This window comes from Lactuca saligna, chromosome 3 (assembly GCF_052625555.1).
Source record: "Lactuca saligna cultivar CGN05327 chromosome 3, ASM5262555v1, whole genome shotgun sequence".
Lineage (NCBI taxonomy): Eukaryota > Viridiplantae > Streptophyta > Magnoliopsida > Asterales > Asteraceae > Lactuca > Lactuca saligna.
The window spans coordinates 132,438,915-132,583,093 of record NC_136419.1 but is presented as its reverse complement, the minus strand read 5'-3'; the positions used below and the strand labels follow the sequence as shown (position 1 = coordinate 132,583,093).

General features: G+C 37.6%; 1 long non-coding RNA gene across 1 annotated transcript; it reads right to left on the bottom strand.

The window, feature by feature from the left end:
- Nucleotides 1-7,786: 7,786 nt before the first annotated feature.
- LOC145033949 (uncharacterized) lies at nt 7,787-9,374 on the bottom strand. Its single transcript, XR_013677795.1, has 3 exons — nt 9,343-9,374; nt 8,422-8,506; nt 7,787-7,816 (listed from the first exon to the last, which is right to left on the bottom strand). It is a non-coding gene; the product is annotated as an uncharacterized LOC145033949 (long non-coding RNA).
- Between the last annotated feature and the right edge of the window lie 134,805 nt (nt 9,375-144,179).

Here is a 144,179-nt window from a genome sequence, read left to right as displayed (position 1 = left end):
CTCGTTGTTTGGAGTATTGGGTAAGTTTTAGGTATGTTACGTACCACAGTCACTCCCAAGCACATGTTGGCCGTGTCTCGAATGAATATAGTTGGCCAGGCTATATTGATCCTAGACATGACTACATAACTACCCAGGTTTAACCGCAGCGTACAACACACATTTACTTATGTTTTGTTCTACTTGTAGTTATGGATCTCGACGGTTCGGTATACTTGTATACTTTTGAAAATACTTATAGTTTGAAGATACTTTTAGTTCAGAGTACTTAGGCCCTTTAATGTTTATAGTTTTATACCATGTAAGGTTTTTTGGTATACTCCGTTCACTATAAACATGGCTCTGATACCAATCTGTCACACCCCAAAAACCAAAGGCGGAAACATTTCCGGGGTTGACTCCACGTTGAGTATCAAATCCAATGTACATAGTAATCACAGTAAAGAACCATTACAATACATATATTTGAAAGTTTACATTTGTTTCAAAAGTAAATTATACAAGTGTTATACATATATCATATGAACAAAAGTTGAGACGAGTCTTCTGAGCACTCCGTCTTCACCAAAAGATATCATTGTGTACCTGTCTAATTTGGACCTGAGAATACAAGCGGTTTGAAAATCAGCATAAAGCTGGTGAGTTCATAAGATGTTTGTTTTCTGAAACTGTACCAGTTTCCTTTAGTTTTCCGAAAAGGTTTGTTGTCCAAGAAAATCCCATATTTTCTTATGTTAAACAGTTTAGTTATCCTTCATTACAGCTCAATTACGTGTTATATGTCAACCCCAGGAAAATCCCATATTTTCCTAAATGCAAGATTGATTGAATAACACAGAGTATAGTTTAATAATCAAACTATATATTGAGAATCATGGGCTTACTATCTCGAAATAGATATAAAATACTTTAATATACACGAACTGTAGATAGAAAGTAGTTTGAAAACCTTGGGACTAATATCCCGAACTAGATACAAGATAGTTTGATATACTTGAAAATATAGACTGAAAACCATGGGATTACTATCCCGGACTAGATACAAAATAGTTTTATAAAACCATGGGATTACTATCCCGAAATACATATAAGATAGTTTGATAAAATCATGGGATCACTATCCCGAACTAGATATAAGATTGTTTGATAAATTCATGGGATCACTATCCCGAACTAGATATAGATTCTAACCATAGGAATAACATCCTGAAATAGATATGAACCCTATAGACTAAAAACCATGGGACTACTATCCCGAACTACATATAAGATCTAAAGATAGAAGATTGATATAAAATCAAATCCAAAACGAAGTCGTGAATAAACTTATATTAATACGTGTTGTGAGTCGGGTAACCATGCTGATACGGCAACGAGACCTCCTTGACGCTTGTCAGATGTCGGACGGTGTCCAGAATTTGTCACCCCAGGCGTGCCCGCCTAACTGTAGCTAGCAGTTAAGGTGTGGGATTGTCAGTCCCGAATAGATCTATTCACAAGTTCCTCGCTCTCCTTCCAGGAGACTCTGGTTACACTTCCGGGGAGGATTTACTGATCATCCATAAAGGGTAGTGACTAACTCACAAACTAGTACTAAACTATTTACAGGGTTCGCATACGATATCAAACATACAAAAGATTATGAAACATAATACAGTGAATATAGATACATACAATGAAACTATCTGGCAATACATTCAAATGATACGGAGATAAACTAAATCAGACATAGTTTATCTAATAACTTTATATACATATTAGTACATGATAAAACAAACACGAAAGAACCCCAAATTATTCCCATCATAATTTTATTAGTTTGGTTATTTTCTTAACTAAAATCCATTTAGTTGTAGTTGATAAAGCATCCCTTATGCTCAACATAATACATAAGGGGCTAAAGGTATTTATAAATTTTCCAGATATTATTTGAAACACATCAATGTTATGTTTTGAAAACAGTTATATTTTGCTTGTATCCCCCCCCCCCCCCCCCCACCGAAAACATGGAAAAACACAAAAAAAGCGTAGGGGTATGAACTCACCGGACGAGAAATGTGACGATTTCGGATGCTAAACGTTGGTTCGGGGCTTGCAAACGCACGAGGTTCCTAGGTATAATGAAAAGATACATATTTGTATCTAATTAGGACTTAGTTTCCTTATTTATTAGGGACAAACACTTCTAGTTGCGGAAACACTCCATTACAAGTGTTTGGAAGGACCCGGGTGGCATTTAAGGACATGTGAAGCTTGGATATGGAGTTTACTCCCCAAGAGTAAGCTTACAAGAGGGTTTACGACCCTAATGACCATTCCCCATGAGTTTACAGCCGTAAACTCCTGGGTGGTAAGTTATTGGATGCCAAATAGTCAAACAATGCACACGGGAAGTTCTAGGGTCGATTCCATGGCTTAGGAAGTGATCGGGACTTGAAACGACCTTGGAAATGAGTTTAAGGTCTAAGGAGATGTTCTTGGGGAGTTTACTACCTTAAACTCATGAGTTTACAACCGTAAACTCATGTTTTTCCATGAATCAAGGGCTTTGGTGGTTGAAGGTTAATCACATGTGATTCTGTGTCCAAAACCAAGCTATTCAAGGGGTCAAAGGCACCTTAACACCCTTTGTTGGGTGTTTACAGTCTAAGGAAGTGGTTTTACGGTCCAAGAATGATCTTGGGCCGTAAATTCATGTTTATCCCGTTTGATGATGATTTGGTGCATCACATGAAGGTTTATGAGGTTCTACACTCCCATGGAAGCATTTTGGAGGTGTTTAAGGGCATTTTGACTCATTAACATGAGTTTATGGTCCATGAATGAGGTTTTACGGTCCAAGAACATGCTTGGGCCGTAAACTCATGTCCATACATCATAAGTCATGATTTTCGGGTCCTTAGTCCATGCATGCAAGTTTCTAAGTCGAATCTAAGCCCTAGAAGTGTTTTGGAGGGGTTTTAAGGCTTCAAAACCCTCATATGGGGTGTTCACGGCCTAAGGGGGTTCCTAGACCGTAAACACTTGTTTATGGTCTCATTCCTCATAAAAATTACGAATTTGAAGGTCTAAGATGCTAATTCATGAGTTAGGGAAGTTACCTTAGTGATTTGGAGCTTGTTTTGGATGATTTTGGCAAATTTTCGGATTTTAGAAAGAGAGTAGTCAGAGAAAGTATTTAGAGATAGAGTAAAAGCCTCAAAATGATGTCACTCAATCCCTTATATAGGGGTTGAGTTTGTGGCCCGGTGGAATTCTACCCGATACTGACGCTATACGATGTTTTTGGCCGCACCCGATAAAGTTGCCGTAATTATGATTTAGATGAAACTAAATATTTTCTAAATGAAAATAGAAAATATTTTAATGAATTAAAATATATCCCAAAACTTATGAGATTTAAATGGAAGTCGCAATTGATTAAATTAATCCAAAGTTAACGGAAAAATTTGGGACGACATGGTTTTACAAACGGAACCGGTTTAAAGCGACGAAATAAATTACGGGGTGTTACAGAATCAATTGGGCAGGAAATCAAGATGCTTTGATCCGATCGAGGAGCAGAGTACCTAAGTCTTGAATTCCACGACTATCTCAAGGAATGCAGAATAGTTTCGCAATTGACGCCACCTAAGACACCACAACTGAATGGTGTGGCAGAAAGGCATAATCAAACCTTGTTAGACATGGTCCGTTCTATGATGAGTCGTGCTTCACTTCCTATCTCATTCCCGGGTTATGCCTTAGAGAGTGCCGCCCATATCCTTAACTGCGTCCCTACAAAGAAGGTTGCGAAAACACCTCATGAGATGTGGACAGGGAAAGCTCCCTCGTTGGCACATATCAAGGTTTGGGGTTGTGAAGTTTTCATAAGACGAGATACTCACGACAAGCTCGAACCTCATTGTGAGCGTTGTATTTTCATCGGCTACCTGCAGAAATCCTTTGGATATCTCTTCTATAGACCGAATGACAATGTCGTCTTCGTTGCGAGGAGGGGGGTTTTTCGAGAGCGAGAACTCATAAGCGAAGGAGACAGTTGGAGGCAAATTGATCTTGATGAGATTCAAGAGTCGAGTGATGAAGGAACCTCAACCACTGGCGCTCAAGCTAAGGAGGAAACTCCCGTTGAACCGATTGACCAATCCTTACCTCTTAGATGTTCCGAAAGAGTTAGAGTTCAACCCTAGTTGTATGGTTTTCATATTACTACCAAAGGGGACATGTATATTAGTGACAGTACACTAGTAAATCTAGATGAACCTAACAACTATAAGGAAGCCATGGCAGGCCAGAGTCTGCTAAACGGAAAGAGGCGATGGATAGCGAGATTCAGTCCATGTGTGACAACCAAGTTTGGATTTTGGTTGACAATGTGCCCGGACGTAAGACGATTGGGTGCAAATGGATCTTCAACAAGAAGACCGATGTGGATGGGAATGTACACACGTATAAGGAACGACTAGTGGCGAAGGGATTTACTCAAACACCCGGAGTTGACTATCATGAGACCTTCTTACCAGTTGCCAAGATAAAATCTATTAGTGTGATGCTAGCCATTGTTGCATTTCGTGATTATAAGATATGGAAAATGGATGTCAAGACCGCTTTCCTCAATGGGAAGCTGGATGAGGATGTTTACATGGCTCAGCCAGAAGGTTTTGTCGATAAGAAGCATCCCAATAGAGTGTGCAAGCTTGAGAAGTCCATTTATGGACTTAAGAAAGCATCTCACAGATGGAATCTTTGCTTTGATGAGAAAGTCAAAGAGTTTGGATTTGTACGAAGCGAAGATGAATCCTGTGTATATGTCAAAGCCAGTGGGAGTATAGTTAGATTTCTCGTTTTTTATGTCGATGACATACTGCTCATGGGAAACAACATCCCGAATCTACAGGAGGTTAAGTCCTGGCTCAGGAAGTGTTTCGCTATGAAGGACCTCGGAGAGGCTTCCTATATTTTGGGAATAAGGATAGTGAGAGAACAAAGTAAGAGACTAATAGGACTTAGTTGAATACTTACTTATATAAAGTGCTAAAATGTTTTAGTATGGAAAACTCGAAGAAGGGAGAACTACCGATAGAAAGTAATGCCAAGTTGAGTAAGACTCAAAGTCCGAGTACTGAAGCCGAGATAGTCGAGATGAGCCGAGTACCTTACGCTTCCGCAGCTCGCTCAATCATGTACGCTATGACTAGTACTCGCCCTGATGTGGCCTTTGCTTTGAGCATGGTAAGTAGATATCAAGGGAACCCTAGCAGAGCTGATTGGATTGCGGTTAAGAATATCCTTAAGTACCTTCGAAGAACCAAGGAATGGTTTTTAGTACTCGGAGGGAGTGATGACTTAAAGGTGCGAGGGTATAGTGATGCCAGTTTCCAGATTGACAGGGATAACTACCGTTCGCAGTCGGGCTGGGTCTTCACCCTAAATGGGGGAGTGGTGACTTTGAAAAGTTCCAAGCAGGAAACTGTAGCTGATTCAACGTGCGAATCAGAGTATATTGTAGTGAGCGAAGCGTCAAAGGAGGCGATATGGTTGAAATACTTCATTGGTGACCTTGGAGTTGTGTCTGCCATAAAGGAGCCTATGGAAATTTTCTGTGAAAATGATGGAGTGGTTTCCTTGACCAAGGAACCAAGGGATCATGGTTGATCTCGGCATATCGACATAAAATATCACTTTATTAGACATCGAGTAGAAGAAGGACACCTCGTGGTTAAGAGGATATCATCAGAAGATAACCCAACAGGTCCGCTTATGAAGGGACTGAGTAGGGTTAAGCACTTGCAGCACGCTAGGAGCATTGGGCTAAAGGATGATATTAGTTTCGATTAGATAGTTTTGGAAACATATAATAGATGTATTTGACATTTGATGATTAAATAAAGAAGTATTATTTATAAGTAAAGTTATTGTCTTATGTTTATTGTTTAACTATTGTTTTAATTTACATGTATTGACTTCCAGAATAATTGAGTTTGTTAAGAATCATCCAATTATTCAAATAGTCCAGAATCGTTCATGTGTTGGAAGTAGACATGAATGAAAATTGTCATGAATTGGTGTGTAGATTGTCTAAATGGTATTAGACATAGCAAAGGGTTGCTACAACGTTCATGAGTGCTTGTGAACAAGTTTTGAGCATTGGAATAAACCCGTGCTTGCTGGAATCACTTTATGGAATGTGAAAAAAGTGATCGCAAGACGATAATATCATATGGTCTTAAAACCTAGATATATGGTTTATCATTTGCTAATTGGTTGTGCATTGATAATGCAAAACCACATCAGTAAATTGATGTTATAACACGCATTGTTGTGTATAAATGATTGGTGGATAAGTAAATGCATATAATTCGAAGTTTATCTGTTACTTTTATCCTAAGAGGGTAAAAGCGATATCACGGCCGCTCGATGATTTGATTTGACTTATGTGCCAGGCCTGGTCAGGACTGAATTGATGGGTTCAATTAAGTTCTATGTCAAATAAATCTGAGATCGAGAAATCAACTACATGACAATTAGTTCCATGAGATTGTCCGCACAATATCTAAACAGAGGACTGTACGATCCCTTATCTAAAGGATAGGTTACTAATCGGAGTTGACAGCGTCTTTGAGAGCTACGATTGCTAATCAGATTGTGTTTACATTTATAGTTAGTAGACTTATCCAAGTGTGAGACTGTTGAATTAGTGTCTAAGGCTGTAACTATATTTGGTAATTACTTGACCCGGTTTTGTATGGTCATTTTGGGTTGCCTTCACCATAGCAACATGACAAGGTGATTTATATAGAGAGAAGAAATATTATTACTAATATTTTATAAGAATAATATATTAAAGGAATAATAATATTGTTTGATTAATATAAGTCATAAATTAATTAGGAATTAATTTGTTGACTTAAAGAGATTAATTAAATAAAGGGGCATAAACTGTCAAATGTGTGATAGTTGTGTTTTAGGCTATGAATCCTTATGGATATGGGAAGGGACGATTTTAAGGATATGGATATCCTAGAAATCATCCAAGGCCCTATCTAGAAGGATATTTGGATTGCTTTGAGGCTAAGTTATCCAATTAGGGTTTAAGGTAAATCCCTACGAGCTCATAGTATAAATAGACCTTTAGCGAAGGAGAAATCGACCACTCTATGCTTTGAGGAAACCCTAGAGCCGATTTCATACCTCTCCTCTCTCTCATATCATCTTCTTGCTAGTAGGTGTTTGTAAGCCATTAGAGGAGTGACAATTGCGACTCTAAGCTCCAAGGAAAAGAAGTTTTCAAGCAAGTAACTGAAGGTATTATTCTAGATCTGATATGTTGTAAATTGTTTGTTTACACTAGATCTATGATTCAAAGTCTTGAACATGAAATTAGAGAAACCTAGATCCAAGCAATAGGTTTTGCATGTGCACATAGGAAAGTTCTTATGGCTTAAACCCATCAAACTCTGCCAGTGGGAGATATGTATCCCAACTTCCCCCGAAATCTTGCACGCATACATGCAGCATGTCTTCTAATGTCTGTATCGTTCTCTCACTCTAACCATCAGTTTGAGGTTGATATGTTGTACTGAAATGCAGTTGGGTACCCAGTTGAAACGACCCAAAAATCACGACCAAAAAAAAAAAATTTTTTAAAAGCATTACTAGAATCATAATTATAAAAACTGTATCATAAGTCATAACATAAATTCTCGAGTATTAATTCAAAACATAATATCATTATCAGAGTCAAACATTCCCAGGCTAACTGACTATGGTGTGTGCACTGCAATCTCCCCGAGCTCCTCTTTTGAAAACTGAGTACCTGAAACCAAAACTGAAAATCGTAAGCACGAAGCTTAGTGAGCTCCCCCCAACTACCACATACCATATAATAACATATAAACACATATTGGGCCTTGCCCACTGCATCGGGACGAAGCCCGGAAACTGCATCGGACCGGAGTCCGAAACTGACTGGGACCTTGTCCCCTGCATCGGACCAAAGTCCGGAACTAACTGCATCGGACCGAAGTCCGGAACTAACTGGGACCTTGTCCCCTGCATCGGACCAAAGTCCGGAACTAGCTGCATAGGACCGAAGTCCGGAACTGACTGGGACCTTGTCCCCTGCATCGGACCGAGGTCCGGACTAACTGGGGCCTTGCCCCCTGCATCGGACCGAAGTCCGGAAACTGAATGAACATAGCATAGCATAACATATCAACTAGCATGAACACATATACTGCATACTACATCGGGCCGTAGCCCGGAACACATAACACATAACACATAGCACATAAATCCTGTCTGAGCCACGAAGGCATCAAACATACTAACTACTGCATCGGACCGAAGTCCGGAAACTACTGCTAACTGAACGGGCCGACATTGTGGCCTTAGACCCATCCCTACTGGAAGGAAACTCACCTGATACTGCTGAACTGCTGCTGCTAATCCCTTTGACCGCTACCTGACCTCTGTCTTCGAACTGCTGCTCCACTAGCTCCTCGAGCTACCAATATCAATGTAACACTTAGTCTAACTGACCTCTAATGGTCAACTAAGTCAACTATTAACAATGCCAAAGTCCCGGCCACATTCAACCTTCCAGGCCATCCCTACTCGCCGAGTCACCAAACTGACTCGTCGAGTTCATATATTTAGAGTTATTCCTGTTCGCGACTCGACTCGCCGAGTCAGCCACTGACTCGCCGAGTCTACTGATTTCCGAGTCTTGTCCTGTCCAACTCACTGAGTCCTGGCTCGACTCGCTGACTCAAGTCTTAACTCGAAGGGTTTGGGACCACGCGACCTGACTCGTCGAGTCGAAGAACAGGCTCACCGAGCACACGGCAATCTCCAACCAACTCGCCGAGTTGTTCATCCAACTCGCCGAGTTCCTGCCTATCTTCATTTGACTCGTCGAGCTGTTCATCCCACTCGTCGAGTTCCTCCTTATCATCAAGCTACTTGCCGAGTCCACTCGAAGGACTCGCCGAGTCCATTCGGTTCTACATACATCCAGAGGACCTTTGAGTCATGCATGGACTCCAAACTGTAGATCCACTCTTCTAAGGTCTATTCCTTACGTAAAGTGGCAAACTTTACGTGTGGCTGAGGAGATCTAGGCTCAAAACACTATAAACTCAAGTTTAAGACAAAGGGGCTCAACAATCAACCCAATAACTGATGCTTTATGAGTCTCTAGGCCATGATACATTTAGATCTGAAGTAGCAACTTCAGATCTAAGCTTCCCACTCGAAATGGGTCTTAATCAACCATAAAACCCCCAAAGCTCATAACAAAATAGATCTAGATGCAAGGAAGGGAAAATGGCATCTTAATACCTCCAAGAAGAACACAAACTGAAGTAGATCTCGGATCTACACCTCTCTTTTGAAGCCACCTTCCTGATCTTCAAGTCCCTTCCAAGATTTCCTTCCCCCAAAGCTATTTCTCTCAAATGATGGAGGCTCCCACGAATCTAGGGTTTACAGTTTCTCTAGGATGATATGGAGGCTGAGGGAGGGGCATAACTCCCTTTTATATAGGATGCAACTCCCAGAATTAGGGTTTTCCTCGCACAGACCAGACTCGCCGAGTCTCCTTGGTCGACTCGCCGAGTCGGTCACTTACTCCCCGACCCGGATCCCGCTCGGACTCACCGAGTCCCTCCTTGGACTCGCCGAGTCGACCCCTAAACTTAGGGTTTTCTTTCCTTTCTTGGTCTTCGAAACTTTGGGTGTTACAACTCTCCCCCACTTAAACTAAACTTCGTCCTCGAAGTCTGCTATGGCCCACTGCCTGCGAGCTGCCTCTAAAACCCAATCAACTATTCTAACACCAGCTGCCTACCCTTGCTGGCTTTTGCTCGATCCTTCCGACTAACCTTAATCCCTGCAGATAACATCTCGGGTCAACCCTGACCCTGAACATCCTGGAGACCCAACTTACTCAACCGGCAATCCTTCTGGTACTCACCGAGTACTAAACTGAACCTATAGGGGTTCACCCCTTCCTGTCCTTGCGCAAATCCCTTGCCTTCCCAAGGCAAGGTTCTATAACCAACTATTTCTCTGTAACTGTGAAGGTCCTATACTTCACCAACTCCATCACCCCCGCCAAATTCCAGTACGGGTCAATACCGCCAACAACCATGAACGCCCCTATCTGACATAACTTGGAGCCGAGCACCCCCCCCCCCCCCCCCCCGATTTCGACTAACTGAAAACCACCATAGACTGTTTACCCGCACTACTACTGACTGAAAGTTTCTGTTGTTCCTCATCCGCCTTTCGGATGAATCGAGCCACCCCGGTCCCTACTGACGTCTCCATATTTGGGTTACCGAACCCTACCGGTTACTACACCCCCTCGCAATCTCCTAGTCGCTTCCAGCGACTCCTGAAAATACTTCGACTATCTATAGTTGTTCTATCCATTCTTCCGCTCATACTGAAACGATGTTGCTGGAAATAGCTTGCTTATATCCCATCTGATTACTCAACTCCTACTAACTCGAGCCTTCCATCCTGAAAGAAAAGCTACCTGCCTAGCTATCTTTACATATCACTATACTCGGCCGAAGGCTCAACTGATCCTACTGAGAGAGACTTGCCATTTCCAAATCAACCAACTATACCGTCAACACTTGCATTCCAACACAAATACAATACTGACCAAAAACTCTAAAACCTTCCAAACACTGAATTGTCTGCAATACTGAACCTGCCTGAAACACTAAACTGCCTGAAACGCTGATCTGGCTGAAACACTGAGCTGCCTGAAACACTGAACTGGCTGAAACACTGAGCTGCCTGAAACACTAAACTGGCTGAAACACTGAGCTGCCTGAAACACTAAACTGGCTGAAACACTGAGCTGCCTGAAACACTAAACTGGCTGAAACACTGAGCTGCCTGAAACACTAAACTCAAACCCAACTGTGGAGTCAAGGGACCCGCACTTAGTCGCTTCCACGACTTCTGAATGAAATATTCCTCTAGGACTAGTTTCCACTAGTTATCCTGTCACTGTGGCTCTAACAACCTTCCGATCCAACCGATCGGGTCCATACATCACATCCTGACATCATCCATTCCATGTCTATCAACATGATGGTTCCCAGACTGACGGTAGCCCTTAACATACCCGAACCCCAACGGTCCACTGCTACTCTGATCTCATAACTGATGTGACGATCTATAGCCCAAATTGCTGACTTAGCCATAACTTAACCATTTGGGAAATCCGAAATCTAACTCGTGGATTCCCATATTCCCACTGCTGCACCCGAACGGGTGGGAATTACTACGTTCCCGCGTTCAACAACAAGCTCATGCTGCTACCAATCTGATAAAAGGTTGCGACTACGCTCGCGGACTTACAACTCTCTAGTACTATCTGGCTACTAGTGAATGCTACGGGTACCCCCGCAGACTTACAACACTACTACTACTATCTGACTACTAGTGAATGCTACGGCTACCCCCGCAGACTTACAACACTCTACTACTATCTGACTACTAGTGAATGCTACGGCTACCCCCGCAGGCTTACAACACTCTACTACTATCTGACTACTAGTGACTGCTACGGCTACCCCGCAGACTTACAACACTCTACTACTATCTGACTACTAGTGAATGCTACGGCTACCCCCGCAGACTTACAACACTACTACTACTATCTATCCCGAGGACATCCTAACTATCCCTAGTCCCGCTTGTGATTCCTCATCCTGATTCCTCAAACCAGCCCTCAGTCTTTGAATTCTGCATCATCCCCGACATCTTATATCCTTGATATACTTAGCGCTTCGTCGAGGAATTCTGCGGCTTGGTTCCCAAACCAACCGTCTACTAATCCGGATACAAGAAGCTACTGTTGGGAAGTTTCCAACCTCCCAACTCCTAAATCCACATAATCCTGCATGCTGGCTCTGCCACTAGCTACTAATACGAAGACATCTCCTGTTAACCGTTTTCTCCGGATCCTCATTCCGACTCACTTCAGCCTTTTACAGGTGGTCCTCAAATCCTGGATTCCCAACCAGCTTCTAACCATCTCCATTACATGAACCCACTGCTGGGAAAAGTTCTCGAACTCTCAATTCTGATCTTCTCAATCCATCCATCACTGTGCTACTATCACTTCTTCTCAGAGGCCGCGCACTCATTCTGAGTGACTCTTATCCATCTATACCCGGAGGGTTCTCCCCCACTTCGATCCTGCTTACCCCTTGCTGCTTCACATTCAAAAGAGATCCCGACCTTTACTACCATTCCAAAACTTCTACTGGGGAACCCAAGCCCGCCAGGTAGGAATTTGACCATTCAATCCAAACCACTATCCACTCCGAACTAGCGAAACGAACCAGATCTCTCCCTACCATGCTACAGTTACTGCATCCCCCAAAACTTCTCCATATTAGCACATCCCCTAACTACCAACCAATTATCCGAGGTATGCAAATGGCATATGACATAATCACAAGCAACCCACTCCATAACACAACACTTATACCACAATTGATGCAGAAACCATAACAATATAATCATAACATAAGCTGACAAAAACAAAGTTACATACCTCCATTACTCAGTGCTACTCGAATCCCTGCTGAAATCTACCGGAGAAACTCGGTTCCGAGCCGTAGGCACCCTTGCCCGGCCTTGACAACCACTGACGGTACTTGAAGTTCCAAGGGCAGGAGCTGACGCCTGCCCTGCTGAATACAAACTCGGACAGTGGGCCTTCTTGTGGCCCCTCTGACTGCAATGGAAACACAACGGATCAAGTCCCTGGGCGATGGTAACAACACAGTCTCTGCTAAAATGACCAATCTGGCCGTACATGAAACACCCAGCATCGCCACCACTTCTACGCCTACTCACACCCATGTGCATCCTTCCGTACTTCCCGCATCGACTGCGGTTCTGATAGTTCCTCGTCCTCAAATCTGAACTCTTGGGCCTCTTACTCGAACCTGTGGCAACCTGAGTCTCGTCCATTTTCCTCTTCCCTTCCGACTCCCTGCCCGACTCTCGCTCCTGTGTTACCCCTACGGCAACGTCTGCTGACTGAACAACAGATGTCTGATCCTGAAGCCTCGCTATCAATCTATCAGTGATCCTCACGACCATGTCTGGCAGACCCTCGCGAATGGCTCACGAAACTTCCTCAACTATCCAATTATGTAATGGTTTCTCTTGGAGACAGAATGCCCCACACACCCCTGCCCCCTGATAGCAGAAACTAGAAATGGGATCTCCCTCCCTGATGGATCTCTGAACTCCATAAGATTCGGGACCTAGACGAGCCCCAATCTGTCCTGAAACTAACCCGGCCCTAAAGGCCTCAAGATGACTGTCCATGAGCTCCACAATAGCCTCTCTAACTGAACCGAAAATCACTGGAGTCTGATCGATGATGTTGCGCATAATCTCTGCGGAATTGAAATCCCTCATCTGATCATCAAGCTGCCCGGCTCTAAAGCCCGAGCCAGACCCCTCCCCTGCACCTGAACTGCCAACTGATATCTTGCGCAACGTTACCATGCTGAAAATATACAATCCCTGACCAATTACATACTACTGCTGAGGGATCTCTCACATACTCTACTAGTTCCTTGGTTTCGCCTCGGTCCCTCTTGAATCGAGTACGGATCCTCTGCTTTCAGTAGTATGGGCCCTTACTACCTTCCACATCTATCCGTACTTTCCTCAAGAGTTACCTCAACTCCACCAAGTCCCCTTTACTCTTCTACTGATCTCTGCTACACTCATCCTAGGCTTGCCCTAGGGAACCTCTAACTCTTCCCAAACAGTCCTCAGCTGCTGAAGGCCTCCTTGTAAAGCCAATTAGCCACCACCTGAATACCATCACATGTGATGAGGCTCGGATAATCCTTCGAGTAAAAGTCTCGTCCCTACAACGGTTGGACTCAGACGAGAGTTGTGCAGTAGGGCCAAATCTAGCACTCTTAGATTATCTAACCCTAATCACATGTGATGTGACGTATTCACCTAATGGCTAACTCCCATCACTCAGAGTCCCACAAAGCACAAAGCAAGCAGCATTCGGATAAAGGAAACATACTTAGGCAAAACAATTCTCATAACAAGAAACTGCACTAGCATACAATGCTAAGCTCATGCTATCAGGCATAACCAACACAGGCTATCCTACTACTGTCTACTCAATACTAGCATGCAATTCTTATCAGCCGAAACACAAAAAACAGGCACATAAGGCATCATCCTAGATCCTTAGTCTTATTCTAGCATGCTGTTCTACTGAAGCTGAAACTGAAACTGAAACTCATAATGATGATCATAACATAACTTGTATGGGTAAATTGGGAGTACTTACTTGAGCTCGGCTGATTGCATGCACCACACCCCTTTCTCGTTTTCAAAACTCTTTTCTTTCTAAGTTCTTTTTCCAAAACCCTTTTTCAAAAATGTTTTTCTTTTGAAAATCCTTTATCGTGTCCTTAGTATGAGTCCAAATACACTCGAATGCATATCTGAATCCCTCAAACCAAGGCTCTGATACCAACTTGAAACGACCCAAAAATCACGACCAAAAAAAAAAATTTTTTTTTTTTAAAAGCATTACTAGAATCATAATTATAAAAACTGTATCATAAGTCATAACATAAATTCTCGAGTATTAATTCAAAACATAATATCATTATCAGAGTCAAACATTCCTAGGCTAACTGACTATGGTGTGTGCACTGCAATCTCCCCGAGCTCCTCTTTTGAAAACTGAGTACCTGAAACAAAAACTGAAAACCGTAAGCATGAAGCTTAGTGAGCTCCCCCAAACTACCACATACCATAGAATAACATATAAACATATTAGGCCTTGCCCACTGCATCGGGACGAAGTCCAGAAACTGTATCGGACCGGAGTCCGGAACTAACTGGGACCTTGTCCCCTGCATCGGACCAAAGTCCGGAACAAACTGCATCGGACCGAAGTCCGGAACTGACTGGGACCTTGTCCCCTGCATCGGACAAAAGTCCGGAACTAGCTGCATCGGACCGAAGTCCGGAACTAACTGGGACCTTGTCCCATGCATCGGACCGAGGTCCGGACTAACTGGGGCCTTGCCCCCTGCATCGGACCGAAGTCTGGAAACTGACTGAACATAGCATAGCATAACATATCAACTAGCATGAACACATATACTGCATACTACATCATGCCGTAGCCCGGAACACATAACACATAACACATAGCACATAAATCCTGTCTGAGCCACGAAGGCATCAAACATACTAACTACTGCATCGGACCGAAGTCCGGAAACTACTGCTAACTGAACGGGCCGGCATTGTGGCCTTAGACCCGTCCCTACTGGAAGGAAACTCACCTGATACTGCTGAACTACTGCTGCTAATCCCTTTGACCGCTACCTGGCCTCTATCTTCGAACTGCTGCTCCACTAGCTCCTCGAGCTACCAATATCAATGTAACACTTAGTCTAACTGACCTCCAATGGTCAACTAAGTCAACTATTAACAATGCCAAAGTCCCGGCCACATTCAACCTTCCAGGCCATCCCTACTCGCCGAGTCACCAAACTGACTCACCGAGTTCATATATTTAGAGTTATTCCTGTTCGTGACTCGACTCGCCGAGTCAGCCACTGACTCGCCGAGTCTACTGATTTCCGAGTCTTGTCCTGTCCAACTCACTGAGTCGTGGCTCGACTCGCTGACTCAAGTCTTAACTCGAAGGGTTTGGGACCACGCGACCTGACTCGTCGAGTCCAAGAACAGGCTCGTCGAGCACACGACAATCTCCAACCAACTCGCCGAGTTGTTCATCCAACTCGCCGAGTTCCTGCCCATCTTCATTCGACTCGTCGAGCTGTTCATCCCACTCGTCGAGTTCCTCCTAATCTTCAAGTTACTCGCCGAGTCCACTTGAAGGACTCGTCGAGTCCATTCGGTTCTACATACATGCAGAGGACCTTTGAGTCATGCATGGACTCCAAACTGTAGATCCACTCTTCTAAGGTCTATTCCTTACGTAAAGTGGCAAACTTTATGTGTGGCTGAGGAGATCTAGGCTCAAAACACTATAAACTCTGGTTTAAGACAAAGGGGATCAACAATCAACCCAACAACTAATGCTTTATGTGTCTCTAGGCCATGATACATTTAGATCTGAAGTAGCAACTTCAGATTTGAGCTTCCCACTCGAAATGGGTCTTAATCAACCATAAAACCCCCAAAACTCATAACAAAATAGATCTAGATGCAAGGAAGGGAAAATGGCAGCTTAATACCTCCAAGAAGAACACAAACTGAAGTAGATCTTGGATCTACACCTCTCTTTTGAAGCCACCTTCCTGATCTTCAAGTCCCTTCCAAGATTTCCTTCCCCCAAAGCTATTTCTCTCAAATGATGGAGGCTCCCACGAATCTAGGGTTTACAGTTTCTCTAGGATGATATGGAGGCTGAGGGAGGGGCATAACTCCCTTTTATATAGGATACGACTCCCGAAATTAGGGTTTTCCTCGCACAGACCAGACTCGCCGAGTCTCCTTGGTCGACTCGCCGAGTCAGTCACTTACTCCCCGACCTGGATCCCGCTCGGACTCGCCGAGTCCCTCCTTGGACTCGCCGAGTCAACCCCTAAACTTAGGGTTTTCTTTCCTTTCTTGGTCTTTGAAACTTTGGGTGTTACACCAGTTCTTCGTGAAACTTTTTCCAGAATCTGGATGTAAACCGAACATCCCTATCAGAAACCACCGACACCGGCACCCCGTACCTGGCCACCACTTCTCGAACATAAATGTCTACTAACTTTTCTGCAGATATACTCTCAGTGATTGGAAGGAAATGGGAACTCTTCGACAGTCTGACAACAATGACCCATATGGCATCCACCCCCATCGCCGTCCTCGGTAGCTTCGTATTAAAGTCCATAGTAATCTTCTCCCACTTCCACATGGGTATGGGTAGCGGCTGAACCTTTTCATGAAGTCATTGGTGCTCGGACTTGACCTTCCTGTAGGTCAAGCATCGCTCCACGAACCCAACAATTTCTCGTTTCATGCAGGGCCACCAGTAACTAAGCCTCAAGTCTCTATACATCTTTGTTGCACCCGGGTGTATAGAGAACTTAGACTTATGAGCCTCCTCCAATAGCCTTTGCCTCACTCCCCCTGCCAAATGTGCCCACACTTGTCCGCATTGAGTCAAAAGGCCGCGGCTATCCTTAATGAACAATGGATGCTGACCCCGTATTTTCTCCGATTTCCAGTTTTCCTTCTTTGCCCCTTCAACCAGTGCCCCTCTGATCATTTCCAACAAGGGTGACACCACCGTCATCCTCATACAAATGTCCCTAATCGGGGACCATGTCGCCTTGCAACTCAAGGCATCAGCCACCACGTTGGCTTTCCCCGGGTGATACAGAATTTCGCAATCATAATCTTTAAGGACGTCCAACCATCTCCTCTGCCGCATATTAAGGTTCTGCCGATCCATCAGATACTTTAGACTCTTGTGATCGGTATAGATGGTAAACTGCACCCCATACAGATAGTGTCTCCAAATCTTGAGGGTGAACACCACCGCCCCCAGATCCAGGTCATGTGTGGGGTAATTTGCCTCGTGAGGCTTTAACTGCCTCGAGGCATAGGCAATCACATGCCCTCATTGCATCAACACTGCACCCAATCATGAAATCAATGTGTCACATTATATTATCATGTTATCCAATCCTTCAGGCAGTACGATGACTAGAGCCTTGCATAATCTCCACCTCAGAGTCTCAAATTCCTCCTGTTGATCCTCATCCCACCGAAAAGTCACATTCTTCTTGGTCAAATGCTTCAATGGCATAGAAATCTTGGAGAAATCCCAGATGAATCTCCGATAGTATTATGCTAAACCCAAAAAGCTATGGATTTCCATGGCGTTTCTCAGTACCCCCCATTGCATCACTTCCTCCACCTTTGCTAGATCAACCGAAATACCTTTTTTGATTGATGACATGCCCCAAAAACTGCACTTCCCGCAGCCAGAAGTCACATTCGGAGAACTTTTCATAGAGTTTCTCTGCCCACAAGGTCTCCAATACTTCCCTCAAATATTGTTCGTGCTGCTCCATGGTTTTGGAGTAAACCAGGATATCATCGATAAAAACAATCACAGACTGGTTCAACATCGGTCTGCATACCTTATTCGTGAGGTCCATGAATGATGTCGGAGCATTGGTGAGTCCAAATGGCATCACCACAAACTCTTAATGCCCATATCGAGTTTTGAAAGTTGTCTTCAGTATATCCTCTTCCCTAATCCTCATCTGATGATACCCGGACCTGAGATCAATCTTGGAGAACCAAGATGCACTTTGAAGCTGATCAAACAAATCATCGATCCTTGGCAAAGGATAGCGGTTCTTTACTGTCAGCTTGTTCAGCTCCCTATAATCAATGCACATTCGGTGCATCCCGTCTTTCTTTTTCACGAAAAGGATCGGTGCACCCCACGAAGAGCTACTTGGACAAATGAACCCACAGTCTAACAGTTCATGAAGCTGCGTAGATAACTGTTGCATCTCAGATGGTTCCAACCGATATGGCGCCTTTGCTATTGGGGCGGCACCCGATACTAAGTCAATACGAAACTCCACTTGTCTCTCCGAAGGCACCCCTGGCAATTCTTCGGGGAAAACATCCTGAAATTCCTGGACAACTGGCACAATGCCCACATCCATCGCGGCCCCTACCCTTGTATGTGCGACATAAGCCAGAAAGCCCTTGCAACCCCGCTGAAGAAACCTCCTTGCTCTCACAGCCGAACAGAGGGTCGGGGCTTGCAAGGTCCCCTCACCATGAATAACCAGCTCTCCCCTACTGGGAGTTCGAACCCGAACCAACTGTTGCTCGCAATTGATCATGGCCCCATTGACTCCCAGCCAATCTATCTCGACAATCACCTTCAGTTCCCGCAACGGTATCGGAACTAGGTCGACTCAAAATCTTTCCCCAAGTATATTCAGGACACAGTCCCGATACACCCTCGCTACACTAACAGTGCGATCTGCTGCAATCTCAACCTCGAGAGGGGAGTCCAAGGCCCCTGCCATGTCTCGGAATTTCTTGCTAAGTGCAAGAGACACAAATGATCGGGTAGCACCCGAATCGAACAACACATGAGCAGTCATACCATTGACTAAAAAGGTTCCTGAACAACCATGATGTAAACATAAGCCATACAATTACAATAAATAGTAAGGTATTAGATACATACCAGTCACGACATCTGGTGCAACCCGATCCTCCTCAGTAGTCAGCTAGAACGCACGACTCTTCACCGCCGGAATATCTGCCTTGCCAGGGTGGCCATCGGTGATCCTCAGGGTGGCGGGTGCGGGTGCCGCCACCGTCCCTCCTCCTCCCTGCAACCTAGGGCATTTGGCCTTTTTATGGCCTATTTGATTGCAGTGGAAACATATCAAGCTCTTCCTAGGGCAGTCTTTACTCATGTGGCCCTGCAGGCCACAAGAGTAACATCCCGTCGTCCCATTCACCCTACATCCCCTGTTATGGAATCTCCCACACTTGGCACACTGGCCCCGGCCTTGCTGGCCCTTACCCGAAGAATCAGATGTCTTAGGCTTCTTAGCCTGAGCCCCTGCCACTTGTGCCTTATCATTCTTCCGCTTTGTGCGGGTATCCAACTCTATTTCCCTTTCGCAGGCCTTCTCCACCATCTCGTTTAGGTCTTGCACCCCGTAAAACTCACAAACTCCCGGATAGCGTCCCTTAGCATGGAATGATATCGGGTCTACCTCATTTCCTCATCGGTAGCATACTGCGAAATCAATAAGGCTTGCTCTCGAAACTTGGCGGTGATTTCCGCCACAGTCTCGGTGGTCTGCTGCAAATCATGAAACTCCCTTACTAGCTGTTGTATCTCAATAGCCGGTGCAAACTCCGAATCAAACCGTCAAATGAACTCAGCCCATGACATCTCGGCCACTCCAGCTGGCCCCACCTGACTGGTAACGTCTCCCCACCAGTCGCGAGCCTTGTCTCTCAACATACACGAAGCAAACCCAACCTTTGCCACATTCGGGCAGGAGCTCGTGCGTTGGACATTCTCAATATCTCCTACCCAGCAATGGCTGACAATGGGGTCGCTGACCCCAAAGAATTCCAGCGCCCCGTACGCCTTGAACTCCCGGAAGGAGGGAGTTTGGGTCCCAATCTGTCCTGATGCCATCTCTGTCCTGAAAGATCTGAGTCTCTCCTCCATAATCTCCATAATACCCTCCTTGACCGTCCCAAAAATGAATGGGGTTGCGTCAACGATGCCCCTGGTAACCTCGGCTACATTGAGTTCTCGCAGCCTCTCATCAATGACATCGGTAGTGTCTCTCGATCCTGCCCCGGATCCCGATCCCGATCCTGACCCTCCAGCTCCAAATCGTGTCACCATCATGATAACTAAAATTCCATAAATAATAATGATTTGGGTTTTCATATAAGAGGCAATCCTACACCGGACCTCGTTAGGGTTGCCGGATCCATCAGTGTTGTAGGCACAACTCATGTGCTTCCAGTAGTACGGGCCCAATACTACCTTCCACACATACCTGCACCCATCGCCACTGCTCAATCTGAAACACCAAATTTTCCCAAGACTGAACCATACCCCACATTTACCACACAATAAAATTTCAGGTCAACCCAAAGGTTTATCTATTCCTAGCAATCACATCATCATAACTGGTTGCTCTTATGCATGCAAATTATACACAGATAATGGATCAAATAGACTTTCGAATAAACGATTATACCCTAAAGCCACTACCAAAAAAGGAACATGAAATTAGGCCAAACCAATGATTCTGAGGCTAAAAGCTCCTAACCGTATACAATTTTAAAAGCACACACATAGCAATTTCACATAAGCAACATGGTTCGACTTAGTATAAGATGGCAAACATATAGGGGAATCACCTACTTGGCTCAGCTGATTACACGCGTTGCACTCTCATCTTTTGTTTTTCTTGTTATTATTTTGAAAACATTTCTACCATTTCCTTAGTTTGAGTCCCGACACACTCGAGAGTGTGCCTGAATCTCTCAAACCAAGGCTCTGATACCAACTTGTAACAGCCCAATTTTACAATGATTTTTTTTTCATTTAATTTAGACATATATAACATCATGAAATCCATAAAACACATGTTTAGTTAAAACATCGTCTTTTACATTATATATAAAATATCAGAGTAGGCCCCCATCATATCAAGGAACAAAAATATAGATAGACAGAGTGCAAGCCGCAGCATCAAGCCTTGCCCTTGCCCTTTTGGCTCCGATGTACCTGAAACAAATCAACAACCTGTAAGCGAATACTTAGTGAGTTCCCCAGAGCATACCACACACATGTAGACACAAGTACAAGTCATATAAGCTATGTATACAAAGAATCAGCAAATGCCATGGGCTACGCCACATGGTCTTTATTTGGACTGCCATGGGCTACCCCACAGGGTCTTACACCCAAGGCCATGGGCTACCCCACATGGTCTATACTTGTACTGCCATGGGCTATCCCACATGGTCTTACACATAAGGCCATGGGCTACCCCACATGGTCTTTACTTGGACTACCATGGGCTACCCCACATGGTCTTACACCAAAAGCCACGGGCTCCCCCCGAGTTCTTCATGCAGTCATAAGATCATAATACATACGAAGACACAGAGTAATCCCATAAATCATAATCACATAATGGGCCGACCTTGGTGCCGTAGACCCATAGGTATGGTGAGAAGACTCACCTTTGCCCGAAGAATATGAGTAATGCACTCTCAAAGACCTGCAACCTCCCAACTGGATAATAACAATAACAATAATAATAATAGTAATAATAATAATAATAATAATAATAATAATAATAATAATAATAATAATAATAATAATAATAATAATAATAATAATAATAATAATAATAATGATAATATCAATGATTGGTCCAAAAATTATCCCAAGGGAAGGCCTAACCTTTAAATCCTAACCCCAAAGGCCCAAACACCCTTGCAATGAAAATGGGCCCAAAATCTATGTCTAAAGTCCTTAATAGACCTACTTAATATATCCATGATCCAATTGATAAAAGGCTTTATCCTAAGAATCAAAACAGGCCCAAAACCCATAAGATCCCAAAAGTTTGACAGCCCAAAATACGATTGACCCAAACTGTTCCGCGTACACCCAACGTACGCTCCAGGTACACGCAGCGTACCAGGTCTTTAGAGGTTACGCACAGTGTACCTGGAGTATGCCCGACGTAAGTCTCAGTTAAGTACTTTCTCCCTTAAGTGCTTATTACTCCATTCTTTTACAACCAAAATCTAGATCTGAGTCCTTTAATACCTCTTAGGGCATAAAGTTGCTAACTTTATGCCTTTTCATGTCCATTAAGCCCCCAAAGACATCATTAAGACCTTACCCAAGCCTCTCATTCTTTCATAACGTCATGACTTCCACCAAGATCCTATTTTTATACCCTCAACTTGTTTAAGGACCCCAAAACTGACCTTATATACGAATGGGGATGTTCTAGCCAACAAATGTGCCCCAAAATCCATCAAGAGAAGCAACTACAAAAACCCTAGCTAAAACTATAGAGACACAAGGAAAGGTGCAAGCTTTTTACCTCTAAAAGCTCCGCCCTCCTGTTCCAAGTATGCTAGACCAACCCTTCTCTTTGAAATGAACACTAGAGAGCAAAAATACACAACTTAAGAGCTCACAAAATGATTCCTCAAAACTCCTAGCAGTAGAATGACGTTTAAGGGTAGTGGAGGCTCTCCAGGGTTTATCCCCAAGAGCTTAAAGTCGTTTATATAGGCCTCAAGTCTATCATTAGGGTTTTCTGACCCCTGACGCATACGCCCTACATACACCCTGGTATGCCCAGCGTACCTCCCAACACCCGCGTCCATGAAAGGCCCTAGTACACTAAGCATATGCCTAGGTACGCCCAGCGTACTAAGGGACCAAAAATGCAACAATTTAAATTTTAATGGGGTTCATGACATACCTTTTTATTTTGGATGTTACATCTAACATCTGTAGTACTTCTGATCCTCAGTCTAAAAGACATGCCAAGGTCACTAAAATAGAAAAGGAAAATAGACCATGGTTAGCAGTGAAAAAGAAATTACGTTTGACGAGATAGACAAGGAAGGGATTTGGGATCCTTACCATGACGGACTCATGATAACACTATACATGGCCAACCACTTCGTGAGGAGGATCCTTGTTGACGGAGGATCCTCGGAGAACATTCTCCTCTTAAAAAGAATAAAAAGGATGAACATCCCAGAAGTAGAAATAATCAAGAGATCCTCAATAATCGTAGGATTTAACGAGAAAAAAAAACACACCATGGCGGAAATAAAGCTATCGATATACATAGAGGGGGTAATCTCAACACGAAATTTCTATGTTATTGACACCTTATCTTATAATGTGATACTAGGTAGACCGTGGGTCCACAAGATGAAACGGTCGAATCAACATATCATCAGTGTGTAAAATTCCCTACTCCATGGGGAATACTGAAGATCACGGGAGATAAACAAGAGTCGAAAGAATGATAAAAATCTCTATAAAATCTACAACTAAACCTCAGCAAGCATTACAATTAAGGTATGGGGCACAACACGTTCTAGAAACTAAGGAGAAAGATTTGAAGGAAGTGCCCCTGGGTATCGAGGATCCTGAAGCTAAAGTCTTCATTGGATACTCTATGCATGAACAAATTGATCAAGATCTGTTATACTTCTTAAGAAGAAGAAGCAAGACATTCGCATGGAAACACGAAGATATGACAGGTATAAACAAGAATATTGTCACTCACAAACTTAATGTTGATCCTTCTTTCAAACCAATACACCAAAAGACGATGAAATTTGCACCTAAAAGGAATCAAATCATCCAAGAAGAAGTAGAGAAGCTCCTAAAGATAGGAATGATCAAGGAAGTGAAATTCTCAAGATGGTTGGCTAACGTGGTTGTGGTACAAAAGAAAAATGGAAAATGGCGATTATGTGTAGACTACACCAATCTTAACAAGGATTTTACTAAGGATCCTTTTCCTTTAACGTATATTGAGTCTATGATAGATGTGACTGCTAGCCGTGAACTCTTAACCTTCATGGACGCTCCAGTAGGATTCCAAAAAATCCATATGGAACCAACAAGTATATATTGTTACACTGTAATGGCTTTTAGTCTTAAAAATGCAGGTGCAACATATCAAATATTGGTGAATTGGATGTTTTGAGACAAGTTGGGGGACACCATGGAAGTGTATATTAACAACATGGTGGTGAAGTCAATGAAAGTTGAAGACCATTTCAGGGATCTTAAAAAAGCATTTGACATCCTAGACAAATACAATATGAAGTTGAATCCTCTCAAATTCCACTTCAGGATGAAGCCGGGGAAGTTCCGTGGATAAATTGTAACCAAGAGAGGAATCAAAGCAAGCCCGAACCATATTAAAGCAATCGTCAAGCTGAAATATCCATCTTCAACAAAAGACATCCAAATTCTAACCAGAAGGGTAGCCGCACTCACCAGGTTAAATTTAAGATCCTCAGAAAGATGTAAACCCTTCTAAGACATCTTGAAGAAGAACAAGAGGTTTGAATGGACTAAAGATCATGAAATGGTTTTCAAGTACTCAAAAAATACTTGAGTTCTGAGCCACTACTGGTAAAGCCCTTAGACGGGGAACCACTCCTCCTCTAACTATCAGTATTCTCAAACGGAGTAAATACTGTCTTTGAGAACAAACTTAACGGACACCAACACCCTATCTACTATGTAAGTAAAAGTCTCTTGTACCCTCAAACCAGGTATTCTCACCATGAAAAAGTAATTCTTGCCTTAGTAACCGCCTCTACTATATTATGACATAATTTTGAAACACATACTATACATGAAAATACTGGTTATTATATTAATAACGTCATGAGAAAACAATAAATGACAGGAAGGATGGCAAAATGGTAAGTGAAGTTAAGCACGTTTGATATCAGATATGAAACGAGATCCAAGATTAAGTCACAAGCATTAGGGAAATTTGTGGTTCACTTTAGTGATAATCTACGACACGAAGTAGACATGGAAACTATTCATGGACAAAGCTTCAAATAAAAAAAGAATTGGGCTAGGGGTCATACTAAATTCACCACTCGGGGACATCCTATCCTAGGTAGTTAGTTGCAAATTCAATACTACCAATAACGAAGAAGTATACGAAGCACTCATGATGGCTCTACAATTGGGTAAGGATCTTCAAATCAGGGATCTCCAAGTATTTGTTGACTCTTTATTATTAACTAATCACTTCAATGGATCTTATGCAATAAATGGTGAAAGATTAGCACTATACCTAGAGAGCCTAAAAGAATTAGCTTCTTATTTCGAGAACATTCGCCTAAAGAAACTTCCCAGAGAAGAAAACACATAAGCAGACACATTATCGAACATAGGATCGTCCCTTACGATCCTACTAGAAACGAAGATTCCTATAACTGACATAATAACCCTAACCATAAAAACCCTCTCCAACAAATCTGGTGAACAACCAACAAACGTAGTAGCTATCGAAGATCTTGACCCTAAGATCCCCCTTAAAAGGGACCCCAACAAACAGGATCCTCAAAGGGGTACACGATCATGGACCCAACCCATTATGGAGTATTTCCAAAATGGCACGATCCCAACAAATGATAAAAGCGAAAGATCATTCAGAACAAGAGTCTCAAGATTTGTGATAATTCAAGGTAAACTCTATAAAAAGTCAATGAAAATTACCTTAGATGCTTGGAAGATCCTGAAGCTACAAAATCTTGAAGGACATACATGACGGAGACTGTGGCAATCACATCGAGGGCAGATCCTTATGCTCCAAAATACTAAGAACAGGATACTACTGACCAACCATGAAGAGAGATTTTTTTTTACATCATCAAAAGTGTGATGCTTGCCAGAGACATAGCAACATACTAGATCAACAGGCATAACCTCTACATCCTATTATCTCTCCATGGTCATTCATGAAATGGGGAATGTATCTAGTTGGAAAATTACCAATAGCCCCAGGAGGAATAGTCTTCATACTAACGATGAATAATTACTTCTCCAAGTGGATCGAAACTAAAGCCTTCATTCAGGTAAGAGACATAGAAGTAGTCTCATTTATGAAACGTAATATCTTGACCGGGTTCGGCATCCCAACTGAAATTTTATGCGACAATGGATCCCAATTCATAAGTAAGAGAAAAACAGACTTCTGCACAAGTTGGGGAATCAAAATGATAACTTCCACTCTTGTTCATCCCCATGCTAATGGTCAAGAAGGATCCAACAATAAAATCATAGTAAACAACTCAAAGAAAACATTGGAAGGGAAGATGGGCAGAAGAGCTTCCTTTCGTCTTATAGGTAGATAGGATTACTTCCAAAGTAGCCACATGTCAGAACCCTTACTCTTTGGTGTTTAGGACAAAAGTAGTGATCCCCACCGAGGTAATGATCCGGACAACAAGAAAATTATTTCAATATCAACAAAATAACAATAAGATCCTAACACACGATCTTGACACTTTTGACGAACTCAGAGATCTCGCCAAAATATGAATTACTTCTCATCAACAACGGATTGCCAAGGCTTAGAATAAGAATATGAAAATCAGAACGTTTCAAATAGGAGACATGGTATTAAGAAAAACATTCCAAAACACCAAGCATCCTAGTGCAGGAAAATTAGCTCCTAAATGGCAAAGACCATATCTCATACATGTTGAAGCAAGAAAAGGAGCATATTGGCTAGCAACACTCGAAGGAGATATTCTGCCAAGATCCTGGAACACTATATACCTCAATGCATACTACATGTAAGTAGCATCGAATGATCCACAACAAAATGAGGGTACACATATTCTTTACCTTAAAGTTTTCATAATTACTTATTTTCTCCTCGAATACGTTACTAACTTATGCGTCAGAGGGCTGTTAGCTTGTCACACCCCCAATCTGGAACAAAAAAAACGTTGGGTGGGGGGGGCCAAGAATTTCATGTACAGTATCACCACAATTAGATAACAATAATCAAAGTACAACAAGTATGTATTGATAAAGTATAAGTTTTTACATATGTGTTCATATCATTATATATTGACACCAAAATGTAACGAAAAATCAAAAGACATGAGTCTATGAAACTCCGTCTTCTCAAAATATGTAGATACTTGTTTACTGGTTTCTTGAGAATACAAATAGTTTTGAAAAGAGTGTCAACAATTAAGTTGGTGAGTTGTAAGTATATTTTTCCCAGAAAATCCTATATTTTCTGTTGTAGTATGTTGTAAGCAAAATCGTATGAATGTTATGGTACTCTAAAGTAGTAAAATGTAATTTAGTTCACTTAAAACCATGAAAAGTAAGTATTCTCTGTACTGAAGTAGTAATCTGTAATTGTACTTGTATGAAAACCATATGTTTGTAATTGTTTATTTGTTTACTTTTCATATATTAATCGTTTTGTTAAATATCAAATTGTGAGTTATTATAACTATGCTTGATGACCTAAGATGGCCTGAACACAACGTTCTTCAGCCATCACAATTGGTACGACATTTGTCACCTCAGGCCTGCTAGCCTAGCTCTTGCAAGCAGCTCATGTGCGGGATTGTCAGTCTTGTATAGATCTATACATAAGTGTCATTCTCTCCCTCCAGAAGACTGTGGTTATAATTTCATGACTTGGTTGGTACTTAGATAAGTACTTGAAGTATGTCTCATAAATGCTATGTTAATGATTACATGTAGAATGATGAAAAGTTACTTTGTAATGAATAAATTTTAAGTATATCTCATAAACTATATTTAATATAGTTTATATATTTGTTTTCCATAATGTATTGTGAATATGTAAAATAGTGCATATGATCTATAAAGTATACCTATTATAGTTATTATGGTTGTTAATCGTATTGTAATCTAAAATTTGAAAGCAATATGTTTGTGTTTTACGAAAATGAGAACCTTTGTCTAATCTATAAAATATGTATAATGGTTGCTCCTTGAAATTCAATATTTACGTCGAAATGGTACTAAAACAATTTGCAAAATTTATATTTTTGTTTAAAAAGTTTGAAATTTTATTCTACTTATGTAAATATAATATTTATATAGTTATTATTAAATACACAGTCGAATAATTAATTCTACCGCAAGCCCACAACCAAACAAGAAATAAGAAATGGAGCCATATTATCAATTCTAAGTCTATTAAACCATAATTATATATATATACATATATATATATATATATATATATATATATATATATATATATATATATATATATAAACAACGACAACAGTTAATAAAAAAATTAAAACATTTAGATATTAACACAAATTTTATTGTGTTACACTTGTATTCCTCCCCCCCCCCCTCCTAGACAATGAAAAATTATGAAAACGTAGGGGTATGAACTCACCTTATGTGAGTTTCTGAGTGAAGATAGGGTGTAGTTGTGTTAATTCCACAAGTTAGAACCCGTAACAAAACCGAATCCTAACAGCATTTCATGCAATATATATGTATATAATTAGTGAATACAGTGGTAAACATGTCATGGAATAGTTTATGATGTAAGAATCACTTACAAATAGGACTATTAGAAGTGAACCACAAGAGTGATAGGTGTTTTTGGCCACCTATGTGTTTTCGGTCATTTAATGATTCAAGTGGTTTTCTTGGTGTTCTTGGTGAAACCAAGGAGAAAGGGACATTTTTGGTTGAAGCTAAGGAGATTGGATGATGATTTCCAAAAAGTATGAGGAACATTGATGAATTTGGTATGATCCTATGAAGATTCAAATGGTTTTCACAAAATACTTGAGAGAAAAGTAAGGTTCTCGGCTGGTGTTCTTGAGAGAAAAACATATGTTTTCGGTTAGAATGTGTGATAATGAAGATGAATTCTCGGTTTTAGGTATTTATAGTAAGATTTATTGAAGTGATACACATATTGGAAGCTATGAAATCACATTGGAGTAGGTTCCAAAGGATAGAACTTGACCTGATTTCAATCAGGAACTCGCGTCGAGAAAAGGTATCTTCGGCTGAGAACGGATTACAGCCTCGCACGATTTCGGTCAGAAGGCAGTTTGCGATCCAAGGAGTTTATGGCCGAAAAGAGTTTTGTCTTGACCAAGTTCTCGTTTTCGGTCTAAGACTAGTGATTTGCGAGACTTCTCGGATTTCAAAGAAAAGGCATTTTTGATTTCTATATATTTTCAACACTTTTTAGTAAATGTTTTATTCATATCAAAATTATTAATTTAACTTTAATAAATTAACAAATCAATAAATTTGACATTTATTTGACATGTTTTGACTTTGATTGACTTTTATAGATCTGAAAATAACGGGTTCCTACAATATCCCCCCGTTAGAGGGAATTTCGTCCCGAAATTGTTTCTAAAGTGTTACTCATGAACTAAGGAAAATATGTGGGTACTTTTGTTTCATTTGATCTTCCTGTTCCCAAGTGAACTCAGGTCCCTACTTGGCATTCCAGTGAACCTTCACTATGGGTATACGGCTTTGTTTTGTTCTTTTGATTTCCTTATCCATGAATTCCACCGGTTCTTCCAAGAAGTGAAAACTCTAATTTAACTCGATTTCATCGAGTGGGATTACAAGAGTCCCGTTAGACAAACACTTCTTGAGATTAGATACACGAAAAGTGGGATGGATGTTACTGAGTTCATGTGGTAGATTGAGTTTATAAGCAACCCGACGAATTCTAGCAAGAATCTCGAATGGTCCGATGTACCTTGGATTTTGTTTTCCATGTTTGCCAAAATGTATCATTCCTTTCCAAGGTAAGACTTTTAACAAGACGTGATCACCAACATGGAATTCCAAGGGTTTTTGTCGTTTGTCCGCATAACTCTTCTACCTATCTCTGGATGCTTTCAATCGTTCCCGAATTTGGACAATCTTTTATGTGGTTTCTCGAATGATCTTGGGACTGACTAGAGTACTATCAGGTATTTGGTTCTTGGCTAGTTGCGTAGCACCCACTTCAGCCCAACACAAAGGAGATATGCACTTACGGCCATACAGAACTTCAAAGGGTGCAGCTTTGATGCTAGTGTGATAGTTATTGTTGTAGAAGAATTCAAATTGTGGTAAATGGGTATCCCAAGCTTTACCAAAATCTATCACACAAGACCTTAACATGTCTTTCAGCGTTTGTATTGTTCTCTCGTTGTGCCCATCTGTCTGAGGATGGTACATTGTACTCATGTTAAGATTGGTTCCCAAGTACCTTTGTAGTGATTGCAAAAACCACGAGGTAAATCAACTATCTCGGTTAGAGATAATAGATATTGTCACACCATCCAATCGTGCTAAATCTACGTCCTTGTTAACTTCTCCATTTTGTTAGTTTCTTTTATTGGCCGGAAGTGTGGGGATTTGGTTAATCTGTCGACAATAACCCAAATGGTGTCATGATCATCCGTTGTTGTGGGTAACTTGGTTATCAAATCCATTGTAATCCACTGCCACTTCCACTCAGGTATTTCTAGTTGTTGTAGTAAACCAGAGGGATTTTGATATTCTACTTTAACTTTGGTGCAAGTTAGAGACTTGGCCACATAAGTAGCAATTTTATCTTTCATGTTTAGCCACAAATAGAGTTTCTTACGGTCTAAATACATCTTTTCTGAACCTGGAGGAACGGAGTATCGAGTTTTATGGGCTTCGTTCATGACAAAAACTTTGTAACCACCAAACTTCGGTGTACACCAACCCTAAATCCTTTGGATATATGTTTTCTATAATTATACATGAATTTTCATTTTTCCAAAACACATATCCTAACTATCATACAAATTGTCAAAAGAACGATACAACTAGTGAGATAACTTACCTCTTAGAAGGACTTGTAGTTCTTGACCTTTGAAAGCTTGAGCACCCCAAGTGTGATGCCTCTAATGGTTCACAAACACCAAATGCAAGAGGTGGCTTGAGAGAATAATTTTCTTAGGACAAAATGAATTTCACTCTCTTAGAATGTAAGTGGCCACCGATTCTGGCTCTAGGGGATCCATTTTATAGAATAGCACATGCTAGGGTTACATCCATGAAAACCTTAATGCTCCATGACTTTTCACATTTTATGCTCCATGGGTTAAACCTCCATGGACTATCTCATTGGTTTAGCCAATCCTAAATAACCATGGATCATTGTCCCAGACTATAAGAATGATTGATTTACATAATCAATCCCCATATATTTAATTAGTCTCTTTTGATCATAAAATTAATTCCAAATTAATTATTGATCAACACTAATTAAATAATATGATTTCTCAATTAATATATTATACTTATAATATATTAATAAATCACAAATAACATTATTCTCAAAAGTCCATCCTATCAAATTGCACTAGTGAAGGCAAACCATAAGGACCATTTTACAATCGGGTCAAGTACATCCCAGTTATAGTTATGGGCTTAAACACCAAATCCAACAGTCTCTCACTTGGATAAGTCTAATAACTATAACTGCCAATGCAACTTTAAGATCCAATTAGCAATCGTATGCTTTCAAAAACCGATGTCGAACTTTAACCCAATATGTGACTCATCCTTTGGATAAGGGATTATATATACCTCTGTTCTCAAGATATCTATGCGGACAAATACATGGAAGATAGTCATACATATTGTCCTACAGTTTGTTTCATGATTTTCGATTCATCTGACATATAACAAAACTGAACAAATCAATCTAGTTCTGATCGGGCCCGATGTCACACCCCAAAACCAAGAACGGTGGAAACGTTCTGGGGCGGAGGACGTCATGTACATTATCACAACAATGAAAAGTAGTAAACAAGCAACAACATCATCCATTGCATTAATAATATACTTATTATACAAGTGTGTTCTATCAAATTTTGATAACCACTAAAACATAAATCAAAATGAAAGATGAGTCTTGAACGACCTCCATCTTCTCTAAACCTTGCATCGGTACCTGTCTATGTTTGACATGAGGATACAAGTTATTTTGAAAGAGAGTATCAACTTTAAAGTTGGTGAGATCATAAGTATTTTAGTGTCTTAATTTGTATGTAAGTATTTGTATCTATATGAACTGTAAGTATTGAAAATGTACATGAATTGTAAGTTTTGAAAATGTTTTGTAAAACAACTGCAAATGTTTGAGAAACTCTAGAAATCCCTATGATTCCTACTACTATATAAAGCTGTCTTGTACCAAGACTTAACTATTCTAAATGTTCGTTTCTTGTAAAAGTGTGTAATTTTCGCAAGTGTAACTATCATTAAAAAAATATAGTTTGTACATTTAATGTTTAAGTGAAAAGAATCACTAAACATATGTAAAAGGAAAATTAATGTAGTATTGTAATGTAGTGCTATAAGAACTATTTCCGTACTAACTAACTTAAACCGGATTTATATTAAGGTATCATGTGCTTAATTGTACCATACTATTGATTGGTTAACAATGACAAATGTAGGTCGTAAAAAGGTATGACGTTTGGCACCTGTAGACCTACAGGTCCAGCTGTAGCTAGCAGCAAGGTGTAGGATAGTCAATCCAGTATAGATCTATATGCAAACTCACACTCTCCCTCCAAGAGACTTTGGCTACAACTCGGTCCATGCCATTGAAGGCATGGTCCGATACAGTGGATCACAATTATGTCAAAGTATTCATGTATATGTAATGTACTGAAATGTTCTACGTTTGCTAGTTGTAATGTGTGTTCTCTCTCTCTATCTAGCAAGAATAGTAATGTACTGAAATGTTCTAGTTGTAATGTATGTTCTCTCTATGTAGCAAGTATTGACTCATGAATAAACTGACTCATTGAATGATATGGTGTTCTAGTAATAGTTCTAGTATCTTCCTAAACTACCCCTATGGTAGTTTACTAGTAATTTAATCGGTACGTATGGACATGGATGTATACCCTTGCTACCCAAGGGCATTGGATGAACTGGAAGGCCTTTATGACTATATATGTACATATGATATATAACTAATATTTAAACGACCTTCGGATGGATACCCGATATCCCACCAGACCACATCTCAAGCGCGAAAAGGAAATAGGGTGGATAGCCTTCCTAAGTCTTTTAAACATTTCTTATATAACTATACATATATAGCCATACAATTGATAATATAAAAGCCTAAAATAAATTTGGTAAAACCTTTGAACATAATTATTATCTAAGAAATGATCAACTTGATGTTAATCTACAAAATGGTTTGAAAGCGTGGGTTTGATAAAACATTTTAAGTATAAAAGAACATTTGTTTGAAACACAATTATAAATGAGTTTGAAATGAAGCTTACAGAGTAAAGTGTACAACTTAATAAGGAGTTTTAATCATATAAAATGTTTATGAAAATCATTTGAAGGAAACTGTTTGGTAAAATGGCTAATGAGTAGCCAATCATTTGAATTCTGCTTACTAATCACATGTGATTGATATAGTAACTAGGATAATTCTACTTGTATCCCCCCCCCCCAATAAAACATTTAAAAACCGTTAAAACATTGATTAAGGGGTATGAACTCACCTGTAGTAAGTGATTAGAATTGAACGGACTGTATCGTAAGGAAGGATTGGACAAGTGCGTGGTGCCAAGTAAAGACTTTAGACACACACAATGATCCTAATTACATATGAAGACATATGTATATAAACAATTAGTGATTAAAACACTAATTAAACATGTATAAACATTCTAATGTGAGGTAAACACTTTAGTCAAGTGCTAGGAGGCTAATGGGTTGCAACAAAGGAGTGCAAGACCTCTCATGGAAGTTTGTGGTCAAAAGACCATATATGTTGGAGTTTATGGCCCAGGGGAGTAAATTCCTGGCCATAAACTCTCAATAAGGTTCCTAAATGAAGGCTAACATTATTACAACTCAAGTGGTGAATTTCTTCATGGCTTAAACAAGTGTTTGGTTTTCCTTTTAACTCCTTTGAGGAGCTCACGGCCCTGGGACATATCCCTTGGAGATTACGGACGTAATCTCCCTTGGGAGGATGTTTATGGTGTTTTCAAGTTCCTAGCTCCTTGGTGATTTGTTCTATGATAAGTTCTAGCCATGTGGAAGCATTAGGGGCACAATATCACCCCTTTATAGAGTTTTCGGCCTAAGGACCAATCCTTATGAGCTTACGGCCATAAAATCTATGGGAACATGGTTTCTTGGTTGCTTTAGGTCCTTAACATTTTAAGGATATTATACAAGTTGAGTTCTAGGCATAAGGAAGGAGTTACGGTGTCATTTGCCCCATTTATAGGGGTTTACGGCCCAAGAACTTGTCTTGGCCGTAAACTCCTTTTTCCTTGTGTTTCCTTATGATTTCTAGGCTATAAACCCACTAGGGTACTTGTCCAAATTAGTCCCTTGGCTTAAGAAAGGCGTTTAGGGCATTTTGGCACAAAAACATGGAGTTCACGGCCCAAGAACTTCCTTGGCCGTAAACTCACTTCTAGCTTTGATTCTAAATTGTTTTGTGGTCTTAAACATGTAATGGTGGCTTCTAGTTTGTTTTCCAAGGCTTTGAGGGACATTGGGCACACTTTGGCCCTTAAAAAGGAGTTTATTCTCCAAGTGTTCTTGGGCGGTAAACTCCCGAATCTTGGGATTTTGATCCGATTTTGATGTTATAAACTACAATCTAAGCTATATAGTATAACTAGATAGAAGTACTCATGATTTGGGATAAAAAACCTGAAGATCCATGAGAGAGAATTCGGCTTTTCTATAGTTGGAAATGCAACTAATGAATGAATATGGTTCAGATTTCTATATATAGTCCTGAGATTTTTGGCAGAAAATATTTTATTCCCGAAATGAACTCTAATATCATAGAGTATTGGAATAACAGTGTTTCACAAAACCCGAGTTCATCCACTCTCCTGATATCTCCTTAGGTGCTAAACCTGAAATACACAAACTTATACCCAAAGTCTGGAATTTCACTGTAACTGTTCTAACTTCTATTGGCTTGATATGGTTTGTTAAGAATGGAAATTTCGGGTTGTCACACCCGACACATAATTCAAAGTAGAATCTTTGATGGACCCAAGATATCTCTTTTAATCCTCTTAGGATAAAAGGAATAGATAAACTTCAAAGATCCATGAGAGAGAATTCGACTTTTCTCTAGTTGGAATTGCAACTAATGAATTAATATGGTTCAGATTTCTATATATAGTCCTGAGATTTTTGGCACAAAATATTTTATTCCCGAAATGAACTCTAATATCATAGAGTATTGGAATAACAGTGTTTCACAAAACCTTAGTGCATCCACTCTCCTGATATCTCCTTAACTGCTAAACCTGAAATACTCAAACTTTTACCCGAAGTCTGGAATTTGACTGTAACTGTTCTAACTTCTATTGGTTTGATATGGTTTGTTCAGAATGGAAATTTCGGGTTGTCACACCCGACATATAAGTCAAAGTAGAATCTTTGATGGGCCCAAGATATCGCTTTTAATCCTCTTAGGATAAAAGGAATAAATAAACTTCGATATTATATGCCTGTACTAACTACTCATCAAATCATGCACAACGACACGTTTTATAACATCAAGTTACTGACATGTTTCCATGATATCAATGCACCACCAACTCGTAGTCAACAACTCATATATCTTGCTTTAAAGATTATATGATATTATCGTCTCACAATCACTCATGATAAATTCCATGAAGTAATTTGGTGAGCGCGGGTTAAATCCAATATTGAAACCTTATTTAAGGACCACTTATGAATGGTGTAACAAACTTTTGCTATGTCTAGCTCCTTCAACAATCTAGAAGCCAACTCATGGCAGTCTTCTTTCATACTTACTTCCAACGTATGATCGACTATGGATTGTTTGAATAATTCTTATTATTCTAGAAGTCAAAACATGCAAAGTGAAACAATAATAAATAATTAACACAAGACAGTAAATTTTCTTATAAATAAACCTCCTTTTATTTAATTATCAATGTCAATTACAAATTTTGATTTATCTAATTACTAAAAATAATATCGTTCGTTAGCCCAATGCCCCTCACATGCTACAAGTGCTTAACCCTAGTCAATCCCTTTGTAACGGGATCCGTTGGGTTGTCTTCTAACGATATCCTCTTCACCACGAGGTGTCCTTCTTTTACTTGATGTCTCATGAAGTGGTACTTTCTGTCGATTTTCTTGAATCTACCCTGATCTCTTGGTTCCTTGGTTAAGGCAACCGCCCCTTCATTGTGATCGAAAATCTCCATAGGCTCCTTTATGGATGGAATGACTCCAAGGTCTCCGATGAAGTTTTTCAACCATATCCCCTCCTTTTCCGCTTTTCTTGCTGCTATGTACTCTGATTCTCACATTGAATCAGCTATAGTCTCCTGCTTGGAACATTTCCATGTCACTACTCCTCCATTCAGGGTAAATATCCAGCCCGTCTGAGAGCAGAAATTATCTATGTTGGTTTGAAAGATGGCATCTCTATACCCTGTCACTCTCAAGTCATCACTCCCACCGAGGGTAAGGACCCAGTCCTTAATCCTCCTCAGGTAGTTAAGAATTTTTTTAACCACAGTCCAATGAGCTTTACCAAATTTCCATTGATATCTATTGACCATGCTTAAAGCAAGGGCCACATCAGGGCGAGTACAAGTGATAGCATACATGATCGACCCAAATGCGGAAACATATGGTATATGACTCATCTTTGCTATCTTATCCTCTATACTCGAACACTGAGTCTTACTCAGTTTGGTTTTGCTTTGGATAGGTAAGTCACCTTTCTTGGTGTGACAATCCGTAATTTCCTTCTTGTAAAAGTAAAACTTGGCCAACTAAATTCAAACATATCAAACAAAGGCCAATCTTAGTTCCATTATTATCTTAATATAGTTAGGGTAAATATTTTATAGATAAAAAAACCTAGTATCATGAAGTGTTATGTGTCTCGGAGGGAAAGCATTTCGGACCACAAACCCTTGCAGCCGCAAACGAGCCTTCGCGGCCGTGAACATCCCTCGAACCGCAAACTCTCCACGGCCATGAACCGACGTCGTGAACCCTTTGCAGTGTTCTCCACCCTATATATATTCGTGTTGACTGATTTTTGTCTCACTTCTTCACTTCTGATCATGAACTCAAGACTTTTTCTCTCAAGATCTTCAACTGTGAACACCTTTTCTCTCTCTCAAATATCATCTGATCTCTCTTGAATCTACTTAGAAACGGTTTAGATCTTTAAGTGTTCTCCATCTCTTCAAGATTCATCATTTGTCAAGAACACCAAGTCGTGAACTCAAGAACACGAAGTGTTTTTGGACCATGAACGCCAACTGGCTGTGAACCCCTTCCAGCGTCCTCTTTATGACCTTAACACCCTCTTTAGTAAGTTAAGCTTGCAACTCAATCCATTTCCTTGCTATATTTATGATTATGATCACTAAATGTAAGTACTCATGAGAGTTAGTTGCATTCTTTTTTTTATGTTCAATCACCATGGACAATCTACTAATACTCCATGACAATCTTAAACCATTACTTACTTCTAAGAGTATGGCCGATTGTGGAGGTTCGAGTAAATTAACACTCGCGAAGTGGGTTTCAAACATGCAAAATGAAACATAGTTAAAAATTAATGCAAATGGTAGCATTCCATCATATTATTAAGTATCCACAAAATAATCACCAAATCAGATAAATTTATGTTTATCTTACAAAACATCAAACTAACAACTAAAATATTTAAGTCAGGTCACTAGAAAATCTAATTCTTATGGACGTAGTATGATGTTGATGCTTGGTCTGTGTCAACTGATTCATGAAAGGATCAGTTGGATTCTCATCTAATGATACTCTACGTACTATCGTGTCTAACTCCTCAACTCACTTTAACATAGTGGTAATTCCTGAGTGTATTTCTCGACTTCCCATGATCCATTGGTTCTTTAGTCAAGGAGAATACACCCTTGTTGTCTCAAAATATATTAAGGGGCTCGTTGGTGCTAGGAACAACAACATGATCACCTATGAAATTGTTAAACCATGTAGCGTACTTTGCAACTTCATTATGATTCATATACTCGGACTCTCATGTGGAATATCCCACTATTTTTTGCTTTGAACATTTCCAAGTCCCTGACACTCCATTTATCAAGAACACCCATCCTGATAATAAGCAAGAGTCGTCCCTGTCCATTTGGAAACACATATCACTATAACATGTTCTTTTTAACTATTTTTTCCTCCATATCTTAAGAATATATCTCTTATTCTCCTTAGATACTTAATAATGTTCTTTATTATCATCTAATGACCTTCGCCAGGGTTGTCATTTTAGCGAGTCTCCATGCTCAATACATACAAGACATCAGGTCAAGTACATGTCATGGCATACATAATTGATCATATAGTAAAATCATACGAGACTCAACTCCATTTTTCCAGCTGTTGACTAATACTGGAACATTGATGTTTACTTAATTTTATACCATATTCTTGATGGGTTTTGAGCATAATAACATTCCTATGTGATCATGCAATCCTAACTGCTTTGGATCTAAGTTTTATCTAGTTATATATGGACATAGAAATTCCAAATCAACAGCCCTAATACTAGCGTAAAATTTTTTAGATCTATATGAAAACTAGGGTTAAAATGTTAACTTGCTTGCTATCTAGTAATAACAAGGGTTCCACAGATGATATTAACTCTTGAAAGCTCTAGTGTCTCAAGTGTTGCACCTCTAATGGAGATATAAACACCAACAGCAAAAGGATAAGTGAGAGAGAGGGTGGAACACTATAAATTTTTGCTAGGGTTTGTATTAGAATGCATTGAGCCACAAATCACATGCCAGGGGTCATTTATACAGTTGAGGTTGCTAGGGTTTTCAGGTGAAAACCCTAATTTGATTGCTTAGGCCTTAAGCAGTCCATCAACTTCCTTCCTAGAAGCCTTGGACAAAATTATATAGGGCCTCCTATAGATTTCGTCCACTGCCTTCCAAAGGAGTCCATCAACCTAACTCTTTAACTATCATTAATTTGCAATACCAATCCCTGTACTTCTAATCAGTTCCTTTAATCCCAAAGTTAATTCCAAATTAATTTTTGATTAAATATAATTAAGTAATATGATTTCTAATTAATATATTATTCTTATAATGTTAATAAATCATTTATTAACCTCTTTCCCCACAAGTTATATTGTCAGGTTGTTATGGTGAAGGAAATCGAAAAGGACCATGCTACTATCAAATCTAGTACATACCGATTATAGTTATGGGATTAGACACCTAATCCAACAATATCCCACTTGGATAAGTCTAATAACTATAATTGCAAGTATGACTTCATAATCAAATTAGCAATCCTAACTCTCAAAAGTCGTCGAACTCAGACCTAGTCAATGATGCATCCTTCAGATAAGGGATCATATAATTCTATGTTCTGCAAGATATCATGTGGACAAAGACATGGAACATAATCATTCTCAGTTTCAAATAGTTTGTTTCTCGATTTTAGATTTGTTTGACAAGGAACTTAATTAAACACATCAATTGAATCCTGACCGGGCACAACACATAAGTCAACACAAAATTATTGAGGGTCCCAAGATATCACTTTTACCCATTGGGATAAAAGGAAAAGATAATCTTTCACATATATACTTGTACTATTTACTCATCAAATAATACAAACCAATACGCTTTATAACATCAAGTTACTAATGCATTTACGGAATATGAATGCACAACCAACTCGTAAACAACAACTCATATATCCCGATTTAAAGATTATACGATATTATCATCTCACAATTACTCGTGATAAATTCCACGAAGTAGTTCAAATGAGTATGGGTTTAATCCAATACTCAAATCCCCATTTCAAGAGTACTCATGAACATTGCAGTTGTCACACCCCGAAAACCGAAGGCGGAAACATTTTCGGGGTTGACTCCACGTTGAGTATCAAATCCAATGCACATAGTAAGTAAAGTAAAACAACCATTTCATTACATAAGAAAAGTTTTACAGTTGTTTCAAAAGTAAAGTTTGTACAGTTATGATACATAGTATATATAAACAAAATGAAACGGGTCTTCATGTACTCCGTCTTCTGACCAAAAAGGGATCTTTGGGTACCTGTTCTAACGCTGACCTGAGAACACAAGCGGTTTAAAAATCAGCATAACGCTGGTGAGTTCATAAGCGGTTTTTGTTTGTGAAAATGTTCAAGTTTCCTTTCTGTTTCTGAAATGTTACGCATACCAAGAAAATCCCATATTTTCTTAATAGTTGGTTGTTGTTTCACACATGTAAAGTATAGTAAGTTTTTACATTGAAAACATGTGTACTCATGTAAAAATGTATAGTTTGGTTATCCGACTTGTTAAACTGTTCTATTTACCTATCATGTATTCCCAGGAAAGTCCCATACTTTCCTTATTGTATATTAACAAATGTAAAAGATGTAACGTTATCCAGTTTGTTACGCTTTTTAGTTATGTAGGAGTTACCCAGGAAAGCCCCATGCTTTCCTGCATGTTGGTTTCCAATGTGAACGATGTAAAATATGTAAACGTGGTTAGGTTCCATGTTTTTCCCCAGGAAAGTCCCATACTTTCCTGAATGTTGGTTACCGAATGTGAAAGACGTAAAAGATGTAAAAGATGTGAAAAGTTGTTCATTATTACTATAAGTAAATCTATGTTATCCTGATTGCGAGTTCCATAACCATACGATGGACTAAACCTGTGGCAATAAGTAGTCCACATGTGGCAATAAGTAGTCCACATACTTATGACTTTCGTCACCCTTGAACCATTTCGGTTCAGCTGTAGCTAGCAGCCAGGCGTGGGGTAGTCAGCCTCGTATAGATCTATACACTCAAGTCACGCTCTCTAAATACCAGAGATTCTGGTTACAGGTGTAGTCCTCCACTCGCGTATCTCTGTGGAGTGTTCGCCGAGGACGTGTCTCCAATCATACAGGATTAACAAATTTACCAGTAATAATATGATAGTCCTCCACTCGCGTATATATGTGGAGTGTTACCGAGGACAAAACAATGTACATGTATTATATTCAAATGTCTAATGTCATGCTTTTAACTGATAAAATATGGAAAGCCATTTGTGAAATATATGTAAAACATAACAGTTTAAAGACCCATTTCACAAATATATGTTACGTGATCTGCATGTTCAAATGATTATCAGTTGTAGTAATTAGGATTAAAAGCATATGGAATATGAAATACACATTTGAAAACAAGTTTTGAGTACAAGAATTCCCTTGTACTTTGCTTGTGTTCCCCCCTGAAAACAGTGAAAACAGTGAAAAAGGGTAGGGGTATGAACTCACCAGACTCGTAAATGCGTCGGCTTTGGATACTAGACATTGGTTCGGGGATTGTTTACTCGCGATGTCCCTATGTAAAAATAATGTCCATATATATTCAATTAGGGATACATTCACTAATTATATGGAACATTACACTCCAACGAGGTTAAACACCTCAAAATGAGCGTTTGGAGTGACCCGGGTGACATCTTCGGACGTGTAATGGCACTAGGGACTTAGGACTTGAGTTTACTCCCCAAGAGTAAACATTTTAGGGAGTTTACAGCCACATAACACACCCATACATGAGTTTACGGCCGTAAACTCATGTTCGTGTGTTTTTGAGTGTTTAATGGCTTGGTTGGACATGGGGATTGTTGGAATGGATTTCTAAAATGCCTTGGAATGGATTACATGTAATTATACCACTTAGAAGGGAGTTTACAGCCACAACCTTGGATTTTACGGCTGTAAACTCACCCATGGCCAAGAAAAATTGTTTTAAGCTACAAGGGACAATCACATGTGATTCTAACTAATTTTCTAAGGCTTGGTATCAACTTGTGGCTTCAATTAACACCTTTGTATGAGTTTACAACCCAGATACATACCCTCTGGCCATAAACTCTAATTTGATTAAGAAAATATTAGTTTTTGATGCTAAGAACAATCACATGTGATTCTAGGAATTTATCCAAGCCTTTGGGGTGGTTTAAGGCATCATTTAACAAAGTTTTACGAGTTTACGGCAAAGGGTATGCTCCTAGGCCGTAAACTCCTATATGTGGCATTTTTGATGTGTTACAAACCATTAAACTTTTTTTAGATGAATCTAGGATTTACCACAAGGCCATTGGTTGAGTTTCAAGGCATTTGGACAAGTTTAAAGGCACTAAACCCCCTTTTAGAGGAGTTTACGGCCCAAGAAGGAGCCTTGGCCGTAAACTCTCTTTTGTCCCATATAATTCATGTTTAATGTGTTTCAAGTCCCGATTAGTAAGCCTCAAGGTCATATCTAAGTCCCAACTATGATTTGGAAGGGTAAATTTGGCTCAAAAACCCCATTTTGAGGATTTTACGGCCCAAGCTTGATCCTTGGCCATAAACTCATGTTCTTGGTCCCAAAACTAAGTTTAAACATCATTTTGAAGGCTAAAGAGATTGGATAACAAGTTAGGGGTGTTACCTCTTTGATTGGAAGCCTTAAATCTTTGTTTTGGACCTTTGATTATGGATGAGGAGAGAGGTTGGGAGAGTTTTATGAGAAAATGGCCAAAGACTTCAAATTGAGTCTTAAAACACTTTATATAGTGTCTAAGTTTTGGATACGGTGGAATTCTACCCGATACCGGCGTTAGACGAGGCTTTTGGTCGTACCCGATTAGGTTGTAGTAACTCGATACGGAAATTTCTAGAAATATTTCGATCACTAAAGTTGGGTGTTAAAATGATTTCTAAATGTATTAAGACACCCATTAAGTCATTTTAAATACATACAAGTTAATGACTAAATTAAACAGAAGATCAGAAATCGAATTTGGAAATGACGATTGGTTGCTTGAATTGTACTACGAAAGAGTTACAAGAGTTGGTACGGAAATTTCGGGTTGTTACAGCAGTAAGCATTTTCTATATCTAAGCACTTAGACAATCTACAAGCCAATTCATGACAGTCTTCATTCATTACTCACTCCCAAAGTATGATCGACCGTGGATGTTTTGAATAATCAAATTATTCGGGAAGTAAAACATGCAAAGTGAAACACAAGATAAACAATTTACAAAAGATAGCAAACAATTAGTTATATATAAATCTTCATTACATAATCATCAATCTCAATTACGTTTATGTTGTTACAAGTTTCTAAATGTCTTTCTAATCACTAAAACTCATATTGTCTTTTGGGCCAATGCTCCTCGCATGCTAAACGTGATTAATCATACTCAAACCCTTTGTGAGGGGATCTGCAAGAGTCTCTTCTGATGATACCCTCTTGACCACAAGGAGTCCTTCCTCCACACGATTTTTGATGAAATAATATTTTGTGTCAATAGGTTTCGACCTTCCATGATCCCTTGGTTTCTTGGTTAAGGCAAAAGCTCATTTATTATGGAAAAAAGTTCTATAGGCTCCTTTATGGCCGATACAACTCCAAGGTCTCCAATGAGGTTCTTTAACCATATAGCCTCCTTTGACGCTTCGATCGCAACTATGTACTCTTATTGGCATGTTGAATCAGCCATGGTCTCTTGCTTGGAACTTTTCCAGGTCACAACTCCTCCATTCAGGGTAAACACCTAGCCCGACAGAGAGTGGAAGTCATCTCTATCAGTTTGAAAGATGGCATCACTATGCCATGTGATTCTCAAGTCATCACTGCCACCAAGCACGAGGACCCAGTTCTTAGTTCGTTGCAGATACTTAAAAATGGTCTTCACCGCTATCCAGTGAGCTCCACCCAGGTTCCCTTGATATTCACATACCATGCTCAATGCAAAAGCCGCATCAGGGCAGGTTCCCTTTCTTGAAATTTCCATGCTAAAGAATTTCATCACTTTATCTAAGTATGTACTTTGACTATGTCCAATTAGTCTTCTACTCCTATTTCTGAAAACCCTTATCCCCAGAATGTAAGCAGCTTCTCCTAAATCCTTCATAGCGAAACACTTTCAAAGAGAAGACTTAACTTCCTGCAAGGTTGGAACGTCGTTTCGTATGAGCATTATGTCATCGAAATATAAAAAAATAAAGCTATCTATACTCCCAATAGCTTTGACATATACACATGACTCATCCTCACTCCTAGTGCAACCAAACTCTTTGACTTTCTCATCAAAACAAATATTCCATCTCTGAGAAGCTTGCTTCAATCCATAAATGAATTTCTCAAGCTTGCATAGTATATTGGGGTATTTAGCATCCACAAAACCCTATGGATGACACATGTAAACATCTTCAGCCAACTTCCCACAAAGGAATGCAGTTTTGACATCCATCTGATAGATTTCATAATCATGAAACACAACGATGGCTAACATAACCCTAATAGAATTGATCTTCGCCAATGGTGATAAGTCTCGTCATAATCAATCCCCAAGGTTTGAGTAAAACCCTTTGCAACCAGACGTGCCTTAAACGTGTGCACCTTTCCATCCATATCGGTCTTCTTCTTGAAGATCCATTTGCACCCAACTGTCTTACGACTTGGTACATTGTCAACCATGTTACAAACATGATCGGCACACATAGACTGGATCTTTCTTTCCATTTCCTCTTTCCATTTGGCAGAATCAGGACCCACCATGGCTTCGTTGTAGCCAGAAGGCTCATCAAAATTTACCAATGTACCATCACTAATAAACGTATCACCATCCAAAATAATATGAAAACCAAAAAACTTGGGTGCCATTCTAACTCGAGTGGAACGTTGAAGAGGTAATGACTCGTCAATGGGTTAAACAAGAATCTCTTCCTCAGGTTAGGCGCTAGTGTTAGAGGTTTCTTCACCACTTGATTCTTGAATATCTTCAAGATCAATTGTCCTCCTACTTTCCTATTGGCATATGAGTTCCATCTCGTGGAAAACTCATATACTTGCTACGACGACCACATTATCACTAGATTTCTAGAAAAGATATCCAAAGGATTTATGTGGGAAGCTGATGAAAGTACGCTGCTCACTTAGAGGTTCAAGCTTGTCATGAGTCTCTCATCTTACAAAAGCTTCACAACCCCAAATCTTGATATGTACCGGTGAGGGAACCTTCCCTATCTACATCTCGTCAGGTGTTTTGGCAACCTTCTTAGTTGTGACTACATTAAGGATGTGGGCGACAATCTCTAAGGCGTATCCCTAGAATCAGATTGATAGCAAAGCTTGACTCATCATGGAACGAAGCATGTTCAATAAGGTTCCATTGCGCCTCTCAGCCACACCATTAAGCTATGATGTCCTAGGTGGCATTAGTTGTGAAACAATTCCACATTCCTTAAAATAGTCACGGAACACAATACTAAGATACCCACCACCCCTATCTGATTTAAGCATATTGATCTTCCTGCCTAATTGATTCTCTACTTCTTGATTAAACTCTTTGAACTTTTCAAAAGTTTATTACTTATGCTTGATTAAGTAGATATATCCATATCTGCTATAATAATATATAAAAGTCACATGGAGGCGATTAGCATCCCTTGTGGTGGATCTGAAGGGCCCACACACATACATGTGTATGATATCAAACACTCCCTCACTTCTTTCACAAGTACCAGTGAAAATTGATTTAATCATCTTTCCATGCGAACAAGATGTGCATGTGTCATCTCACCTAAGGTCAATTGACTCCAACAATCCATCCTTTTGGAGTTGGGCAAGGCCCTTCTTGTTGAGATGTCGAAGACGACAATGCCACAAGCATGCCTTGTTTAAACCATTAGACAAATCAATATGCAATACATTATTTCCTAAGTTATCTACCACCATCACGGGTTTCATATACACCGTTACAGGGAAATGCTTCAAAATAAAAGGTAGCATTATACTAAGCATTTATAGAACCATTTTAATTATTAAATGAATATCTAAATCCTTTTCTGTACAAACCTTCGAAAGAAATAATATTCCTCGCCATTTCTGACGAGTAGCAACAATCATTAAAATCTAAGCCTAACCCACTTCTATGCATCAAAGAGTAAACTCCAATCTTGGTAACAGGCGTCGATTTCCCATTTCCCATTATCAGGTTCATCTTACCATAATCGAAATCCCTACTTCTTCTTAGTCCTTACAAATCAGAACAAATGTGAAAATCACATCATTTATCAAGGACCCAAGAACTAGCATGCAATGAGTTTTTAGATAGAATAGTATAAATACCTGCGAAGGTAGGCTTTATCTTCCCATCCTTAATTCCATGTAAGTACTTTAGGCAACTTTGTTTCTATTACCCCTTATCATGGCAGTAGAAGCACCTTGCTTCTTTCAGATCGGAGGAGGGAGGGGCAGAATCGGTTTTACCTTTGGATCCACTAGTAGAAGATCCATCAAGAGACTTTCCCTTCCAGTTCTTTGAGGGTACTTTCAAAATTTCCCCTTTCCATGTCTAATAGTGTAACAACCCGTTATTTATAATCTTTGTAATAGTATAGATCAATTTGTAACTCTTTTTAAAATAATAAAGAGAAATTTTGGTATACTATGTGCATTTACATAATCGACTCTCAAAAATGAAATATTAAATAAACATTGTTTAACATAAAAAGTGAATTTTCAATGATATACTTTTTATTTTTAACTATCTTAATGACAGTTATAACATACGTTAAACAGAGAGTATCCATAAAAAGAACAGCTAAATCTGACTTCGTATGAAGAAGTTATGATTTTTCTAAGTTTCGACACAGTAGTACACAGCCCGAAACACGAAATTTAGTTTGAACAACAGGTGACCAAAACAACCTAAACAAGAATAGGAGATACTATCAAAGAAATCCAATGGTAAAAAGACACACAAATACGGATGTCAGATGAAGGCATTATGAATTTCTAACGGATTTTTCCTAACCCGCACTATTAAAAATATAACATAAAAATTAAGTCAAAATTACCAATATAGTCTAAACGAAAGTTGTAGAGAATAGTCTTACCTACATGTGGATATAAAGAATGTTAAAAACGGAGTTCATATGCAAAAGATATGAATTCTTGAAGTTTGAAAATGAGAAGTACACCGTGCGTACATAGAGTACGCCAAACGTACTAAAAACTAGGCCTCAGATTATCTAGGTCGCCTTATCCCTCACATGTGATACGTATCGGACATTTTTGAGACTTCGGATATGATCGAAGGGAGTATGCCCCACGTAAGAAGATGTATGTGCGACGTACTGCTATTCACACTAGAATGCCCACCGTACGAGAAGATTACGCCCAACGTAATGAGACTAGGCTTGAGGCGTGCCTCGCAGACTTGCCACCTCCGAAGTTCGGATAAGGATCCAACTAGTATGAGTCGTGTACACGAAGTATGCCCAACGAACTAATGATTTCACTAGTACTCCCCTCGTACGTGAATATTACGCCGAATGTACTAAGGCCAGAAGCCCTCCTATATATAGGATGTGAGACCTCCGAGTTTTGTTTACTTTTTTCAACCTCTCTCCTAGTTTCCTTCAGTTTTAAACCTCTCTAAACTACCCCGAAGCCCCAACGACACATCTAACATCCAAAGAAAGCCCTGAAGCCCCGAAATTCTCAATCTTGTAGCAGAAACTCTACCCGAGTAAAGTTGGTTTTTCATCAAAAACTCTCAGTTACATCATGAAAATTCAATCTAAGAGATGAAACGCTGCCCAAGTCATCACCTATCATGTGAGTTCATACCCTAGTATTTTCATGGTTTTTACTGTTTTAAGGGGGGAATACAAGTCTAACACAAGGATTTCTGTTACAATCAAATGGATTCAAAATATCTTACAAAATGAATTTTAATTATCTTCAAAACACATAACTTCAAGTTGTGATAAAATGACATCAATTCATCAAAAGTATTTTAATATGTTAAACTCTTTTATAAACTTATATTTGTCTCCAAAAATCATATATATATATATATATATATATATATATATATATGTATGTATATATATATATATGTATGTATATATATATATATATATATATATATATATATATATATATATATATATATATATATATATTATTTAAGAGAATTAGGGCTGATAACTCACTTTATTTCCTTTTCCTCGTTTGGATGTGCATTCCGGGTATCGGTTATTCGTCCGACTGTCGTTTCAATTTTAGTTATATATCTTTTAGGTGTGTGTGTGTGTGTGTGTGTCTATGTATATATATATATATATATATATATATATATATATATGTTATTTCATTTTTTCAAATACCGTTTGTAACATGTCGAGTAAGGGGTTCCATTCATGAACAATTGGTACCAATACAGAAAGTACATTTAAATTATAATAGGCATATTCATTTAAAAAACACAGTTAAAGTCCTGACATTATAACAAGTATGTATAGATCTATAATGGGAATTGACAACACCGCACTCAGGCTGCGAGCTATAGTTGGGCATACACGCCCACGAGTGACAATTGTTATCAACAGTTTAAACGCCTTCAAGGCGTTTGTTTCAGGCCATCTAGTGATAGTATGGTTATAATATCTCATTAAAAAATATTAACAATATGTTAGTGTATAATTAACTAAACATGAGTACATTTTCAAAGTATTAGTTTATAGAGATACAATTTACAATAACAGTTCGTGGATCCATGAACATTGATTTACCAGGTTTTAGAAAAGGATACAAACACATAACAATTGTTTACAAACATAATGATTGTATGAGATTAAAACTACTTTTCATACACAGTAGAAAATATAGGATTTTCTAGAACAACTTACATATTCAAGGAACAGAAAACATACATTTAAACATAAATACTTATGCAATCACTCAAATTTATATTGATACTCTCTTTCCAAATTACTCGTATTCTCAGGGAAACAATAAACAGGTACTCCCCAACATTTTGCGAAGATAGAGCCATTTTGAGTCATATCTTTTGTATTTTGCTGTAACTATTTTGGTGTAAATATACAGAGATTGAAAACATGTAACTACTTTTACTTTTTAAATACAATGGGTGTTTGTAATTTGATAGTATGATGCATGTGTTGTGATACTACAAATGAAGTCCTCCACCCCCGAACATTTTCGTTGTCTAGTTTGGGGGTGTGGCAGATTGGTATTAGAGCATTATTTATAGTGAACTTAGTATATATCAATCCATAAAAGGTATACAAACTATAAATACATTGGGGCTAAGAGCTCTGACTACAAGTATGCTTCTAAAAATTTAAATATTTTTACAAGAAGCATACTAACACTCATAAATATAAGAACAATATCATAGTCATAATAACTCAAAAGTATTTGGATGTTTGACATTACAGTCAAACATGGGGAGTTATGTAATCATATCTGGGATTAATAAAGCCTGATCAACTATATTGATTTGAGATACGACCAACATGTGTTTAGGAGTGAAGGTAATCTTGCAGCAAGTCTAAAACTTACCAACTATATATATATAGAAGAAACTCTAGAGCAGATCACAAATTTAAAATATTGTAGGAGTATTTTATAAAACTACATCTTTACTATGAATCTTATCTTTAATTCTTCGTTTGTCTGCTTATTGAAATGTTGTGATCTCAATCCCCAAGGCTGAGTACTAGTGCGCGTATGTTATTGTGATATCTACAAAAAAATTGTTTCCAGTAAATGTTTATAATGGTGTTAATTCCTCTATGTGAGCTATTATAACCATACTTGATGACGACAATTTCGCTCGTCATGACGTCTTTCAGACGCCGACTTGTTTAAGGTAAGGTTTGTTTCCTTAGACTGGCCTAGTCTAACTGTAGCAAACAACTCAGTTGTAAGGTCTCACCCCCATATAGATCTATACACAAACTATCACTCTCTCTCTCTCTCTCTCTATCTCTTTCTCTCTCTCTCTCTGTGAGACTCTGGTTACAACTACAGGCTATGTTTGTACACTCAATAGTGTTAGATTAGATGTCTTATCCATAACTACTATTGGTATATACTTGACCCGAGACTAGCATGGTCTATTTGGGTTGCATAACACTAGGAAAATTTGTTAGGATGGACTCTTGAGAGAATGGCTATATATGATTTATTGATATAGTATAAGTTCTAATATATTAATATGAAATCACATGTTTTAATTAGTATTGATCAAGAAATAATTTGGAATTAATTTATTGATCAAAAAGAAACTAATTAAATCTATAGGGACTAATTATGGTAATTAGTTATATTTATATGTATTGGGCTTATGATCCATGTTGGACCAAGTTTATGTATGGATACATAAAGAGTTGGGCTAGATGAACCATGGATCATAAAACCCATGGATATGGATTTGGGTTATACCCATGACCCTTGAAATCCCACATATAAATATGTAGCCCATTGCCTAAAAACGCCACTAGAAGTTCTTAGAGAAATATGATAATTTTTTTGGTGCATGGAGTTTCTCTCTCAAGAGTCACCTTTGTCCTAGGTGAGTTGTGATTCCATTTGAGATGCAAAACTTGCAGCACTAAGTTCTTAAAGGCCAAAGTGTGACAACCTAAAATTTATTCCGTCACTATAACCCGTTTCCGTTAATAAAACCCGTCTTTATCAAACTTTTCCGTTAGCATTTGGATTAGCTCATTTAAATTGAGAATTTTATTATGACTTCATGAGTGTCCAAACACATTAGACACACGTGAAAACACCCAAGATTTTCATTTGGAAAAATTTTAGTTTACGACTAAGTCGGGTTACGACAACTTAATCGGGTACGACCATAAACTCCGTTTAACGACGGTATCGGGTAGATTTCCTCCGGGCCACAAACTCAAGCCTTTTATAAAGGATGAGTAACCTTCACTTAAGCTTTTTCCCACCTCCTCATAACTTTCTCTCTCTACTTTCTCTCTCTAAAACTCGAGTTTTGATCCAAAAACGCCCCTTCAAGCTCAAAAATCGTAAGTGGTCTATCGTAGATTGTTGTTTAACTTGTTAAGCATGCAAATCCGTGTTTAAACCATCCAAAACTCTCAAAAACTTGTGTTTACGGTTGGGGAACATCTCCCAAAACTGTAAACTTCTTTAAAGGGGTTTTGAAGCCCCAAAACCCTTCCAAATCCGTTATAATGCATAGATATGACTTAAGGACTTGCATCTACAAGCCTAGGACACCAAAATCTTGTCTTTTGGGTAGTAAACATTAGTTTACGGCCCATGAACATTCTTGGACCGTAAACACTCCTTCATAGACCATAAACACCTTTTTAGGTGTTAAATTTCCCCTTAAACACCTCCAAAAGCTTGCATGAGTGCCTAGAACCTTGTATTCCTTCATATGATGCACCAAAGCATACACAAATGAGCCACCCATGAGTTTACGGTTTGGGAAGGTCTCCCAAAACCGTAAACACCTCCAAAGGGTGTTTAAGTACCCTTAACACCTTACATGGCTTACATTTAGGTCTAGAACACTGCATGCTTAACCTACAACCACCAAAACACATGAACAATGGACCAAGCATGAGTTCACAGCCGTAAACTCATGTGTTTATGGCAGTAAATTCCCCAAGTGTCCTTCAAGAATCGTAAACCCCTTTTCCAAGTTCATTTCATGTCCCGATCACTTCCTAAGCCATGGAATCAACCCTACAACCTTCCTTCGTGCATTGTAAGACCTTTAAACATCTAAGAACACACCACCCATCATTTTACGGCCGTAAACTCATGGGGATGTGGTCTATGGGCTGTAATCACCCTTAGGAGTTCACTCTTGATGATCAAAGTCCATATCTAGGCCTTACACCTCCTTAGATGAAACTCGGATCAATCCTAACACTTGAAATAAAGTGTTTCCACATCTCGGAGTGTATTATCTTAATTAATTAGTGGTTCAAAGACTAATTAGATACAATTATGTATCTCTTCATATTACATAGGAACCTTGCGTATGTTCAAGCCTCGAACTGACACTTAGCATCCTAACTGACACGTTTCTTGGCTGGTGAGTTCATACCCGTACACCTTTTTCCGTGTTTCTCAATGTTTTCAGGGGGGGGGGGGGAATACAAGAAAAAGTAGAAGGAAATGTTGTACTCAAATTTATTATTTCATTTGAAATGTTTCATATTCCGCATGCTTTTAACACTGGAAACCGTATTAACTAACCGTTTAACTTGCAGAGTTAATTTTCAAACTATTTGTGATACTTATTATAAAATGTTATATTTTATATTTCTTAATTGATTTCTCCACATTATTACTGTTAAAAGCATTAACCTTAGAAATTTTGATAGGTCCTTGGTAACACTCCCCTATATACGAGAGTGAAGGACTAATAAACAGGATTTTCTAACGTCCTTGGTAACACTCCCCTGGATACGAGAGTGAAGGACTAATTAACAAGATTTTCTAACGTCCTTGGTAAGACTCCCCTGGATATGAGAGTGAATGACTAATAAACAGAATTTTCTAACGCCCTTGGTAACACTCCCACAAGATACGAGAGTGAAAGACCAATTTCATTAATCTAAAGATTGGAGACACTCCTTGGTAACACTCCCATGGATACGAGAGTGTAGGACTACCCCCGTAACCAGAATCTCCTGGAAGGAGAACGTGACTTGAGTGTATAGATCTATACGGGATTGACTACCCCGCACCTGGCTGCTAGCTACAATCGTACCAACTGGTCCACAGGTGACAAAAGTCATAAAACGATATTGGCCCCGTTACGAGCCTTATCCAATTTATTGTATCGTTATGGAACTCACTACTTAGATTATGAAAACTTTTACTACCTACTTATTAGTTTTATATACGTGTTAAAACTAATATACTTTTCAAGGATAACCAGGCTTTCAGAATACTTCTCTTAACACTACAAGTATGGTAGATACTTGTACACTGCCTTCCGAATCGATAACCAATCACAAACTTTTAAGGAAAATAAGGGTTTTTCTTGGGATAACTTAATTGTTCTTAACCAGACTGTGTAACAAATGGATAACTAAACTTTCTTATAAGAAAATATGGGATTTTCTTGGATAACAACTTTTTCAGAAAACCAAAAGAAACTTGTTCTTTTACAGAAACAAACCGCTTATGAACTCACCAGCTTTATGCTGATATTTCTAAAACTGCTTGTATTCTCAGATCAACGTTAGATAGGTATCCCACAATCTTTTGGAGAAGACGGAGCATATTAGCAGTCTCGTCTTTACTTTTGTTATACTAATGTATAGATAAAACATGTATTACTTTGTTTTCAAACAAATGTAAATTTTCCTATGTAATGTAATGGTTGTGTTTACTATGCTTACTATGTACATTGGTTGTGATATGATACATGACGTCCTCCGCCCCGGAACATTTCCGCCATCGGTTTTGTGGTGTGACACAAAGTCTTTCAAGCAATACCAAATACATCAGGACTTCAAGCCACATAAAAGGTATGTTACTCTAACTGGTATCTTCTATTGTTTATGACAAATTGCATGCTATTAATATGTTTAATGCCCTGGAAACCATTTGCATGTATAATTAGTGAAAACATAGATCCAAGGTATTTAGGGTTGTATGTGCACCATAGGATGTTGTAGTGTACTAAAACCCATCAACTAGGTGCCAAACGAAGTGTCTCACAAGATCCTCAACTTAATTTACGCAAATATGGATTTGCAGAGTGTATATTGTTTCCGTGTATATATTTAGTTTTCCAAGTCCAACGAGTATGTATGTGAATGTGTGAAATCATCAAGCATGTAGATAGACCACGAAGGCCCAATAAACAGATAAGGTATATTCCAGGCCCAATAAACATGTAAGAGGACAACTAAGGCCCACTAAACATGTAGAACTAAGGCCCACTAAGAAGTGTAAATGAAATAATTGATATGTTTGTTGTTACGTTGGTTGTTAAGTTTATTTGTTTACCAAATTGACATAAAAGGCCCACTTTTTGTAAAAATACATTTTTGGTTCTAAAAACCTAAAATTTAGAATTATGGTACATTTTTAGTAAAAATGACACTTTAGGTCCTTGAAAAACCAAAAGTAAAAATGACACTCTTAGTAAAAATGACATTTTACTCCACTGTTGTTGCTACCCCAGTCCTTTCTATTAGACATGGAAAGGGGAATAAGAGGAAAGCTTCCTCAAAGATCTGGAAGGGAAAGTATCATGATGGATTTTCTACTAGTGGACCTAAAGATAAAACCGATTTTACCCCTTCCATCACACATCCGAAAGAAGCAACGTTCTTCTACCGCCATTATTAGGAGAATTGGAAACGAAGTTGCTCGAAGTACTTGTAGGACATCAAGGATGGGAAGATAAAGCCCACCTTCACAAGTATTTATACTACTCTACATAGAAACTCACCACATGCTAGTTCTTGGGTACTTGATACAGGATGTGCTTTCACATTTGTTCTGATTTGCAGGGACTAAGAAGAAGTAGTGATGTGGAGCATGGGAAGATGAACCTGATAATGGGAAGTAGGAAATCGTTGCCTGTGGGTTAGGTTTAGATTTGAATGATTGTTGTTAGTCATCAGAAATGACAAGGAATATTATTTCATTTCATGTTTTGTACGAACAAGGATTTTGATATATATTTAATAATGAAAGTGGTTCTATAAATGCTTATTATGATGCTACATTTTATTTTGATGCACATCCATGTAATGATGTATATGAAACTCTGATGGTTGTAGATAAGTTAGGAAATAATGTATTGCATATTGATTCGTCTAATGGTATAGACAAGGCAATGTTGTGGCATTATCATCTTCGACATGTCAACAACAAGCGCATTGCCCAAATCTAAATGGATGGAGTATTGGTTTCATTTGAACTTGGGTCAGATGACTCATGCGAGTCTTGTTTTCTTGAGAAGATAAATAAATCTCCTTTCACTGGTTTTTTGTGAAAGAGGTGAGGAATTCTTAGATCGCATACACACAGATGTGTGTGGGACCTTCAGATTCACCATAAGGGATACAAATTGCTTTTATGTGACTTCTACCAATGATTATAGTAGATATGGATATATATATATATATATATATATATATATATATATATATATATTTAATCAAGCATAAGTTAGAAACCTTTGAAAAGTTCAAAGGGTTTAAGAAAAAAGTAGAGAATCAATTCGGCAAGAAGATCAGGATGCTCAAATCTAATACGGGTGGTGCGTATCTTAGCATCGAGCACCACGACTATCTTGAGGAATGTCGAATTGTTTCAAAATGGACACCTCCTAGGACACCACAGATCAATGGTGTGGCTGACATGCATAATCGAACCCTGTTGGATATGGTTCATTCCATGATGAGTCAAGCTTCACTTTCAATATCTTTATGAGGGTATACCTTATAGATTGTAAATATCTTTCTAGTTTTGTATTTCGATGACATACTGCTCATAGGAAACGACGTTCCAACCTTGCAGAAAGTTATGTGTTGACTTGGAAAGTGTTTCGCTATAAAGGATCTAGGAGAAGCTGATTACATAATGGGGATAAGGATTTTAGGAAATGGGAGTAGCAGGCTAATTGGACTTAGTCAAAGTACTTGGATAAAGTGTTGTAATGTTTTAGCATGGAAATTCGAAGAAATAGGAGTTACTTGTCTAGAGTAATACCAAATTGATTAACACTTAGAATCCGAGTACCGATGTTGAGATAGCAGAAATGAGTCAAGTGCCATACGCTTCTACCATTGGCTCAATCATGTACGCCATGACATGCACTCGCCCTGATGTGGTTGTTTCTTTATGCATGAAAAATCGATATCAAGGGAATCCGAGTAGATCTTACAGTTGGATAAGGTGTCTAAGTCCATAACTTATTTGGTATATACTTGACCCGACCGGCATGGTCCATTTGGGTTGCCTCTCATCCAAACTATTATGGATAATTTTATGAGAGTTATACACATATGTTTATTAATATATTATGAGTTATAATATATTAATATGAAGTTACGTTATTTAATTAGTTTAAGTCTTAAATTACTTATGAATTAATTTAGAGATTAAAAGGAATAATAATTAAATTATGGGCTATTTGTTTTATATAGTGTGGGCTAATACTCATTTGTTAATGGGCTAGGCTTATGTGGAAGTCCATGGATGATCCATGGAGCTTTTAACCCATGGATCCTTGGAAAGGGAAAAGACATGGGTTATTAGGGTTTCACCCTAACCATGCATACTATATAAGCATGCTTATCGAGCATGAAATGAAGCCTAAGAGAAAACTAGTGAACTAGTGTGTGTGTGCATGTGTGTGGCCGATTTTATACAAGGTGTATACTCTCTCAAAGTTTTCCAAAAAGTTTGTGGTGTTTGTGATTCCATTTGAGGTATTCACACTATTGGTGCTTGGCCCTCAAACTCCTTAGAACCAAACTCACCAAAAGGTATGTAATCTCTTCTAACTCTTTTATGTTGAAATGTTCCCCATGCCATGTTAGATAGGTTATAAACCTTGGAAAATTATTATTTTGCATGTATTTAGACAAACATAGATCCAAGGTTTATTAGGGTTGCATGCACACTTAGGAAGTGTTAGATTGCTCAAAACCCAACAGTGGTATCAGAGCCTAGGCTTGCTTGTTTGATACTTGATGCAAAATAGTGAAAAAAGTCGAAATCGTTGCTGTCAGCATGGTGGACTCGCCGAGTCCATTGGGGGGACTCGACGAGTCCAAGGAAAAATTCAACCTACTCGACGAGTCAGTTCATGCACTCGACGAGTAGGATCGAAAGAATGCAGATCCTCGACTTTTGCTGCTGGAAATGGGCTAGAAACATTACCCTAAACTGTTTTGGTGTTATAAAACTTATTTTAGTTGGTGTAATGGTTGTTCTAATCCATTTACAATAGCATATATCAAAATTCCATGATTTTATGTGTTCATATAATTCTTGAATTTTGATGATCATGTTCATGTTTTTATGAATTTAGAAAATGATAGGAATTATTTGCTGAATTGTTTAGGATTAATTCTTTATCATTTATGTGTTTTAATGGAGTCCATAATTTTTCCTCAAGTTATGGATTACCAAAGGTCACTTTCATTTAACACACACTTAAAACACATAAGTTACATGAAAATGAAGAGTCTTCATTTTTATGAACCTTTAATTCATAAGTTATGAAATGAAGAGTTTTGCAAAGTTACAAAACTTGCCCTCAAGTTTTGGAATTTGTAAAGTTTCACACACTTTAATAAACTTTAATTCCAAACCTTAGAGTTTTAATAGTTAAAATTCAACCCTTATACTATTTATAACATTAATGGTTAATTATTATATATATGTATAAGAATAAGTCGTTTTACCGTTAGTAGGCCTCATTCACGAAGCCGGTCTATAAGGTGGGTATAAGGTTGTTGCCTATAAAATGGCGACTTAATGGGTGTATACTGTCACCCACCGCTTGCTTGATCGGTGGAGGGTCGTTAGACGAACGGGTAGAACAATGACTTTAAATCCTCATTAAAAGTATAATGAATATTATAAAGTAACTAAACTCTTTTAATTCCCAATCTTAGTTATTTTAGGAAAAATGTGAACATGGTGCTAGTCCATGGAATTCACACTTTGTACCTTACCAAGTCGTTGGTGGAGCGTGTGTGGTTAACCGGCACACTAACTAGGACTAGTAAGGATCACGAAGGGTAACTTAATGTTTGTCATAGATCAATGGAGCGTGTGTGGTTAACCGGCACATTGATTAGGTGATAATATTAAGAGTACCAAGTGAATTAGCATGGTTATTCACACCTTGTTTTGTGATCCTCGGCATCCCAGTCACAAAACTTGAAGGGCACAATCGAGATTGAAACATGCCATTGAAAAGTTCAATGAATCTCAAAAGAATCTAGGAATTTCAAATCCAATTAAACCTAATAAATCATTTCGTTTTCATGGTGGAAATTGGTGAATCGTTATTCACCTACCTTTCAAATATATTATTACTTAGATTACGGCATCCCTCTTCTAAGTGTAATATATTGTGATTAGATCCTAGCCTTAATATTATATTTGGGTGTCTTATTAAGGATCCTAAATATCTAATCTAAACTTACTTTCTTCTTTCAGATGTCTTCCAACACTAATGCTTCAGGCTCTAACCCAACTGGTTCTTTCTCTCTCATGAATCTTTGTGGGAGGGTCATCTTTGATGGTTCCAACTTCATGGATTGGATTAGGAACATCAGGATGGTTACTCGTTAGGAGGACAAGGAATATGTCCTCGATAAGGAGTTAAAAGAACTTGATGAGTCTACTGCTACTCCTGAGGAGATCGCTGAATTCAGGACTCATGAGAGAGATGCTACTAAGGTGGCATGTATCATGATGGCCACGATGACAGCCGAGCTCCAAAAGTCGTATGAAGATTTCTACCCTTTTGAGATGCACCAAGACCTGATGGAAAGTTACCATCAGAGTGCTCGTCAGGAGCGGTATGAAATAATCTCCTCCATAATAACTACCCGCATGAAGGATGGTGAATCCGTCACGGGCCACATGCGAAAGATGCAAAGGTATGTGGACCGTTTGCTGAAGCTGAATGTTCACATCCCCGAGGAGTTGGCAATTGACATCATTTTGCACTCCTTGCCTTCTTGTTATGATCATTTTCGAATGACATATCATATGAACAAGGAGGAAGTTACCCTCAGCAAGCTTCAAGGACTCTTGAAGACCGCTGAAACCGGTCTTAAGGGTAAAGCGGTTGTTACCTCTACTACTCCTACTCCGACTTCTACCCCTGTTTTAGCTATTGGGCAAGGCAAAGGGAAAAAGAGGAAGCACCCTTCAAAGGGTACCAAGGGAAAGTCTCTTGAAGGCTCCTCATCAAAGACCAAGAACGGTTCTGCCACTCCTTCTGCCATTCCCAAGGATGCTGAATGCTTTTATTGCCATGAAAAGGCACACTGGAAGCGAAACTGCCCTAAGTACTTGCAGGATCTAAAGGATGGGAAAGTAAAACCCACCTATGCAGGCATTTACACTATATTGTCTAATTACTCAACATATTCTAACTCTTGGTTGCTTGATACAGGATGTGGTATTCACATATGTTCTGATTTGCAGGGCCTAAGAAGAAGTGAGGAAGTGGAGCACGGGAAGATAAACTTAATCATGGGGAATAGGAAGGCTTCACCTGTTTCCAAGATTGGAGTTTATACTTTGTTGCTTAATAATGGGTTAAAATTAGATTTGAATAAATGTGTGTACTCGTCTGAAATGGCGAGGAATATTATTTCTTTTCATTCTTTGTACAAACAAGGTTTTACCTTTTCGTTTGATAATGAATGTGGTGGTATTAATGCTTTCTTTAATAATGTGTTTTATTTTAAAGCATTACCTTGTGATGGTGTGTAAGAAACTGTGTCGATTGTAGACAACTTAGGAAATAATGTGTTGTATATTGATTCTTCTACTAGCCTAGATAAAGCATCATTGTGGCATTGTCGTCTTGGACATGTAAACAAGAAACGCATAGGCCAACTCCAAAAGAGTGGAGTCTTGGAATCATTTGACCTTAAATCAGATGATAGTTGTGAATCTTGTCTACTTGGAAAAATGACAAAATCACCCTTCACTGGAACTTGTGAGAGGGGTGAGGGTTTGTTGGACCTAATACATACTGATGTATGTGGGCCATTCAAAACCGGCACAAGGGATGCTAATCGGTATTATGTAACTTTTATTGATGATTTTAGTAGATATGGGTATGTCTACTTAATCAAACATAAGTCCGAAACCTTTGAAAGGTTTAAGGAATTCAAGCAGGAAGTAGAAAATCAATTGGGCAGGAACATTAAGATGCTTCGATCCGATCGAGGTGGTGAGTATCTTAGTACCGAGTTCCTTGACTACCTTAAGGAGTGTGGGATTGTTTCACAATTGACTCCTCCCAGGACACCACAGCTGAATGTTGTAGCTGAGAGGCGTAATCGAACCTTGTTGGACATGGTTCGCTCTATGATGAGTCGAGTTTTGTTACCAATCTCTTTTTGGGGGTATGCCTTAGAGACTGTCGCCCATATGCTTAATCTAGTCCTTACAAAGAAGGTTACCAAAACACCTCATGAGATGTGGACTGGGAAGGTTCCTAATTTGGACAACATCAAAATTTGGGGTTGCGAAGCTTTCGTGAGGCGTGAAACTCATGATAAGCTTGAACCCCGAAGTGAAAGGTGTATTTTCATCGGCTACCCACAGAAATCCTTCGGTTACCTCTTCTACAGACCCAGTGAGAATGTGGTCTTTGTAGCACGAAGAGGGATCTTTCGCGAGAAAGAATTTATAAGCCAAGGAGACAGTGGGAGGCAGATTGATCTTGAAGAAATTCAAGAATCAATTGGTGAAGGAACCTCAGACACTAGCAATCAACCTGAGGAAGAAACTCCTGTTGATCCAGCTGACGAGTCTGTACCTCCGAGGCGTTCCACACGGGTTAGGAACACACCTTCGTTTTATTATGGTTTTCATATTACTACGGAAGGTGATACGTTTATTAGTGATAGTACACTAGTAAATTTGGATGAACCTAGCATTGTTAAGGAAGCCGTGGCAGGCTCGGAGTCTGCTAAATGGAAGGAGGCTATGGACAGCGAGATACAATCCATGTATGACAATCAAGTTTGGAACTTGGTTGACCATGTACCAGGACGTAAAACAGTCGGGTGCAAATGGATTTTCAAGAAGAAGACCGACATGGAAGGAAAAGTGCATACTTATAAGGCTCGACTGGTTGCGAAGGGTTTTACTCAAACTCAAGGTGTTGATTATGATGAAACCTTTTCGCCGGTAGCAAAGATTAAGTCTATTAGGGTTATGTTAGCCATTGCAGCATTTCATGATTATGAAATATGGAAAATGGATGTCAAAACCGCTTTCCTTAATGAAAAATTGGCTGAGGATGTGTACATGAATCAGCCAGAGGGTTTTGTCAATACAGAGTACCCTAATAGAGTATGCAAGCTTGAGAAATCCATTTATGGATTAAAACAAGCATCTCGTAGCTGGAATCTTTGTTTTGATGAGAAGGTAAAAGAGTTTGGCTTCTTGAGAAGCGAAGATGAGTCTTGCGTGTATGTCAGAGCTAGTGGGAGTATAGTTAGCTTCTTGGTACTGTATGTGGATGACATACTACTCATAGGAAATGACATCCCAACCTTGCAGGAGGTTAAGTCATGGCTTGGGAAGTGCTTTGCTATGAAGGACCTAGGGGATGCTACCTATATCCTAGGGATAAGGATGTTAAGAGAAAGGAGTAGAAGACTAATTGGACTTAGTCAGAGTATCTACTTGGATAAGGTGTTGAAAAGGTTCAACATGGAGAATTCCAAGAAAGGAGATTTACCGATCCAAATCAATACCAAACTGAGTAAGACTCAGAGTCCGAGTACAGAGGCAGAGATAGCTGAGATGAGCCGATTACCATATGCTTCCGCAGTTGGCTCGATCATGTATGCTATGACTTGTACCCGTCCTGATGTGGCATTTGCTTTGAGCATGGTCAGCAGGTATCAGGGGAACCCTGGCAAGGCTCATTGGACCGCGGTAAAGAACATTCTCAAGTACCTGCGGAGGACTAATGATTGGATCCTTACCCTTGGTGGTAGTGATGACTTGAGAATATTGGGGTATAGTGATGTTGGTTTTCAGACTGATAGGGATAATTTCCGCTCTCAGTCGGGCTGGATCTTTACCTTAAATGGAGGGGCAATTTCTTGGAAGAGTTCCAAACAGGAGACGGTGGCTGATTCGACTTGTGAATCAGAGTATATAGCAGCGAGTGAAGCAGCGAAGGAGGCAATATGGCTAAAGAACTTCATCGGAGACCTTGGAGTTGTACCAGCTATTAAGGAACCTATAGAGATTTTCCGTGACAACAATAGTGCGGTTACCTTAGCCAAGGAACCAAGAGATCATGGTAGATCCCGACACATTTACAGAAAATATCACTTCATAAGACACAAGATTGAAGAAGGACTCCTTGTGACAAGGAGGATATCGTCGGATGAGAATCCTGCAGATCCCCTTACGAAGGGACTGACGAGGGTTAAGCATTTTCAGCATGCGAGACGCATCAGTCAGAGGGACGATATTAGTTTTACAGATTAGATAGTTTTCCTAAAACTTGTAAAATGTAATCGACGTTTGATGATGAATAAAATTTGTGATTTATTTATGAGTAAAGTGTTACTATCATTGTCAATTATTTACTATTGTTTCAGTTTTGCATGTTTTGACTTCCAGAATAATTAATTTATTCAAACCTCCACAATCGATCATATGTCGGAAGTAGGTATGAATCAAGATTGTCATGAATTGGGTTTGTAGATGCCTTAAAGGTGTTTAGACATGGCAATGGTTGCTGCAACATTCATGAGTACTCATAAGTTATGAGTATTGGTATAAACCCACGCTCACTTGTATCACTTCATGGAATTTATCTCGAGTGATCGTGAGACGATAACATCATATAAATCTTTAAACCTAGAGATATGAGTTGTTACCTATGAGTTGGTTGTGCATTGATTGCACGTAAACGCATCAGTAACTTGATGTTGTAAAATGTGCCTTTGTGTACAATTCAATAAGTAGTAGAACAAGCATATCAGTCGAAGTTTATCTGTTCCTTCTAGAAATAGAAGCGATATCTGGGCCCCTCGATGATTTTGTGTTGACCCATGTACCAGGCCTGGTCAGAACTAAACCGATGTGTTCAGTCAAGTTCTTCGTCAAACAAATCGGAAAATCGAGAAACAACTGCTAGACAATAAGCAAGACATAGTTCCATGTGTTTGTCCGGCTGATATCATGAGAACAGAGGATTATGTGATCACTTATCTAAAATGGCGCTTCATAGTTCGACAGAGTCTTCATTGTTCGAGGGAGTTTTCGAGAGCTACGATTGTTGGTTGGTTCCTGAAGTTATAGGCAAATATAGTTATTAGACTTATCCAAGTGGGAGTCTGTTGGATAAGGTGTCTAAGTCCATAACTTATTTGGTATATACTTGACCCGACCGGCATGGTCCATTTTGGTTGCATCTCATCCAAACTATTATGGATAATTTTATGAGAGTTATACACATATGTTTATTAATATATTATGAGTTATAATATATTAATATGAAGTTACGTTATTTAATTAGTTTTAGTCTTAAATTAATTATGAATTAATTTAGAGATTAAAAGGAATACTAATTAAATTATGGGCTATTTGTTTTATATAGTGTGGGATAATACTCATTTGTTAATGGGCTAGGCTTATGTGGAAGTCCATGGATGATCCATGGAGCTTTTAACCCATGGATCCTTGGAAAGGGAAAAGACATGGGTTATTAGGGTTTCACCCTAACCATGCACACTATATAAGCATGCTTATGGAGCATGAAATGAAGCCTAAGAGAAAACTAGTGAACTAGTGTGTGTGTGCATGTGTGTGGCCGATTTTATACAAGGTGTATACTCTCTCAAAGTTTTCCAAAAAGTTTGTGGTGTTTGTGATTCCATTTGAGGCATTCACACTATTGGTGCTTGGCCCTCAAACTCCTTAGAACCAAACTCACCAAAAGGTATGTAATCTCTTCTAACTCTTTTATGTTGAAATGTTCCCCATGCCATGTTAGATAGGTTATAAACCTTGGAAAATTATTATTTTGCATGTATTTATACAAACATAGATCCAAGGTTTATTAGGGTTGCATGCACACTTAGGAAGTGTTAGATTGCTCAAAACCCAACACTTACTAGATAGCAGTTAAGAATATTCTTATGTATCTATGAGGGACTAAGGATTGGGTCCTTATGCTCGGTAGCGGTGATGACATAAGAGTCACAGGGTATAGTGACGCCAACTTTCAGACCGATAGAGATAACTTCCACTCTCAGTCGACCTGGATGTTCACCATAAATGGAGGAGTTGGGATATGGAAAAGTTCCAAGCAAGAGAGCATGATGATTCAACATGTGGTACAAAGTATATAGTTGCGACTGAGTTAAGGATGTTATATGGTTGAAGAACTAAATTCAAGACCTTAGAGTTGTACCAGCTACAAAGGAGCTTCTAGAAAATTTCTGCATTAATGAAGGAGCGATTGCCTTAACCAAGGAAGCAACAGATCATGGCAGATCCAGACATATCGATAGAAAATATTATTTCATCAGACATCGTGTGGAACAAGCACTCCTACTGGTCAAGAGGGTATTTTCAGAAGAGAATCCTACATATCCCCTCAAAAAGGGTCTGAGTAGGATTAAGCATGTTCAGCATGCAAGGAGCATTGGCCTGAAGGACAATATCAGTTTTAGTGACTAGATAGATATTTTGAAACTTGTACCAACATAAATGTAATTGACATTGATGATTATGTAATGAAGATTTATATATAAGTAAATGTACTCTATCTTTTGTCAATTGTTTATCTTGTGTTTCACTTTTCATGTTTTACTTCCAGAATAATTGGATTATTCAAAACATCCACGGTCAATCATACATTAGGAGTGAGTAATGAATGAAGATTGTCATGAGTTGGCTTGTAGATTGTCTAAGTTCTTAGACATAGCAAATGTTTAATGCAATGTTCATGAGTACTCTTGAAATGGGGATTTCACTATTGGATTAAACCCACGCTCTTTTAAATTACTTCATGCAATTTATCATGAGTAATTGTGGTATGATAGTATCGTATAATCTTTAAACCGCAATATATGCGTTCTTGTTTACGAGTTGGTTGTGCAAGTTGAGTTTTAGTATAGTACAACTTCATATGGTGCACATACAATCCTAAATGCTTTGGATCTATGTATTCTCTAATTATACAAGCAATATTGTTTCCAAATCATTAAGCCTACAACTAGCATACAATTGACCTAAACAACATAAAATACTAGTTAGGAGTTTACCTCTTTTATGTAGCTTGTTGAACTTGTTGTATTTGGGCTTTAAGAACTTAGTGTTGGATAAGGTATCTAAGTCCATAACTATTTCTAGTATGTACTTTACCCGACCCCGCATGGTCCATTTGGGTTTCATGACACCATGCAATTGGATAGACTAAATGAGAGAATTAACACTTGTGGTTTATTAATATATTATAAGTTCTAATATATTAATAGTATTATTTAACTAGCTTGATGAAGAATTAATTAAGCCATCAAAAGATAACTAATTAAATATATGGATTGATTATGTAAATCATCCATAACTTGTATAGTGCACTAAGAGGCTCCATGGATTATCAAGTTGGGTCAAACCCATAGTATGCTCCATGGGAGTTACAAACCCATGGGTCAAGGAAATGAAGACTCACGAAACATTAGGGTTTACATGGTGTAACCCTAGATGTGTCAACACAATATAAAGACCATCTCCTCCACCAAAATCGGCTACACAAGTACAAGAGAGGGCTAGGCCGATTTTCAAGTGTGTATTCTCTCAAAGGTCATTCCAAAAGAATTTCGTGTTGTGTGAAGCATTTGACGCATCACACTTGGGGTGCTAGGCTCACCAGGTTTAAAGGATCATAATCAATAACAAGGTAAGTTATTCTATCTTTCATTCAAGTTAAAAATGTTCCCCATGTATGCTAGATAGGAATATAACCTTGGAATTCAACTTTGCATGATTATTAGACAAACATAGATCCAAGGTTGTTAGGGTTGCATGTACATTTAGGAAGTGTTAGAATGCTCAAAACCCATTAGTGGTATCAGAGCCTAGGCTGGTTTGTTTGTTATTTGTGCAACATTGTGTTAAAAAATCGAAACTACATGCTGTCTGATTAGTGAAATCATCGAGTCCATGGGGGGACTCAACGAGTTCAAGTGTATATTCATCCTACTCATCGAGTAGGTTCATGCACTCGATGAGTAGGAGGCCCTGACAACATATTTTCAAATTTTGTTGCTGGAAATGGACTAGAAACATTACCCGTAAACTATTTTGGTAATTGAAAACTTGTTTTAAATGGTGAAATGTTTATGCTAATCCATTTACAATGGCAATTATCAAAATTACAAGTTTTAAGTGTAATTTTTGATTCTTGAAATTGTTCATATTCATGTTCTTGAACTTATGAAGATTAGATGCTCATAGGAATTTCTTGTAACCTTCATGGTAGTTCAATTCATGTTCATAATGTGTTTTAATGGAGTCCATAACTTGTCCTCGACTTATGGAAAACCAAAAGTCACACTTTATTAAAGCCATTAACAGAACACAAGAGTTATAAAAAATGAAGACTCTTCATTTTTATTACTCAATTAATTCATAAGTTATAAGAAATGAAAAGATTTGAAAGTTTACAAAACCTGACCTCAAGTTTTGGAACAAGTAAAGTCTTGATTAAAACTTTAGTTCCAACCCTTAGAATTTTAAAATTTAAAATTCAACCCTTACACTTTATAATATTATAAGCTAATATATATATATATATATATGTATAAGATCAAGTCATCTTACCGCTATTACACCTCATTCACGAAGCCGGTCTATAAGGGGGGTATAAGGTTGTTGCCAATAAAATGACAACTTAATGGGTGTCCACTCTCACCCACCGCTTTCTTGATTGGTGGAGGGTCGTTATCCAAACGGGTAGGACAAGCACTTATAAATTCTCATTAAAAATATGATGAATATTATAAAGTAACTAAATTATTTTTTTAAATTCCCAATCTTAGTTACTTTAGGAAAAATGTGAACAAGGTGCTAATCCATGAAATTACACTTTACACTTTGCATAAGTCGTTGGTGGAGCGTGTGTGGTTAACCGGCACACTAACTTGCACTCACAAGGTAGGTAAAGGGTGACTTAAGGTTTATCATAGTATTGGTGGAGGGTGTGTGGTTTACCGGCACATCGATTAAGTGATAAACTTTAAGGGTACCAAGTGATTTGCATGATTACTTCAAACCTCGTTTTGTGATCCTCCGTATCCTAGTCACAAAACTTGGAGGGCACACTCAAGATTGAAACATGCCTTTGAAAAGTTCATTCAATCTCAAAAGAATCTAGGAATTTCTAAGAACCAATTAAAAACCTAATAATTATATTTTGTTTTTCGTGGTGGAAATTGGTAAATCGTCATTCACCTACCTTTCAAATATGTTATAACTTAGATTACGGCATACCTCTTCTAAGTTATAATATATTGTAATTGGATCCTAGCCTTAATATTACATTTGGGTGTTTTATTAAGGACTCTCATAATATCTAATCTAATATTGTTCTCTTCTTTAAGATGTCGTCAAACAACGCTGCTTCTAGCTCTAATCCTAATACTCCTTTACTGTTATGAACTTGTGTGGGAAAGATAGATCCAACTTCAATGAATGGATAAGAAACACCAGGATGATTACCCGCTACGAGGACAAATAATATTTCCTTGACAAGGAGTTTAAGGAGATTAATAAGACCACTGCAACTCCCCAGGAGATCGCTGACTTCCAGGCACACGAAAGGGATGCTACCAAAGTAGGATGCATCATGTTGGCCACCATGATAGCAGAACTCCGAAAGTCCTATGAGGACTTCTACCCTTTTGAAATGCACCAAGATTTGATGGAAAGATACCATCAAAGTGCACGACAAGAGAGGTAGGAAATCATCTGCTCCATCATAACAACCATGATGAAGGACGGGGAATCCATCACGAGCCACATGCAGAAAATGCAATGATATGTGGATGAATTGCTGAAACTTAATGTGAACTTCCCTGAGGAGCTTGCAATAGATATCATTTTAAACTCCTTACCATCGTGCTATGATCAATTTCGCATGACATATCACATGAATAAGGAAGAGGCCACACTCAACAAACTTCAGGGACTCCTCAGGACCGCAGAAACAGGTCTTAAGGGTAAGTCGATTGTTAACACTCCTACTCCAAACTCCCCCCCCCCCTCCCGGTTTTAGCAATCGGGAAAGTTCGAGGGAAGAAAAGAAAGAGATCTTCGAAGGGTACCAAGGCTAGGACCCTTGATGGATCTTCTTCAAGTGGAACCAATAAAGGTTTCGTCACTCCTTCGTCTGACCCAAAAGAGGCTGAATGCTTCTATTGCCATGAAAAGTCACATTGGAAGCGGAACTGCCCAAAATACCAGTAAGATGTGAAGGATGGGAAAGCTAAACCCAACCATGCAGGTATTTACACTATCTTATCTAATAAGTCACCCTATTCTAACTCTTGGGTCCTTGATACTTGTTGTAGTATTCATATATGTTCTGATTTTCAAGCACTAAGAAGAAGTGAACATGTAGAGCATGGAAGAATAAACGTAATCATGGGGAATAGGAAGGCTTTACCTGTCACCAAGATTGGATTTTATACTTTATCGGTAAGTAGTGGGTTTAATTTAGATTTGAATAAATGTTTTTATTCGCTAGAAATTTCAAGATATATTATTTCCTTTCATGCATTGTACAAGCAAGGTTTTACGTTTTCATTTGATAATGAAGTTGGTTCGATTAATGCTTTCTTTAATAATGTTCTTTGTTTTTAAAGCATTACCTTGTGACCGTGTGTATGAAACTGTATATGTGGTTGATAACTTTGGAAATAATGTTTTGTGTATTGATTGTGTTAATGATAACAACTTGGATAAAGCGTCATTATGGCATTGTCGTCTTGGACATATAAGCAAGAAACACATAAGCCAACTCCAAAAGGATGTAGTCTTGGAGTCATTTGACCTAAGGTCAGATGATAGTTGCGAATCATGCTTACATGGAAAAATAACAAAGTCACCCTACACAGGTTCTTGTGAGAGGGGTGAAGGTTTGTTGGATCTCGTACACATGGATGTGTGTGGACCCTTCAAACATGCCACGAGGGATGCTAATCGTTATTATTTGACTTTTACTGATGATTACAGTAGATATGCATATGTCTACTTAGTCAAGCATAATTCAAAGAATTTTGAAAGGTTTAAAGAGTTTAAACAGGAAGTCGAGAATCAATTGGGCAGGAACATTAAGATGCTTCGATCCGATCGAGGTTTGGAGTATCTTAGTTTAGAGTTCCTTGACTATCTTAGGGAATGTGGGATTGTCCTACAATTGACACCTCCCAGGACACCGCAGTTGAATGGTGTGGATGGAGGCGTAATCGAACCTTGGTGGATATGGTTCGTTCCATGATGAGTCGAGCTTCGCTACCAATCTCATTTTGGGGGTATGCCTTAGACACTGCCGACCATATCCTTATTCTGGTCCATATAAAGAAAGTTGCCAAAAGTCCTCATGATATGTGGACTGGTAAAGTACCTAAACTAGACCACATCAAGATTTGTGTTGCGAGGCTTTCGTGAGACGCGAGACTCATGATAAGCTCGAACCTCGAAGCGAGAGGTGTATTTTCATTGGCTACCCACAACAATCCTTTGGTTACCTCTTCTACAGACCTAGTGAAAATGTGGTCTTTATAGCAAGGAGGGATGTCTTTCGAGAAATATATATATATATATATATATATATATATATATATATATATATATATATATATATATAGAGAGAGAGAGAGAGAGAGAGAGTTCATAAGCCAAGGAAACAGTGGGAGGCAAGTTGACCTTGAAGAAATTCAAGAGTCAAGTGGTGAAGGTACTTCAAACCCTAACACTCAACTTGAGGAGGAAACTCCTGTTGAGCCAATTGAAAAGTCTGTACCTCTGAGGCGTTCCATAAGGGTTAGGAATGCACCTGAGCATTACTATGGATTCCATATTACTGTGGAAGGGGATGCACAAATCATTGATGAGAAACTAATAGGTCTGGATGAAACTAACAGTTACGTGGAAGCCATGGCAGGCCCTAAGTCATCCAAATGGAAAGAGGCAATGGACAACGAGATACAGTTCATGTATGACAATCAAGTTTGGAACTTGGTTGAGAATGTACCAGGTCGTAAGACTGTAGGGTGCAAATGGATCTTCAAGAAAAAGACCGACATGGATGGTAGATTTACACACTTATAAGTCACGACTGGTTGCAAAGGGTTTCAAACAAACTCCAAGAGTTGATTATGATGAGATATTTTCTCCAGTGGTGGAGATTAAGTCTATTAGGGTTCTGTTACCCATAGTTTCATTTCATGACTATGAAATATGGCAAATGGATGTCAAAACCACTTTTCTTAATGGAAAGTTGGATGAGGATGTTTACATGATTCAGCCAGAGGGTTTTGTGAATACAGAGTACCCCTAATATAGTGTGTAAGCTTGAGAATCCATTTATGGGTTAAAGCAAGCACCTCGCAGATGAAATCTTTTCTTTGATTAGAAACTCAAGAATTTGTCTTTTCTAGGAGTGAAAATGAATCTTGTATATATGTCAAGGCTAGTGGGAGTATAGTTAGCTTTTTGGTGTTGTATGTGGATGACATACTACTTATAGGAAATGACATCCTAACTCTGCAGGAAGTTATGTCCGAGCTTCGGAAGTGTTTCTCTATGAAGGACCTAGGAGAAACTTCCTATATTCTAGGGATAAAGATTTTCTGAGACCGGAGTAAACGACTAATTAGACTAAGTCAAAGTACCTACTTAGATAAGGTGCTGAAGAGATTCAGCATGCAGGACTCCAAGAAAGGAGAGTTACCCATCCAGAGTAATGCTAGATTGAGTAAGACACAAAGCCCTAGTACTGAGGCTGAGATAGAAAAAATGAGTCGAATACCCTATGCTTCGGCTGTAGGATCGATCATGTATGCTATGACGTGTACTCGACCCGATGTAGCCTTTGCCTTGAGCATGGTTAGCAGGTATTAGGGGAACCCTTGGCAAGGCATACTAGACTGTGCTAAAGAATATCCTCAAGTACTTAAGGAGGACTAAGGACGGGGTTCTTACGCTCATTGGGAGTGATGACTTGAGACAGTAATATCATATAAGTCTTCAAACCTAGAGATATGATTTATTACTTATCAATTGGTTATGCATTGATTGTACGTAAACGCATTGGTAACTTGATGTTATAAAATATGCTTTTGTGTATAATTCAATGAGTGGTAGAACAAACATATGAGTCAAAGTTTATATGTTCCTTCTTGGATTAGAAGCTGATATATGGGCCCCTCGATGATTTTGTTTTGACCTACGTACCGAGCCTGGTCAGAACTAAGTTGATGTGTTCAATTAAGTTCTTTGTCAAACAAATCGGAAATCGGGAAACAAGCTGCTGGACAATAAGTAAGACATTGTTCCATGTATTTTTCCGGCTGATATCTAGAACGGAGGATTATATGATCACTTATCTTAAATGGCGTATCATCATCTTCTCAGTTCCGAGAGACCTTGAAAGAGCTACGATTGCTGATCGGTTCCTGAATTCATACTTGCACTTATAATTATTAGACTTATCCTAAGTGTGAGACTGTTGGATAAGGTGTCTAAGTCCATAACTATTTATGCTTTGTACTTGACCCGATCCGACCTGGTCTATTTGGGTTGCATGGCACCATGCAATTGGATAGACTAAATGAGAGAATTAACACTTGTGGTTTATTAATATATTATAAGTTCTAATATATTAATAGTATTATTTAATTAGTTTGATGAAGAATTAATTTAGAATTAATTAAATTATCAAAAGATAACTAATTAAATATATGGATTGATTATGTGAATCATCCATAACTTGTATAGTGGGCTAAAAGGCTCCATGGATTATCAAGTTAGGTCAAACCTATAGTATGCTCCATGGATGCTCCATGGGAGTTACAAACCCATGGGTCATGGAAATGAAGAGTGATGACACATTAGGCTTTACATGGTGTAACCCTAGATGTGTCAACACTATATAAAGACCATCTCCTCCACCAAAATCGGCTACACAAGTACAAGAGAGGGATAGGCCGATTTTCAAGTGTGTATTCTCTCAAAGGTCATTCCAAAAGCATTTGGTGTTGTGTGAAGCATTTGAGGCATCACACTTGGGGTGCTAGACTCACAAGGTTTCAAGGATCACAATCAAAACAAGGTAAGTTATTATATCTTTCTTTCAAGTTAAAAATGTTCCCTATGTATGCTAGATGGGAATATAACCTTGCAATTTAACTTTGGCTGAAAACTAGACAAACATAGATCCAAGTTTGTTAGGGTTGCATATACACTTAGTGTAACGACCGAAATTTCGAAACAATTAAAACTTTTAAAAAACAATCTATTTTAATAACGTTGTTACAAAAAGGTTTTCAATACATTATTTAACAGAGTATTTCCTAGGTCCATTTTATAAAACATTAACGCGAGGAACGGTACGATCACGCCTTTGCCTTGCCACAGACTCCTGAGAACTTGAAAACATAAAAACCACAACTGTAAGCCCGAAAACTTAGTGAGATACCCCCAAAATACCAACCGCATATTCGCCCTTCCAGGCCACAACCTTCCGGTTCAAAACATATCGCCTTCCGGCCCATATCGTAATGCCTTCCGGCCCATAACACATTGCCTTCCAGCCCCTAACATATCGCCTTCCGGCCCGCAACTTAAGAAGCATACATATCATGACAGAACATAAAACAACCATGCGTACTGGGTTACACTCCAGACCAGACAACCATACACATAACATATAATCATATAACAGTTCACAGTTAGCAACTCGATCAACAGATCACATAACATATCATTACCCTAACCAAGATACCAGCCTAGCCGATCAGTAGCATAACATCACACTACGACTCAGTCAACATAATAATTATGCACATACGCCTTTCCAGGCCATGACCTTCCGGTCCACATCGCATTGCCTTCTGGCCCCAAAATGTAATGCCTTCCGGCCCATAACGTAACGCCTTCCGGCCCATATCCCGCAATATCATACAACAGACAATTACCCGGATTTCCATCCGATAAAAGGGTCGGCCTTGGTGCCTTAAACCCTATAGATATAGTGAGGATAACTTACCTCGAAACTGCCGACTAAACAGATAACCCAAGCTGCTCCGATCCCTGATACGTTCTCCACCACTGGACAGCCACCAATGCACTGAACTCACAACCATAATCAACAATTACCAAAATACCCCTGGAAACCACTGGTTAACCCTTGGTTAATTACTAGGTCAAAGTCAACCCCTGACTGACCCTACTCGTCGAGTCAACCCTATGACTCGCTGAGTTCCCATACTCAAAACTTCACTCAATCCACGACCTAACTCGCCAAGTTGCCCCGAGACTCACTGAGTCCAACAACTCTGAGTCCACTCGCACACAACTCACCGTGTCCTCCCTTGACTCGCCGGTTCTCGACTCAACTAGAAAATATTTGGACTCTTCGACAAGACTCGCCGAGTCCAAGAACAGACTCGCCGAGTCTAAGGCTATCTTCAATCTACTCGCCGAGTTGTTCATAAAACTCGCCAAGTTCCAGGCCATCTTCATCCAACTCGTCGAGTCTCAACTCGTCTTCAAACAACTCGTCGAGTCCACCCATGTGACTCGCCGAGTACCACCGGTCTGAATCCATACAGAAGCATTCCAGACCATGCAATTGATCCAAAACATAGATCTAGCCTCCTACAACTCACCCATCACGTACAGTGGCAAACTTTACGTGAATCCAAAGAGATCTATGCATTTTGCACATTAGGGCTAAGGTTTGGGACAAGATAGCTTCATCCAACACTCAACACAGGGACTTTCCTACATTCCAACTCTCTTCCATACCAGATCTGAGGTAGCAACCTCAGATCTAACCTCTAGACTCCAACATAACCCAAGATAAGCTTCCCTCAAACCCCAAAATGAATAAACAAGATAACAACAGCCTAAGAACGAGATATTAGCTCAAAGGAACGCCCCAATCTGCAAGGAAACTCGAATCTAAGAAAAGCCCTTTGCTCCACACCTTCAAATTCCCAAACTTTCTTCAACAATTACTTCTCCAAGCTCCAACCCACTCAACAATGCTGCTTCTCCATGATTTTAGGGTTTCAGGGACTCAAAGGGGTGATAAAGAGGCTGGGGAGGTAACATAATGCTCTTTATATAGGGCTCAACCCCGAGAATTAGGATTTTCTCCACTCAGCGCCTACTCGCTGAGTCCATCTCATTGACTCGTCGAGTCGACTATCTAACACGCGACCAAGTCGCGACTCTACTCGCCGAGTCCATCCATGGACTCGCCGAGTCACTCTTTCCAAAATTACACTTTTAGCCCTTCCACTCAACTCTTGCTATTTCGGGATGTTACACTTAGGAAGTGTTAGAATGCTCAAAACCCATCACTTAGAACCCCAAGTGTGATGCATCAAACGGCTCACAACACACCAGGGGCAAAGGAGAAATTAAGAGAGATGTTGCTAGCTCCAAAATATGCTCTAATGAACTCCAATAACTCTATTGTCCGATTTTGGGTGCTAAGGCAGTCCTTTTATAGTGTGGCAAATTCTAGGGTTACAACTATGCAAACCCTAATGCCCATGAACATTCATATTACTTTGGCTCCATGGGTTAAAACTCTATGGACTATCCATGGACTACCATATTGGTTTAGTCCATCCTAAATCAATCCCCATATATTTAATTAGTCTCTTTTGATCACATAATTAATTCCAAATTAATTATTGATCAATACTGATTAAATAATATGATTCCATATTAATATAATAGAATTGATAATATGTTAATAAACATTAAGTAACCTCTTACTCAAGTATCCATCCTATCAAATTTTCGTGGTGAAATGCAACCCAAAATGGGCCATGCTACTCTCGGGTCAACTGCATACCAATTATCGTTATGGGCTTCGACACCTAATCCAGCAGTCTCCCACTTTGATAAGTCTAATAACAATTATTGCAAGTACGACTGCAAAATCCCCACTAGTAATCGTAGCTCTTAAAAACTGCTGACGAACTCTAACCTACTCAATGACACATCCATTAGATAAGGGATCATATATTCCTCCATTCTAGATATCATATGGAGATGAGACACGGATTATAATCATTCTATCTTTCCATCTGGGGTTTCCCGATTTTTGGCTTTTGACGATTGACTAATTGAACAAATCAAATCAGTCCAGGCTTGGCCAAGCACTTAGGGTTGTCATCACTAAATCATCGAGGGGCCCCCATATATCGCTTTTATCCCACTTTGGGTAAGAGGATTGGATAAACTTCTACTTAAATGCTTCATTATACTTACTCATCAAATCACACATAACAATATGTTTTATAACACCAAGTTACTGGTGCGTTTACATGTGTCAATGTGCAACCGACTTGCAAAATACAACTCACATGCCTTGGTTTCAAGAATATAAGATATTACTGTGTCATAATTGATGGGTTTTGGTCATATGAACATTCCTATGTGCACATACAAACCCTAATGCTTGTATCTAGGTTTCTCTAATTAAACATGCATTGAATCCAAGACTTCTAATGGCTATTTAGGTATAAGAACAATACAAAATCAGAGTTAGAAGCTTACCTTGAAATAGTTGTTTGATCTTCTTGTTCTTGGAGCTTTAGAGTCACAATTAGCACTCCTCTAATGGCTTACAAACACCAACTAGCAAATGGAATGATTTGAGAGAGAGGAGGAAATCAACAAGGGTATCCTTGTTGTAGAGGAGGTGTCGATTTCCCTATCCCAAGGGGTTTGTTTATACTTGTAAGGCTCCTAGGGTTTTACCCTTAAACCCTAATTGGATAACTTAGACTCTAAGTAATCCTAATCCTTTCCTTGGATATGCCTTGGATGATTTTGGGCTTATCCTAGCCCTAGAAATTGTCCACCCTATATCCTATAAGGATTTACAGCCCAAAGTGTAACTATCAAACAGTTGACAGTTTATACCCTCTTATTTAATTAATCTCTTTAAGTCACCAAATTAATACTAATTAATCTATAACTTATATTAATCAAATAACAATATTATTATTCCTTATATTATTCTCATAATATATAAATAATATCTATTCTCTCATAATAAATCATCCTACCAAGTTGCTATGGTGAAGGCAACCCAAAAGGACCATGCACAATCGGCTCAAAACTTGCCTAATAGAGTTGTAGCCTTAGACACTATTCCAACAGTATCCCACTTGGATAAGTCTAGTAACTGTATGCACAAGTACAATCCGATTTGCAATCCTAGCTCTCAAAGACTCTGTCAAACTCTAATCTAATCAATCTTGTCCTTTAGATAAGGGATCGTACAGTCCTCTGTTAGATATCATGCTGACAATTCTATGGAATGATTAGTCTAGCATTTGGTTTCTCGACCTCCGATTTATTTGGCATAGAACTTAATCGAACACATCAATTCATTTATGACCAGGCCCGACACATAAGTCAAATCAAATCATCGAGCGGCCGAGATATCACTTTTTCCTTCTTAGGATAAAAGTTACAGATAAACTTCAACTTATATGCATTTACTTATTCATTAACCAACTATACACAACAATGCGTTTTATAACATTGAGTTACCAATGCGTTTTCGCATTATCAATGTACAATCAATTAACAAATAACAAACCATATATCTAGGTTTTAAGACTATATGATATTATCGTCTTGCGATCACCTTTTTCTATCTCATTCCATAAGGTGATTCCAGCAAGCACGGGTTTGTTCCAATGCTCAAAACTAGTTCATAAGCACTCATGAACGTTGCAACAATCTTTTGCTATGTCTAAAACCATTTAGACAATCTACACACCTATTCATGACAATCTTCATTCATATCTACTTCCGACATATGAACAGTTGTGGACAATTTGAATAATTTGATTATTCTTAATAAACTCAATTATTCTAAAAGTCAAAACATGCAAAGTGAAACAATAGTTAAACAATCAACATAAGACAGTAACATTACTTATAAATAAAAATCCTTTATTTAATCATCAAATGTTAATTACATTTATCTATTACACGTTTCTAATACTATCTAATCTATGCTAATATCATCCTTCAACCCAATACTCCTAGTATGCTGTAAGTGCTTAAACCTACTCAGTCCCTTCGCAAGCGGATCTGCTGGGTTATCTTCTAATGATATCCTCTTCACTACGAGTTGTCCTTGTTCTACACGATGTCTAATAAAGTGATATTTTATGTCCATATGTCGTGATCTACCATGATCTCTCAGTTCCTTGGTCAAGGCAACCGCTCTTTCATTATCAGAGAAAATCTCCATGGGCTCTTTTATGGCAGGCACAACTCCAAGATCACTGATGAAGTTCTTCAGCCATATTGCCTCCTTTGATGCTTCGCTTGCTGCAATGTACTCTGATTCGCACGTTGAATCAGCTATGGTTTCCTGCTTGGAACTTTTCCAAGTCATTACTCCTCCATTCAGGGTAAAGATCCAGCCCGACTGCGAATGGTAGTTGTCTCTTTCGGTCTGAAAACTGGCGTCACTATACCCTCGCACCTTCAAGTCATCACTCCCTACGAGGACTAAGAACCATTCCTTCGTCCTCAGAAGGTACTTAAAGATATTCTTAACCGCAATCCAATGAGCTCTGCTAGGATTCCCTTGATATCTACTAACCATGCTCAAAGCAAAGGCTACATCAGGGCGAGTACAAGTCATAGCGTACATGATTGAGCCAACTGTGGAAGCGTATGGAACTCGGCTCATTTTAGCTATATCAGCTTCGGTACTAGGACTTTGAGTCTTACTCAACTTGGCATTACTTTGTATCGGTAATTCTCCCTTCTTCAAGTTTTCCATACTAAAATGTTTTAGTACCTTCAGTAAGTAAGTGTTTTGACTAAGTCCTATTAGTTTCTTACTCCTTTCTCTTACTATCCTTATTCCCAAAATGTAGGAAGCCTCTCCGAGGTCCTTCATAGCGAAGCACTTCCCGAGCCAGGACTTAACCTCCTGCAGAGTCGGGACGTCGTTTCCTATGAATAATATGTCATCGACATATAGAATGAGGAAGCTTACTACACTCCCACTGGCTTTGACATATACTGTGACAACTGCCAATTCAGGTCATTCTTGGACTCATGCATCTTTATAATAACCATTCATGCACAACATGCCATGACCTAGTAGTATAAATTAGGTCAAAAATCTTGCATAAACTAGGATCCAACTAAGGTCTAGGACTAATATACTTGATACTTACAATTCTAGTAAGTTGCTTAGCTACAATAGGAAATGCTAATACTATAATTAGAATAAAGCTTCAAGCTTTGTTATAATTGAAATAGGGTATAAAACTCTAAAAATAAATTAAAACATTCTAATTATACTTCAACATGTTGTTGAATATCAAACAATATTCCAAAAACCCTAAAGAGCCAAAAATCCAAAGTTATAAATTATAAAGCTTAAAAACTTTATAAAATTTGGCTATAAACTTCCTAATATCAAAATTTATTAATCAAATTATGGATTATACCAATGAACTAGAAATATAGATTACAAGTATTAATCATAAATTATTTGTTGAAAGCAAGATTTTTAAATAAATCAAATTGCTTAATAAACATTTTATAAAAATGAATGTTTTTATATAAAATATAGGAGGGAAGTTTATAAAGTTTAAAATTTAGGAGAGAGGAGGCCAAAATGCATGCAAAAACCGGCCATCACCTCTCCCCATGCCCTCTCTCTTCCCCAAAACACAATCATTAAGCTTAAACCCTTACTCCACCTCTTCCCTCTTCACTCTATCACTTCACTCTCTTCTTCCCTCTCTCTAAACTCACGAAAATCCTCTCATTTCTCTGCAAAATTTCGAGATTGTGAAGCCCTTGAAGTGTTCTTACTTCTCTCAAGCTCAAAACCAAGGTAAACAACAACATCTTCTTCCATAGTTTCATGGTTAAACCTCTTTTTCTTCTTAGTCTTCTCTACTTTTCGGATTATATCCCTTTCCATGGCTAGAAATCTTTATTCTCCCCTTTTGGTTTGTAGATTTTCACCATAACATAATGCATGTGTTAGAGATGGTGAAAATCCGGGATCAAACCCATGCAAGGAGTGGAAAAGATGCACATATGATCATGTGACATCAAAACCTAATATTTCATGTTCTTCTCCATTTCTTTTGTGTTCATGCATGAACAAAAGCATTTAAACCATTTCTAGTACATCTTGGATGCTCATTCATTCCATGCATGTGTTAGAAATCGGGCCTTACCAAAGACATGCATGATGTTCTTGTTGAAATACCCTAATAATGCACACAAGCAAACATGCAATCCGCCAGATTACTTTGTTCGAATTTGAACAGTCATAACTCAGTCATTTCTTAACCAAATCATGATATTCTTTTTGTATTGGTTAGTTCCACGAGTTAAATTTCAACCCCAACTGGTCTCACTGTAAAATATTAAATATCAGATTTTTAGCAGATTTTACAAAAAGGTTGCGCATACAGCTCTTTTTCTGTGATCACTATTTTTATCTTGCTTAAACAATGGCCTTAAACCCAACCATAAATCTGAGGAAAAATACCTTAGAAACTTAACATATCTAGTGAATTATGGTTGAAATTTCGTGGCTTAAAACCTCACTGAATGGGCTACACAAATTCATGAACTTCAGCCACATTTACACTTCATGCATTATTGCATGCAACTTTTCTTAAATTGTTTGAAATCATTACCCTCATTTTCCTTCTGAATACATTTTTTTACATTTTTCCTTTTGAAAGCCCTTGCATGCATGAGATAATCTGGAAAATTTCAAGAGTTTTTGTTATTTCTTCGATTTATTATAATTATTGCTAAAACCAAGGGCATAAATCATATAAAATACTTCCAGAGGTCAATAAATCCTAAATAAATTCATGGATGATCCTTATGGGGAATAATGACCCCTCACCAAATTTCAGCAATTTTTGTTACTATTTGATATGATTTCTAATTTTCTTTTATTTAGGACATGATAAATTACAAAACCACTTTATAAGATGTGAAAATTGTATCTAACAATTTTCGCATACCTTACCTGTGATGGGTGACTCCAGAAAATAATTTCAAGATTTTCCATCATGTTTTACTATTTTTCCCAATTTTTGGTAATTATAATGGTCTAAAAATAGGAGAAATAGTTCTGATTATTCAAAATTCATGAAAGTTTACCAGGATATAATATTATAGAGTAGGAGATTACATAAAAATTTTGAATATTTTTCTCTACTGTAAACTATTTTTCTCTTATTTTCTAAAGTTAATTGCACTAAAATACACTTAAATATACATAAATACCCAAAACCAGTTTATACATTATGAAAACCACTTTTGATATTTTTCCCAGGATATTTATACTGTAAATGATGTTACAAAAATTTATGGTGATTTATTTTAACTGTTTAATATTATTTCTTTAATTAATGACTATTTAAAGGAATAAAGCAAGGAAAAATAGAAATACCCACTGAAAAATATCTTTTATATTTTTCCCAGCCTATTTATGTATAATAACAATTAAATAAAAAGTTTGGGTAATTTTGGAAACTGTTTACTATTTATTTCAATTTTTATTGAAATAAATGCTCAAAAATCATAAAATATAATTAAACAGCTTGGAAATCCATTTTTATAATTTTCCCAGCTTAGTATTGTGTAATAACAGTTAAATAAAAAGTTTGAGAATTTTTATCCCTCGAATGCTATTTTCGTGAATTTATGTTGTAATAAGGACTTAAAAATTTGGAAAGTTTATATTCCAAGGTTGTAATTAATCGCCCGATATATAGAATTTCATTACTTCAGAAAAAGTGTAACAAATTGATATAAAATCCAATACTAAAACATAAATTGGCATTTCCCTATATGTAGAGTTTAGTATATTAGCATTAGATATCGACATGGAAACTCACTAGTGCGTGTGTTTGATGTCGTAGGATCCCGGTAGTAAGACGTTGGTGCATCCCGAAGTACCGCTTGTGTCTACACAAAACATCGTGAGTATTCACGCACTCCCCTATTTTCGGTTTTTATGTTTTGGGGTGGAAAAGCATGTCCAGAAAAACTACTGTTGCATGTTGTATTTAAATTGAATTGTATCAAACATGATTGCTATTGTATTGCTATGTTTCTTTATGTATGTCTATGCAACACGGAACATGAGAACTTATCGTACTAAGGCCCTTCCCTTATCTCTAACCATTAACTCTTTGAGCCAATGGTCGTTATGGATAGCGCTATTAGGAATTGACAACTCCTCACTCGCCCGAATCGCTGGAGTGCATGATACCATATTCATCTATGGAACGATAAGCATAGATCTCGATAGGGCTTCAGTCATAGGTTTGGTTGAGACTCATTGTTTGCTCATACACATACAAACTCGTTTCTTGTTATAGCAATAAACTTGTATTCATTAATAGCAATCAACTTGTTTATCATTGAAGCAATGTACTTGTATTTACGAAAAGCCTTATTGTACGCTCGATTTTTATAAACTTGTGATACTCACCAACTATTTTCAAAGTTGACGCTCGTTTTACATGCTTTTTCAGGAAGTAATTAGTAAGTGGATGTAAAGATTCATCATCATAGAGCATGCTGCATCGTGTTGAAGCTATTATGAAGCTATATTTTGAACGATGTTATTTTGAAAAACTTGTATTTTGTTTCTTTTGAAGCTATGGGTTGTAAACTTTTAAATACTGCTATGGTGATGTATCTTTATCTTTTGCATAAACCGTTATCGCTGTCATACCTTGCATTTCCGCTTTAGCGGGGTGTGATGTATACACACGATTCATCTTCGCTTCGTACAAATCCAAACTCTTTGACTTTCTCATCGAAGCAAAGATTCCATCTACGAGACGCTTGCTTAAGTCCATAAATGGACTTCTCAAGCTTACACACTCTATTCGGATGCTTCTGATCCACAAACCCCTCTGGCTGAGCCATGTAAACATCCTCAGCCAATTTCCCATTAAGGAAAGCGGTCTTGACATCCATTTGCCAAATCTCATAATCATGAAATGCGGCAATAGCTAGCATCACTCTAATAGTCTTTATCTTCGCAACTGGTGCGAAGGTCTCTTCATAGTCAACTCCAGGAGTTTGAGTAAAACCCTTCGCAACCAATCGCACTTTATACGTGTGTACCTTTCCATCCATGTCCGTCTTCTTCTTGAAGATCCATTTGCACCCAATGGTCTAACATCCGGGTACATTATCAACCAAATGCCAAACTTGGTTATCATACATGGATTGGATCTCGCTATCCATTGCCTCTTTCCATTTCGCAGACTTTGGGGCTACCATGGCTTCCTTATAGCTATTAGGTTCATCAAGGTTTATTAGTGTACTATCACTAATATACGTATCCCCTTCGGTAGTAATATGAAAACCATACAACTGGGGTTGAACTCTAACTCTTTCGGAACGTGTAAGAGGTAATGATATGTCAATCGGTTCAACCGGAGTTTCCTCCTCGGGTTGAGCACCAGCGGTAGAGGTTCCTTCATCTATCGACTCTTGAATCTCTTCAAGATCGATTTGCCTCCCACTGTCTCCTTGGCCTATGAGTTCTCATTCTCGGAAAACTCTTCTCCTCGCAACAAAGACAACATTGTCCTTCGGTCTATAGAAGAGATATCCAAAGGATTTCTGCGGGTAGCCGATGAAAATACATCGCTCACTACGATGTTCGAGCTTGTTGTGAGTATCTCGTCTTACGAAAGCCTCGCAACCCCAAACCTTGATATGTGCTAACGAAGAAGCTTTCCCCGTCCACATCTCGTGAGGTGTTTTGGCAACCTTCTTAGTAGGGACTCGGTAAAGGATATGGGTGGCAGTCTCTAAGGCATACTGTTGGATTAATGTCTAAGTCCATAACTATAATTGGTAAGACTTGACCCGACCCGGCATGGTCCATTTGGGTTGCATACCATCATGCACTTGGATAGACTATAATGAGAGAAATAAGACACTTATGGTTATTAATATATTATAAGTTCTAGTGTATTAATAATAAGAATAATAAGATTATTTAATTAGTATTGATCAAGAATTAATCTAGGATTAATTAAGTGATCAAAAGAAGACTAATTAAATATATGGGTTGATTGTGTAAATCATCCATACTTATATAGTGGGCTAATGCTCCATGGATAATCAAGTTGGGCTAAAACCTATAGGATGGTCCATGGGTGCTCCATGGTGTATTTGAACCCATGGATCCAAGGAAATGGAAAGCCATGACAATTAAGGATTTACCCTAATTGTAACACTATATAATGATATTATTCTTGACAAAAAATCGGCCACTAGAGAGTGTAACAAAGGGCTAGCCGATTTCATGAAGTGTAGGACTCTCTCAAGTTATTCTAAGAGTTTTGATGATTGTGATTCCATTTGAGGCTTCCACACTATTGGGGCTAGGCACTCAAGCTTCATGAAGACTTTCTACATCAAAGAGGTATGTATTCTATCTTGTTATATTCATGTTTTGTATGATAGATTAGGATAATACCTTGTATATTCTTATTTGCATGTATAATAGAGAAAACATAGATCCAAGGTATTTAGGGTTGCATGTACACTTAGGAGTGTTAGAATGCTCAAAACCCAACAGTGGTATCAGAGCCTAGGCTTGTTTTCTTGTTATACTTGCAAATGGAGCTGAAAAATCGAGTTTTGATGCTGTCAGCCCAGCAGACTCGCCGAGTCCATGAAGGGACTCGACGAGTCCAAGGCAAAATGCATCCAACTCGCCGAGTTTTGTTCATGCACTCGACGAGTTGGACCCCAGACAGCATATTTTCGAGGTTTTTGGCTAGAAATGGACTAGGAACATTACCCTAAGTTGTTTTTGAACTTATAAACTTGTTTTTTAATGTGGTAATGTTCATGCTAATCCATTTTCAAAGATAATTGTCAATAGATTCATGTTTTGTATTAGTTTAAGGTTTAGACTAATTACATGAAGAAGTTTGATATGAATTATCTTGTTCTTATGAGTTGCTTAGATTAATAGAAAAGTTAATTGAAATAGTTGTTTTCAATCCATTTTAATCTAAGAGTTGAGTATAAAATGTGTTTGTGTAACTTGTCCTCAAGTTACATGAAGAGTCACATTAAAGACTCATAAAACTCATAAAAGTTGGTAATGGTTACAAAATGAAGAGTCTTGTGTCATTCAATTTTTTTTATGACTCCATAACTTGTCCTCAAGTTATGGAAATTCAAGAGTCACTTCATTAATAAATAAATAAATAAATAAATAAATAAAGTGTAACCTTAATTAATTCCATAAGTTATAAAAATAAAGAAAAGATTAATTCTTTTATTAGTTTAAAGTCTTCCATAAGTTATGGAACTTGAAGAGTTTTTTGGATTAAAACTACTTTAAACACATAAGTTATGGAATTAATTAGTTTTGAATAGTTTCAAATCTTGCCCTCAAGTTTTGGAATTTGAAAAGTTTTCTCTTTTGAATACTTTAATTCCAAGTTAGCCCTTAGAATTCTAAAGAGTTAAAATTCAACACTTATACTATTTATAACATTAATGGTTAATGATTATATATATGTATAAGAACAAGTCGTTTTACCGTTAGTAGGCCTCATTCACGAAGCCGGTCTATAAGGTGGGTATAAGGTTGTTGCCTATAAAATGGCGACTTAATGGGTGTCTACTCTCACCCACCGCTTGCTTGACTGGTGGAGGGTCGTTAGCCGAACGGGTAGGACAATGACTTTAAATTCTCCCTTCATTAAAAGTATTAATGATAAATACTAAGTAACTAAAATCTTAATAATTCCCAATCTTAGTTACTTTAGGAAAAATGTGAATTTGGTGCTAGCCCATGGAATTCACACTTTGTACCTTACCAAGTCGTTGGTGGAGCGTGTGTGGTTAACTGGCACACTAACTTGGACTAGTAAGGACCACGAAGGGTGACTTAATGTTTTTCATAGATCAATGGAGCGTGTGTGGTTAACCGGCACATTGATTAGGTGATAATATTAAGGGTACCAAGTGAATTGGTATGGTTATTCACACCTTGTTTTGTGATCCTCGGCATCCCAGTCACAAAATTTGAGAGGGCACACTCGAGATTGAAACATGCCATTGAAAAGTTCAATGAATCTCAAAAGATCTAGGAATTTCAAATCCAATTAAAACCTAATAAATTATTTCGTTTTTCATGGTGGAAATTGGTGAATCGTCATTCGCCTACCTTCAAATATTTTATAGCTTGGATTACGGCATCCCTCTTCTAAGTTATAAAATAGTTTGTTGGGTCCTAGCCTTAATATTTCATATTGGGTGTCATATTAAGGACTTTAAATCAACACTCTTGAATATCTCCCAAAACATGTCTGGTTTAGACATTTATGATCTTCCCAAATCTCTTGAAGATGATGTTCCTCAACATCATGCTTCACTTCCTTTATCTCCTCCAATTATTCTCCCTCACCCACAAGTTCTTGAAAAGTTTAAAGTCACTCAAGCCCTATTGGCAAGTTAAGGTCTTGGTGTGGTCACATCTTGGAGATGTAGTCACATATTGACAAGACGGGAGAGTTGGGTGTCAAAGTCTCGTGAAAGTTGGATGTTCAATCACTTTCTTAGTAACATAGCGGGTCACTTTGGGACTACTATGAGACAGACTATGACACGAGCCTTAATGATCTTATCTATTTGCTTTGTGCTGTGGAATCAGCAATGATTTGGAACACTAGTGAAGCATATTTTGTTAGAAGATCAACTTCCCAAACCTTAAATGGACATTGGCAATGGTAGCATTGGATATCTAGAAAAGCATTTCTCTTCCCAATGGAAAGGGATCGGCCATAATCAACTCGGTTGACCAAATGGTAAAGAGAAAGGCTAAGTCTGAGATAGTCTCATGTGCCATTATCAAAGGGTCTACATGTGTTTTGTTGCCAAAGGAAGGGGCATTGGTTGCAAAGCTGCCATAATTTACCTAAGGATGTTAAAGTTGATAAGATTGACTCTACTTCAGGTAAAATCCACTGTCTAACTCTATTAAGTTTCTATTATGAGATTCTTGATACATGATGTGACTGGGTCACATGGTGATGTTTTAAGAATCAAAGAAAAGGTAAATAAACTTAAAGAAAGAATATGCTGAATCTGATCGCGTAGATGGATTTCTATCGCGTAGTTTGAAGATCGGATTCTTGAGCTACTTCTTAGGAGTTATAATATATTGCTTGTGAATAGATAACAACAAGTTTTTCATGTGGATTGTAAGGATAAGTTTTTCCGCAAAGTTTTAAAATAAAAGAAAAAAAAGGTTTTAATTTTATTTATTTTAAAAATATCCTTACAATGGCATCTGTGGAAAATTGTTGCTTATATGTTTCCAGTAATAGCAATATTGGAAAGTGGATTTGATTCTTTCATTTGTGGTAGTGTCTGAATTTACCAAATGAAAAAAGTTTTTCATCACCCAAGTTTCAATTGGACAGAAACTTGGAATCATACAAGTTGTATTGTATGATGAATGAGAATTTTCATCTTTGAAAAATTAAGACTAATTCTTTGATCACATGTATATGTGAGTCAATTGAAGGACTAAGGAATTAGGTACACTGGGTGTGCGCTGGTCAAGGTCCACCACAAAGATTGATTTGTCATGATTTACTAAAAGATTAGTAAATATGATTATACTTATACGATTAAGTATAATTATGTAACATTGGAAAGGTTACAATGTATGACAAAACAAATAAGAAGAATCAAATTAGGCAGAAGGATAAAAGTTTCTCAAATCTGAAAAGATGGGAGAGTACTTTAATATCAGTTTTATGATCATCTTAATGATTATGAAACCATATCACAAATTCATACTCTATGGACGTCTTAGTGCATTGTTATGGCTAGGAAGAGAGGTCATGAATTGTTGGATTGGTTAAGATCAAGGAGATGAGTCATACTTCGTTCCAAAACAATTCTTAGAGTCATACTCCAAGATTGTAACATTGAGTGACATAAAGTAAGGTTTAAAACACTTATCAAATGTAGTGTGAAATGTTTCTACTCTTGTACATTTGAGATTGGTAAGTTGTGATGTCTTGGATGAGACAAAGACCAACTAAGACCAATTGTGTGAAGTGTTAGTCTTGATAAGAATCCGCACTATCCCTTGAATATTTGTTTTGTCAAGGAATGGTTCTTGACTAGGAAAACTTATATGTCAAGAGGACAGTGGGAGCCTTAAAGATCCTGAAAGAGTTTCAAGATTTAATCAAGAGTGAAACCTGTAATTTATCACTAGCACACGACTTAAGGTTTGCACCCTATCGTGTTGACATAATTCTTATTTCTGTACCTACTTCAAATAAGTTGGATTTGCATGTGAGTTATCAGAGTTCAACTTGGAAGCATTGGTGGGCCTTGTGTTACCAAGGTGACAAGAAACTAAGATTGAATAAGTTTAATCCATGTAGGGCTGAATTTGTCACTAACCTTATCTTGTGATTATGGTTTTGGCAAATTCGCATGGATAGGAACTCATACACTATAAAATCTAAGTGTCATAAGGTTTCTCTCCGATTCATGAAAATGATGGTGAGGAAACGCTTTCACTAAATAGATTTTAAGTAGATATCAATTGTGTCATTTGCATTTTCAAAAGTCATTAGTGGAGCGCGTGTGGTTAACCGGCACACTAACATGGACTTGTGAGAAATGGCAAATGCCTAAGCAATTGAGACTATGATTACGGCATCCCTTTTCATAGTTTTGAAAAATTGTTTAGACACACATGTGAGCTATCTAAGAAAGGGTGTATGAATCTAAATTTCAGAAGTCCAACAGATTTCTGGAAATATGTCAGAGCTAGTGGGAGCATAAGTGTTATGCTGATAATCATCATGTTAGTGGGAGCATGATTATTACGTTTAGTATTGAAAGCTAGCAATGTTAATTATAGAAAACAAAGTTTCAATCCGTGAAGTTGCAGGGGTTGAAAAGTTGTTTTGCTATAATTAAGGGAGAGGAAATTATACTTCATTTCAATTCTAAAGCTTAGATTGAGATTTTAATCATCTTTAGTCAAGAATATATATAAAAATTTTATGTCTGAATGGTTCGACTTAAGAAAATTCTATATATATTGTGTTTTCAAAATTCGATTATGATTACGGCATCCCTCTTCATAGTTAAATTTTGAAAACATGGCAAATGAAAAATATTGTAGCAAAAGACTGGTCTAGTGTCATGTCTTTATGTCAAACATCATGAATAGTATCCCATATGCTTCGGATATAGGATCGATTTCATGTGCTATAATATTCATCCTTTCTAAATTTTCCAAATGCTTAAGGCATTTAGAAGGGAAAAGTCTAGAACTGGATATGACTAAAGTGATTAAGCAATTGTCGAGGACAATCTGAGGTTCGCCAAAGATTGGTTGCTCAGGGACATTTGGAAGTCTAGTGTTAATTTTGGTAGGACCATATTGACATTTTCTGAAAAGAGGTAACTCTTGTTCGGAAGTGATAGTCAAATGGGACTATGGAAATGTCTCCATAGGTGGAAGTTATTAAATCTATGTAAGATTAGGAAACTTAATGCAAGAAGGATGTTCCCAAGGAGCTGTTCTCCTTTGGAATGCTCTGTAATGGTTGTTGTCAAGTCTTTCTGACTTCGTGCATAATCATTACAAGAGGATCAATGCATATAAGTTTAGAATCTAACAGATTTCAATAAATGACATGAATTTGGAATTCTTGCATTTACAATAACGATTTGGGATTGTGAAATGAGTATCATTGAAATCATGTTCAATTGATCTACATCACAATGTAAGGATCATAGACAAACATAGTGTGCATACTTGGGGTATGGCATAACTATTGTTTAGAAAACAAAGTGTACATGCTAGGAGCATGGGACGACTGTTGTTTTTATTCAAGTCTTAAGTTGATTATTTGAAACATTGAATAATGTGTAATCAATATGGTGATAAATAAAAGGTGGTTTTATTTATATTCAAAAGGGTTCTGAGACCATATTGGATTCGATTATTATTGTGTTTCACTTTGCATGTTTTGACTTCCAAAATAGCTAGGTTATTCTTTTCGAATGACTAAGTTCTTTAAACACTCCACAGTCGTTCATATGTTGGAAGTAGGTATGAATCAAGACTGTCATGAATTGGGTTTGTAGATGGCTAAATGGGTTTAGTCATGGCAATGGTGCTACAACATTCATGAGTGCTCATAAGTTATGAGTATTGGAATAAACCCACGCTCACTTGTATCACTTCATGGAATTTATCTCGAGTGATCGTGAGACGGTAATATCATATAAATCTTCAAATCTAGAGATATGAGTTGTTACCTATGAGTTGGTTGTGCATTGATTGCACGTAAACGCATCAGTAACTTGATGTTATAAAACGTGCCTTTGTGTACAATTCAACAAGTAGTAGAACAAGCATATGAGTCGAAGTTTATCTGTTCCTTCTAGAAATAGAAGCGATATCTGGGCCCCTCGATGATTTTGTTGTGACCTATGTACCGGCCGGTCAGAACTGAATTGATGTGTTCGATTAAGTTCTTTGTCAAACAAATCGAAAATCGGGAAACAAAATGCTGGATAATAAGTACGACGTTGTTCCATGTATTTGTCCGGCTGATATCATGAGAACAGAGGATTATATGATCCCTTATCTAATGGACAAGTCATTGACAAGATCAGAGTTCATCTACAAGGTCAGAGTTCGACAGAAGCTTTTGAGAGCTACGATTGCCAGTTGGTTCCTGAAGTCATACGCAATAATAGTTTTAGACTTATCCAAGTGGGAGACTGTTGGATTAATGTCTAAGTCCATAACTATAATTGGTAAGACTTGACCCGACCCGGCATGGTCCATTTGGGTTGCATACCATCATGCACTTGGATAGACTATAATGAGAGAAATAAGACACTTCTGGTTATTAATATATTATAAGTTCTAGTGTATTAATAATAAGAATAATAAGATTATTTAATTAGTATTGATCAAGAATTAATCTAGGATTAATTAAGTGATCAAAAGAAGACTAATTAAATATATGGGTTGATTGTGTAAATCATCCATACTTATATAGTGGGCTAATGCTCCATGGATAATCAAGTTGGGCTAAAACCTATTGGATGGTCCATGGGTGCTCCATGGTGTATTTGAACCCATGGATCCAAGGAAATGGAAAGCCATGACAATTAAGGATTTACCCTAATTGTAACACTATATAATGATATTATTCTTGACAAACAATCGGCCACTAGAGAGTGTAACAAAGGGCTAGCCGATTTCATGAAGTGTAGGACTCTCTCAAGTTATTCTAAGAGTTTTGATGATTGTGATTCCATTTGAGGCTTCCACACTATTGGGGCTAGGCACTCAAGCTTCATGAAGACTTTCTACATCAAAGAGGTATGTATTCTATCTTGTTATATTCATGTTTTGTATGATAGATTAGGATAATACCTTGTATATTCTTATTTGCATGTATAATAGAGAAAACATAGATCCAAGGTATTTAGGGTTGCATGTACACTTAGGAGTGTTAGAATGCTCAAAACCCAACACATACCCCCAAAAAGAGATAGATAGCGAAGCACGACTCATCATAGAGTGAACCATGTCCAACAAGTTTCGATTACGCCTTTCTGCCACACCATTCAATTGTGGTGTCCTAGGTGGCATCAACTATTAAACTATTCCACACTCCTTGAGATAATCGTGGAATTCAAGACTTAGGTACTCTCCTCCTCGATCAGATCGAAGCATCTTGATCTTCCTGCCTAATTGATTCTCTACTTCATTCTTGAACTCTTTGAACTTTTCAAAAGTTTCTGACTTTTGCTTGATTAAGTAGATATACCCATATCTACTATAGTCATCGGTAAAAGTCACGTAGAAGCGGTTTCCATCCTTCGTGGTAGATCTAAACGGTCCACACACATCGGTATGTATGAGGTCCAATAGACTCTCACCCCTTTCGCACGTACTAGCGAAGGGTGACTTAGTCATCTTTCCAAGTAAACAAGACTCGCATATGTCATCTTCCTTAAGGTCGAATGACTCCAACACTCCATCCTTTTGGAGTTGGGCTATGCGTTTCTTGTTGACATGTCCAAGAAGACAATGCCATAAGGATGCCTTATCCATACTATTGGAAGCATCTGTGCATAAAACATCATTTTCTAAGTTATCAACAATCATAACCGTTTCATAAATTCCATTACATGGTATAGCTTCAAAATAAAAGAGATCATTCATATAAGCTAAAATAGAACCATTCTCATTATTAAAAGAAAATCTAAAACCTTGTCTAAACAAACCATGAAATGAAATGATGTTTCTAGCCATTTCTGGCAAATAGCAACAATTGTTCAAATCTAAAGATAAACCATTCCTAAGCACTAAAGAATACACTCCAGTCTTGGTCACATGCGATGATCTTCTGTTCCCCATGATTAGATTTATTTTTCCATGCTCCACGTCTCTATTTCTTCTTAGTCCCTTCACATTAGAACAAATGTGGTAACCACAACCGGTATCAAGAACCCAAGAAAGATCATGAGATGAATCTTTAGATTTAATTATGTATATGCATGCGAAAGATTGCTTGATCTTTCCTTCCTTGATCGTTTGCAGGTACTCTGGGCAGCTTCTCTTCCAGTGTCCTATCTTGTGGCAGTGGTGGCACTCTGCCTCCTTCGGGTTAGGGCAGGGCTTAGCGGGATCAACATTGGTCCCACTAGAAGAGGCACCATCTCGGGCTTTAACCTTGCGATAGTTCTTAGATGAAGCCTTCCTCTTCTTTCCCTTTCATTGTCCAATTGCCAAGACAGGAGCGGCGGGCGGATTGGGAGTTGGTGCAACAAACTTGTCCTTAAAGTTGCTCTCAGCGACCCTCAAGAGACCTTGGAGTTTGCTTAGGGTGACCTCTTCTTTGTTCATGTGATAGGTCATCCTAAATTGATTGTAACTTGGAGGCAAAGAGTGAAGCACCATGTCAATCGGCAAGTCTTCCCCAAAGTCAACATTTAACTTGCGAAGGCGGTCGACATACCTTTGCATCTTTTGCAGGTGCACGATAAGAGACTCTCCATGATCCATCTTAGCGGAAATCATGTTAGTGAAAATCTTATAATGCTCTTGTCTCACGTTTTTATGGTATCTCTCCAATAAGTCTGGGTGCATTTCGTACGGATACATGTCCTCGTAGGACTTTTGAAATTTGGAGTTCATTGTGGCGATCATGATGCAATGTACCTTCGTTGCATCATGCTCGTGAGTTTCAAAAGCGGTCATCTCGGCCGGAGTAGCGATTTCAGGGTTGATTTTCTCGAGCTTTTCATCAAGGATATACTCCTTATCCTCATAGCGAGCAATCGTGCGAATGTATCTTATCCATTCGCTAAAGTTCGTTCCATCAAAGGTGACCTTTCGACAAAGGCTCATCAAAGTGAATGAACTCGCAGCAGCATTGTCAGCGTTCGACATCTACAAATAGAAAGGACAAAGATAGATTAGAACATTAATCCCTAATTATCACCCAATAAGAAAAATTAGGGCTAGGATCCAACAATAATATTTACACATTAGAAAAGGGATGTCGTAATCTAATATGCAAACAATTTGAAGGTAAGTGAATGACGATTCACTAATTCTCCACCATGAAAAACATAACTTTAAGTCCTAAATGTTGTCACACCCCCAAACCGGAACAACGGAAACGTTCGGGGGCAGATGACTTCATGTGGTAACGTAACAAATGAATACATAGTAAAGAAAGCAATACAACCATCATTTATATAATCGAAAGTTTACATTTGTTTAAAAGTATACATGTTCAAAATCAATTACATTATGATGTCAAAATATGAAATTAAACTGGTGCCGCAGCGTCCCTTCTTCAAAATCCGTTTGTTACCTGTAATTACTGAATCCCTGGGACATACAAGTAGTTTTCAAAGAGTAGATCAACATTTAAGCTGGTGAGTTTCATAAGTATTTAATGACAATGTTTGGATGAAATGAAATGTTTTTGTTGTTCGTTTGAATGTTCCTAGAAAATCCTATACTTTCTACGAGTATAATGGTAACCTTCTTTCACGAAAAATGCTTGTTTCTAGTAAATATATGTAAGTATAAAGATTTCAATTTGTCTGAAAAACTCCGTAAATCATTGTGTTTTTAATACACCATGTGAGTTTTATAACCATGCTATTGACAATGAATGCATATACACAACGTTCTTCAGGCGTTGGAATGTTCTGATGTCTGTCACCCCAAAAAGGTGGACTGTAGCTAACAGTCAGGGTGCGGGTTGTCAAGCCCGTATAGATCTATACACAAACACCATGCTCCCCCTCCAAGGGATTCTAGTATATAATTGTGACAACCGTCAAAATTCGAGTCGGTCATAGATTTGAATATATTAGTTGCACATAAAGGCACTACACATATTGGACTTACTAACTAGAAGCCAAGTTATGACCTACTAGAAACTTGGAAACAATTAGAAACAATGGATAATGTGCTTGGATTTCACATTGGTATGTGAATTCTACAACTACTTAACTGTAGTGGCTATCCATATTCGGGTTACTCTTTGACTCGAACAACATTTCATGAATCATATACACACATTATGCATTTGACCTAGTAGTAGAAATTAGGTCGGAGTCTCATAGAAACTTAAGTCAAAGTTGAAGACTAGGACTAGTATACTTGATTCCTCAATTTCGCTTGAATCTCGGAATCACTACATAGAATGCCAATAAACCCATAAAAAAATAAATTAAAAACATTGTTTATAACTATAAAAGAGTTATAATACCATAAGATAATTTTAAGTCTCAAATATTTAATTTATTTTGATATTCAAAGTTTATTAAACTCCAAAACCCTAAAAGCCCTAAAAACTCATATTTATAAACTTTAACCTTTAAAGTCCTATAAAAACAATTATGAACCTTATAATATTATCTTATCATAATAGTTATTATGAAATACAATTCAATGAAAAATAAAGATTTATTTATTTTCATTTACCCTTGATTTATAAGTCAAAAATCAAGAGTTTTATACATAAAAACTAGGTTAAGGTGCACATTTTATAAAAAGTTGGATATTTTTATAAAAGATTTGAATTTTTATAAAAGAAACAAGAGAGAGGGAGCCTCTCCTCCCCTAAAATCGGATTCCCCCTCCCCATATCTCTCTCTCACACTCTCATTCTCCAACACACACACACACACATCTCTCTCCTTTCTCTCTCTAGAAAACTCTCTCTACCTTCTCTCTACTTTTTCTCTCCAAACACCACTCCATTCTCTCTTCCTCCCTCTAAGAACCAAGAATTTTTCCAGAAAACAAACCCAAGAACACTCCTCAAACTCGAAATCTTCATCATCTTGTGGTATTCTTGAAGGTAAAATCGATTTCTACTTCACTTTTCCTTCAAATTTTGCTCTTTTTCTTACACTTTCTCCTTCTTAATCTTGTTCAAACTTGTTTTCTTTGTGTTAAAATGGTTTTTTAGAACATCATGGATGTGTTTTAACACCATGCATGTATGATAAACAAGGTTGCATGTTCATGATCTTAGTTCAAAAATCAATTTTAAGGATTAAAACATCAAACTCAAGTTAAGAGTTTTTGAGAAACAAATTTTTGTTCATAAATGAATGTATACATTTTGATAAGTTTTAATCTTTTGATCTCTGGAAACATAACTAGAATATAAGTTTATCATGATATCTTTTAAAATATTTCAAAATATTTACTCAAGGAAATGATGAAAACTCACTTTTCTAACCAATCATCATGCATGCAATCTACCAGATTTCTTTACTCGACTTTAAACTTCCATATCTCACTTATTTATTAACAAAATTTCGTGATTCTTTTTCTGAAATATAATAGTTTGAGCTAACTTTCAAAAACAACTGGTCTCACTATAAAATATTAAATATCCGATTTTTGACAATTTTTACAAAATAGTTGCGCAAACAGCTCTTTTTCTGTGATCACCATTTTTGCCTTGCATGATCGATGGCCTTAAACCCAACCATAAATCTGAGGAAAAATAATTTAGAAACGTAACATAACTAGCGAATGATGACTGAAATTTCGTGGCTTAAAACCTCACTGAATGGTCTACACAAATTCATGAACTTCAGTCACATTTACATCTCATGCACCATTGAATGCAACATTTATTAACTTGTTTGGATTCATTACCCCCATTTCCCTTCTGAATAAAATTTTAACATATTTCCTTTTGAAAGCCCTCACATGCATGTGATAATCTGGAAAATTTCAAGAGCTTTTATTATTTCTTTGATTTATTAAAATTATTGCTAAAACCATGGGCATAAATCACATAAACTACTTCCAGAGGTCAATAAATCCGGAATAAGTTCATGGATGATACTCATGGTGAATAATGACCCCTCACCATATTTCATCAATTTTTGTTGCTGTTTGATATGATTTCCGATTTTTCTTTTGTTACGGTATAATAAATCACAAAACCACTTTAGAGAGTGTGAAGATTGTATCTAACAATTTTCGCATACCTTACCTATGATGGGTGACTCAAGAAAATAATTTCAAGATTTTTCATCATGTCTTACTATTTTTCCCAATTTTTGGTAATTATAATAGTCTAAAAATAGGAAAAATAGTTCTGATTATCCAAAATTCATAAAAATTTACCAGAACATCATATTTTACAGTAGGAGGTTACATAAAAATTTTGAGGATTTTTCTCCACTGTAAACTATTTTTCTCTTATTTTCTAAAGTTAATTACACTTAAATACACTTAAATACACATAAATACCCAAAACCAGATTATACATTATGAAAACCACTTTTAATATTTTTCCCAGGTTATCTATACTGTAAATGATGTTACAAAATTTTTTTGTAAATTATTTTAACTGTTTAATATTATTTCTTCAATCAATGATTAATTAAAGGAATAAAACAAGGAAAAATAGAATTACCCACTGAAAAATATCTTTTATATTTTTCCCAGCCTAGTTATATATAATAACACTTAAATAAAAAGTTTGGGTAATTTTGGAAACTATTTTCTATTTATTTCAATTTTTATTGGAATAAATGCTCAAAAATCATAAAATATAATTAAACAGCTTGGAAATCCATTTTTATATTTTTCCCAGCTTAGTAATGTTTAATAACAGTAATATAAAAAGTTTTTGGAATTTTCTTAACTCATTGCTATTTTTCATGAATTTATGGTTATTGAAGAAACTAAAATGGTGAAAAATAGTTAGACAGATCAAAAATTCAAGAAAATTTATCTTGAGGTCTTTGACTTCAATTAAAACTGAAATGCAAAGTTTGGGATATTTTAGAATTAAATTATTTTAGTTTTGAATATTTAATCATTGGAACACCTCTAAAATGTTAAATATTAACATTTCAATAATGGAAATTTTCCACTTAAATTGTTATATAACAATTGATTATTTGAAACTTAATTTCCACATAAAAATGTTTGTAACTTATCGATATTAAATTTTGACACAATATTGGCATAATTCTATTGTAGTACCATGTATACTAGTGTTAGATTTCGATTAGAGACTCACTAGCGAATACCATTATTGTAGGAATCGATAGTGATACGAGTGGAGCATAGTCAAGGCACCATTTGCATCATCTCAATGCACATTGTGAGTAATCACGCACTCCCCTATTTTCGGTTTTTAAATGTTTTGGGGTGGAAAATCATGTCCTAAACTATTTTTATGTTTGCTGTATTTATTTTGACTTGTATGAAACTTGGTTGCTATATTTCGTATGTATGTGTATGTTACTTTAATTCATGAGGACGGTATCGCGGTTAAGTCCTTGGAATCTCTAGACACAACTCATTAACTCTTTTGAGCCTATGGTTATTATGGATAGCGCTATCAGGAGGTAGACAACTCCTCACTCGCACGATTCACTTGAGTGCATTTTACCATTTTTATACACTATGTTTGCAATACACATAGTAGTCAATAGGGCACGATTCGGACATTAGGCTTGGGTTGTGAACTCATGAATGGGAACTTGATGCACGTACTATTCTTTATACACATAGGAAACTTGTATTCCCATGTTAGCAACGACACTTGTATACTTATTTTAGAAATGAAACTTGAATACTTATTTTAGCAACGAAACTTGTTTCTCATTATAGCAATAAACTTTGTTTCTCATTATAGCAATGAACTTTGCTTCTCATTATAGTAATGGACTCTATTTCTCATTACAACAACGAACTTTTACTACTGGAAACTTATATACAGGTTTTAGCAATGAAATTGTTTGCTCCTTGTAGCAACGAAATTGATAGCTCATTTTAGCAATGAAACTTGTTTTACTCGTTTGAGTAACGAACTCTATCTTCCATGAAAATATGAATGTTGCATCTTATTCGGGCAACATACTTTATTTCTCATGATGACAACGAACTGTGTTTACAAACTTATTTACTCCTTTTAGCAATATACTTTTATTATTGGAAACTTTTATCAAAACTTTGATTTCAACTCATGAACCAATATTATTTCGTTAAACTTGTGAGTACTCACCAACTATTTTTATAGTTGACGCTCGTCTTACATGCTTTTTCAGGAATCATCGAGTAAGTGGCACTTAGGGACACTTCAATTTTAGGAGCATTCGCATGTGTTGTATTTCTATTTTCATTGTAATTTCTTTTAAAAGTTGTTCAAACCCGTTGTAAATTTGTAATGGTTTTTAATACTATGGTTGATGTTGTCTTTAAACTTTTGCTATGAAACCCTTTGTACTGCCACGCCTCGTGTTTCCGCTTTAGCGGGGTGTGACAGGAAATGGTATCAGAGCCGAAGGTTATAGAGAATACCGGTTTTCCTTTGGAAAACCACAACTATAGCCAAAGATTTTATAAACATTTTTAAAATACTGAACATACTACTAGTATGACTAATTTGAGTACGCATTATTAGACTTTAATTAAGTATAGCCTGGCCAACTATGCTTAATTAAGGAAACATAATGCGATGCTTGAAACGGTTATAGTAGAATTATGTTCAAAACGAATTTCAGCTTGAACTTTGAACAACAAAATTTTTCGGTGTGCGTATGGGCATTGCATACCATAGGCATTCATCTAGATACACTTAGAAACTAAGTGCACTTTTATAACAATGCCTTTATTTAGAAACATTCTTACCCCTTATCAAGTGCTAGGTTAACCACTTAGGTTATATCACTAGCTGCTCCAGAAGCAATGCACATAGTACTAAGAATCGGTATCCCTTGGTAACTATTGACTTTAGATGTAAGATTAGTAGCTAGATATGCACTAGTAATAATCTTAAGTCGAAACCTATACCAATTATTCTTTAATACCTCTTCATCGTCTTCGTATTAGAGTTACAACAAGGAAAAAGCATTTTGATATCCAGACGAATAATAATTGGAGCATCGCGTAAGGAGATAGATGAATCGCCACTATGCAATCACTTGGATATCATTGGCGGACAATCCGGATTCGACTCACAAGGAGACACGGAGGTTTAACCTATACGTGAGACTTCTCTACTACGCTACGAATTTAGCTTTAGGTTGTTTCCGCCTTGAGCTTAAAACTTAACAAAGTATATCCCTTTGACCTCTATAAAAGGTCATAAACTGCATTGACACCATAAAACGTTTTACTAACAATTTTTCTTGTCCTTTATCTAGGGGAAAAGACATCGGCACTCACCTAAGACTTGCATTAGTATTTAGGTACGATCAGCTACACTAACATACTTATTCTCTACTTCTTAATCTTCCATCGAAAATTTATTTCGTTTCATTGGTTTTATTTATCATTGATAAAATATTTTATAACCACTTCATTCAACTTAGTAGACATTTCCCAACAATTTAACCCATATTCTCGCTAAAACTCTTTTGACAACTTGCTTTAACTTAACGCTTTTCTTCAAAACTCAATTTAACCAATATTGGTTTTTCACCTTGCTATTTCAATTTCATTTCAGATCCATTTCAACCAATATTGGTTTTTAACCTTCGAATGGGGCTGCCTTGATGCTCGTATGATAAATATTATTATAAGAAAACTCCACAAGAGGTAGTGTGTGTCCCATGATTTGCCGAAGTCAATCACACAAGCTCGCAGCATATCTTCTAAGGTTTGGATCGTCCTCTCACTTTGTCCGTCGGTCTGCGGATGGTAGGCTGTACACATGTCCAGCCTCGTCCCTAGTGCCTTTTGCAATGATTGCCAAAACCTAGAGGTGAATCTACTATCTCTGTCTGAGATAATAGATATAGGGACGCCATGAAGTCGTAATATTTCTTTAATGTATGTTCTAGTGAGTTTCTCCATCTTGTCCGTTTCTTTGATGGGTAGGAAGTGTGCGGACTTCGTCAACCTGTCAACAATGACCCAAATGGTATCTAATCAACCCACTGTCTTGGGAAGTTTGGTTATAAAGTCCATTGTGATCCGCTCCCACTTCCATATGGTATCTCAGGTTGTTGGAGGAGTCCCGATGGCTTTTGATATTCGACCTTGACCTTCGCGCAAGTAAGGCACTTACTCACAAAGGTGGCGATCTCCGCTTTCATGTTCAGCCACCAGTATAGCTTTTTAAGATCCAGATACATCTTATCTGAACCCGGGTGGACAGAGTAACGAGTGTTGTGTGCTTCTCTCATAACCAAGTCTCTAAATCGTCCATGGCGTGGACTCCAGATTCGGTCCATGAAGTAATAGGCTCCGTCACCCTTAACCTCCAAATTTTTATCCATTCCTCGTAGGGATTCTCCCGTCACGTTCTCAGGCTTTAAGGCTTCCAGTTGAGCCTCTTTGATCGGTGTGGATAGATGCGAATGGATAGTCATCGCCAACGACTTGGCCTTTCGACCAGTATACTCCTTCTTACTCAGTGCGTCTGCTACTACGTTGGCTTTTCCCGTGTGATATCTAATTTCACAGTCGTAATCGTCTGCTACTACGTTGGCTTTTATGATCAGTGTACACCACACTCTTCGTCCTGTATAAGTAGTGTCTCCAGATTTTTAGTGCGAAGACAATCGCTCCTAACTCCAGGTCGTGAGTAGTGTAGTTCGCCTCATGGGTCTTTAGCTGCCTCGAGGCATAGGCGATAACCTTACCTCGTTGCATCAAGACACAACCAAGCCCCTGATTAGATGCATCACAATATACAACAAATTGTTCTGTCCCTTCGGGAAGGGATAATACTGGTGCGGTGCATAGGGCTCGCTTCAGGGTCTGGAATGCCTTCTCTTGTTTCTCTTCCCAGTCGAACGATACGCCTTTCTGTGTCAGCATAGTGAGAGGCTTCGCAATCCGAGAGAAGTTTTGAATGAATCTACGGTAGTAGCCAGCGAGACCTAAAAATTGACGAATTTCCGTGGGCGTCTTCGGTGCCGACCAGTTCTCAATAGCTTTAATTTTGGAGGGATCCACATGAATTCCTTCTCCACTAACCACGTGACCTAAGAATTCAACTCTTTGGATCCAAAACTCGCACTTAGAGAACTTTGCATATAAATTTTTGGATCGTAACGTTTCCAGGACTCGTCGTAAATGGTCCCTGTGTTCTTCCTCGCTCCGAGAGTAGACGAGGATATCGTCAATGAAGACGATGACGAATTGATCCAGGTATGCACGACACACCCTATTCATCAAGTCCATGAATACTGTGGGGGCGTTAGTCAGTCCAAAGGGCATTACTACGAACTCAATATGTCCGTAGCGGGTTCGTAAAGCTGTCTTCGGAACATCTTCCTCAAGTACCCGTAACTGATGATACCCAGATCTAAGATCAATCTTGGAGAAGTAACTTGCTCCTTGTAGTTGGTCGAATAGATCATCGATACGAGGGACAGGATAGCGATTTTTAACCGTGAGTTTATTGAGTTCCCTATAATCGATGCACATCCGAAACGATCCATCCTTCTTCTTCACGAACAAGACCAAAGCTCCCCAAGGTGAGAAGCTCGGTCTAATAAAGCCCTGGTTGAGCAGTTCGTTGAGTTGACCAGATAGTTCTTGCATTTCGGCGGGCGCTAGACGGTAGGGCGACTTAGCTACAGGGGTAGCTCCTGGAACTAGGTCGATTCTGAACTCAATCTGACGTTTGGGAGGTAGGCCGGGAAGATCCTCCGGGAAGACATCAGGGAAATCGCATACTACGGGAATGTCTTTTGGATCTTTCGATTTCTAGTTAGTGTCGACGACGTGAGCAAGAAAGGCGAGATATTCCTTGCGTAAGTATTTATGAGCCTGAATACTGGAGATGATACGAAGACTTATACTCGGCTTATCTCCATATATCAATAGGGTTTTGTGATTCGGAAGGTTCAGGCGAATGGATTTGTCGGAACATAGGATATCTGCGCGATGGAGACTCAACCAATCCATACCAACAATGACATCAAAATTTTTGATTGAGACTGGTATAAGATCGATTGCAAATGAGTGATCGTCTAACATGAGAGTGCAACCTATGTAGATTTCGCTAGAGCTTTCTGTTTTCCCATTAGGCATTTCTACGATGAATGTTTCTTTTAGTGGTTGAGGGGTTTGTTTGAGTTAGTGTTTAAAGTTATGATTTACGAAGCTTCTTTTTGCACCACTATCAAATAAGACACAGGCATAGGAGTTGTTGAGAAGAAACGTACCCGTGACTACCGTGGGATCTGCTACCGCTTCATTGTGACCGATAGCGAGTAGCCTTCCAGTTCCCCCAGCATTTGTGGTCTTTGGATAGTTTCTCTTAAAATGACCCGCCTCTCCGCAGCCATAACAAGTTGGGTTCACTCCCGTACCAGGAACTTGCGTGATAGGTTTGGGAGGGGCCTTACAAAATCGGACAGTATAGCCCTTTCGACCGCAGTTGTAACACTGCAGTTCACAGCAGGGGCCGTTGTAGTGGAAAGGGAACTTGGGACACTTGGGCAAGTTTCCACTATAAGCTTTCAGCGGGGTTTGGGCTGCTGGAGTGGCTGGGATGGTGGCAACATGAACCGCCACGATTTGCTGGTCCTTTGAGGAGGTCTGAGTTTTCTTGCCCTTCTTCTTATCCCATCGCTTCCTCTTTCTATCAGATGAAGCGGGTGGTGCAGTGGTTGTTATGGTTGCTGTTGCTGGAGTGGAGGAGATTTCGTGGTTGATCAGACTCTGGGCCAGTTCCTTGGCGCTGTCAAAAGTGGTTGGGCGTGAGGCTAGAACATTTCCTCGATACGGGGGCACTAAACCCCAGATGTATTGTTCAATCTTCTTGCTTTCAGAGGGGATCATATTGGGACACATAGCCGCCAAGTCGCAAAACCTGGCCGTATAAGTCGTTATGTCAGTCCCCTTCATCTTGAGGTTCCAGAGTTCTTCCTTAAGTTTCTGAACTTCGCCCCTAGGGAAGTACTCTCCTCTCATGAGATCTTTTAGAGTGTCCCAGCGCATGGCATTGGCTGTGACCAAGGAGAGTGAACTGACATGGCCGTTCCACCATGTCAAGGCCGTGTTAGTGAGGGTAGTAGTAGCGAATTTGATTTTGCTCTCCTCAGGGCAAGAGCACATCTCAAATACAGCTTCGGTTCTTTCGAACCATTGGGATAATGCCAGACTGCTGTCACGGCCGCAGTCACTGCTATTTGGAACAACACCGGGTTGATTTGCTGAGGAGGAGGTGGTGGAGGAGGGGTTTGGGTTGCTGGTCTTCCTCTGCTTGGACGCTTTCGTCGAGGCATCCTTCACTGGAAGATCATAGAAATGATAGCAATAGTAAGAGCCTATTGCAAATATGAATAGAGTGTTTCGTGGATTAAATCAACATAATCCAAGATCATAATGAGAGTTATAGCAATAGAGAAATCAACTGCCAATATACTGGTATTAATGATGCAACACAAGTTCATGAAAATTGACCTAGCAGTAGGTCTTACATCATACCATAGAGAAAATGTTAGTAGTTTAGAGGTTTAACTAGAGTACATTCAAGCTAGGAATGTTTACAGATGATAGACCTACATAACATAGAGAGAAAAGGCTAATCCTTTAAACAAAAGATTGAGGTAACTAGACATTTTCTACTGGCGACGGTTACTTGTTGGACGAATCCTCAGATCCGCTAGTTGATGCATAACTTCTTGAAGGTGTCGATCATGAATCCTTTGGCATGCTTGGAGTTCCCTAACTTCGGCTCGGGATGCAGCCAGTTGATGGTGCAGAGCCTTGTTGGTCCTCCTTGTCCTGTCCATGGCTTCTTCGAGTTGACAGATGCGAACCGTGTTGAGATTTGAGTTGGCATCCACTTCTACAACTCGACCTATAGCAGCTTGACCCTGCTCGACATTCCTGGTAATCCTTCGGATCATGATGGGAAGAACCCAATCTGCTGATCCTCCTTCGTTTATTTTGTAGAAGCTTCTGTTTCCATTGTATGGAATGGACTGACCTTGCTCCTCGCTCCATCTGTGCAAGGATATGGCCCACATAGGAGTGGGACCCTGAAATGTCGGACGGGGGTTAGGGTTCAGAGCTCCGGGAGGTAGGTTATTAACTTCTGGCTCGGATTCGGAGTTATCCGGAAAGCCTTCTGCTCGGTGGTCATCCAGAGGGATTGGGTGATCGTCGTCCGACTCTTCCCTGAGCCATCCTCCATTGCCCTGGTTTGGGTAGTACGGGTCACCTGGAGGGTGGAGGCCAGCCATGATATCTATGCGAGAAAAGGGAAAAGAAGATTAATAGGCGCACTAACCTAAATTACTTATAATATGATCGTCACGAGTTAGACTAATACTTGCATAATGCATACTAGTTACATGTGACTGGGGCAGGATAGTCCGTCGAATAAGTGACCCTAACTCTAAATCCACAACCAAACAAGGAACAGGAAGTAAAGCAAAGATCACAAATTCTAAGTATATAATGCCCTAATCACATGTAACCGGAAAGTATCCATTTAGTAACTATTGCTCCATCAGTAACGACCCTTTTTAGTTCTCACAGATGTATGTTTTTAGAGGTACAAAATACTCCTATAGTATTCTTATGTTAACATTATTGTGGTAGTGTTGGTAAGTTTTTAGACTTGTTGTAACACCACAACCAAGCTTAGGCACATGCTAGTCACTCCCAGGAAAACGTAGTTGATCAGGCTACATCCCCCTAAATGTGACTATATGTCTCTAAGCCCAATTGTGCTATCCAACAATCTTAATACTTTTGTTTTGTTCTAGGGCGATACCGACTTCTGTGTTTTATAGTGATGTGTGTGTATATATATATATATATATATATATATATATATATATATATATACACTTAGTTAAATCCTTTATATACTTAATAGTATATATTCTTGGTCAGAGTGTTTTAGTCCCGAAGTGTTTATAGTCCGTATATCTTTTATAGGTTGATATACACTTGATTCACTATAAACAATGCTCTGATACCAATCTGTCACACCCCAAAACCGATAACGGCGAAATACGTTTCGGGTTGGAGGACATAGTGTACGGTATCATCACAATTGCATAATAGTAAAAGCAAGAAACATACAACCATTTCATTTACATAGAGAGTGTATTTACAAGTGTGTTTTGTAATGTTCAACAAACACCAAAAGTAACCAAAAATAAGAGATGGGTCTTGCATGCTCCATCTTCTCCAAAAATGCTCCAGTCGTACCTGTCTATCTTTGACCTGAAGATACAAGTTATTTTGAAAAAGAATATCAACATAAAGTTGGTGAGTTCATAAGAGTTTAGTGTGAGTTCTTATATGAAAAGCATTAAAATCGATAGTATGAAAGTTCAATTTTACATTCATAAGTAGTAGTAAAACCTAGAAAATCCTATATTTTCCAGAAATGTATAGTAAGTGAAAACCTTTAAGAAATATGACATTTTCATCTTTGAAAACCATTAATCGTGGAAGTATAATAATGACTCACCCATAAGTAAAACCATATGGTAAGTTGTACTTGAAGTAATAATAGTGGTGCAGCTTCCTTTAGTATTAGATACTTATTTACTTCGGGATATTAACTTTATCCTTTGTTTAGTATTTTAGTACGGTTATAGTATATTTCTCGTATGTTACCAATAGTGTGAGTAATAGCGGGCCCCTATGACCTTCCCGGTCATGTACAGTGTAGTGGAGTAAAGGCATCCCTGGACCTGTGCGGCTTGGACTGAAATTAACAGTCGGGATGTAATAGCGTCTGCCCCGTATAGATCTATACATATAGTGACGTCTTCCTATCGGAAAACTTCGGGCGTAGTGCGTAGCGAATAGAGTATCTCGTAGTGGGTTAATGAGTTATCTCATGATTAGTACTTTCTCTTGTATTATAGTGTAGTAGTCTTTTTGTATAACTTGTATTATATTCTATTATTAGTGTATAGTTTCATAATAGAGAGAATTATAGTAGTGTAGAGTAGTAGTAAAAATGAGTGATAGAGACCTTAACTATACCTATTATAGTTAACTTAGTGTGTGTGGTTCTAGTCAGGTTAGTGATTTAGGCATTTAATGAAATAGGAAGTACTCGTAATCCGTACTAATATACAAGATATATAACTAAGAAATCAACGACAGTCGGACGGATAACCACTACCCTAAGCCCACAATCAAACAAGAACATGAAATAAGGGGAGCTATCGGTCCTAAGTCCTTCAAGTCTTACTTATATAAATATATCAGTGTGGTTACATTTTTATAAGGACATTTATTAAATAAAAGTATTGTACAAAAGAAACATTTAAAACTTATTTGTTTATCCAAAATAGTTTTGAAAACAGATGATTGATTTATAAGGCATAGTGATAAATCACATCTGATTTGAACTACATGTAGTGAATCACATGTGATTAATTCTGTAACGTGATTAACTGCCTTGTATAACTTCTCATAAACATGTATATTCAACTTGTATCTCCCCCCTAAAACATATAAAACATTTGAAAGGTTCATTAAAGGGGTATGAACTCACCTGAAATCGCGTAAATCGGGTGAATCGGGTAAACCGGGTAAAAGTGTCGGTTGAGCGTTTTGTTCCAAATAATGACTTGTGCACCTTTTAGGACCCTAATGTCAAGAAATTAATCATTTTATGCTTTCCATTTAAGTATTTAGGCATTCTAGCATCAATTCGGGGTTTTAGGGCCGAGAAGGGGTTCCCGGGAGTGGTATAAGGCCAAGAAAGATCTACGGGAGGGTCCATGAGCTCACTCCCTTGGAGTTTACGGCCAAAGGCCACTCCATGGGAGTTTATGGCTGTAAGCCCCCTAGGCTTGGCCGTAAACTCATGTGGTCTTCCAAAATGCAAGTTTAAGGCCTTATTTTACTTCCTTAATTTAATGGTATCTGTATTGAACTAATATGGAGGGATTAAACCCTCATTTTGTGACATTTTGGGGAGTTTACGGCCAAGACTTGTGCTTGGGCCGTAAAATCCATTTAATCCCTCAAAATGGATGTTTAAATGGTACAACACACTCCCTTTCACCTTAGATAAATTCTAGAAGTCCTTAGATGGAGTTTTGGGACATTTTGGCATAAAAATAATGGAGTTTACGGCCCAAGAATATCCTTGGCCATAAACTCTTCTTTTGACCTCAAAATGAGAAGTTTAAAGGTACAACACACTTCCTAGGACCTTAGCTAAATTCCTTACGTGCCTTAGATAAGTTTTTGGGACTTGTTTGACATAAATTTGGGTGTTTATGGCCGAAGCTTAGGCTTGGTCGTAAACTCCTCTTTTTGTCCTCAAATGGTGTTGTTTAATGCACTTACACATTTCCTAGTGTCAAGACTAAATTACCACACACCCTAGATGAGTTTTTAGGGCTTTTACAAGGGTTTTTGGGGGTGTTTACGGCCTAAGCATAAGCTTGGGCCGTAAACTCCTTTTTAGGCTTCAAACTCTTGTGTTTTAATGTCCAAAATCTCCTAGGTATATCACTTAATTAGTACATAAACATAAAGGAAGGAAAAATGAGGTTTTTGGCAAGTTTTTAGGTGTTAACAGCCTAAGGGGCTTCTTAGGCCGTAAACTCCCTTTTGGTCCTTGTTTTCTAAAATTTTTAGCCTCTAAATACAATGAAGTATGCTTAGAATAAAATAGGGAATGAGTCCTTACGTTTGGAAGCCGGAATTCGCGGATTTGGGGTCGGTATCGGGTCTAGAGAGAGAAAGTAGTGAGAGAGAGTGAAGGTGTGGTAGAAGAGCTCAAATGTAGTGTCCATTTGTTTATATATGTCTCGGGTATTACACCCGATACATGGCTATCCGATGCTAAAGTTTAACGGGGTTAAAACTTTTTACCCGGGTGAAGTGGTTGAAAAGTAATATAACTCTATTTAGTTAAACGGGGTTAACATTTACAAGTTATAATTACTTATGATAATATCGGGACATATAAATAACTAGATATTTATTTATTGACGACTCCAAACATTACAGAAAATAACATATAGTGACGCATTCCGTTAGTGGAAATGGGGTTTGTAATGGCAATATACTTGGGGTCGTCACACTACCATTGCTTCCAATTTGTTATGAAAACAATTGATAACTCATGGAACTCACATGCATAGTCAAATTAATTGGAATGGGCATAGAAACAATAATATGTCAACACGATAGGTTACAAACCTCAAGTCATGTGCTAGTGATAAATAATAGGCTCATTCTTAATTAGTTCTTGAAACTTTTAAAGATCTTTAAGACTCCCACTGACCTCTTGACATATAAGATAAATAAATATTCAAGAGTTAACGCAGTTTCTTATCAAGAGAAACACTTCACACAATTGGTCTTAGTTGGTCTTTGTTTTATCCAAAACATCACAACTACCAATTTCAAATGTACAAGAGTAAGAAACATTTTACTCTAGACTTGATGAGTGTTATAAACTTTTCTTAAGATTTTGTCACTCAAGGCACAATCTTGAGTGCAACTCTGACTTGATTTTGGAACGAAGTATCATTCATCTACTTGATTTAACCATTTCTACATTTCATGATACCTCTTCTTAGCCATACAAATGCACTAAGATGTCCTTAGTGGATCAATTGTGATATGGTTTTTCATAATCATTAAGATGATAAAAAAACATGATATTAAAGTACTCTCCCATCCTTTCAGACTGGAGAAACTTTTATCTTTCCGCATAATTTGATTCTTCTTAATCGTTCTGCTACACATTGAAACGTTTTTCAACGATTTATAAATATACGTAATCTTGTAAGCGTAACCATATTTACTAAACTTTAGTAAATCAGGATGAATAGTCTTATCGCTCTTTGTAGTGGACATGACCAGTGTACAACCTGGTGTACACGATCCCCTACTCATTCACTTGACTCACATATACATGTGAACAAGGAACCAGTCTAAATTTCCTAAAGACGAAGGTTCTCATGCATCACACAATACAAGTTGCACGATCCCAAGTTTTTGGATAACTGAAACTTTGGTGATGAGAATCTTTCCTTATTTGTAAATTTTTACACTACCACAAAAGAAAGAATCAAATCCATTTTCCAATATTTCTGTCAATGGAAACATATAAGCAACAAGTTTTCAAAAATACCATTGTAAGGAAATTAAAAATACGATAAAATCAAACAAATTTCATTATTTATAAAAGTGCGGAAAACTTGTCCTTACAATGCAAAGACAAATGAAAACTATGTTGTTATCTATTTCTTAGCAATCTATCATAACTCTTAAGCAGCATCTCAAAGTTCTGATCATCCAGCCATGCGATCAAAATCCATCTCTTCGCGATCAGAATCAATGTACTCTTCCTTTAAGCTTCCTTTCTTTGCTTCGATTCTACAAAACATCAAAATGTAATTACATTACATCATGTATTAAGAATCTCCAAATAGGAACTTAATAGAGTTAGAAAGTGGACTTACCTGAATTAGAGTCAAACATTTTGACTTTATCATCTCTTAGATCTCTTAGGTAGTCAGGGCGGCTTCGTTTCCAATGTCCCTCTAAATGGCAGTAGAAACAAATCGTTTCTTTCACATTGACACATGAGACAATATCAGACTTAGCCTTTCCTTTTCCCTTGGAAAGAGAAATCTTTTCTGTACATTAAATATTTCCATTGTCAATGTCCATGAAAGCTTGGGAAATTGGTCTTCCATTCAAATTTTCTTTGACAGTATCCCAAATCATTTCTGATTTAGAAACAATTCGCAAGTAGGTAAGATCGATAAAAGTCATGGCGTGATTTGTCACATAGTGGTCTTTAACAAACTCACTATATGACTTGGGAAGTGAATAAAGAACCAAGTCAACAATCAACTTCCTTGAGAACAAGACACCCAACATCCCCAACTTATCAGTATTCAGCTTCATGTCCAAGACATAAGCACATACAGACTGTCCATCTTCATGCTTGCTTAGCAATAGGGATTGAGTGACCTTGAACTTTTCAAGTCTTAGAACATGTGGGTCAGGGAGAATTATTGGAGGAGGTGGAGCAAGTGAAGTATGATTTTGAGGAACATCATCTTTACGAGGAAAGCTTTTTCTAGAAGATTCGGGAAGACCATAGTTGTCAAAACTAGACATCTACAGGGAGAAATTCAATTTTAGTTTATTTAAGTCCTTAATATAGCAACTAAAATAAAATATTAAGGCTAGGACTCAACACAATATTTTACAATTCGGAAAAGGGATGTCGTAATCCAATTACAAAATATTTGAAGGTAGGAAAATGACGATTTACCAATTTCCACCATGAAAAACAAAATTCATTATTAAATTTTAAATTAATTGAAATTCCTAGATCTTTTGAGATTCATTGAACTTTTCAATGGCATGCTTAAATCTCGATTATTCCCTTCAAGTTTGTGGCTGGGATGCCGAGCATCACAAACAAGGTGTGAATAACCATGCAAATTAGCTTGGTACACTTAATGTAACAGATCACCTAATCAATGTGCCAGTTAAGCAGACATGCTCCATTGATCTATGATTAACTTGAAGCTACCCTTTGCCACACACTATAAATTCTAGATTAGTGTGTCGGTTAACGTGCTCCACTAACAAGTTAACAAGGTGCAAAGTGCAATTTCATGGGTTAGCATCAAATTCACATTCTTCCTAAGTAACTAAGATTGTGAATTTATAAGTGTTTCGTTACATGGTATTTTTCAGTATACATTTAATAATAATTAATGTCCTATCCTACTCGTTCGGCTAACGACCCTCCACTGGTCAAGGAATCTGTAGGTGAGAGTGGACACTCATGAAACCGCTATTTTATAGGTAGTAACCTTATACCCCCTAATAGATTGGCTTCGTGAATGAGGCCTACTAACGGTAAGACCGACTTTTTACTTATACATATAATATATTAAGTTTTTAATACTATAATAGTATAAGGGTGTATTTTAAACTTTTAAAATACTAAGTGGTTTAATCTATTAATTAAACTATACTCTTAATTTAATTAAACATAAACCATATCATTATGGAATTATTAATTCTCTTTTAATTAAATACTTTAATTAACTATTAGTAAAGTCCATAAAGATGTAATATGAATTATTCAAAACATCAAGATGGTGAAAAAATTAAAACTATTTAATTTATTATTAAGGTATGAACCCATGAGTTACACTTTTGAAAACTTTTCAAATAACTTTAGTTTTAGAATTCAATGTCTCATAAAAAAACTTTTAGAATTCCAAAACTTGAGGGCAAGTTTTGTAACTCTTAAAAACTTTTAGAATTCCATAAAAAAGACTTTCCAAGTTCCATAACTTGAGGGCAACTTATGCTACTCTTCAAAGCCATTTAAAACAAATTTTGTAGCCTTTGAAGACTCTCGGAATTCATAACTTAAAGAGTTAATGAATGAGACTTTTCACATCCATAAGTTATGGAAGTTTCAAAACTCTTAAGATCATAACTTTTAAAAAAGACTTTTGAGTACCAAAATTTTATGACAAAATTTATAACTCCTTAAAAACATTTAAAACAAACTTTGAAAATAAATAAAATAATCTTATCATTCTATCTTTTAATAAATTTACCTAATTACCCTATTGTAGTAAAATGACTCAAAATTTACAAATAATTAGTCTTTCATAAAATCAAGTAATTATCTTAAAATTTGACAAACTTCATGTTTTTTTTTTCAACTTTGAAAATCAAACATTTGCATCAATATAATAGAAAAAAACCTATCTCTGATACCATTGTTGGGTTTTAGTATACTTCAACATCCTATGGTCCACATACAACCCTAATTGCTTTGGATCTATGTTTTATCTAATTATACACGCAATATTCTATCCAAACTATTAAGCCTACAACCAGCATACAATTGACGTAAACAACATAAAATACTAGTTAAGAGTTTACCTCTTTATGTAGGTTGTAAAACTTGTTGTATTTGGCCTTTAAGAACTTAGCAACCCAATTGTGATGCCTCATACGATTCACAACACACCAAGGACAAAGGAGAACTTGAGAGAGATGTTGCTAGCTCCAAAATCGCCTCTAATGAATTCCAAGAACTCTAGTGTCCAATTTTGGGTGCTAAGGAAGTCCTTTTATAGTGTCGCAAAGTCTAGGGTTACATTCATGCAAACCCTAATGCCACGACCTTTCATATTACTTAGGCTCCATGGGTTAAACCTCCATGAACTATTCATGGACTACCCTATATGTTTAGCCCATCCTAAATAACAACTGGCTCACACTATAAGAATCATTGATTTACCTATTCAATCTCCATATATTGAGTTAGTCTCTTTTGATCATATAATTAATTTCGACTAAATTCTTGATCAATACTAATTAAATAATATGATTTCATATTAATATACTAGAACTTATAATATATTAATAAATCATAAGTAACCGCTTACTCAAGTATCCATCCTATCAAATTTGTCCTGGTGATATGCAACCCAAAATGGACCATGCTAATCTCGGGTTAAGTACATACCAATATAGTTAAGGGCTTAGATACCTAATCCAACAGTGCATTGACAATGCGTAAATGCATCAGTAACTTGATGTTATAAAACGTAATGTTGTGTACAATTTGATGAGTAAATAATACAAGCATATAAGTCAATGTTTATCTTTTCTGTTTATCCCACTTGGTAAAAGTGATATTTAGGACCTTCGATGATTTTATGTTAACTTATGTGTTGAGCCCGGTCAGTACTAAACTGATGTGTTCAATTAAGTTCGTTGTCAAAATAATCTTAAATTAGGAAACAAACTATTGGATGTTGAGAATGATTCTATTCCATGTGTTTGTCCACATGGTATCTTGTAGAATGTAGGATTATATGATCCCTTATCTGAAGGATGCTTCGTTGATTAGGTTAGAATTCAACAACGGTTTTTGAGAGCTAGGATAGCTAATCAGGTTTTGAAGTCATACTTGCAATTATAGTTATTAGACTTATCCAAATGGGAGAATATTGGATTAGGTGTATAATCCCATAACTATAATTGGTATGTACTTGATTTCATATCAGCATGATCCTTTTGGCTTGCCTTCACCATAACAACTTGACAGGATGACTTTTCGGGGAAAGGGGTTAATAAATGATTTACTAATATATTATAGGAATAATATATTAACTAGAAATTATATTTGTTGGATTAATGTCTAAGTCCATAACTATAATTCGTAAGAATTGACCCGACCCGGCATGGTCCATTTGGGTTGCATGGCATCATGCATTTGGATAGACTATAATGAGAGAAATAACACTTAAGGTATGTTAATGTATTATAAGTTCATATATATATATATATATATATATATATATATATATATATATATATATATATATATATATATGTATATATATATATATATATATATTAATAAGATTATTTAATTAGTATTTATCAAGAATTAATCTAGGATTAATTAAGTGATCAAAAGAAGACTAATTAAATATTTGGGTTCATTGTATAAATCATCCATACTTATATAATGGGTTAATGCTCCATGGATTGTCAAGTTGGGCTAAAGCCCATAAGATGCTCCATGGTCTATTCTTACCCATTGATCATGGAAATGAAAGGTCTATCAATTAGGGTTTACATGGTGTAATCCTAACTATATAATGATCTTATTCTTGGAGAAAATCAGCCACTATGGGTAATAGAAAGGGCTAGGTGATTTTCATTAAGTGTGAATTTATCTCAAGTCATTCCATGTGTATTTGGTGTTGTGTGAACCATTTCAAGAGTCACACTTGGGGCACTAGGCACTCAAGCTTCATGAAGACAATCTACATCAAAGAGGTATGTAATTCTAACTTGATATATTCATTTGAATCAATGTTATTATGCTAGTTAGGATGAATACCTTGGAAAGATCATATTTGCATGTATAATAGAGAAAACATAAATGCAAGGTATTTAGGGTTGCATGTACACTTAGGAGTGTTAGAATCCTCAAAACCCAACAGTGGTATTAGAGCCTACGTTTGCTTTCTCTTATACTTGATGCAAATGTGTTTTTTTCAAAGTTGAATATGTCCAAACCATAAAACTCGACGAGTTTATGCAAAAAAACACAACAAGTTCATCATTTTGGGCATGAACTTGACGAGTTTCTTAAGGAACTCGATGAGTTTCTTAACGAACTCGATGAGTTTTGGGTGCTGACAGCTTGTTGTTTGCTGTTTTGGCTAGAATTGGACTAGGAACATTACCATTAGCTGTTTTGAACTTATAAACTTGTTTTTGATGTGGTAATGTTCATGCTAATCCAATTTCAAAGATAATTGTCAATAGATTCATGTTTTGTATTAGTTTAAAAGTTATGCTAATTACATGAAAAAGTTTGATGTGAATTATCTTTGTTCATATGAGTTTCTTAGATTAATAGATAAGTTAATTCACATAATCAATTAACTTATCTTTTAAATGATTATGAGTTTGATATGAGTTTGATGTGAATTATCCCGGGGTTGTGCCCTATATAAAGAATCTAATGTTCCTCCTTTTGCCTCCTTACCTTCCCTTTGAGTTCCAAAAACCCCAAAATTCGTGTGAGGCTTCATTATTGAGGAGATTGGGGGATTAGAAGAGGAAATTGGTGGAAGGAGCTTCAGAAATTGGAAGTTAGCATCAAGGGCTTGTATAGATATGTGATCTACATTAGTGTTGGGCACATCTCTAAGGTAAGGAGTCTTATCTTATGCTATTTCCTTTTGGTTTATCCTTGGTGGTTGTTTTGGGAGTCCCTTAGCTTGTTTTAAGACGTATCTCGGATTTGGGAGTTAGATCTGGGTTGCTGCTCCAGATCTAGACTCATGATGGCTTTGAATGTCCTAAAGCTTCAGTTCTTGGGTTGCTGGTAAAGCCCTTTTGTCTAAAACCCTTGGGCTTATATCTCCTCGGTATCACAAAAAGTTTGCAACTTTACGTGAGGGATAGCTTGTAAAAGGGTAGAACTATGGATTGGGGCCCCTTCATGGCTTGAAAAGCCTCTGAATGGATTGAGAACTGGAGATAATCGGTGAGTCACATGAGTGTAGTCGACGAGTTGTATGTATATGTGCATGAACTCGGCGAGTTGGAAGAACAACTCAACGAGTCTATTGAAGATTTCCATGGACTCGGCGAGTCTGGTCATGGAACCCTAACCTTTTTTGGTCAAGTTGTGAATCGGTGAGCCGAGGGACGACTCGGTGAGTTGAGTAGGATGGGACTCGAAGATTCTTGGACTCAATGAGTTAGCGGGTTGACTCGGCGAGTAGAGTCAGTCAGGAAGTTTGACTTTGACTAAGGAGTTTGACTTTGACCAAGAGTTGAGCAGTTGACTTCTAGGGGTATTTTGGTAATTATTGGTATTTCTTGAGTTCAGTTATTTGGTGTTGACTAGTAGAGGAGTTGGTGTCGGTTGTTGGAGCAGCGTGATTTTATTTCTTCAGCCGACAGTTGCAGGTGAGTCTTCTCACCATACCAATGGGTCTAAGGCACCAAGGCCGACCCATGTTATGTTGTGTGATATGATAGTTAGCTTTATGCTAGGTGGTATGCTGGTAATTATGTGATATGCTAGATGTCTTTGTGATACTTGCATGGAAGACCATCTGGGGTAGCCCGTGTCACAATGGTATAAGACCCTGGGGATAGCCACAACATCCTTACAGGTTTATGTATGTGCTATGTGTAGATATTTATGTGATGCATGATATGCTATTTGGTTATATATGGTATTTGTAGAGAAGACCCCCGGGGAAGCCCGTGACATTGGATGTATGACTATGTGGGGTAGCCCATGGCAGTCCTAGGTAAAGAGCATGTAGGGTAGCGCATGGCATTGGATGTAAGACCATGTGGGGGGGGCCCATGGCAGTCCTAGGTAAAGATCATGTGGGGTAGCCTATGGCACTATTATAGATTTTATGTATGCATGGATTATGTGATATATGGTAGCTTTTATAGCTAACAATATATATGGTATGTGTGTAGCTTTTATAGCTAACAGGATATGTGATATGTGGTTTGTGTGAATTGTATGCTCTAGGAAACTCACTAAGCTTCGTGCTTACAGGTTTGTGTATGGTTTCAGGTATCATCGTTTTGGAAAGGAAGAGCTCGGGTTGATCGTAGTGCACACACCTATGGTTTCCGCAATGAATGATTTTGGGATAAACTCTGATAAACGATTTGTTTGACTATGATTTGATTGATTGAGTTAAATGGTATCAATGTTTTAGTTATATTAAATATGAAATTTTTACCCCTGATTTTTGGGATGTTACAAGTTGGTATCAGAGCCTTGGTTTGAGGGATTCGGACATACTTTCAGGTGTGTCTGAACTCAGACTGAGGATCTGGAAGTTTTTTTAAAGGAAAATGTTCTCAAGAAAAAGTTTTCTAAGAAAAGAAAGGGTGTGGTGAATGCATTCGGCTGAGCTCAAGTAAGTTTCACCAGAATACCCACATCTATTATCTGTTATGATTTGGTTATGAATCTAAATATCACATTCTAGTTAGGGCTAGGAGGGATGCTTTTGTATGCTATATGAGCTCTTAGACTTACTTGCTAGTGCTGAGTAGACAGCGATAGATTGGCCTTATATGTGATGTTTGTAGCCTTGGGATGTTGGATGCCATGCTAGAATGAGAATGCTTATTGATATTGGTAAATTCTACATGTATGTTTTAAAATTGTATACAGTTAGGATCTCATAGCCATAGAATAATTGGTGCGGCTCGTTTCCTGTTCTGTGTACAATTTGCATGCATAAGGCAGCCGTCAGCGAGGGTCGATGTGGACAACTTGGTTTGTGGTACGTGGGTCGGATATTGTATGATCGTTTGTGGGTTGGAGATTACACTAGGATGAGCCTAGGATGAGATTAGTGTTAGGAGTGCATCTGCAAAAATGCTGCTTGCTTTGTGCTTTGTGGAAGTCTTTAGTAATGGGATTCAGCTACTAAGTGGATGTGACAATATCCAGGAGGTAGATGACTGGCATCGTGAGGAGTTCCTCAACAGCTGATGGCAGGGCAAGTTCAGGAACCTAGGAAAGCCTAGGATATGCTCCAGTGAGTAGTGAGGCGGTTCGGTGTGATTGGGAGCCAAGGGGGTGACCTAGGAGGTGCTTAGGTGGATATTGTGCTGCTGCCTAGCAGACATTTAGTACATCAGGGAAGTAGGTGACTTAGAGGATTTGGGATGATTCCGGAGGAAAGTACAGATAAGTGTGGAAGGTAGTATTGGGTCCGTACTACTGAAAGCACAGGATCCATACTCTAATCGGGGAAAGTATGGATAAGTCTCGAAGAATCCAAGAAACCTGAGAAAGGAATTCGTGGTTACGAGTGGATTGTCGGGATAGCTACAGTGTAGAATGCGGATGAGCACGCAAGGGGAAAAACCAGGGTTTGGTCCTGGCTTTGGTAGAGAGCCAGTTAGCAGAAGGACTGCCATGATTGGGAGTTCGCATTGGATCTCTTGCATCAGGCGGCAAGGATTGATGGTGCAATATATTGCACTTTCGGAGTTAAAGACTTTTTCTTGGGGATAGTTTATAATTGATTGGGGGCATAAGTTGCTCCATCTATTGCAGATCGGTCGTGGACGATTGAGCGGGTGAGTGTGTCAGGGTGCGAGACCCTAAATGTTATGATTTCTAGAGTTCGAGAGTAGGGATTAATTAGGGTCACCTTTGGAAAAGGGGACCAGCCCGGGTACCTATAGTAGAGGATCTCAGGAGGGGGATCCAGGACTTTGGAACAGCTTTTTAGAGGCCAACAGGGTCGGATTCGGTGCAACACTTGGGGAGACTACGTGATGGAGCTCGCTACAAGGGATTGGATTGCCATTGGGATCAGGATGAAGTGTTGCATCATTTTTTCCATATGGTTGAGGTAACTCGGGAGGAGATGGTCAGGAGTCCTCTAGATGTTTGCGGATATACTATCTTTGGTCATTTCTGGTGGTACCAGTGATTTACTTTACTTGGGGAGTGTGATAATTAGACCTCAGGTCGGATTTCTACTATTGTTCGAGTTAGGAAGAGTATCATGTGCCAGCCAGCACGCCAAGGAATCATTAAGGAGCTTTCAGATGGATGTATCTTGCGGAGTGGATTCCGCACATACCGGGATCGCTCCAAGTCATTGTCGGAGGCTATTCTATGATTTGGGTAGCTATAGGTGTAGCAGGTTTGGCCACGTCAGCAGGGAATGCCCATAGGGGGCAAGTCTGTCATATTGTCTTTGAAGGTAGATGGGGGAAAAGGAAGTCAACCACTTGACGATCAGGGAGGAAAGGCGGCCTTATGGGCCGACTGAGTATCAGCTATCGTGGGATGGGAGTTCGGGAAACTCCCCGACATTTGGATCACGTCCTTCTGACGTCATATTGCAGGCTTCGAGGGAAGGAGCCAGGTAGTGTTCCAGTCAGTAATTAAGTTCAGTTTGGGAGGATAGACTACGTGGGTGCTAAACGGTGAGATGCGTTCGGATTGATAGGTGAGCAGTAGGGCCATAGGCAATGATCATGTGGTATGAAAGTGTTGTAAGACTACGGGGGAGCCATAGCATTCATTGTGAAAGTGTTGTAAGACTACGGGGGAGCCGTAGCATTCACTGTGGAAGTGTTTTAAGACTACGGGGGAGCCGTAGCATTCACTGTGAAAGTGTTGAAGGACTACGGGGGAGCTGTAGCGTTCACTAATGGATAGTCAGGGTGGGGGTGTTGTCAGACTACAGGGGCCTATAACATTCACTAATAATCGGATGGGATGGGAAGTGTTGTAAGACTATGGGGTAGTCGTAGAATTCACGGGTTCTTCGAGCGATTGGGTCTACGGTAGATCAGTTCGCAAAGTCGTGGGAAAGCCACAACTTAGGTAGAATCAGGATCGGAGGGATTATTAGATGGATTTATCATGGGCGAGCCTGGATGGGTATGGGATTTCAGAATCGAAATGGTAGAGACTATTGAGTCAAGGGTTGGATCTCGAGTTGTAGGATCTTATGGATAAGTGGCACGTGATGCAGTATGGCTACAACTGGTTAGTCTTGATCACCTAGAAACCTGGTGGTTGGACCAGATAAGAGAGTGCTAGTCTCAGTGATTGGCTAAGGGTGATTGTCTATCGGCCATGAAGGGGACGTCGGAAGTTATGGTGTATTATGAACCTCGAGATAGTAGCGGAGTGTCGACTGGTTTCGGAAAGGATTCCGAATCAGGGTTCGTGCATGTTCAGTACAAGATTTTGTTTTCAATAAGATGAGATTGGGAGCATAAGATGCCAACGGCATCAAATGCAGGATACCAGGGTAATGAATGGGTGTGGTTGATGGTAGCTCAAGCCATCACAGTATGACTCGAATTGGTTCTATCAGTAATGGGACCATTACATGTTTAACCAAATAAAGACGAGTCGAGGGAGGTCAGGTATGATGTAAGACCACAATTGTTCTTGTGGCATTCATTTTTGCGTCGGATTCAGTGGCGACGGGTTGTTAGCCAGTCATGATCGGATGGATCAAGGGAGTGAAGGATTCGAGAGAAAAGATATCGCTAGGGCGGTTAATGTCAGACGAGGTCTCCTTCAGAGGTCATGTGGGAATGTGGAGCATGTGTCTCTGGCTCAACAATCGGGAAGGTGTCCAGTGCTTCGGACAGTTGACAGTCAAGTCGGGACCAGGGAGGTCCCGGTCGTTCTTCAGAAAAGCAGTTTCGTAGTAGCGGGAGGTTGTTAGAGCCACGGTGATAGGATAACCAGTGGAAACTAGTTCCAGAGAAAGATTTCGTTCAGTCGTGGGAGAGACTGACTGAGGAGTCCTTGGACTCCACAGTTGAGTCAGAACTTGGTTTAGCAGATAACCGATGGATGATTGGAGGCCAGGAAGGTCTCGATATAATTTGGGAAGCAACCATATAGCAGTTCAGTGTTTCGGGCAGTTCGGTACTACCAACAATAGTGATCGGCACCAAGAATGGCTTGAGTGATGATCATCGTGACAGGTTTGTTCCTCACAGTGACAAAGGAAATGGATAGCTATAGAGGGAAGCCTTGGGGAGGCCAGAAACGCATGAGGAAAAGGAAGTAAACCCCAAGAATGTTTAGCCTAGGTATTCGGGGAGTACTAGAAGGATAGCCAGTTGAGCAGGGGGTGTTCTCAGGATGGTTAAGGACTAGATTGTACTCGGGGATTTGACCTGTAAGGATTATTCCATCCAGAATTACCAGGCAGAAGGCTAATAAGGTTAGAGTCACCAGGCAAGGTGTTGGAGGTGGATTGTAGGTCAGTTAGAGATAGTGAACTTCGAGGACAAAGTTTAGTTTAAGTGGGGGAGATTTGTAACACCCGAAATCAGAAAGGCCAAGAAAGGAAATGTAACATCCCAAGTCAGAATCAAGAGTTCAGGGGGTAAAGTATAAATAAAGAAGGGAACTCGACGAGTAGGTATTCTGACTCGCCGAAGTCGAAGTGGGATTTTGGTCGCGAGTTAAGTGGCCAACTTGTCGAGTCGGTAGTTGGACTCGACGAGTTGGTGCTAAAGAGAGAAAAACCCTAATCTCGGGGTTGTGCCCTATATAAAGAATGTTATGTTCCTCTTTTTGCCTCCTTACGTTCCCTTTGAGTTCCAAAAACCGAAAAATTCGTGTGAGGCTTCATTGTTGAGGAGATTAGGGGCTTAGAAGAGGAAATCGATGGAAGGAGCTTCAAAAATTGGAAGTTAGCATCAAGGGCTTGTATAGATCTGTGATCTACATCAGTGTTGGGCACATCTCTAAGTAGTCTTATCTTAAGCTATTTCCTTTTGGTTTCTCCTTGGTGGTTGTTTTGAGAGTCCCTTAGCTTGTTTTGAGACCTATCTCGGATTTGGGAGTTAGATCTGGGGTTGTTGCTCCAGATCTAGACCCATGATGGCTTTGAATGTCATAAAGCTTCAGTTCTTAGGTTGTTGGTAAAGACCCTTTGTCTAAAACCCAACCCATAGTGTGTTTTGGGCTTATATCTCCTTTGTATCACATAAAGTTTGCAACTTTACGTGAGGGATAGCTTATAGAAGGGTAGTACTATGGATTGGGGCCCCTGAATGGCTTGAAAATCCTCTGAATGGATTGATAACTGGAGATACTCGGCGAGTCACATGAGTGTACTCGACGAGTTGTATGAATATGTGCATGAACTCGGCGAGTTGGAAGAACAACTCGGCGAGTCTATTGAAGATTTCCTTGGACTCGGCGAGTCTGTTCTTGGACTCGGCAAGTATGGTCATGGAACCCTAACCTTTTTTGGTCAAGTTGTGAATCGGTGAGTCGAGGGACGCCTCGGTGAGTTGACAAGCATGGGACTCGAAGATTCTTGGACTCGACAAGTCAGCGGGTTGACTTGGCAAGTAGAGTCAGTCATGAAGTTTGACATTGACTAAGGATTTTGACTTTGACCAAGAGTTGACCAGTTGACTTCTAGGGGTATTTTGGTAATTATTGGTATTTATTGAGTTCAGTTATTTGGTGTTGACCAGTAGAGGAGTTCGTGTCGGTGGTTGGAGGAGCGTGATCTTATTTCTTCAGCCGATAGTTGCAGGTGAGTCTTCTCACAATACCAATGGGTCTAAGGCACCAAGGCCGGCCCATCTTATGTTGTGTGATATGATAGTTAGCTTTATGCTAGGTGGTATGCTGGTAATTATGTGATATGCTAAATGTCTATGTGATACTTGCATGGAAGACCATGTGGGGTAGCCCATGGCACAATGGTATAAGACCCTGGGGGTAGCCACGACATCCTTACAGGTTTATGTACATGTTATGTGTAGATATTTATTTGATGCATGATATTCTATTTGGTTATATATGGTATTTGCAGAGAAGACCCCGGGGGAAGCCTGTGGCATTGGATGTAAGACCATGTGGGGTAGCCCATGGCAGTCCTAGGTAAAGACCATGTGAGGTACCCATGACATTGGATGTAAGACCATGTGCGGGAGCCGATGGAAGTCCTAGGTAAAGACCATGTGTGGTAGCCCATGGCACTATTACAGATTTTATGTGTGCATGGCTTTTGTGATATATGGTATCTTTTATAGCTAAAAGTATATATGATATGTGTGTAGCTTTTATAGCTACCAAGATATGTGATATGTGGTTTGTGTGAATGGTATGCTCTAGGAAACTCACTAAGCTTCATGCTTACAGGTTTGTTTATGGTTTCGGGTTGATCGCAGTGCACACACCTATGGTTTCCGCAAAGAATGATTTTGGGATAAACTCTGATAAACAATTTGTTTGACTATGATTTGATTGTTTGAGTTAAATGGTATCAATGTCTAGTTATATTAAAAATGAAATTTTTACCCTTGATTTTTGGGACGTTATATAACCGGCACACTAACATGGACTTAACAAGGTAGTAAAAGGGTAACTTAATATTTATCATAGTATCGGTGGAGCGTGTGTGGTTAACCGGCACATCGATTAAGGGGTAAATATTAAGGGTACCCATTATATTTGCATGGTTACTTCACACCTTGTTTTGTTATCCTCAGCATCCCTGTCACAAAACCTGAAGGGCACACTCAAGATTGAAACGTGCCATTGAAAAGTTTAATGAATCTCAAAGATCTAGGAGTTTCAAGAACAATTAAAACCTAATAATATATATTTCGTTTTCATGGTGGAAGTTAGTGAATCGCCATTCGCCAACTTCAAATATTTTATAGCTTGGATTACGACATCCCTCTTCCAAGTTATAAAAGTATTGTGTTGGGTCCTAGTCTTAATATTTCATATTGGGTGTTATATTAAGAACTTTAAATCAACTATCTTGAATATCTCCCAAAAAGATGTCTGCTTTAGAAATTTATGATCTTCCCAAGTCTCATGAAACAAGCTTTCCTAAATGATGATTATGTGCGATGGATATCATACTTCTTTCACCTCCTTCAATTATTCTCCCTAGCCCACAAGTTATTGAAAAGTTTAAGGTCAGTTAAGCCCTATTGGCAATTAAAGGTCTATGTGTGATCACATCTTGGAGATGTAGTCACATATTGACAAGCCGGGAGAGTTGGGTGTCAAAGTCTTGAGAAAGTTGGTGGTTCAATCACTTTCTAAGTGACATAGTGAGTTCCTTTGGGACTCCTATGAAACAGACTATGACAAGACCCTTCATGATCTTATCTATTTGCTAAGTTCAACTTCCTAAAACATTATGGACATTAACAATGATGACATTGGATATCCAGTAAAGCTCTCTCTTCCCAATGGAAAGGGATTGGCCATAGTCAACTCGGTTGACCAAATGGTAAAGAGAAAAGCTAAGTCTGTGATAGTTCTGCATACCATTACCAAAGGGTCCATATGTTTATATTGCTAAAGTAAGGGGCTTTGGTTAAGAAGCTTCCAAACTTACCTAAGGATGGTAAAGTCAATAAGTTTGACTCTACTTCCGGTAAAGTCCACTATCTAACTCTGCTAAGTTTCTATTATGAGATTCTTCATACATGATGTGACTAAGTCACAGGTTGATGTTTTAAGAATCAAAGAAAAGTGAATATACTTAAAGAAAGAATATGTTGAATCTGATTGTGCAGATGGATTTCTATCGCATAGTTTAAAGATCGGATTCTTGAGCTACTTCTTAGGAGTTATGAGATATTGCTTAGGAATAGATAAAAACAAGTTTTCATATGGATTATAAGGATAATTTTTTCTGTAAAGTTTTAAAAATAAAAGGAAATATTTTATTTTATTTATTTTAAGTATCCTTACAATGGCGTTTGTGGAAAATTGTTGCTTATAAGATTCCACTAATAGCAATATTGGAAAGTGAATTTGATTCTCTCATTTGTGGTAATGTCTAAATTTACCAAATAAGGAAAGATTCTTGTCACCAAAGTTTCAGTTGGATAGAGAATTCGAATCATGCATGTTGTATAGCATGATGGATGAGAACTTTTCAGCATTGAAAAAAAATTAAGAGTAACTACTTGTTCACATGGATGTGTGAGTCAAGTGAAGGGCTAAGGGATCGACTACAAATTCTTGTGCACTGGTCAAGTTCACCACAAAATATCGATAAGATTATTTGTCATAATTTACTAAAGCTCAGTAAATATGGTTATACTTACAAGCTTAAGTGTAATTCTGAGACATTGGAAAAGGTTCCAATGTATGGCAGAGCGAATAAGAAGAATCAAATTAGACAGAAGGATAAAAGTTTCTCAAATCTGAAAAGATGGGAGAGTACTTTAGTATCATGTTATATGGTCATCTTAATGATTAAGAGATCATATCACAATTCATCCTCTAAGTGAATTCTGATAGCTAAGAAGAGGAGCTATGAATTGTTGAAGTGGTTAAATCAAGAAGATGATTCATACTTCGTTCCAAAAACAATACTTAGAGTTATACTCTAAGAATGTAACTTGAGTGACATGTCTTAAAGAAGGTTTAAAACACTTGTCAAATGTAAGAGTAAAAGGTTTCTACTCTTGTACATTTGAAATTGTTAAGTTGTGATGTTTTGGATAAAACAGAGACCAACTAAGCCCAATTGTGTGAAGTGTTTGTCTTGATTAGAATCCACACTATCTCTTGAATATTTGACAAGAGAGTCTTATATGTCAAGAGGATAGTGGGAGTCTTTAAGGTCTTGAAAGTCTCAAGAACTAATCAAGAATAAAACCTGAAGTTCCTCACTAGCACACGACTTCAGGTTTATAACCCATCGTGTTAACATATTCTGTGCCCATTCTAGTTAAAGTTGGCTTTTCATATGAGTTATTAGAGTTGTCAATTGGTTGCATAACAACTTGGAAGTAATGGTAGGCCTCTGAGCTGCCAGATGGCATGAAATTAAGACTGAGTTCAGTCCATATGAGTTTGGGTTTGTCATTATCCTTGTCTTGTGACTATGGTTTTGACAATCCACATGGATAAGAACAAATACACTTTAAATCTAAGTGTCATCAGGTTTCTCTCTGATTCATGAAAATGATGGTGAGGAAACACTTTAACTAAGTAGATTTTAGCTAGATAGCAATTGTGATATTTGCATTCTCAAACTCATTAGTGGAGCGTGTGTGGTTTACCGGCACACTAACATGGACTTGTGAGAAGTGGCAAAGGTCTAAACAATCAAGACTATGATTACGACATCCCTTTTCATAGTTCTTAAAAATGTTTAGACACACCTGTGAGCTATCTAAGATAAGGTGTATGATTATGATAAAGTTTATCAAAGCAATCTAGTATGAGAAATCTGAACTTTGGTAAGAAAGTCAATAAATATTGATTTCTAGAAGTCCAACTGATTTCTGAGTACATGTCAAAGCTAGTGGGAGCATAAGTGTTATGCTAATAATCATCATGGTTAGTGGGAGCATGATAATTATGATAAATGTTGCAAGTTAGCAATGTTAATTATAGAAAACAAAAGGCCTCAATTGGAAAAAAAATTGTTTTGCTATAATTAAGAGAGAGGAAATTATACTTCATCTCAAATCTATAAGCTTAGATCGTGAGATTTTAATAAATTTAGTCAAGTATATAAATGAATGATATGTTGGAATGGCTCAACATAAGAAAATCCTATATATGGGTCCAGTATTTGCGTTCTCAAATTTGATTATGATTACGGCATCCCTTTTCATAATCTGAATTATGAGAACTTGGAAAATAGAAATGGAAATGTTATAGCAAAAGACTGGTTTAGTCTTAATGTGAGACATCATGAATCAGTCCCATATGCTTCGGATATAGGATCGATTACATGTGATATATTCATCATTTCTAAAAATTTTCAAATGTCTGGGGCATTAAGAAGGGAAAAGGTCTAGAATTGGATATAACAAAAAGGATTAAACAATTGCCAAAGACAGTCTAAGGTTTACCAAATATTTTTTACTCAAGGACAGTTGGAAGTATAGTGATAATTCTGGAAGGACCATATTGATATAATCCGTAAGGAGGCAACTCTTGGTCAGAAGTGATAGTAAAAATGGAATATGGAAATGTTTACCAAACCAAAGATTGGTTGCTGAAGAACAGTTGGAAGTATAGTGATAATTCTAGAAGGACCATATTGAAATAATCTGTAAGGAGGCAACTCTTGATCAAAAGTGATAGTCATATGGAATATGGAAATGTTTCAAAGATAGAAATTATTCAATCTGTGTAAGATTAGGAAACTTAATGCAAGAAGGATGTTTCCAAGGAGCTGATCTCCTTTGGAATGCTCTGTAATGGTTGTTGTCAAGCCTTTCTGACTTTGTGCATAATCATTACAAGAGGATCAATACATATAAGTTTAGAACCTAACATATTTCAGTAAATGGCATGAATTTGGAATTCTTGCATTTGTAGTAAGGATTTGGGAATGTAAAATGAGAATCATTAGAATTATGTTCAATCGATCTCTTTCACAAAGTAAAGATCATAGACAAACATAGTATGCATACTTGGTGTATGGCGTGACTAGTGTTTAGAAAACATAGTGTACATGCTTGTGTTGGGTTTTGAGCATTCTAACACTCCTAAGTGTACATGAAACCCTAAATACCTTGGATCTATGTTTTCTCTATTATACATGCAAATAAGAACAACCAAGGTATTATCCTAATCTAGCATATAAAACAATGAGTGTAACAAGATAGAATACATACCTCTTTGATGTAGAAAGTCTTCCTGAAGCTTGAGTGCCTAGCCCCAATAGTGTGGAAGCCTCAAATGGAATCACAATCATCAAAACACTTAGAATAACTTGAGAGAGTTCTACACTTCATGAAATCGGCTAGCTCTCTTCTTCACTTTCTAATGTGATTCTAGTGGCTGATTTTTTGTCAAGAATAAGATCTTTATATAGTGTTACAATGAGGGTAAACCCTAATTGTCATGACTTTCCATTTCCTTGGATCCATGGGTTCAAATACACCATGGAGCATCCATGGACCATCCTATGGGTTTTTAGCCCAACTTGATTATCCATGGAGTATTAGCCCACTATATAAGTATGGATGATTTACACAATCAACCCATATATTTAATTAGTCTTCTTTTGATCACTTAATTAATCCTAGATTAATTATTGATCAACACTAATTAGATAATCTTATCATTCTTATTATTAATATACTAGAACTTATAATATATTAATAACCATAAGTGTCTTATTTCTCTCATTATAGTCTATCCAAGTGCATGATGGTATGCAATCCAAATGGACCATGCCGGGTCGGGTCAAGTTTTACCAATTATAGTTATGGACATAGACATTAATCCAATAGTCTCCCACTTGGATAAGTCTAAAACTATTATTGCGTATGACTTTAGGAACCAACTGGCAATCGTAGCTCTCAAAAGCTTCTGTCGAACTCTGACCTTGTCAATGACTTGTCCATTAGATAAGCGATCATATAATCCTCTGTTCTCATGATATCAGTTGGACAAATACATGGAACAACGTCGTACTTATTGTCCAACAGTTTGTTTCCCGATTTTCGATTTGTTTGACAAAGAACTTAATCGAACACATCAATTTAGTTCTGACCGGCCGGTACATAGGTCACAACAAAATCATCAAGGGGCCCAGATATCGCTTCTATTTCTAGAAGGAACAGATAAACTTCGACTAATATGCTTATTCTACTACTTTTTGAATTGTACACAAAGGCACGTTTTATAACATCAAGTTACTGATGCGTTTACGTGCAATCAATGCACAACCAACTCATAGCTAACAACTCATATCTCTAGGTTTGAAGATTTATATGATATTACCGTCTCACGATCACTCGAGATAAATTCCATGAAGTGATACAAGTGAGCGTGGGTTTATTCCAATACTCATAACTTATGAGCACTCATGAATGTTGTAGCAACCATTGCCATGACTAAACCCATTTAGCCATCCACAAACCTGATTCATGACAGTCTTGATTCATACCTACTTCCAACATATGAACGACTGTGGAGTGTTTAAATAACTTAGTCATTCAGAAAGAATAACCTAGCTATTTTGGAAGTCAAAACATGCAAAGTGAAACACAATAATAATCGAATCTAATATGGTCTCAGAACCCTTGTGAATATAAATAAAACCACCTTTTATTTATCACCATATTGATTACACATTATTCAATGTTTCAAATAATCAACTTAAGACTTGAATAAAAACAATAGTTATCCCATGCTCCTAGCATGTACACTTTGTTTTTCTAAACAATAGTTATGCCATACTTCAAGTATGCACACTATGTTTGTCTATTATCCTTACATTGTGATGTAGATCAATTGAACATGATTCCATTGATACTCATTTCACAATCCCAAATCCTTATTGTAAATGCAAGAACTCCAAATTCATGTCATTTACTGAAAATCTGTTAGATTTTAAACTTTTATGCAATGTTCCTCTTGTAATGATTATTCACAAAGTCACCAAAACCTTGTCACCAGTCATTACAGAATATTCCAAATAAGGTCAATTTCTATGTAATGAAAGTCTCATATTCAAAGTACATTGCTTTGAACATCCTTCTTGCATTAAGGTTTTCTAATCTTACATAGATTGAATAACTTCCACTTATGGAGACAGTTCCATAGTCCCATTTTAACTATCACTTCTGAACAAGAGTTACCTCTTTTCAGAAAATGTCAATATGGTCCTACCAACACTATACTTCCAAATGTCCCTAAGCAACCAATCTTTGGTAAACCTTAGATTGTCCTCGACAATTGCTTAATCACTTTAGTCATATCCAGTTCTAGACTTTTCCCTACTTAATGCCTTAAGCATTTGGAAAATTTAGAAAAGATGAATATTATAGCACATGCAATCGATCCTATATCCGAAGCATATGGGACACGATTCATGATGTTTGACATAAAGACATGATACTAGACTAGTCTTTTGCTACAATATTTTTTATTTGCCATATTTTCAAAATTTAACTATGAAGAGGGATGCCGTAGTCATAATTGAATTTGAAAACGCAATATATATAGAATTTCTTCAAGTTGAACCATTCCAACACAAAATTCATATATATTCTTGAATAAAGACGATTAAAATCTCAATCTAAGCTTTAGAATTGACATGAAGTATAATTTCCTCTCCCTTAATTATAGCAAAACAACTTTTCAACCCCTGCAACTTCACGAATTGAACCTTTGTTTTCTATAATTAAAATTGCTAGCTTGCAATACTAATCATAATAATCATGCTCCCACTAACATGATGATTATCAGCATAACACTTATGCTCCCACTAGCTCTGACATATTTCCATAAATCTGTTGGACTTCTGAAATTTAGATTCATACACCCTTTCCATAGATAGCTCACCTGTGTGTCTAAGCAATTTCAAGAACTATGAAAAGGGATGTCGTAATCATAGTCTCAATTGCTTAGGCATTTTCCATTTCTCACAAGTCCATGTTAGTGTGTCGGTTAACCACACGCACTCCACTAACGGCTTTTGAAAATGCAAATAACACAATTGATATGTACGTAAAATCTGCTTAGTGAAAGCGTTTCCTCACCATCATTTTCATGAATCGGAGAGAAACCTTATGACACTTAGATTTTATAGTGTATGAGTTCCTATCCATCTGAATTTGTCAAAACCATAATCACAAGATAAGGTTAGTGACAAATTCAAACTCATACGGATTGAACTTTTCAATCTTAATTTCTTGTCACCTTGGTAGCACAAGGCCCACCAATGCTTCCAAGTTGAACTCTGATAACTCACATGCAAATCCAACTTATTTGAAGTAGGTACAGAAATAAGAATTATGTCAACACGATAGGTTGCAAACCTTAAGTCGTGTGCTAGTGATAAATTACAGGTTTCACTCTTGATTAAATCTTGAAACTCTTTCAGGATCTTTAAGGCTCCCACTGTCCCCTTGACATATAAGTTTCCCCAAGTCAAGAACCATTCCTTGACAAAACAAATATTCAAGGGATAGTGCGGATTCTTATCAAGACTAACACTTCACACAATTGGTCTTAGTTGGTCTTTGTCTCATCCAAGACATCACAACTTACCAATCTCAAATGTACTTTATGTCACTCAATGTTACAATCTTGGAGTATGACTCTAAGAATTGTTTTGGAACGAAGTATGACTCATCTCCTTGATCTTAACCAATCCAACAATTCATGACCTCTCTTCTTAGCCATAACAATGCACTAAGACATCCTTAGAGTATGAATTTGTGATATGGTTTCTAAATCATTAAGATGATCATAAAACTGATACTAAAGTACTCTCCCATCTTTTCAGATTTGAGAAACTTTTATCCTTCTGCCTAATTTGATTCTTCTTATTCGCTCTGCCATACATTGGAACCTTTTCAATGTTACAGAATTATACTTAACCTTATAAGTGTAATCATATTTACTAATCTTTAGTAAATCATGACAAATCAATCTTTGTGGTGGACCTTGACCAGTGCACACCTAGTGTACCTAATTCCTTAGTCCTTCAATTGACTCACATATACATGTGATCAAAGAATTAGTCTTAATATTTCAAAGATGAAAATTCTCATTCATCATACAATACAACTTGTATGATTCCAAGTTTCTGTCCAATTGAAACTTGGGTGATGAAAAACTTTCTTCATTTGGTAAATTTAGACACTACCACAAATGAAAGAATCAAATCCACTTTCCAATATTGCTATTACGGGAATCATATAAGCAACAATTTTCCACAGATGCCATTGTAAGGATATTTTTAAAATAAATAAAATTAAAGCCCTTTTTTTTCTTTTATTTTAAAACTTTGCGGAAAAACTTATCCTTACAATCCACATGAAAACCTTGTTGTTATCTATTCACAAGCAATATATTATAACTCCTAAGAAGTAGCTCAAGAATCCGATCTTCAAACTACGCGATAGAAATCCATCTACGCGATCAGATTCAGCATATTCTTTCTTTAAGTTTCTTTACCTTTTCTTTGATTCTTAAAACATCACCATGTGACCCAGTCACATCATGTATCAAGAATCTTGGAATAGAAACTTAGCAGAGTTAGATACTGGACTTTACCTGAAGTAGAGTCAAACTTATCGACTTTAACATCCTTAGGTAAATTATGGCAGCTTTGCAACCAATGTCCCTTTCTTTGGCAATATAAACATATGGACCCTTTGATAATGGTACACGGGACTATCACAAACTTAGTTTTTCTCTTTACCATTTGGTCAACCGAGTTGACTATGGTCAGTCCCTTTCCATTGGGAAGAGAATGCTTTTCTGGATTTCCTGTGTCACTATTGTCAATGTCCATCAAGTTTTGAGGAAGTTGATCTTAACAAATAGATAAAATCATTAAGGGTCTTTTCATAGTCTTTTTCATAGGTGTTCCAAAAGAACTCACTATGTGACTTAGAAAGTGATTGAACCACCAACTTTCTCAAGACTTTGACACCCAACTCTCCCGGCTTGTCAATATCTGACTACATCTCCAAGATGTGACCACACCAAGACCTTTACTTGCCAATAGGACTCGAGTGACCTTAAACTTTTTCAAGAACTTGTGGGGTAGGGAGAATAATTGGAGGAGATAGAGGAAGTGAAGCATGATGTTGAGGAACATCATCTTCAAGAGATTTGGGAAGATCATAAATGTCTAAACCAGACATGTTTTGGGAGATATTCAAGATAGTTGATTTAAAGTCCTTAATATGACACCCAATATGAAATATTAAGGCTAGGACCCAACACAATATTTTATAATTTGGAAGAGGGATGCCGTAATCCAAGCTATAAAATATTTGAAGGTAGGCGAATGACGATTCACCAATTTCCGCCATGAAAAACGAAATAATTTATTAGGTTTTAATTGGATTTGAAATTCCTAGATCTTTTGAGATTCATTGAACTTTTCAATGGCATGTTTCAATCTCGAGTGTGCCCTATCAAATTTTGTGACTGGGATGCCGAGGATCACAAAACAAGGTGTGAATAACCATACCAATTCACTTGGTACCCTTAATATTATCACCTAATCAATGTGTCGGTTAACCACACATGCTCCATTGATCTATGACAAACATTAAGTCACCCTTCGTGGTCCTTACTAGTCCAAGTTAGTGTGCCGGTTAACCACACACGCTCCACCAATGACTTGGTAAGGTACAAAGTGTGAATTCCATGGGCTAGCACCAAATTCACATTTTTCCTAAAGTAACTATGATTGGGAATTATTAAGATTTTAGTTATTTAGTATTTATCATTAATACTTTTAGTGAAGGGAGAATTTAAATTCATTGTCCTACCCGTTTGGCTAACGACCCTCCACCGATCAACCAAGCGGTGGGTGAGAGTGGACACCCATTAAGTCGTCATTTTATAGGCAACAACCTTATACCCACCTTATAGACCAGCTTCGTGAATGAGGCCTACTAATGGTAAAACGACTTGTTCTTATACATATATATAATAATTTACCATTAATGTTATAAATAGTATAAGTGTTGAATTTTAACTCTTTTAAAATTCTAAGGGCTAACTTGGAATTAAAGTATTCATACAAGAAAACTTTTCAAATTCCAAAACTTGAGGGCAAGTTTTGAAACTATTCAAAACTAATTAATTCCATAACTTATGTGTTTAAAGTAGCTTTAATCCAAAAAACTCTTCAAGTTCCATAACTTATGGAAGACTTTAAACTAATAAAAGAATTAACTTTTCTTTATTTTTTTTATAACTTATGGAATTAATTAAGGTTACACTTTTATTCTTAATGAAGTGACTCTTCAACTTCCATAACTTAAGGACAAGTTATGGAGTCATAAAAAAAATATTCAATGACACAAGACTCTTCATTTTGTAACCTTTACCAACTTTTATGAGTTTTATGAGTCTTTAATGTGACTCTTCATGTAACTTGAGGACAAGTTACACAAACACATTTTATACTCAACTCTTAGATTAAAATGGATTGAAAAAAACTATTTCAATTAACTTTTCTATTAATCTAAGCAACTCATAAGAACAAGATAATTCAAATCAAACTTTCTCATGTAATTAGTCTAAACCTTAAACTAATACAAAACATGAATCTATTGACAATTATCTTTGAAAATGGATTAGCATGAACATTACCACATTAAAAAACAAGTTTATAAGTTCAAAAACAACTTAGGGTAATGTTCCTAGTCCATTTCCATCCAAAAACCTCGAAAATATGCTGTTTGGGGTCCAACTCGTCGAGTGCATGAACAAAACTCGTCGAGTTGGATGCATTTTTCCTTGGACTCGTCGAGTCCCTTCATGGACTCGGCGAGTCTGCTGGGCTGACAGCATCAAAACTCGGTTTTTCAGCTCCATTTGCAAGTATAACAAGAAAACAAGCCTAGGCTCTGATACCACTGTTGGGTTTTGAGCATTCTAACACTCCTAAGTGTACATGCAACCCTAAATACCTTGGATCTATGTTTTCTCTATTATACATGCAAATAAGAACATCCAAGGTATTATCCTAATCTAGCATACAAAACAATGAGTGTAACAAGATAGAATACATACCTCTTTGATGTAGAAAGTCTTCATGAAGCTTGAGTGCCTAGCCCCAATAGTGTGGAAGCCTCAAATGGAATCACAATCATCAAAATACTTAGAATAACTTGAGAGAGTTCTACACTTCATGAAATCGGCTAGCCCTCTTCTTCACTTTCTAATGTGATTCTAGTGGCTGATTTTTTGTCAAGAATAAGATCTTTATATAGTGTTACAATTAGGGTAAACCCTAATTGTCATGACTTTCCATTTCCTTGGATCCATGGGTTCAAATACACCATGGAGCATCCATGGACCATCCTATGGGTTTTTAGCCCAACTTGATTATCCATGGTGCATTAGCCCACTATATAAGTATGGATGATTTACACAATCAACCCATATATTTAATTAGTCATCTTTTGATCACTTAATTAATCCTAGATTAATTCTTGATCAATACTAATTAAATAATCTTATCATTCTTATTATTAATATACTAGAACTTATAATATATTAATAACCATAAGTGTCATATTTCTCTCATTATAGTCTATCCAAGTGCATGATGGTATGCAACCCAAATGGACCATGTCGGGTCGGGTCAAGTTTTACCAATTATAGTTATGGACTTAGACATTAATCCAACAGCTTGGAGCATGGGACATTTATTCTTTTAATTCAACAATAAAATTCATAGCTGAAACAGTATACAATGAATAATGTGTAATCATATGGTGATAAATAAAAGGTGTTTTATTTATGTTCATAGGTTTCGATACCATATTAGATTCAATTATTATTGTGTTTCATTTTGCAAGTTTTGACTTCCAAAATAACTAGGTTGTTCTTCCTGAATGACTAAGTTATTCAAACCATCCACAGTCGGTCATATGTTGGAAGTAGATATGAATCAAGACTATCATGGGTTGGCTTGTAGAGGTCTAAGATATTGGACAAAAGCCTACAACACTCATGAGTGCTCATAAGTTCTGAGTATTGGATTCAACCCATGCTCATTGGAATCACTTCATGGATTTTATCACGAGTGATCATGAGACGAAAATATCTTATATTCTGCAAACCTAGAGATATGAGTTGTTACTATGAGTTGGTTGTACATTGATTGCACGAAAACGCATTGGTAACTCGATGTTATAAAACGTGCATTTGTGTCTGATTCAACAAGTAGTAGTACAAGCCATATGAGTTGAACTTTATCCATTCCTTTTACCTTCGGGATAAAAAGCGATATCTCTAGGCCCCTCGATGATTTGGTGATGATAAATGTAAGTGCTCGGCCTGGCCAGGACTAATTTGATTTGTTCAATTAGTCAGTCGTCATAAATCAGAAATCGGGAAACAACAAATGGACAGAGAGAATGATTATAATCCATGTCTCAGTCCATATGATATCTAGAATGGAGTAATATATGATCCCTTATCTAATGGACAAGTCATTGACAAAGGTCAGAGTTCATCTACAAGGTTAGAGTTCAATAGAAGCTTTTAAGAGCTACAATTGCCAATTGGTTCTTGAAGTCATACGCAATAATAGTTTTAGACTTATCCAAGTGGGATACTGTTGGATTAATGTCTAAGTCCATAACTATAACTGGTAAGATTTGACCCGACCCGGCATGGTCCATTTGGGTTGCATGGCATCATGCATTTGGATAGGCTATAATGAGAGAAATAACAGTTAAGGTTTGTTAATATATTATAAGTTCTAATACATATTAATAAGATTATTTAATTAGTATTGATCAAGAATTAATCTATGATTAATTAAGTGATCAAAAGAAGACTAATTAAATATCTGGGTTGATTGTGTAGATCATCCATACTTATACAGTGGGCTAATGCTCCATGGATTTTCAAGTTGGGCTAAAACCCATAAGATGCTTTATGGTGTATTTTTACCCATGGATCATGGAAATGAAAGACCATGTCAATTAGGGCTTACATGGTGTAACCCTAACTATATAATGATCTTATTCTTGGAGAAAATCGTCCACTATGGGTAATAGAAAGGGCTAGCCGATTTTCTTGAAGTGTGAATTTATCGCAAGTCATTCCATGTGTATTTGGTGTTGTGTGAACCATTTCAGGTGTCACACTTGGGGCACTAGGCACTTAAGCTTCATGAAGACAATCTACATCAAAGAGGTATGTAATTCTAAATTGATATATTCATTTGAATCAATGTTATTATGTAAGTTAGGATGAATACCTTGGAAAGATCATATTTTCATGTATAGTAGAGAAAAGATAGATCCAAGGTATTTAGGGGTGCATGTACACTTAGGAGTGTTAGAATGCTCAAAACACAAGAATATTATTGTTTAATTAGTATTAATCAGAAATTAATTTGGAATTAATTTTGGGATTAACGGAACTGACTAAAAGATCGGGGACTAATTTTGCAAATCATTAATAGTTGCAAAATTGGGCGGCAGGACTCCATATTTGTGGAGTGGACGAAATCTATAGCAGGCCCTATAGAATTTTTTCTAAGGCTTTTATTGTGGAGGTCCATGGACTGCTTAAGGCCTAACAAAGGAAATTAGGGTTTCTGCCTGAAAACCCTTGCAACCCCAACTACATAAGGAACCCCTAGCATAGCATTTTCATCCTCACGCATTCTTAGAGAACCCTAGTCAAAAATTGTAGTGCCTTACCTCTTATCTCTTACAACCTTTGGTATTGGTGTTTGTGACTCCATTAGAGGTGCAACACTTGTGGAACTAAAGCTTTGAAGAGTCAGTATCATCCAAGTAATCCTTGTTATACTAGATAGCAACCAAGGTAATCTTCTAACTCTATTTTTCATATAAATTTCAAATTGTATGCTAGTATTATAGTTATTTCCTTCTAATTTCTATTTATAACTAGTGAAAAACTTAGATCAAAAGCAATTAGGGTTTCATAAACACATGGGAATGTTGTTATGCTTAAAACCCATCAACTATGTTGATTGATGCTGAAGCAAAGATAATTAAGATCACAAGTCAAGCAAATGCGTTTGAAGGATGTATCTCCCAAATTTCCATGGGCATTAACAATGACAATATTCGTAGTCCAGAAAAGGCTTCTATTCCTAATGGAAAGGGATCGAATAAGGTCAGAATGTTTGACCATATAGTAAAGAGAAAGGTTAATTCTAAGATAGTTCCATGTGCTAATCCTAAAGAGTCTATATGTTTGTATTCCTAATTAAAGGGGCATTGGATGCAAAGCTGCCCAGACTACCTGAAAGATCTTAGAGATAGTAACATTAAGTTGTGTGACTCTACTTCAGGTCCATCTATTATCTAACTCCTTAAGTTCCTATTTATAGATTCTTAATACATGATGTGATATTCATATTTTGATGTTTTGCAGAATCTAAGAGAAAGAAGGAAGCTTAAGAAGAGTAAGTTGAATGTGATCATGAGAGATGGATCTCGGTCACATAGTTCAATGATCAGATTTTTGAGCTGCTGGTTAGGAGCTTTTATAGATTGCCTATGAAATATCTAGAAACATAGTTTTCATATATTTGTATTGTGAGGACAAAATTTTTCCGCTCATTATCAATAAAGTGAGTTTTTGTTTTTATCTGGTTTACTTCACGCTTACTTGCAATGGAATTTATGAAAATTGGTGGTTACATTTCTAGCAATGTTAAATATGGATTTGATTCTTAATTATATCATTTGTGGTAATGTCATGATTGACCAAGTGAAAATGAATTCTCATTACCCAAGTTTCAATTGGATAGAAACTTGGAGTCATACAATTTGAATTGTGTGATATATATATATATATATATATATATATATATATATATATATATATATATATATATATATATATATATATATAAGTACCTTGATTATTGGATGATCATGACTAGTTTGTGGATCACATGTTTATGTGAATTGAGTGAAGGAATAAAGTATCTAGCACACATCGATGTGGATTATTTAGATCCTCCACAGTGGATGATAAGTCTATTCAACATGGTTTACGGATGGTTTAGAAAATATGGTTGTGTTTATAAGATTAAGCATAATTCTAACACCTTGAAAAGTTATCAAAATGTAATAGAACGAATAAGAAGAATCGGTTAGGAGGAAAGATAAAGGTTTGTCCAATATGGAAGGAAAAGAGAGTACTTTAGTATAATGTTTTATGATCATCTTAATGATCATGGAACCATGTCACAAATTGATCCTTGAATAACAACTTAGTGTAATTGTTTGAGTAAGATCAGGAATCAAATATTTTTGAAATGGTTTAGTCAAGAAATTAGTCATACTTCGCTTCCACTCAAGTTTTATAGTCATACTCTAGTAACTATAAATCCTATCTTGAAGCTTGTTTCGTATGTAGTAGGTTTATAAAACCTCACAAAATGTGGAGTGATAATGTTTTCTTACTCTGGAACATTTTTAATTGGTAGTTGTGATGTTTTTGGATTTAAAAACAAATGATGAACTAAGACCAATTCAATGAAGTGTTTTCTTGACAATAATCCACACTAACTTTTGAATATTTAATTTTCTCATTAAGGAATGTTCCTTGAGAGAGAAACTTGAATGTCAAGAAATCAGTGAGAGTGATCTTAAAGAGTTTCAAGAGTCAATCAAGAGTAAACCTTTTAGTTATTACTAGCACACGACCTGAGGTTGATAACCTATAGTGTTTAACTGACACATTCTTGTTTATATACACCCTCTTGTTGTGTTGCCAATGCTTGTAAGTTGTATGGTTCTCATCCGACTGTAATAAGTCAGAGCACGTGGTTAGTGATAGTACATTGATCAATATGGGTGAATTTCTTAACAACACGGAAGCATTGGTATGCCATCGTGCTACCAGAGGGAAATAAATTAAGAGCAAGCAAGTTCAGTCCATGAAAGGAAAAACCTAAAATTGATTTTAGTTTTGTCCTCAACCTTATCTTATGGTTGTATGTTGGAATTGATAAATTCACATGGATAGGCATGCATACACCATAGAATCTAGGTGGCAAAAGGTTTCACTCTAATTCATGAAAATGATTATGAGGAAACACTTTAGCTAGTATATTTTAAAGATTTGATAAATATCATTATGATTAGTGGTTTTGATAATTGCATTCTTAAACTTAAAATATGATGACGACATCTATTTTCATAGTTCGAATTGTGCGAAATGAAAAGAGATAGTTTGAATGTTCAGGACTTACAGCTATAAGTTATGAAATGTTTAAACACATACATGTCACACCCCCAAACCAGAACGGCGGAATCGTTCGAGAGCGGATGACTTTATGTAGTATCGCAACAATTGAATATATAGTAAAGAAAGTAATACAACCATCATATATATAATTTAAAAGTTTACATTATTGAAAGCTACTTGTTTCAAAAACAAATTACAATATGATGTCAAAATGAAATTAAACTAATGCCGCAACATCCCTTCTTCAAAAGCTGTTGTTTACCTGTATTACTGAATCCCTGAGAAATACAAGTGGTTTTCAAAGAGTAGGTCAGCATTTAAGCTGGTGAGTTCATAAGTATTTAATGGCAATGTTTATATGAAATATAATGAAAATGTTTTGTACATGTTTAAAAGTTCCTAGAAAATCCCATATTTTCTACTATAGTAGATGGTAGTTTGATTCTCCCAAAACTGTAATGCAATAGTGCTTTCATGCCTAAAATAGTAGGTTTATGTATAAATCGTTAAGTCATTTGAAAAACCCCGTAAATAAATGTGTTTTAATACTCCATGTGAGTTTTGTAACCACACTATTTGACCATGATGCCTATAACAATGTTCTTCAGGTGTTGGAAAGTTATCACGTTGGTCACCCTAGGCCTGTCGGCCTAACTGTAGCTAACAGCTTAGGTGTGGGATTGTTAATCCCGTATAGATCTATACACATGTATCACGCTCCCCCTACAAGGGATTATGGTATATAATACAGGACTTAAAATGCATACTCGAAAGTACATGAAATGTCTCACAAACATAGTATAAAACAGATTTATGTATGGAAACGTCTATGTGTTCTTGTGTATGAAAATATCTCTTTGATATAGTGTTTCTAGTATGTGAATGTTCATGATTTTCTTGTAAACTATACCTATTATAGTTTTTCAAAGTGTGTGTTTCGTTCATATAGTAAACCCTAGTGTAATGCTCACTTGTTATGTAAAGTATAACATTTAAAGTGACATAAATGATCACATATACTTAAAGTATAAAGAAAGTGTTTGATTTGTGTATATATATATATATATATATATATATATATATATATATATATATATATATATATATATAAACATGTTTTATTCCCAAACGACAAGGTGTTATCGAGAATATATATTGCATATGAAAGTTCTCATGTACTAGTTATGAATCATATATGATTACTAGATAAAAAGTTTATATAGTGAAACTTTAAGTTACACACGATAATAACTGTGTGTTTACTTGCATTCCCCTACCCCACCCCCCTAAAAGTGTATAAAAAGCATTTATCAAACATTTAAAAGCATAGTTTATACGGGTATGAACTCACTTGATAGATCGAAGAAGGTGATGCGAAAACCGAGCAGAACTTTGACTTGAGAAGGCGGATTTTCTCGGGATTCTCGGGAGTCTCGGGAGCGTAAACTTCCTTCGGGGTTGGGTATGGAAACCAGGGCTTCGGGATATCAATTGCACGCAAAACGAGGTAAAAACGCAAGAAATAAGAGAGAAAATGAGCAATTTACCCGGAACCCTCGCATCCCTTTTATAGGGGCTGGGAACTGCCTCGGTACGTTGGGCGTACACGTGCGTCATGTGTGACCGCATCCTTGACTGCTTCGGACGGGACAAGACATAGGGGAGTAGAGGGGAAACGTGGACTTTCCGAGGCCTAGTCCTTGAGTACGCTGGGCATACGAGGGTATGCTGGGCGTAACTCGGATCGGCCCGGTGACTCCTCCTTCGGATAATACCGAAATTTTATTTAAGTTTATATTTTAATTATTTAGTAAACTTCAAGAATTCATATCTTCTAGATACGAACTCCATTTTCGACGTTCTTTATATCCACGCGTAGGTGAGATTACGCTCTACAACATTCGTTTAGACTCCGTTGGCAAATTTTGAAATTATTTTTATTATTTATTTTTAAAAGGTCGGGGTAAGAAAAGTTCGTTTAGAAATCCATAACTTCTTTATCCGATGTTTGTTTTTGCCAGACTTTTTACTGTTGAAATACCATTGTCGAGACCTTCGATTCTCCTTTAGGTCATTCTGGCCTAAAGTCGCTCACTCTTTGTTTCGAGTTTTTAGCTGTCTACCGCTATACTGAACTTGGAAAAATCTTAACTTCCTTATACGAAGTCAGATTTGGACGTTCTTTTTATGTATGCTCATGGTTTAATGATATCTAACATAGTAGGTAACCAAATAGAGACTTTTGTACATTTTATTTTCAAAGTTAATTTCATTATTTTCAAAAACGGTTACAATACTTGGCATTTTAAGTCATTACATAGAATCGAAATATTGTGTTGTCACAATACATATGCTACCTAATGAAGGTGTATGAGCTTGAGAAGTCTAGTTGAAAACTTATCGAATCATTACGTATCAGAAATCTACAATTTAGTAAGAAAGTCAAAAAGTATTGATTTCTGGAAGTCTGGTTGATTTTTGGGTACATGTCAAAGCTAGTGGGAGCATAATTGTTATGCAGATAGATGCATAATTGTCATGATAGTAGAAGTATAATTGTTATGCTAAGTGTTGCAAGTTGGAAACACTATTAGTAGGAAACAAAATTTCTCAATTTTGCAAGTTGCGAGTTTGGAATTGTTTCATTTTGATAAGCTTAGAGGAGAGGGAACTCATACTTCGTTTCAATTCTAAAAGTTTAGATTGAAGGATTTAATAAAACTTAGTCTTGTAGATATATGAATATCATGTTGAAATGGTTCAACATAGGAAATTCGATATATGAAATTATTATAGCAAGAGAGTGAATAGATATTAGGTCTTTGTATAAGACATTATGAATGAAGTCCCAAATGTTTCGGATATAAGATATATAACATATGTTATAATATTCATTTGTTCAGATTTTTCCAAATGCCTAGGGAATTGAGAATGAATAAGGACTAGAACAAGATGTGACTAAGGTTGTTAAACAACTATCAAGAACAGTCTGAGGTTTACCAAAAGATTGGTTACATATGTATAGTTTGAAGTATCGTATTTGGATGGACCATATTGACCAAAATTCTTTGTGCAGATGATTCTTGTTCAGAATTGATGGTCATATTTGAATATGGAAATATTTCCATTATAGGAGTTGGTTGTTGAAATCTATATGTGAGTAAGAAACATTAACGCACGGAAGGTGTTCAAGGAGTTACCTTGAATTTGATACTTCATCGCCATGAAATTATTTTAGTAACAAAGTTCCAATGGAGCATTTTGTGACATCGTTGGCTAAGTCTCGGTGACTTTGACGCCACGTTATCACAAAAAGGATATTGGATGGAAGGTTAGACTCTAACACATTTAGTGGTGACAAGAATTTTGAATTGTTACACTTGTGATAAGGATTTGGAATTGTGATATGACCATCATTAGCATTATGTCCAATTGATGTATTCACAAATGATGGGTCAGAGCGAGACATAGTATGCATGTTTATAACATGGCATGCCTGATGTTTAATTCAAGTGTTTAGTTTATTAATCAAAACATTGTATAACTAATAAAGTCTAATTATTATGGTGATTAAATAATAAGTGTTTTATTTATATTTAATAGTTTTAAGACCGTAGTTATTTAGGTTATTATTGTGTTTCACTTTGCATGTTTACTTCCTGAATAATTGGATTGTTCTAACATCCACAATCGATCATTCTTTGGGAAGTAAGTAGTAAATTAAGATTGTCATGAATCAGACTGTATATTGTCTAAGGGGCTAGGCATAACAATAGTTTGCTATAGTATTCATGAGTACTTTTGAAATGGAGATTTAACTATTGGATAAACCCACGCTCAAAGAATTACTTCATGGATTTTATCACGAGTAATTTTGAGATGATAATATCTTTTATTCTTGAAACAAAGATATATGAGTTGTTGTTTACGAGATAGATGTGCATTGATAATATGGAAACACATCAGTAACTAGATGTTATAAAACGTATTAATGTGCATGATTTGATGAGTGAATAGTGCATGATTATAAGTCGAAGTTTATCTTTTCCTTTTTCCATAACAGGAAAAGCAATATATGTGGGCCCCTCGATGATTTCACGATGACATATAAAGCGCTTGTCCAAGCCTAGACTCAATTGATGTATTCAATTAGTGGTCTGATATCCATCGTCATAAATTAAAAATCGAGAAACAAATCTTGTACTGAGAGATAATTAAAATGCATGTATCATGCCTATAAGATATATTGTAGAATAGAGGAATATTTGATCGCTTATCTAAGGATACGTCACTGACTAGATCAAACTTCGACAACAACTTCTGGTAGCTACAACTTGCTGATCAATTTGGTTGTTATACTATAAGTTATAGTTATTAGACTTATCTAAGTGAGAAACTGTTGAATTAGGCTTTTAAGCCCATAACTATAATTTTTATAAACTTCAATTGATAGTAGCAGTCCTTTTGGGTTGCCTTCAAACCTGGCAATTAAATTGGATGACAATTAGAGAGAGAAAAATGATATAATAAGTTATTACTTGGTTAATAAAATAATTAGAAATAAAAGTAAATGATTTATTAATGTATTATGAAACTAATATATTAATTAGAAATCATATTGTTAAATTAATATTTAATCAGAAATTAATTTGGAATTAATTTCAAGTTTAAAGGAATTAATTAAAATTGTGGGGACTAAAGGTGACAATGTTCAATAGTTGAGAATTAGGTAATTCTAGAACCTCCCTATAGAGGCGTAACGAAATCTTGAGTGTCTCTAGATTTTCCTTGGGCTCTAAGGGTGCCTTAGATGCCTTAGGGAGGAAGTTTAAGGATTAGGATTATCTTGGGGATACCTATCTTATCCAATACCTTCCTAACACCCATATCAACCCTCATTAGGGTTGAATATCGGCCAAGCCTTCCTTCTAAGTGCCTTGGAAGAAATTTAGGTTTCTCCTCTGTGTGTGTGGATGTGTGTGTGTGTGCGTGTGTGTATATATATATATATATATATATATATATATATATATATCCTTGGTTTCTAGGTTTGTCTGTGAACAATTAGAGGCACGACACTTGTTGCACTTGCTAACAAAGGTCTTTCTAGCTTCAGGAACTCTTGGATATACATTGTTATTACTGCATAACAATTAAAGGTATGTATACTAACTCTTAACATGAATTTTAAAAATAGTAGGTAGCTCCTAGGGTTTATTCTTTCGTGTTTAATACTTGTATGTTCAATTAGAGAAAACCTAGATCCTAAAAATTAGGGTTGCATGCACACATAAGTATTTTTTGTTATGCTATAAACCCATCAGAATCTGCCATGGATAACTAGGGAGGAGGTGATGCAAGTCAAGTAGGGAACAAAGATCAAGGTGCTAGCTAGAAGGTGGGGTTGATAACTGAAACTCCAGATAGAGTTATGATAAGTGACAAATAGCAATGTGAAAGTAAAATCCTAGAAAATACGAAACCCAATAACAACCCATGGGATCTTTGTCCAGTGGTTCTAATGCTGGGAAAGATGATGGGTATGAATCTATAGAAAACAAAAGATCGAAGAGGGTCTTTTGACAACCTGATAGATATGTCGGATGTGTGAGTTTAGATGAATTTGACCCCATTGCTTTTGCTTTAGCAACTGGAGAAGACATTGACACTAAGGATCCTTAATGATATAAAGAGGCTATGGAAAGTAAAGATGCAAATGACTTGTTGATGGTCATGAATGAAGAAATGCAATCTATAGAGA